General features: G+C 38.5%; 1 long non-coding RNA gene and 2 pseudogenes across 1 annotated transcript; 2 read left to right on the forward strand and 1 right to left on the reverse strand.

Moving 5' to 3' along the window:
- Positions 1-52281: 52281 nt before the first annotated feature.
- LOC137228067 (RING finger protein 11-like) lies at positions 52282-96568 on the forward strand (annotated as a pseudogene).
- On the forward strand, positions 65560-73066 carry LOC137228069 (uncharacterized). The gene is made up of 2 exons (XR_010945130.1): positions 65560-65757; positions 66155-73066. It is a non-coding gene; the product is annotated as an uncharacterized lncRNA (long non-coding RNA).
- Positions 73413-106576, reverse strand: LOC137228066 (centrosomal protein of 78 kDa-like; annotated as a pseudogene).
- Positions 106577-108062: the final 1486 nt, after the last annotated feature.

The following is a 108062-nucleotide window of genomic DNA, read 5'->3' on the forward strand; positions in this document are numbered from 1 at the left end:
AGAGAGAGAGAGACAGAGAGAGAGAGAGAGACAGAGAGAGAGAGAGAGACAGAGAGAGACAGGGAGAGACAGAGAGAGAGAGAAAGAGAAAGAGAGAGAATGTGTTTAATAGAGAACGTCCGAGAAATGGCAAGAAAACTGCCAGGTATCCATAAAACAATAAATTAGGAGCTTCTTACTATACAAGTAATTGTTAATCATATGGCTGAACTAAGGATCTCTCACTTTTGAACTAAGAAATCAAAAGCTTCCAGAAGTTGAGTCTAAATTTTACACTTACATAAGATACTTCATGCAGAATGCTAAAGTATACTAACTAAAGAGCTCTGAAAATACTGGAAGCATTCATACTAGTATGATTTCATAATTTAGATAATAGAGGATTTAAGAAATTGGCAGATGCAACTGCAGACTCATTTGTTATCATTTCTGTGAAGGGCAAGGTAAATCAATAAAATGAGAAAAATGAAAGAAGAATGGCTAGGAATTTTAGGTAGTTTGCTTCATATCCATACCAGGAAAGACTAAGCAAAAAAAAAAAATTCTCGAAATTTTATTTTGAAAGCACCTACAAGTGTATATGGTCTTTTTATACCAAATAACTTGGAATTATGAACTGTCAAATAAGTCTAATCTTCTCTGATGATAAAATTGCTGACTTTATTTGAAACTATGAAATGAAAAATGAGGTAAGAGTCAGAAATTCTTAAGAAAAGGAGTAGACAAAACAAAATTATAAGAGTTATGTTAAAAAATGTTTTGAAACAAACATAAAATCCCCATTACTGGTACAGAGCTTTTAAAACTTTATTTTGGTTTTAAGTTTTAATAATTATTGATATGTGTACATAATTACTGTCACAAGGAAGACACAATTTTAGGTCAGCTTTCTTCATTCTTTCTTTATTAAGCATTATTTTATTTTGCTCCATCATCGTGTAATTATAATATAGTAACTGTGTCACTTTCTACTAAGTCGATATAATTTCCTAAACCGTTTTCCTATTGTTAACAATTAAAGGTGTTTCCAATTTTTTGTTATTACAAATGACATGACAATGAGCATCTTTATATAATAATTTTCTGGATTATAAATTATTTATCGGCATAAGCTTCCAGAATTAGAGTTAACGTGTAAAAAGCTATTAACGTTTTTATCTTGCTAGACATTGCCAAATTACTTGTCAAAAGACGGAACCAAATTATATTGCAAAAATCTCTGCCAACAGAAAACATTATACACAATTTTTGATTTTGCTAAATTAATAAGTTGGAAACCTATGTTCCATTTCTTTGAATTCTTTGATAACAGAGTGCTGCTGGAGGCTGGGAGGGCAGCCATGTCCATGAAGGCTCCCCAGAGTTGGAGCGGGGAAGTGGAAAACGGTAAACAAAACTACTAATTGTATTTTCCCTCGATTGTTATCTCTCATTCTTTTCTGCCTCTGTGTAACTTATATCCAGGTAGCCGGAGAAAACTCATGTGGCAGGGCAAATTGGTATTCCAATAAATTAATAATCACCAACTCCAAATGGATTTTCGAGACTGGAAATATTGCTCTGACTTACAGTAAGTTCTTTCTAATTCTCCTTAAGGACTATTTTCTTAGAAGCTTTCCCTACCCTCCTCAAATTTTCCTCCATCCTCTCTACTTCCTTCACTCTGAGCTGGTGAGGCGCTTCCTAACTCATTAGGAACACAGAAGTCAGTAAATAGTCCACTGCCAAATCCGTTAATTCATTAGCATTTGCATTGATCTTTGTATTCCCTTTCACTACAGGAGTTCAAGTTCAAAGGCCACGTGCACTACAGACAGCATTTCATTTTCTCTCATCTTCTCAAGTACTTCACAGCACTGCATTTTCTACAACCCATCTACTCCTTATGAATGATTCTTGCCAAAATTCAACCTCATTCTAGACTAGTAACTCCAACTTAAAATGTTGAAAACTGTACGTGTAACACGAAAGCCTCCCTCCTCCTCTAATCCCTGCATATCTTCTTTAGCCAATTCATGTCTGAACTTTTCAAAATTGTTATCATCATATATTGTTTCCATTTCCTCACGTCCCACTTACTCTATAATTTACATCCACCTGACTTCTCTCACCGTAATCTCTCTGCCCACTGTCCTGAAATTTTACTTATGAAGGTCACCAGCGAGCTCCATGTCAGTATAGCCAATGAATAGTTTTTGTCCTATTTCTAGGCTCTTTCCTTCTTTAAAAAAGAAAAAGAAATACAAAAACCATTTTTTTCCTCTATGCTTTCACACTCTCATCATCTTCTGTCCTGGTATATTTTACTGGCTTTCTGCGTTTAATCTGATTTCTAATATTCTATGAGTTTCCTTTATCTCCAGTGGAATAAACCACTATATGAAGGATTATTCTCAACAGTTAGTTCTCATAATAACAGTACTAGTAGCAGCAGTCAATACTTCTATAATGCTTATCATGTGCCAGACACTATTCTAAGACACTGTTTAAATACATATATATAGACACACACACACACACACACACACACATATATGTAAAGTTCTCCTCCTCATAGGCGTATGAAATAAGCCGATTATTATACCCATGTTACAAATGAGAAAACTGAGGCAATGAGAGGCCAAGGTCACATGGTCAGTACTTGGTGAAGCCCCGCCTGAGTTAACGCTGGAACTTTAGAGTAGACAAGTTAAATAATGTCTCACAGACTGGCCTTAAAAGTGAGCAACATTTAATCAATGACTTGTGAAAGTATCAGAAAAAAAGGGAACATTTTAAATTGAATGGGATCTACTAAGTCACGTATCAGTAACTAAGAATGACTCTTATTGAATGAAATTATTTTTCATTATTCTTTTGAAAGAAGAATATTCTTGTGTTAGTGTTTCACAGTTTTTTCTTATTCACGTATTTATTCTTTATTAGACACACATTTCCTACACACCTATGTGCCAGTGTGTGCTGCAAGCCTTGGAAGATTCAGTGGTGAGCAAAAAATTACAAAGTCCCTGCTCTTAAGCAAATGTCCAGTGGTGGAGGAAGACAGAGTAAACATGTAAATAAATGTTGTACGGTGACAGAAATACGACTGGACAAAGGGATGGAGAGGCACTGAGGAGGCAGGTCTCTTTGGTCAAGATAGCAGTGGTGGCGTTTGAACCGAGACCTTAACGATAAGAGGGAAATTGGTCTGGGTACATGGATTAGCCAATCTAAAGCTGGGAGAGCAAGAAGTAGAGCTTGTTGCATCTGAGGGACTGAAAAAGACAACTGTGCCTCGAACCCCATGAAGGTCAGGGAAAGATGTAGTAAGTGACCAGAGCACATGGTCTCTGTGAGCCTGGCTAAGTAGTTGAAAATTTAATCTCTTTACAATAGATAGCCTTTAGAGGTTAGAAGCAGTGCAATAATAGCGTCTGATTTGTGCTTTTTAAAAGACGACTTTGACTGTTGAGCGTCCTACAAAAGCAAAATACTTGTGTCTCTATGAAGCGCAGATAGTAAATTTTAAAAAGCCCAATGAGCTCATAAGCAGTTGGTTTACTAACTGTAATCATTTATCTTAACTAGACTTCATTAATATAAGCTTGGTGACCTTGGGGTCCTGGGACATATTAGATCTGGGCAACCCAACTATTTTCAAATAGTGTGATTTGAAAAATTCTTGAAATTGTTGGGGTTCAGGAAGATTATTTTATTGCTGGGGCTGGATGGGAAGTTTAGAATAAGAAAAGAAAGTATGATGGCTGGCTTCCATCTATTCTCCCTTTCTCTGGGAGAAATGATGGTGGGGTGACTACTTTGCTGTTGACCCAATGCTTAAATTTCAGAGCTGGTTCAATCCAGTAAATATGTGCTGAACAACTATTATATGTTAGGCACCTAGCTGGAACTGGGAATATAAAGAGAATAATTAATAATAAAAGCAGGTACTACTAACAAGAGACAGGCACTGTGCTAATGCTTAACATGCACCATCTCAAGTTACATTAATTTACACACTAACCATATGAGGTAGATGCATTTATTATACCATTTTCCGGGTGAGAAATCTAATCCCTTTAAGGGGCTTAAGTTACTTCTCCAAGGTTACACAGCTAGTTAGGGGCATAGGCAGTATTTGGACTCAGGTCTGGTATCAGCACCAATTCTCTTAGCCATTATGCTAAGGACCTTACTTGAGAAGTTCAGGATTATACATATAGGGGTACAACCAACCCTAAGACCATCTGGCAAAACTGGCTGCTTGAGAAGTCCTGGATTTATGTAAGATGCTCTTGGAATGGAGAAGATCGTGAAGGAGGGTCCCCAAAACACACTCTCTATACTAAGGGGCGACAGAAGAGAGAAGGAATTAGCCTACAGCAGTATGATATTGAGGACCAAGAAACAGTGTTTCTCTCTTTTGTGAAAAGTTATTAAATTATTTCTACTTCAGAATATCAGAAACAAATCACAGGACTATGGACAGTTTGCTGAGCCACCCTATCTATCTTAGCGTGAATCCTGGCAGGTGTAGAGCTCATAGTATGACCCTGGCACCTAAGTGTAGTTAAGTAAGCTTTCATTTTTTCTTCAGCCTTAAAGCAAAGCAGCTTTCTGATAGGTATAATTTAGGAAAGTCTTCCAAGAAAATAGTTAAAGTCCACTTTAAATATCTCAGAGAAAAGCAATTTTGCAAAAGATCAATCAACAAAAGCAAGGCCAAACACACCAATTATTTCGTGAGACTTGTATTGTTATGTCATTACTCACGTTGTTTCTTTATGCATTTACCTGGAAGGCGGCTTTTAATGTTCAACAATTCTCAAAGAGATAAAGACCCACACTGATGTGTCAGAAAGAGCTTTGCCCTGGAATTAGATCAGTTTAGGTTTGGCTGCTTACTAGAATTAGGTAACATTCTTAATCTTTCTGAGCCTGTTTCCTATCTGCAAATAGGGATAACACTATCTATTACAGAGGGATGTGGTTAAATTAAATGACACGTCAGTGAAATATATCCTTCCAGACTGAGAACATACCTAGTAAATGTTAAGTGATCTGCAAATATTCTGCTTCCTTGAAATGGATGAAACCTGTTATCATGATTTTAACCAATGGTCTAAATATCAAGACAATATTTAGTTAAAAGTTATATTTGTTCTTTCACTGTCCATCTGCATTTTAACATATTCTAACATATTCTCCTCGATAAATTGTGTCAATATTAGTAACATTTGTCACTTCAGCTATTACTGTTCATATGTTTAAAATATTTCAATGTGATATAAGCCATTACGCAAAGGGATGCCTAGTTGGCTTTGTCAACGATTTATTTTAAGTAAAAATGAAAGACTCATTTTCACCAAGTTTTATTGAACAGTGTATTCATTAACTGTATGAACTTTCTGGCCAACCCAATACAGGAGCCAAGACATGGAAACAACCTCAGTGTTTTTTTGTGGATGAATGGATGAAGAAAATGGGATGCATACAACCTACTATTATTCAGCCGTGATAAAGAAGGAAATCTGCCTATTTGTGACCACATGGGTGGATTTGGGGGGCATTATGCTAAATGAAATGTCAGACAGAGAAAGATAAATACTTTATGATCTCATATGTGAAATCTAAAATACTGAACTCATGATAGAAAGAATGGAATGACGGTTGCCAGAGCTGGGGGTTGGAGGTGAGGAAAATGAGGGAAGACGATCAAAAGGTAAAAACTTCTAGTTATAAGACAAGGGAGTAATGGTGATGTAATGTACAGCTCGGTCACTACAGTTAACAATACCGTATTTTATGTTTGAAAGTTGCTAAGAGAGTACATCTTGAAAGTTCTCATCACAAAGATAACATTTGTAATTATGTGAATTAAGGTTAACTAAACTTATTGTGGTAATCATTTCACACACTATATATATATATATATATATATGAATCATCACATTGTACACCTTGGACAGATACAATATTATATATCAATTAAGTTAAATTTCCGTCTGGCCTGTCATTTTCCAAAGGCCACTCAAGGTCAGGGGACAGAACGCCTCCTCTCCAAGTGTCCTGCCAGCCCACCCACTCAAGATCAGAGGGACAAAATGCCTAACTAAAACAAAACAAAACAGAAACACAAAAAAACTGGAGAGAGGGAGGAAAGGGTGCCCTGAAAAAAAAAAAAAAAAAAAAAAAACTAAGCACGTTGACAGCGCTAAGAATAAACTACCAGGAAAAAGAAACCCTACATGTCAGATCCTAAAGTACAGAAGGGCAAGCCCGCCGGCAGTCCAGGCCCGGGGGGACCGGGGTCCCCAGCCCTGCAGAGCCAACCGCAGAGCGGCTCAGGCGCCCCTCGGAAGCGCGGGGTCCCCACGGCCGAGTCGACGCCCCCGGCCGGCGCCGGCTCCCCTCTGCCCACCCTGCGCGCGGGGGCTGGAAACTGCCGCGGAGAACCACGGCGGGGCGGGAAGGGGGGCTCCAAAGAGGGTCTGGCGACTCGAGTCGCTCCGTTTCTCGGTAGGCTCAGCGCGCGCCGTGGGGGAGGAGGGGCGGGGGTCCGGGAGGAGGGGTGGGGGTCCGGGAGGAGGGGACGGGCGGCACTTACGTAGACCGGCAGCGGCCACGGGTAGACGGCGGGCTCGGTCCCCAAGAGCGACTCCAGCCTCAGCTCCAGCTTCTCCCCCATGTCTTCGCGCGCAGTCCCCGCACCGCGCTAGTCTGGCGCTTGGGGGAGGGGCGCAGCGCCGTCGGCGGGGGCGGGGCAGACGGCCAGGCGGGAGGCTGAAGGGAGGGGGCCTGGCCTGGGCCTCAGCTGCCGCCGCCGCGCTCCCGTCCGGCCCCCGGCTCCCTCTTTGTGGTCACAGGCCCGGGGCCCGCAGCGCTGCTCCGAACTCGGGCCGGGGTGAGGCGAGCACAATGAGCCGGAGGCCGGACTGAAACACTCCCGGCGCGCGCGGCCCGCCTCATCGACTCGCAGGCTCTCACGCACGCACGCTCCCACGCACGCACGCACGTACGCACGTCATCGGCTGCCCCTGGCCACACCCACCGGCCCGAAGTGGGGACCTGGCCAAACCTCTCAGGGCCAGTGGTGGCGGGTTCGACTCCTGACCTCGACATACCGTGACACACACACACACACACACACACACACACACACACACACACACACACACACACACACACACACACACACACACACACACACACACACACACACACACACACACAGTAATAAGACTATAATTCCTATTAAATATGACAGCTGGAATCCCGGCTTCTGTTCACAAAAATGCCGTGTATTTAGCCTATGCTAGGCACCAGACCGCGGACGCTCAGTACTGGCAAAAAAGGAAATGCCCTGCCCTCATAGCACTGCCATTTTAATTGGAATAGTAGTGACAATGGTCAAGGGAGAAAATAAAGTGTCATCATCGCCACGGGGATGGTTAATCTCATGTGCGCACTGCGTGGGGCCCCGGCAACCACAAACATTATTCCAGATGTGGCCAGGAAGGTATTTTTCAGAAGAGATTAACATGGAAATTGGTCCACTTTGCGTAAAGGAGATTGTCAATGCCGCGGCGTGGGTGGGCCTCGTCCATCAGTTGAAGGACTGGAGAGAAAAATGAGGTGCCCTAGAAAGAGGGAAGTGTTCCTCCAATGGACTTGGCACATCAGCTCTTCCCTGTGTCTCCAGCCCAGAGTCCTGCCCTGACTTGCCTGCCTCACGGTCACAAGAGTCAACTCCTTAAAACGAAACTATATATGTAAAAATATTGAATATATACAAGCCTATTAATTTGTATATGTGTGTATAGATATTATATATATATGTATACACATATGTTTATATGTGCATGCGTTTGTAGTATATGTGTAAGTACTATATACAGTATACATACAAGCCTATATACTTGTGTATATATTGTATACATGTATGTGTATATATACAGTATACATATAATAAAGGTGAACATACTGTATATATACACACACCCATATATTGATATATGGGTGTGTATATGTACAGTATATGTACACTGTATGTATGTATGTATACAGTGTATATTGATATATAGGTGTGTATATATTTTGTATACCTGTATGTGTATAGGTATTATATGTATAAATGTATGTACTATATATATATACACACTTGCGTGTGTATTTATATGTGTATGTACATGCACATATTTGCATATAGGTGTGTGTGTATACATTGTATATATGTATGTGTATGTATCCTATATATGATATGTGTATGTATATATACGACGAATTTATAGATGCAGTACATATATATTTTTATTCTACATGCTTTTATATGTAGGTGTATATGTGTCTATATGTATGTACGTGTATGTATTGCATATATTATATGTGTGTGTATGTATACTGTATATATACACACCTAAATATCTTTGTATGTGTGTATATATGTATGATATAGACGAACCTAGGTGTGTATATTGCATATCTTATACGAATGTGTACATACTGTATATATATACAAACTATGCATTTCATATGTGTGTATGTATAGTGTATATGTATGTGTCTATTGTATATATTATGTGTATATGTGTGTAGACATACTGTATATATACAAACTGCATTTTATATATATGTGTGTATATATGTATTTGCGTATTGCATATACTATATGTGTATATGTCTGTATGCATACTGCATATATACACAGCTGTATATTTTTGTATGCGTGTACATGTGTACGTGTGTGTGTATATACACACAGAGGCTATGGATTCTGTTTGTCTGGAGAACCCTCACTGATACGGACACTTATGACAATTGAGCACCTGCTCTTTGCCAGCCAGGGAGCCAAACGCTTGTCCTTTCTGTGTCTCCCTTAAGTGTCACAAGTCCCGGGAGGGAAGGTGATGCCGCTCCTACCAGTTGAGGTGCCTCAGGGTCAGAGAGGTGCACAGGGTGGGGGGCTGGAGCCTGGTGGAGCCCAGGTGGAGTTCTAGCAGCAGTACAGCCTAGCAGTCCCACTTCCCCGGGTGCCTCTCACAAAGACGCCGAGGGAGAGACGGGGTCTGAAGGAGGGGATGAGGAAGCTTCCGTGGGTCTGCAAGCCCAGACCAAGGCTGACTCGTCAAGGGTGTTAGAGGTCAGGACTCTGGTTACCTTGGGGATGGGGTTACACAGAGCCATTCCCATTCTGAAAAAGTATCCATTCTGCTCTTGTTTGTATGTTTACCCCCCTCCCCCAAATCTTTTAAAAACACATTCTCTTGGTTGCTGGGAGCACACAAGGGGAAGTTGTGTGTGAGGGGGTGTGATCCAGCGGACAGGGAGGATAAGCCCCCCACTCGTAGGGCCAGGAGTGGCTCAGCTTTGTGAGCTAAGGATGGCCCGCGAGGTCCCAGAGAGAAGGGTCCCTGCTCCGTGCACCCCATTCCCAGCCTGCGAAATCCAGAGCCCACCCCCCCCCCCCACACACACACACACACCAGGGAGGAGAGCCAGTCACCCTGGCTCCCAGGCTCCGGCTCCAAGGCTCCCGGCACTAGCAGCTATTTTCAGCTTTCATGCCCTAGGACATGGCCAGAGCTAGTGTCTCCGGAAACTCTGTCTCTCGCCCGCCCGCCATCCCTCCCTCCCTCCTCCGCCTCTTCCCCTCCCGCTCCAGCTGTCCTGCCCTCCACCCTGCATTTCTACACAGGATGGCTCACAGACAGCTGCTCCCCGTGCCCACCCGCCACCATTCGACGGATGTCAAAGCAAGCCCTGGGGACTTCCCTGGAGGTCCAGCGATTAAGACTCTGAGCTTCCACTGCAAGGGGTGCGGGTTCGATCCCTGGTCAGGGAAATAAGATCCCACATGCCGCCCGGCACGGCCAAAGAAATAAATGAATAAAAAATAAAGTTATAGTGATGAAACAGCCCTAGTGGTGCAAGGATGGGACGTATAGCTCTATGGTAGAGAATAAAGGTCCAGAAACAGATAGATGAGAACTTGATATGACAGAAAGTGGGGAAATTAAGGAGTTTTCAATAAATGGCATTAGGACAATTGCATATCCATGTGGGAAAAAGTAAATTGTCTAAATAAAACAAAACTTGGTAGAACTGAATTGGTAGCTTTACAAGTTGGCCTTCCTCTCTAGCTACATTTTTTCCTTATTAATTCATATAAATTACTCATTTATACTTCAAAATTGAAAATATGTTTCCACACTCTATATAAGATATATCTGGTAACTAGTTTTCTATTTAGAGAACTGAAAATATTCCATAAAGTTTAAGAAAAAACTCAACCTAATGTTTTATTCTAATATTTACACATAGCCAGTAAATGTAGCTTTTATAAAGGCATGCAATTATAATTCAATTATTATTCTCTTCAGTAAGATTTTCCTGAGCAAAGTATTTAAAACATTTTATGAAAATACATTACAGTTTTAGTTACTTTCTTCACATGAACACTTTGAAAATATACTTAGTTCCAGGCTTCTTAAAGCATTTTGATACAATACCTCTCCTTTCTTCAGTACATTACATAGCATCAGATTCACAAAGTATACACAAACAGTACTTTTAGAAAATATAACCAGTAGTTATTATAGAATATGAAATCAAATATTTTAATTTGCAATATTTGCTTATAAGTTTGGTATTTTTTCCCAACATGGACTTAATGAGAAATCTAGAACTGTATTCTAATTCTACTCATTCAAAATATTTTAGCATTTTCATTTCATGTATTTCCTCCTCCAAAGCAGTGAGTCCAAGCTAAAATGAACTATAATAGATTTTATGTATTTGATTCTTGTACTAAATACTAATAAGTGGAATTCATTAGTTGCAATGCTTGTACAGTCTTCAGGAAATAGACAAAATATACATATGTATTAAGATTAGGTTTTTTAGAGAGAATGATGTTTGTGGATGACATCTGTATTCATCAGAGTTCTCCAGAGAAACAGGATATATTGATATATAAGAGGAGATTTATTATGGGAATTGGCTCATGTAATTTGGGAGGTTGAGATATCTGACTACATGGGGTTTGCAAGTTGGAGATCTAGGAAAGTCGGTGGTATAATTCAGTCAAAGTCAAAAGGGATGAAAACCAGGAGTTCTGATGTCCAAGGGAAGAAAAATGGATGTTGCATCTTAAGAGAGTGAGAATTGCCCCTTCTCTGCCTTTTAGTTCTATTTGGGCCCTCAATGGATTGGATGATGTCCCCATCCACCACCACATTGGTAAGGCAGATTTTCCTTATTCAATCTACTGATTTAAATTTTTATTCCTTCATGAGACTTCTTCATAGACACACCCAGAAATAATGTTTTACCAGCTATCTGGGCATCCCTTAGACCATTCAAGTTGATACATTAAATTAACCATCACAGTACCTCATAACATGTGTGTACCACAGTATATTACACAAAGTTGGTATAACTGGCAATCACTGGAACAATAATTTGCTTCTTATATCCACTGTTTTTAAACTGATAATTGATCATTACTTATATGCAAGCATTATGATAAAGTCAAGAGACACAGGTACAGATATTTTGAAAGACATGGCTCCATAAAACAAAGGCACCACAGGGTAAAGATCTTGGCACAGAAAACAGACATTTGACATGTTTTGTTAAGAGGAAAATCATTCTTATGTGTGTGACATCAGTGTAGCATGAGGATTTTAAATTCTAACACATTTTAAAATTATTTTTGAGGAAAATATTTCTAAAATGAGTACATCTTTCCTTTTTTCTTTTTTCATTATTTTCAAAGTCATACACATCCATGTAAAATATCTAGAAAATACAGATCAATGAATTTTATAAATTTTATTAAAATGTTATTATAATAATTTGATAAACACAAATAAATAATGTATAACATTATACTTCTGAACCTGTCATTTATGGTCTATGATGTGAATCCAATCTGGCTTTAACTTTAATCACACGTTGACCTCCAATTATGGATATTCTGTACTCAATATTGTTGATATGTGTGATTTTTCATCCAACCTTGAGAGTGTCAGATAGGAAAATTCCAATGCAGCTATGTAAAGATGACAAATTGATATGTGTGCACAACTATTTCTCTCATGCTTCATTAGTCCTAGGATGAGGTGAGCACAGTAATTGTGTCCCATACTGCCCTTCTTGCACTACATCTATAGATTTACTTTGGAGATTCAAGAATCTCCACGTATGTGTTTATGTATTTAGGATTGTTTATTAAAGAAAAAGAAGAGACTTCTTCTCTACCAATGTATATTATTTTGTTTGGGATGATGAATTCCTGAAAGGGGTCCTTAACTTTTACTTAAAATAAATGTCTTCATAAGGCTTGTGATATAGCTCAGTATTTCACAAAGTGCATTCCTCAGACCACTAATTATCTTTGATATTAATAAATATTAAAGGGACTCCATATAGTCAGGATGTGCAAAACAGAGTATTGTCTGCAGAACTCTTCATGGTTTTGGATATGATTCATTAATTTTGTCTTGTGAATCCGAGGGAGAGCTACATTTAAGATTTAATTTATTAATTTATACAGGTAAATTATGCAAATTGCATGTGAGAGTTAAAATGTTGAAAAAAAAGCACAAAAACTCTTGTGAAATCCTGACACCAGTAGATTGTACAGAGGTTCTTCAATTTTCTCTCATAATAGTAACCTGTTTTGTCTGCATGATATCAGTTATATATTGTTTCATGTTGAATATAAAAACACATATGTGAGACAATGTATTCAAAGTAAATTTCCAAAAACAGAATTAATAGGGAAAGCGTATGTGTTCCAAAAGTACTGTACCGATTTAAATTCCCAACGCAAATATTTGGAAGAGCCTGAACCAAAACTAGGCTTTGTCTTGTTTTAAGTTTTGTTAATCTCATCAGAGAAAAATATATTTTCTTATTTTATGTCTTTAATAATATCTGAGAATTAAGTTCTTTGAATAGAATAGAATGTTTCTTTCAATTCAGGGTGTTTTTTTTTAATTCACTATTCTTGTCTCTGCCAGTGTTTCTTTGAATGTGTCCACAGTCAGATGCAAAGCAAACAGACTTCCCTATATTTTTGTACTTTTTTAGTTTTTTTCTTTTTTTTAATCCATTATCATTTCCATGCATTCCTTAAAGAATAAATATTGTTGACAGGAAGCCACTCTGGGCTTTAAGTTGCTTTTATTATAAATCTGTTACATTTATCTTTAGAGTTAGTAATCAGAATGATATCTCTTTAAACATATTCAAATGTTTTGTTCTATCTTTCTATTTAAAAAAATATTATTGACAGAGAATAATATTCTTAACACTGAAAGTTGTCAAAATGCTGTCACTGTTAATAATTTTTGTTTAGAGACTTATAAGTGCTCACATTGTGTATCATGCATTTTGTGTCTGCATTACGGACATGGACATTTTCCCTCTTTTATGTGAATCTACTTACTCCTAGATAATTAATTCTATATTTTTATTCTCATGGTAAACTGTAATCATGTTCTAAATTCATGTTAGATGTCTCCACTACAAAGGGCTTTCTGACTTTTATCCAATACCAATAATTAGCCTCTTTTTTCTTAATATTACTGTTGCACCTTCCATAATTATTCTGCATGGCAAATAACACACTGTTTGCTTATCCATTTATCTGTCTGACTCTCCAATTATATAGAGAGCTCCCAGAGGAGAAGAGCTATATTTTAATCATTATTGAATTGAAAATTGCATTTAAAATACAAAATACATTAAAAATGTTATAATAAAAATGTAAAACTAATAAAAATTAGAAAATTCTTGAGAATTTTAAAATGTGCTAAAATTTAATTGGGTGAATTAATTCTATTTTGATAAAATTTGATACTTTTATGTTTTGATAATATATTATGTTTTACAAAGGTAAAATTTGTACAAAGAAAATTTGCAGATGTTAAAGTCAGTATAAGAATATTAAAGTTGGACTTCCCTCGTGGCACAGTGGTTAAGAATCTGCCTGCCAATGCAGGGGACATGGGTTCGATCCCTGGTCTGGGAAGATCTCATATACCTTGGAGCAACTAAACCCATGTGCCACAACTACTGAGCCTGTGCTCTACAGCCCATGAGCCACAACTACTGAGCCCATGTGCCACAACTACTGAAGCCCGTGCACCTAGAGCCTGTGCTCTGCAACAAGAGAAGCCACCACAGTGAGAAGCCCACACACTGCAATGAAGAGTAGCCCTGCTCACTGCAACTACAGAAAGCTGCATGCAGCAACGGAGACCCAATGCAGCCAAAAATAAATAAATAAATAAATAGTTAAAAATAAAAATTTTAAAAAAAGAAAATTAAAGTTGATCCATTGTCTTAAAAGCACAGGTAAATATGATATTTGATGAGTCTTGACTTCTTTCTAAATCATCATTTAAATGTTTAAAAAGTGACATTTCCAGGTAATGGAACTACCTAGAAAAAAATAATATTTTAGCTTTAAATATTATACTATATTCTATAAAATGAAACATTTTAATGAAAAATAAAGAATTCTATTTTAGGTTTTTCAAGTGTCACATGATTTTTGATAGTTACTGATAGATTCCAATCCAAATTCCTACTGATTTTAGAAATAGAAGATTTTTTAAATGGGGCAAATTTCTATTGATACTGGAAAGTAGTAGATAAAGCATGTTAACCATGAATTCAGGGAGCCTAGATTCAATTTTCAGATTAAACAAGTATGAGAATGGAAATTTAGAAATGTACATGATACACTAGTTGTTTAATCTCTTCTTCCATAAATGGAAATAAATGAAAGTACTCAACACAAATTAGTTATTTGATTATTAAATGTCTGAATCTCTTAAGTGATCATACAAATAAAGATACCAAAACAATGGTTAATTTTGATAATGATAGAGATATTAGTGTTGCCTAGTGAAAAGTAATTAGAATTATTCAGATGACAGCAATATTAATACATGAATATTTGAAGTAGGAAATTTTGGAGATAATCAGTCCATGGAGTAGACTCATCAGAATTTTACTAGCACCCCTGTGAGGACTGATGATGGATGTAATATCATATTTCCTTCTTCTCAGCACTTACACTTGGTTGGACTGCTAAAATAGGAAAACAGAAGAAGATCTGTCCATCCCCTAGTGACTCTTATTAATACCAAAAAAAAAAAAGCAGGTCATGATGGCAGAGTAGAAGGATGTAGAGCTCACCTCCCCCTATTAACACGTCAAAAATACAATACATGTAGGGCAACTCTCACTGAAAATAAACTGGAGAATGGCAGAAAGAATCTCTACAACCAAGGCTGTAGAGAAAGATCTACATGGAGTCAGGTAGGAAAAGAGAAGCAATCACGTCAGGACTTGTGCCCCTAGGATAGGACACAGAAGGGGTGCAGTGTATCACAAGCTTGGAGAACTTTTCTGAGGAGTGAGGGATTCCAACCACATGTGTACCCCAGCCCTAGGGTCTGACTCCAGAAAGATGAGTCCCCTTAGCTGGTTTAAAGCCAGTGGGAATTATAGGAAGGCTGTAAGAAACCAAGACTTCATTTGTGAAGAACATGCAAATGCTTACTTACTGCTTATTCCCAGCAACAAGGTAGATGAAATAGACTGAAACTGTCTGGAGGTCTCACTGATGTGCCAGGATCATCCCAGCATGTGCTCTACCCATGCTGAGTGCCAGCTCTGCCTCCTTTAGCTCCAGCACTAGGGCAAATGCTGCCATTATGGAGGAGTGCCCACTTGGGGGCACAGAGCCTCCTTGGACATGGCACTGCATCTGAAAGGGCAAGGGCAGCCATTGGTGACACTCGCAGAGATGGTGGATTGGGAGCTATCTGGAGCTCTGAATGGTGAGCTGGAACTAGCCCAGTATGTGCCTGGGCTTGCACCAGGCACCCACTCCAGCCCCTCTTGCTTCAGTGCTGCTTCTGGGGCAAAGGTGCTGTTGCCAGGGAGAGCACACACTTTGAGGGAATGGAGCCAGCTTGGACCTGACCCTCAGGGCTTCTGCTCCAGCAACTTGGGACCTGCACCCATCCCTGATAGGTGGCTGATGGCCACTAAGTATAGAAGAAACCCAGGCTCACATCTGGCTCTGGGTCTAGCCCATTCATCTCCAGCTCTACCTCCCACCCACCCATGATAAAAACTCTCATCAAAGTTGCTATAGAGGAAACATATCTCAACAGAATAAAGGCCATTTATGACAAACCCACAGCTAATATCATACTCAATGGGGAAAAGCTGAAAGTGTTTTTCTAAAATCAGGAGTAAGACAAGGATGCCCACTCTTGGCACTTCTACTTAATATAGTATTGGAAGTCCTATCCACAGCAATCAAAAACGAAAAAGAAATAAAAAGCATCCATATTAGAAGGAAAGAAGTAAAACTCACTAATTGCAGATGACATGATACTGTATATAGAAAACCATAAAGTCTCTACTCAAAAACTATTAGAAGTAATAAATGAATTCAGTAAAGTTACAGAATACAAGATTAATACATAAGAATCTTTTGCTTTTCCATACATTAATAATGAACAATCAGGAGGATACAGAAAGAAAACAATCTCATTTAAAATCACATCAAAAAAATAAAATACATGGGAATAAACTTAACCAGGAGAGAAAAGACCTATACCCTGTAAACTAATAAACACTGATAAAGGAAATGACAGATGATGTAAAGAAATGGAAAGAGATGCCTTGTTCATGGACTGCATGAATTAATATTGTTAAAATGTCCATATTACCCAACACAATCTACAGATTTAACGCTATCCCTATCAAAATACCCATGACATTTTTCACCAAACTAGACCAAATAATCCTAAAACTTATATGGAACCACAAAAGACCCCAAATCACCAAACGAATTTTGAGAAAAATGTACAAAGCTCAAGTGGCCATGCTCCCTGGCTTCAGACTATATTACAAAGCTACAGTAATCAAAACAGCATGGTACTAGCACAAAAATAGGCAAGTAAATCAATGGAACAGAATAGAGAGCCAAGAAATAAACCCACGCACTTCTGGTCAGTTAATTTATGACAAAGGAGGCAAAAATATACAATGGGGAAAGACAGTCTCTTCAATACGTGGTGCTGGGAAAACCAGACAGCTACATAGAAAAGAAAGAAATTAGAATATTTTTTCACACCATGTATAAAAATAAACTCAAAATGGATTAAAATCGTAAATCTAAGACCAGACACCATAAAACTCCTAGAAGAAAACATAGGCAGAACACTTTTGACATAAACTGTAGCAATATGTTTCTGAATCTGTCTTCCGGACCAAAGGAAACTAAAGTAAAAATAATCAATTGGGAACTAATTAAACTTAAAAGCATAGGAAAACATCAACAAAACAAAAAGACAAACTACTGAATAGGAGAAAGTATTTGCAAATAATATGACTGATAACGAGTTAATATCAAAAATATATAAATACTACACACAAGTCAATAACAACAACAACAAAAAAGTCAACTAAGAAATGGGCCAAATAGATATTTTTCCAAAGACTACATACAGATGGCAGCAGGTACATGAAAAGATGCTCAACATTGCTAATCAGCAGAGAAATGCAATTGTAAACCACAAGATATGACCTCACACCTGTCAGAATGGCTATCATCAAAAAGTCTAGAAATAGCAAATATTGGTGAGGATGTGGAGAAAAGGGTACCCTTGTACCCTTTTGGTGGGCATGTAAATTGGAACAGTCACTATGAAAACAGTTTGGAGTTTCCTCGAAACAATAACAATAGAACTACCATGTGACCCAGCAATTCCACTCCTAGGCATATATCCAAAGATAACAAAAACACTAATTTGAAAAGTTACATTCACCCTAATGTTCACAGCAGCATTATTTACAATAGCCAAGATATGGAAGCAACTTAAGTGTCCATTAACAGATGACTGGATAAATAAGAAGTGATAGACACACACACACACACACACACACACACACACAAAAAATGGAATAATAGCCATAAATAAATTTCGCTGTTTGCAACAACATGGATGGACTTGGAGGGTATTATGCTTAGTGAATTAAGACAGCAGAGAAAGACAAATGCTGTTATCACTTGTATGTAGAATCTAAAAAATGAAACCAATGAATGAGTATAAACAAACAAATAAATTTACAGGTATAGAGAATAAATTAGTGGTTACCAGTGGGCAAAGGAAAGGTTGGAGGGGACAAGATAGGGTAGGAGATTAAGAAGTACAAACTATTAAGTATAAAATAAATAAGATACAAGAATATATACATATATATATATATATTTTTTTTTTTGCGGTACGCAGGCCTCTCATTGTTGTGGCCTCTCCCATTGCGGAGCACAGGCTCCGGACGCGCAGGCTCCGGACGCGCAGGCTCAGCGGCCGTGGCTCACGGGCCCAGCTGCTCTGCGGCATGTGGGATCTTCCCGGACCGGAGCACGAACCCGTGTCCCCTGCATCGGCAGGCGGACTCTCAACCACTGCGCCACCAGGGAAGCCCCACGAGAATATATTTTATAGCACAGGGAAAATAGCCAATATTTTATGATAACATTAAAAGGAGTATAATCTATAAAAATATTGGATCATTGCGCTGTACATCTAAAGCTAATATAATAAAGTATATCAACTATATTTCAATAAAAAAGGTGTGTTTATGTTATATAGTAGTTAGATTTTTTAGCAGTTAGTTCAAATACATCAGAAATACATCTACATGTGGAACAACTCCTACAGAACACCTACTGAATGCTGGCAGAAGACCTCAGACCTCCCAAAAGGCAAGAAACTCCCCACGTACCTGAGTAGGGCAAAAGAAAAAAAAAAGAGAGAGAGAGACAAAAGAATAGGGATGGGACCTGCACCAGTGGGAGGGAGCTGTGAAGGAGGAAACGTTTCCACACACTAGGAAGCCCCTTCATTGGTGGAGACGGGGGGGGGGGGGGGTCGTGGGGGGGAACTTTGGAACCATGGAGGAGAGCAGAGCAACAGGGGTGAGGAGGGCAAAGCAGAGAGATTCCCACACAGAGGATCAGTGCCAACTAGCACTCACCAGCCCGAGTAGCTTGTCTGCTCACCCGCCGGGACAGGCGAGGGCTGGGAGCTGAGGCTTGGGCTTCGGAGGTCAGATCCCAAGGAAAGGACTGGGGTTGGCTGCGTGAACACAGCCTGAAGGAGGCTAGTGCCACACAGCTAGCTGGGACGGAGTCCGGGAAAAAGTCTGGACCTGCCAAAGAGGCAAGAGACCACTGTTTGAGGATGCATAAGGAGACGGGATTCAGAGCACCGCCTAAACGAGCTCCAGAGACAGGCATGAGATGCGCTTATCAGCGCAGACACTAGAGAGGTGCATGAAATGCTAAGGCTGCTGCTGCAGCCACTAAGAAGTCTGTCTGCAAGTACAGGTCACTATCCACACCTTCCCTCCCGGGAGACTGTGCAGCCCGCCACTGCCAGGGGCCCATGATCTAGGGACAACTACCCTGGGAGAACAAACGGTGCACCTCGGGCTGTTGCAACGTTATGCCGGCCTCTGCCGCTGCAGGCTCGCCCTGCATTCCGTACCCCTGCCTCCCCCTGGCCTGAGTGAGCCAGAGCCCCTAATCAGCTGCTGCTTTAACCCCATCCCGTCTAAGTGAAGAACAGACGCCCTCAGGCAACCTAAACGCAGAGGCAGGGCCAAATGCAAAGCTGAACCCCAGGAGCTGTGAGAACAAAGAAGAGAAAGGGAAATCTCTCCCAGCAACCTCAGGAGCAGTAGATTAAATCTCCACAGTCAACTTGATGTACCCAGCATCTCTGGAATACCTGAATAGACAAGGAATCATCCCAAGATAGGATGTGGACTTTGGAAGAACTGTAGACCTGGGGTTTGCTTTCTGCATCTAATATGTTTCTAGTTTTATGTTTACCTCAGTTTAGTATTTAGAGTTTATTATCATTGGGATATTTGTTTATTGATTCGGTTGCTCTCTTCTTTTTATATAGATATATATTTTTTATCTTTTTCTCTTTTTGTGATGGTGCATGTGTATGCTTCTTTCTGTGATTTTGTCTGTACAGCTTTGCTTTTACCATTTATCCTGGACTTCTGCCTGTCCGTTTTTTTTCTTTTCCTTTTTCTTTTTTTTATAGTATAGTTTTTAGCGATTATTATCATTGGTGATATGTGTTTTCATTTGGTTGCTCTCTGCTTTCTTCTTTTTCTTTATTTTCCTTTTTTAATTACTTTTTAATTATTTTAATTTTTATTTTAATAACTTTATTTCCTTCTTTCCTTCCTTCCTTCCATCATTCCATCCTTCCTTTTCTCTCTTTCTTTCTTTCCTTCTTTCCTCCTTTCCTCCTTTCTTTCTTTCTTTCTTTCCTTTTTTCTTTCCTTCTTTCTTTCCTTCTTTCCTTCTCTCTTTCTCTCTCTTTCTCCCTTATTTTCTGAGCTGTGTGGCTTACAGGGTCTTTGCGCTATGGCCAGGTATCAGGCCTGTGCCTCTGAGTTGAGACAGCCGAGTTCAGGACACTGGTCCCCCAGAGACCTCCCGGCTCCACGTAATATCAAAGAGTGAAAGCTCTCCCAGAGATCACCATCTCAATGCTAAGACCCAGCTCCACTCAACGATCAGCAAGCTACAGTGCTGGACACCCTATGACAAACAACCAGCAAGACAGGAACACAACCCCACCCATTAGCAGAGAGGCTGCCTAAAGTCATAATAAGGTCACAGACACACCAAAACACACCACTGGACGCAGTCCCACCCACCAGAAACACAAGATCTAGCCTCATCCACCAGAATACAGACACCAGTCCCTTCTACCAGGAAGCCTACACAACCCACTGAACCATCCTTAGGTACTGAGAGCAGACACCAAAAACAATGGGAACTAGAAACCTGCAGCCTGTGAAAAGGAGACCCCAACCACAGTAAGTTAAGCAAAATAAGAAGACAGAGAAACACAAAGCAAATGAAGGAGCAAGGTAAAAACCCACGAGACCAAACAAATGAAGAGGAAATAGACAGTCTACCTGTAAAAGAATTCAGAGTAATGATAGTAAAGATGATCCAAAATCTTGGAAATAGAATGGAGAAAATACAAGAAACGTTTAACAAGGAACTAGAAGAACTAAAGAGCAAACAAACAATGATAAACAACACAAAAAATGAAATTAAAAATTCTCTAGAAGGAAGCAACAGTAGAATAACTGAGGCAGAAGAACGGATAAGTGACCTGGAAGATAAAATAATGGAAATAACTACTGCAGAGCAGAATAAAGAAAAAAGAATGAAAAGAACTGAGGACAGTCTCAGAGACCTCTGGGACAACATTAAACACACCAACATTTGAATTGTAGGGGTCCCAGAAGAGGAAGAGAAAAAGAAAGGGACTGAGAAAATAGTTGAAGAGATTATAGTTGAAACTTTCCCTAATATGGGAAAGGAATTAGTCAATCAAGTCCAGGAAGCACAGAGAGTCCCATACAGGATAAATCCAAGGAGAAACATGCCAAGACACATATTAATCAAACTATCAAAAAGTAAATACAAAGAAAAAATATTAAAAGCAGCATGGGAAAAATAACAAATGACATACAAAGGAATACCCATAAGGTTAACATCTGATCCTTCAGCAGAAACTCTGAAAGCCAGAAGGGAATGGCAGGACATATTTTAAGTGATGAAAGGGAAAAACTTACAACCAAGATTACTCTACCCAGCAAAGATCTCATTCAGATTCAACAGAGAAATTAAAACCTTTACAGACAAGCAAAACTAAGAGAATTCAGTACCACCAAACCAGCTTTACAACAAATGCTAAAGGAACTTCTCTAGGCAGGAAACACAAGAGAAGGAAAAGACTTACAATAACAAACCCAAAACAAGTAAGAAACTGGTAATAGGAACATACATATCAATAACTACCTTAAATGTAAATGGATTAAATGCTTCAACCAAAAGACAAAGACTGGCTGAATGGATTCAAAAACAAGACCCATATATATGCTGTCTACAAGAGACCCACTTCAGACCTAGGGACACATACAGACTGAAAGTGAGGGGATGGAAAAAGATATTCCATGCAAATGGAAATCAAAAGAAAGCTGGAGTAGCAATTCTCATATCAGACAAAATAGACTTTAAAATAAAACTATCAAGGGATCAATCCAAGAAGATGATATAACAATTGTAAATATTTATGCACCCAACATAGAAGCACCTCAATACATAAGGCAAATGTTAACAGCCATAAAGGGGAAATGGACAGTAACACAATAATAGTAGGGGGCATTAACACCCCACTTTCACCAATGGACAGATCATCCAAAATGAAAGTATATAAGGAAACACATGCTTTAAATGATATATTAAACAAGATGGACTTAATTAATATTTAAATACATTAAACAAAATGGACTTAGTTGATATTTATAGGACATTCCATCCAAAAACAACAGAATACACTTTCTTCTCAAGTGCTCATGGAACATGCTCCAGGATAGATCATATCTTGGGTTACAAATCAAGCCTTGGTATATTTTAAGAAAACTGAAATTGTATCAAGTATTGTTTCCAACTACAATGCTATGAGACTACATAAGAATTACAGGGAAAACAACTGTAAAATATACAAACACAGGGAGGCTAAACGATACACTACTAAATAACCAAGAGATCACTGAAGAAATCAAAGAGGAAATCAAAAAATACCTAGAAACAAATGACAATGAAAATACCATGACCCAAAACTTATGGGAGGCAGCAGAAGCAGTTCTAAGAGGGAAGTTTATAGCAATACAATCCTACCTCAAGAAACAAGAAACAACTCAAATAAACAACCTAACCTTACACATAAAGCAATTAGAGAAAGAAGAACAAAAACCCCAAAGTTAGCAGAAGGAAAGAAATCATAAAGATCAGTTCAGAAATAAATGAAAAAGAAATGAAGGAAATGATAGCCAAGAGCAATAAAACTAAAAGCTGGTTTTTTGAGAAGATAAACAAAATTGATAAACCATTAGCCAGAGTCATCAAGGAAAAAAGGGAGAATACTCAAATCAAAAGAATTAGAAGTGAAAAAGGTAAAGTAACAACGGACATTGCAGAAATACAAAGGATCATGAGAGATTACTATAAGCAACTATATGCCAGTAAAATGGAAAACCTGGAAGAAATGGACAAATTCTTAGAAAAGCACAACCTCCCAAAACTGCACCAGGAAGATATAGAAAATATAAACAGACCAATCTCAAGCAGTGAAATTGAAACTGTGATTAAAAATCTTCCAACAAACAACAGCCCAGTACCAGATGGCTTCACAGGTGAATTCTATCAAACATTTAGAGAAAACCTAACACCTACTCTTCTCAAACTGCTCCAAAATATAGCAAAGGGAGCAACACTCCCAAACTCATTCTACAAGGCCACTGTCACCCTAATACAAAAACCAGACAAAGATTTCACAAAAAAAGAAAACTACAGGCCAATAACACTGATGAACATAGATGCAAAAATCCTCAACACAATACTAGCAACCAGAATCCAACAGCATATTAAAAGGATCATACACCATAAGCAAGTGGGGTTTAGCCCAGGAACACAAGGATTCTTCAATATACTCAAATCAGTGTGATAAACCATATTAACAAATTGAAGAATAAAAACCATATGATCATCTCAATAGATGCAGAAAAAGCTTTCGACAAAATTCAACATCCATTTATGATAAAAACCCTCCAGAAAGTAGGCATAGAGGGAACTTACCTCAACATAATAAAGGCCATATATGACAAACCCACAGCCAACATCATGCTCAAAGGTGAAAAACAAACTATTTCCATGAAGATCAGGAACAAGAGAAGTTTGCCCATTCTCACCACTATTATTCAACATAGTTTTGGAAGTTTTAGCTGGAGCAATCAGAGAAGAAAAAGAAATAAAACAATCCAAATCGGAAAAGAAGCAGTAAAACTGTCACTGTTTGCAGATGACCTGATACTATACATAGAGAATCCTAAAGATGCTACCAGAAAACTACTAGAGCTAATCAATGAATTTGGTAAAGTAGCAGCATACAAAATTAATGCACAGAAATCCCTTGCATTCCTATACACTAATGATGAAATATCTGAAAGAGAAATTAAGGAAACACTCCCATTTACCACTGCAACAAAAAGAATAAAATACCTAGGAATAACCCTATGTAAGGAGACAAAAGACCTGTACACAAAAAACTATAAGAGGGCTGCCCTGGTGGCACAGTGGTTGAGAGTCCGCCTGCCGATGCAGGGGACACGGGTTCGTGCCCTAGTCCGGAAAGATCCCACGTGCCGTGGAGTGGCTAGGTCCATGAGCCATGGCCACTGAGTCTGCGCATCCGGAGCCTGTGCTCTGCAACGGGACAGGCCACAACAGAGAGTCCCGCATACCGCAAAAATAAAAAAAGTATGAGGCACTGATGAAAGAAATTAAAGATGATACAAACAGATGGAGAGATATACCATGTTATTGGATTGGAAGAATCAACATTGTGAAAATAACTATACTACCCACAGTACTCTACAAATTCAATGCAATCCCTATCAAACGACCAATGTCATTTTTCACAGAAGTAGAACAAAAAATTTCACAATTTGTATGGAAACACAAAAGATCCCAAATAGCCAAAGCAATCTTGAGAAAGAAAAAGGGAGCTGCAGGAATCAGGCTCCCTGTCTTCAGACTATAGTACAAAGCTACAGTAATCAAGACAGTATGGTACTGGCACAAAAACAGAAATCAAGATCAATGGAACAGGATAGAAAGCCCAGAGATAAACCCACGCACATATGGTCACCTTATTTTTGATAAAGGAGGCAAGAATATACAATGGAGAAAAGACAGCCTCTTTGATAAATGGTGCTGGGAACACTGGACAGGTACATGTAAAAGAATGAAATTAGAACACTCCCTAACATCATACACAAAAATAAACTCAAAATGGGTTAAAGACCTAAATGCAAGGCCAGACACTGTAAAACTCTTAGAGGAAAACATAGAACACTCTATGATATAAATCACAGCAAAATCCTTTTTGACCCACCTCGTAGAGAAATGGAAATAAAAACAAAAATAAACAAATGGGATCTAATGAAACTTAAAAGGCTTTGTACAGCAAAGGAAATCATAAACAAGATGAAAAGACAACCCTCAGAATATGAGAAAATATTTGCAAATGAAGCAACTGACAAAGGAGTAACCTCCAAAATGTACAAGTAGCTCATGGAGCTCAATATCAAGAAATCAAACAACCCAGTCCAAATTGGGTAGAAGACCTAGATAGACATTTCTCCAAAGAAGATATACAGATTGCCAACAAACACATGAAAGGATGCTCAACATCACTAATCATTAGAGAAATGCTACAATGAAGTATGAAAACTACAATGAAGTATCACCTCACACCAGTCAGAATGGCCATCATCAAAAAATCTACAAACAATAAATGCTGGAGCGGGTGTGGAAAAAAGGGATCCCTCTTGCACTGTTGGTGGGAATGTAAATTGATACAGCCACTATGGAGAACAGTATGGAGGTTCCTTAAAAAAGTAAAAATAGAACTACCATACGACCCAGCAATCCCACTGCTGGGTATATACCCTGAGAAAACCATAATTCAAAAAGATTCATGTACCGCAATATTCATTGCAGCTCTATTTACAATAGCCATGACATGGAAGCAACCTAAGTGTCCATCAACAGATGAATGGATAAGGAAGATGTGGCACATACATACAATGGAATATTACTCAGCCATAAAAAGAAATGAAATTGAGTTATTTGTAGTGAGGTAGATGGACTTAGAGACTGTCATACAGAATGAAGTAAGTCAGACAGAGAAAAACAAATACCATATGCTAAAACGTATATATGGAATCTAAAAAAAAAATTGTTTCTGAAGAACCTAAGGGCAGGACAGAAATAAAGATGCAGACGTAGAGAATGGACTTGAGGACACGGGGAGGGGGAAGTGGTAAGCTGGGATGAAGTGAGAGAGTGTCATGGACATATATACACTACCAAATGCAAAACAGATAGCTAGTGGGAAGCAGCCGCATAGCACAGGGACATCAGCTCTGTGCTTTGTGTCTACCCAGAGGGGTGGGATAGGCAGTGTGGGAGCGAAACTGAAGAGGGAGGAGATATGTGGATATATATGTATGTAGAGCTGATTCACTTTTTTAAAAAGCAGAAACACACATACAATTGTAAAGCAATTATACTCCAATAAAAATGTTAAAAAAAAAAAGGAGAAATGAGGCTTTGGAATGAAGGCCTGGAAGGATTAAAAAACTTAGATCCTCCCCCAGTGATTGTGCGGTTGACTGAGCAGAAGGAGACTGTGGTTTTGCCAAACAATTGGAGGCAGACAGTTCACAAGTGTAGCCACACATTTGGATGTTTGATTTTCTCCCTAAAATCTTACAGCTGGCCTAGGCCTGGAGAAGTCAGTTTAAAGAATATGTCCAGAAGTAAGTGTAACTGGGCTGAGACTGTGAAAGAAAAACAGGCAAAACACTTTCTCAAGCACTAGGAAAAGAGAGGTTGGAATCAGAAGCCAAGGGATTTAAAATATAGAAACAGAAATGAGAAGATGATGGAAGGAGGTCGAAATGTGAATGGACTGGAAATCCCAGTAAAGAAGAGCAGGCATTGTGGGGACTTGGACCACAAAAGGGGGAAGTATGGTAAATGATCCTAAACTTCCTCTCCAGACTAATTTTATATTATTTAATTAAGTTTCATAATACCCATTGAGATTTTTCATTAAATTTTATTATACGTATACATCCACAAGGAAAAAGTAATATATTTACATTGTTAGACATTCTCAGTCAAAAGCATGTTAAATATCTCAGTCCATGCAAACCTTATTTTCTGTCACTTTGCCGTGTTTGGTTGTTGTCTACAATACAAATTGTAATTGTGTGCACAATTCTCATTCCACTGGGTGTTCACTCTTGTGTCTTTAGAAAATTAAATGTTTAAGTCACCAAATTGATGACTGTTTCTTTAGTATTGAGCAGAATTCAATAACAGGGACTCCATGGTCCGTCAGTGAAAATCCTTTACCCTGCTTGTAGGGATGGATCTATTTGAGCCTATAATTAAATCTTACACGGGCTTATTCTGACATATTTACTTTTGACAATTTAAGAAGCCAATATTACCCATTATTATGTATACATTATTGATCTTTGAATTTTAGTTTTCAACTCCATATCATGGATTAAAAATATAGAATTTTATTCTAATAGAAAAGTTATCTTCTTTATTTCCTTTCAGCCAGCCTATTGTGAGGCTAAAAAATGGTCAAAATCAAACAAATATTATACAACGTAAATTATCATGAAATGTAATAGATTACCACCAATATTTATCAATATTTACAATATCTATCAATATTTAATATATACACCAAATTTGGATTTAAATATGTGTGGGTTTAAATATTTATATGTTTAAATTTCAGCACCATTTCTTATTTATGAACTGTGTCATCTAGAGCAACCACTCATATCTCTAAACTCTCTATTTCCTCATATGTAAATTGCATGTAATAATACAGGCCTCAGGGACTTCTCTGGTGGTGCAGTGGATAAGACTCTATGCTCCCAATGCAGGGGGTCCGGGTTCAATCCCTGGTCAGGGAACTAGACCCCACGTGCATGCCACAACTAAGAGTTCACGTGCCACAACTAAGGAGCCCTCCTGCTGCAACGAAGGAGCCCACGTGCTGCAACAAAGGAGCCAGCCTGCCACAACTAAGGAGGCCATCTGCTGCAACTAAGAACTGGTGCAGCCAAATAAATAAATAAATATTAAAAAAAATAATATAGGCCTCAAAGAATAGTGGTATTTATTTGTCAGTTATTAGTAATAAATTGATTATTATTGATGTGGAACTTCTTAGACAATATATTTTATAAGAAAGATTGATATATAATATCTTTATAAACGTTACATGATTGAGCTGAGAATTCTGAAGATAGAATATACTATATTCATCTTTAGTTTGCATTTTTATGTAACAATGTGCATAACTTATATGAATCATTTTTTTTCATGTTAAACTGAGAACTTCAAACAATGCCTAAGGAAAACCACTCTAAGAGCACAGTGATGGATTTCTTGAAGTGTTTTGTTCCCCATCAGAGGAAGAAACAAAGTGAGGCCCAAGAAGATATAAGAAATAAGTAATCTGTTTAAGAACAAAAAAATGGCACCATGTTGGAACACAATGTGCCAGAAAAAATGGATTTGAAATGATACAGAATCTAGGCATACACAGTAAAGAGGAAAAAAAATAGATGTGCCATAATGGAAGAGAAAGATTACAGAAAAGGCAGTTCAGGAAGCACATTTCTATGTTGTTATCCTATTTTCCTTTCCCTCTTTTAGAAGTAATAACTCTCCCAATTAATTTCCATCTATGCACATATTCACTGTGCATTATTTAGAAGAGAATCAGTTCCATATTTTAAAAAGGGATGAGATTATAAAAGGAGGAAAGTGTAATGAGGTAGAAAACTGAAGGGAAAAAAACACGAAATAAGATTAGATAAAGAGAAATGAAAAAGAAACCATATAGTTGTATTTTAATACGTTAACCAAATAATTTTGCTGCAAAAACCAAAAACTGGCTAGGCCAAAATTTAACAAAGGGCCGTTTTATGTAAAATGTTTCTTCACAAGTAAAAGTTTATGAAATTCTGAGATCGTTCAGTAGATTAGATATATCTGCAAATCACTATCAATCAAGGTGAAACCTCTGCAGTATGTACTTTTATGAATATTATTTTTTAAAAAACAAATTCACCCCTATGAAACAAGAATAGCTCTTTTCTTCTCTTTGCTTAATAAAATTAACAAACAAATACACATATATAGGAAAAAAAACATGTAAAGTGTGTTCACTGCATGACCCAGTTGTGCACACAGTTGAATGTCTTTCCTGTGTCTTTCTTGTGTTTTCCTGGAGAAAATACTTCAGTGCTTCCTTTGTCTTGTTTTCTGTAACTATTTTTAAATTTTCCCCAAATGATCCAGAGATCTATTCTCCTTCTAGAATTAGACTTTTTCCCAACCATAATATTTTCTTGCAGATGGTTCTTCTGTTACACTTTGAACTGGTTGTTCTCCACTCATGCAGCAGTCTTCTTCCTTGAACTTCCATTCATCTTCAACTTAGGACTTCCTCCACTACGTCCCATCCCTTGTTTCCTGATCTTCATGCTTTCCTGTTTTTAACTCAGTAATATTGTTGGAGTCCATCCCTCAGTAATTATCTTGGGTCTTGGTGTTGAATCTTTCTTGGATTCTTTATCAAATTGACTGGGTAATGGCCAGGATGCCTTAAGCAGTCACTCTGGGTGGTAACTTCTCTGACCAGCTGTAACAGTTATTACTCTTTCATTGTATTTCTGCTTCCTGAACATGTATTCAAACATATCATCTAGGATTTTCTTCTCTTTCAAAGAGCTGGAGGGCTGGAGTTGGGTATTTCTCTTCTGCCAGTGAGGTTAGGCTTAGATAAATTCCAAACTGTTTGGCTCTGGTAAAAGTTTCCCTTGAGGGTACACTTTGTTAAGAACAGGGACATGTGGGCATATTTCAGAATAGTGACTTTTCCCCTCCCCCTGCCAGAAGTATGAGAGAATTTTTCCTCTATTCTTCCCAGTAAGAATCTAATGGGACTCCTAGAGGTAAAACGTATAAAAGATTGGGGCCACATGGAGATTTTAACTCTCAAGCTAGTGCACACTGAGCCTCTAGCACTCTGTCAATACAGTTTGTGTTCCTACTGGGATTGGCACCAGTGATGGGATTCTGTTCCACTTCTGGGTTTATACTCCCAATAAGCTGTGATTCTCTGTATTCTCCTATTTCTCCAGGTTTAAGGGCAGCAGTTTGCCTTGTGGCTTTAGCTCCCTGATGACTCTAAAAAGAGTTGCTGCTTTTCAGTTTATTCATCACTTTTCCTGTTGTGAGGAAGCAAGTAACAACTTTCAGGCTCCTTACAATTTGGACTAAAACCCAGAAGTACAATCAACACAATATACAAAAGTCCTTTTACGAATTTTTCTCTTAGATCGTCAGTTCATCTCTTAGATAGGTCAATAACAGTTATTTCCTATGTGACTTTTAAATCTTTTCAGTGTTAAAATGCATGTTTCATTTTATCCTTTCCCCAAAAGGTACATCTAGATAATTGTTCAATTTTGCTGACTTTTCACCAAATCAGTATTCTTAATCATTGTATTTAGGAACTGGGTCCAGAATAATTCTCTCACTGATGATGGCATTTATTAATCCATTTGGGAATTTTGTTCTAGACCTTGCTAAATGTAAAGACTTGGGCGAGGTACTGAATTCTACACAAAGAGGAGTAAGATGTGATTTCCACTTTCAAGGTCGTAACAGTCTATCGATAAGTTGCCAAGATACACTTGGAATGCACAAAGTGATAAAATGGCAATGCATTTGTTACCTGTGGTTCCTATAGAAACATCAGAAACAGGTGCCTTAAATCTATAGAAATTTATTGTCTCACAGTTTTAGAGGCCAAAAGTCCTAAATCAACGTGTTGGCAGGGCTACATTCCCTCCCAAAGCTAGAGCGGAGCATCTATTTTTGCCACTTCCAACTTCTGGTGACTCCACGTGTTCCTTGGCTTGTGGCTATACTGCTCCAGTCTCTCTGGGTCACACAGCTTCTGCCTCCTGTGTTTGTGTTTCTCCTTTTCTGTCTGTCTCAAAACTGTTTCTCTCTCATAAAGATAAATGTGATTGCATTTAGGGCCCTCCTGGTTAATCCAAGATAAGTTTTTCCTCTCAAGATTCTTAACTTAATCACATCTTTTACCATACTAGGAATAATTCAGACATTCTGAATATAAGGGCATGGACCTATATTTTGGGGGCCATGATTCAATTCATTATGGCCAATAAAACACCAAAATCTATAGAAATAGAGAAAGAAGTCAGGGAACCCCTGCTTTTAAGGTAGGTATATTTAACCTGGCAGAGAGAAAGAGTTTTAATGTTTTTTTGTTTTTAAAGACAAAAAAAATCCATGCTGAGTGATTACTTCTGTGTCTCTCATAATCCTAATCATGAATACATGTTATTTAAACATCACAAAATCTTAATCAGCATATGATTATACCAAGTGATTTGCAGCTGAGTTCAAGAATTTCAAGGACATTATAGGATTATTCTAATTTCTCTAGTCATAATGCTCATAGGTTATAAAGTCAGGACTTCCACCCACATTTTTCTGACCCAAAGCTCATGAGCTTTTAAGAAAAAAGAATACAATAATAATAATATTCGTATAATTAGTGTTAACTAGAAGAATATGTTTTCTTTTATCTTCAGAGTATGACGTGTTTACTCTAAGTTTGTTTTCTCTTCATTAACTCAGAATTTGAGGGCAGCACTTTTTGGATTATTCTACTAGCTCCCCAGTTATCATTAGAACTGCTACTACACTCAACTGGTGAGCCAGTAAAAGCCGGCTTTAAAAGCAAGAAGCTTTATGCCATGTGCCTATGGGGCTTGCTGTCAGAGCAGTCCTGACACATCCCATAGAAGCAGAGAAAATGGAACCTCTGAGCCAGAGGTAACAGCAGAACTGATGAAATGAGCAGCTGTGCTCACAGGCTTCAGTAGCATCATCATTTCTTCCTATTTATTGTTATATTCTTACTGAGGATACGAAAACACTTTTTGAGGTAGGCTTACCATCAATCAGTTCCAGAATGCTTGGAGGTAAGGGGAGCTTGGCTTATACATGAAGAGCAAAGAATCTACATTCCATAAAGCTGAGCATCACATAGGCTGTTTTGCCTTAAATCATAAATGAAGATCAAAGTAGAGAAGAGATTTAGTGGCACAATTTGATAGATCCTTGTTTTTTGGAAAATAAATCATATGACAAACTAATAATAGAAGACAAGAGACTTGAAAACTTAAAGAAAACTGGGCTGTTTATCTCCAGTTATAACACTGTTTGATGAAATTATTTTGAGGTTTTAGTAAGCTCTAGGCTTTGAGAGATCTAGCTATAATCCTGATAGACTGACCCTTTCTAATTTGTAGTTTTGTTTTCTTGTTCTTCATTTTGTGATGGCATGAGTACTTCTAAGCCACTAGTTGATAAAATGAAAAGACAAAGAAAAACAAATAATTTTAATAAAGTGAACCTTGATCTAAATTTTGTACACTTATTAAAAATAGAGAAAGTTTAATTTATGGCCCAAGAGCTATCAAAGATGGTCATTCTTTTCATGGCTTTGTTTATCCTCATTTTGTAGCTTTAGTGTTTGGAATATAATAATTCCTTAATAAAGAAAAATGTGGTGAGTCTAAATACATTGCATTTATAGGATCTTCAATGTTAACCAGCAGGCTCAAGATCTTTTATGTATTCTTGGCCTCTCCTCTTCTCCAAATTTCAGCCTAAGCAGAGGCACAGCTTGTTAAAGGGAATTTATTTTGGCCGCCCCTGCTCACAGCTGATCCTCATTAGGGAAAACAAACCTCACTTTAAAAAGAACTATTGAGGGCTAAGGAAGAGGTCAATGTAAATTAGTTCACAAAGTGAGACTTCAATTGTTACCTAGTAGAGAGGCAGGAAGTCATATAAAGAGACATCAATTTGAAAGAAAAGGCCTAAGGCCTGTTTTGTTCAAAGTTAAGCCTTTAAGTGAGTTTCTCTCTGTCTCTCCTGCTTTCTTTTTTCTCTCTCACAGATGTTTACCTGCCTGTAAAAGAGCACAGAGATCCTTTTTGAAGTCTGTTTTCATGCAACATCTGTGAGAATTTTGGCTTTAGGTCTTACTTCAAAGCTTTTGTACCTAATGATACCACAGAAAGATGATTCAACAGTAACAGCACACCCTCCCAGGAAGACATTTCCATGTGATATAATTTTTGATGTTTAATAGCAGCATAAATTGTCAAAAGGCAAACAAGGTATGTTAGGTGCATGTGAGGAAAGAATCAACTTCCCTGTGCCAAAGAATGATACCAAAATGGTAAAATGAGCTTCTGACACTACCTTTTCAGCAAATCTCTACTAGAATTTTTCTTAGCTCTAAAAAATAACACATTTGAAGTGAGCAAAAACTCTCCCTGATCCTCTTTTCTTACTGAAATAGAAAAGAATGCACATGCGAAAACAATGTCCATATACCAGAACCTGAGGCTCTATCTGTTCTAACAAAGTTACCACATCCATCATGGCAACTTCAATCAGGGCAACTACTGGGCTGAGCTTGCAGCGGTCTACAGTCACCTTCCAGGATCCATCTGGTTTTTGCAAGATCATTGCTAGGTAACTTAACTGGGGATGTGATAAGGACCACCATCCTTGCATCTGTTAGAAACTCACGGCTGATATAAATCTCCTAAACTCTATATAATACATATATGATACAATTTTTATTTATATATTTTTACTTACTTTCTCATGACAGGAACAGTTTCAGAGGCTTCCATGTGGCTTTCCCTATTTTGGTAGTTATCTACAACCAAGGACCCAATCTGGAAGTTGTACTAACTTCCAAGTATGTTAATACCAATTAAACATTCAGGGTCCAGGGAAATGACCATCAGGTGGTCTATGTAAGTGATTTATTACCTGTCTCCCATATGCCCCCATACATATAGGAAGGCCACAATAATGTTTCAAAGTATTCGTAGTTCAATATCACAGAAACCCTATAACCTATACCAACAGTGCTAAAAATATGAGTAATCTCCATCTCCCAATTTATAGTCAAGTGAGTAAATGGCCATAATTTTCTTGAGGAAAAATGCAGCACATTCACCAAGATACATCACATTCAGGGACATGAAACACACCTCAAACACATTTTAAAAGAATTGAAATCATCCAAAGTATGCTCTCAGAACACAATGGAAATAAACTAGAAATCAATAACAGAAAGTGGCTAGAGAATCCCAAAGTATTTGGAGATTAAACAAACAACACACTTGTAAATAATACATGGGTCAAAAAAGAAATGCCAAGAGATATTAAAAATAATTTGAACTTAGTGAAAATTGAAATAAAACCTATCAAAATTTATGAGATGCAGTGAAAGCAATGCTTAGAGGGAAATTTATAGCATTGAATGCATATTTTTTAGAAAAATAAAGATCTAAAACCAAAAATGTAAGATTTCACCTTAGGATACTAGAGAAAGAAGAGCAGTATAAACCAAAAGAAAGAAGAAGTAACAAACTTAAAGCAGATATTAATGAATCTTAAAATAAGAAATAGAGAAATATCAATAGAGACAATGAGAAAATTAATGAAACAAAAAGGTGGTTCTTTGAAAACATTAATATAATCAATAAACTTCTAGCCAGGCTAAGAATAAATATAAAGACGTAAGTTACCAACACCAGAAATGAAAGAGGGACCATCATTTAAAAATATAGTAGACTATTATGAAAAACTGTATGATCCCAGATTTGACAATTTGAATGAAATGGACTAATGCTTGAAAGACACATCATACCAAAACTGACACAAGGAGAAATAGATCATCTTAATAGGCCCATATCTATTACAGAAATTCAAACAATAATTATCCTTCCAGAAGAGAAAGCACCAGGCCCAGATTTTTTCACTGGTGAACTCTACCAATCATTTAAGAAAGAAATGATCCCAAATCTCTTTAGTATCCTCCAGAAAAGAGAAACAGAGGGCACACTTCCTCACTCATTCTTTGAGACCAGAATTACCCCCATAACAAAACCAGAAAAAGACAAGAAAACTACAGTCCGATATATCTCATGGGTAGCTGCAAAAATCCTAACCAAAATTATAGCTCACTGCATCCAAAGATGTATAGAAAGAATGTACGCCATAAGCAGCTAGGATTATCCCAGGTATTCAAAGCTGTCTAAACATTCAATCATCAGTGTAATCCATTGCATCAAAAGGCTAAAGAAGAAAATTTTGCAGCAGTATTACCTCAGACATGTTACCTTGCATTCTCGTGTCTCATTTTTCACATTTGTATAGTATGGTTTATAATAGGGCACACCTCAAACAAGGCAGGCCGTGAGGAGTAACTACTGATTCCTTTTTCTCATTCATTTTAGGAGGAGACCACCAAGCACTAGCCTGAGTCTAGCAGGGGAATCAGACATGGCTGTCATAGAGTTCAGGAAATGATGGTACAGAGATACAAATACAGGCCTGGAATACAGTAGGTAATTGCTAAGTGTTTGTTGAAGGAGTGACAAAATGAACACAATACTATGGGGACTCAGATGAGGGGCAGCTAACTCTTTCTGGTAGTTTCATGAAAGACTTCTTGGCAAAAGTGATTTTTGAGCAGGTCTTGAAGGATGCATAGGAAGCTATCCAAAGGAGGAGATGTATATACCAAATTTCATAGTCAAAGAGCAAGGGGAGTCCCAAGTGACAGCAAGCGAGGCAGTGAGGCCAGTAATGCCCCTCCCTCCCTCCTTCCTTCCTTCCTTCCTTTAGGTTTATGGCTGGTATAGATTTAGGGCTTTATAGTTGTTGAGATTATCTGGTCTGGGAAACTTGCATTGTATCTGTTTTTGTAATATAATTTTCTTCCCATTGTGTAACATAGCAAGACTTCAGGTACTCAATCTAAACGTTTTGTCTTTGGGCTGAGCTGACATTCTGTTTTAGAAATACCACTCTAATATTTAGGTGTTATATAGTTATGAGTACTGTTTACTACTGTCTGCTCTCATTTGCCAGGTCTAAGTTCTACCAGTTGTTACATATTTAGAAAATCACAAGATAAAAATACTAATTTTGATGCAAAATTTTGGCCAAGTGTAGACAACAGTATCCATTTGATATGACTTAAAAATCTTCTGCTTTTACTTTTATTTTCTTTTGCCTTTATTTTGACTGTGTAAATATTTCCAAAATTTTGATATTTTTACAAAGAAAAAATACGTGCATAGTTCCATCCATTTTGTAAGTAGACTTTTAATTTTGTGTTTATTTCCAAGACTTCTTCTTTGAACACCACCATTTTGTCATTGAACTATCCAAACTATGTGAATTAAAAAAATTTAAAAAATTATAATTAAAAAAATTTTTGATTATATATTTATTAGTAAACTTTATTTAGTAAACTTTATTTACTAACTTTATTAGTAAACTTTATTAGTAAACTTTATTTTAGAAAAGTTTTAGATTTACAGAAAAATTGTGAAGCTGGTACAGAAAGTTCCCAAATAGTTCATATTCAGTAGCCTCTATCAAAGCATCGTACATTAATATGGTACACTTGTCACAATTAATGAACCCAAATTGTTAATTATTAAATAATTATTAACAAGTTCCAAACTTTGTTCAGATTTGCTTAATTTTTACTTAATGTCTTTTCTCTCTTCCAGGAACTCACTGAGGATACCACATTACATTTAGTTGTAATGTCACCTTAGGCTCCTCTTAGCTGTGACAGATTATCATACTTGTATTGACTTTTGATGACCTTGAAAGTTTATTTTTTAATTTTTAAAAATTTTATTGTAGTTGATTTACAATGTCATGTTAGTTTCAGGTATACAGAACAGTGATTCAGTTTATATATATATACATATTTCAGATTCTTTGGCCATATAGGTTATTACAAAATATTGAGTATAGTTCCCTGTGCTATACACTAGGTCTTTGTTGGTTATCTATTTTATATATAAAATATATAACTATGTATTTGTTAATCCCAACCTCCTAATTTATTCCTCTTCCTCACCTTTCCCCTTTGGTAACCATAAATTTGTTTTCTATGTCTATGGGTCTATTTCTCGTTTGTAAATAAGCTCAATTGTATCTTTGTTTTTCAGATTCCACATATAAGCAATATCATATGATAACTGTCTTTCTCTGTCTGGCTTACTTCACTAAGTATGATGATATTTAATCCATCCATGTTGCTGCAAATGGTGTTATTTCATTCTTTTTATGGCTGAGTAATATTCCATTGTATATATACCATATCTTCTTTATCCATTCATCTGTCAGTGGACATTAGATTGCTCCCATGTCTTGATTACTGTAAATAACTCTACAATGAACATCGGGGTGCTTGTTTCTTTTTGAATTATAGTTTTCTCTGGATATATGCCCAGGAGTGGGATTGCAGGCTCATATGGTAACTCTATTTTTAGTTTTTTAAGAAACCTCCATACTGTTCTCCATAGTGGCTGTACTAATTTACATTCCAAACAAGAGTGTAGAATGGTTCCTTTTTCTCCATACCCTCTCCAGCATTTATCGTTTGTAGAAGTTTTGATGATGGCCATCCTGACTGGTGTGAGGTGATACCTCATTGTAGTTTTGATTTGCATTTCTCTGATAATTAGCAATGTTGAACATTTTTTCATGCACTTTTTGGCCATCTGTATGTCTTCTTTGGAGAAATTTTTATTTAGGTCTTCTGCCCATTTTTTGATTGTTTTTTTTCTTTTTTGATATTGAGCTATGTGAGCTGTTTGTATATTTTGGAGACCTTGACAGATTTGATAACTGTTCAGGTATTTTGTAGAATGTTCCTAAATTGAGAGTTGACTGATGTTTTCTCATTAGACTGGAGTTCGGGATTTGGGGGAAGGAAAACTATAGAAGTAAAGTGACACTTTCATGTCATATCAAGGGTACATATTATGAACATAACTTAGCACTGTTGATGTTGACCTTGACCACCTGGCTGAGGTAGTGTTTGTCCAGTTTTTCCACTATAAAGTTTTTACTATTGAAAAACTTTTATTTTAACTGCCTCCTTTCCTTGCTTATCTGTAAACTGCCACTCCAATTACGTTCTTACTTTTCAAAAATAACACATATAAAACATGGAGAATACAAATGTATCAAGAAAACTGAAATTACTAAAAACCTCCCCACAAACAATACATCAAAGTAGTCTCAATTTTTTTCTGAACATAAACAGCTAAGATTAAGTTATCAGTTTTCTAGGGTGATTACTATCATAATAGTAGTCATGGGAAATTTCCCATATCTAATGGAATGTTTGATTTAAAAATAATTAATCCATGTTGTGAAATCTAAGAAATTTGCTCCAAATGGAAAAAAAAGCTCATCTTTTTGCCCCCTTCAACACATCTGCATTTTAGCAATAGTAATAGCTACCATGAATTTCAATGAATCTTACATACCAGGTATCATGTTAAGTACAATGCACATATTATCGTCTATAATACTCAGAGCCATCCTTTAATTATTTCTCTCATTTCACAAAGGAAACACCTGAGTTTTGTAGAGATAGACTACATTGTCTCATATCATAGTAAGTATGCAGCAGAAAACTGAGTCAAACAGAGCAAAAAACTCATTTCTTTACCACTCTTTTATATGACATCTTGCATTTTGGTCCGCTGTTCACCACTAGTACATTTAGAAACTACAACTGAACTGTATTGCTGATTATTTTAGTCATATAGAGTAGGTCGACATGATAGTGCCCTGAAATGTAGCAACTGTAGGTACAATTATTGTATGTGAACTTTACAGTTCAGAGATTATAGATATACTTTTATACATTGAATACTTAAAAACTTCTGTCAGGGTCACTGGCTAGCTCTAAAGGGGAAACCCAAATTAAAGGAAGTGTTTGATTATTTTCTGTCTCTATGCTAGAATGAAGTTCTATGAGGGCAGGGAGTTTATTTTATTAAGAGATCTATTCCTAAATCCTAGAAAAGTTCCTGGCATGAAGATACAACGTTAAACATTGCCAAATATTTGTGGGGAAGTATAAACTTAATATAGAGTTATTTTTCAATGTAATGCTACCAGATTTTGCTCCTATTTGTATAGATGAACAAAACCACAGCAACAAAATACTGCCTTCATAGAGCTCAAATTTCAGTAACTCATAATCATTCCTTCTCATTTCGCTGAGGATCCTTTCAATTTATTCATTTCTAGTGATATTTTAATGGAATTGGTTGATCTCAATAAAGTATAGTCTTAATTATGTTGAGCTCTTAAGAATACAATGGGCACTTCATTTCGTAGTCGTGAAGATCTTCACAACAAAAAAGAGTATTTAACATATTTTAATCCTGGTTGGAATAAATTAAATGAAACGTGCAATACAAAATCATTTACAAAGCTCTTTTAGGAACTAAAATTTTGTTTCCATTTTGGTTTTATTCAGCTAAGAAAGTTAATTTTCTGTTCTGAAGTGCTGTGTGAAACAGGTTATAAATGAACTGAATTTCATAAGCCAAATGAACCTGCAATTCTTGTCCAAGTTTAGATAAAAATGTGGTATATAATACACATGCAATTAAGATAGTGAAATCGTGCAGGGCATATATTATTGGCTCTATATCTAAATACATATATCATACAAAATTGCAATCCAGAGGTACAGTGTACTTATAGACGGAATTATGTCTCCCCTAAATCCACACATTGATGTCCTAACATCCAATGTGCCTGCATTTGGAACTAGGGACTTTACGGAGGTAATTAAGGTTAAATGAGATCATAAGGATGGGGCCCTAATCCAATAAGACTGGTGTTCTTATTAGAAGAAGAGAAACCAAATAAAAGGTCATATGAAGACACAGAAGGCAGGAAGCCAAGGAGAGAGGTCTCAGGGAGAAGCCAAACTTGCCATCACCTTGACCTCTAGCCTCCAGAACTGTGAGAAAATACATTTCTGTTGTTTAAGTCATCCACTCTGTGGCATTTTGTTATGACATCCCTAGTTGCCTAATACCACTGCCTAAACCCTAAAGACACAAGGAAAAAATCCCCTAAGGAAAACTTGATAGTGCGTGTAGAAAGCTTTTTTCATATATTTAATAGTTTTAGAGTTTATGCGTGCATGTGTGTGTGTGCGTGTGCTTGAAAATACAGCTCATGCAATATATACATTTCTATGTATATACACACACATATACCCCAAGCAACTTAAAATCGGCAATATGTATGCTTTTTTTGTATGCTTTTTTATTTTGTATATTTAAGAATGAATAGTTATTACTTTATAGGTGTTATACAAATGAGCCAAAGATGTCCCCTGTTTACTGTGGCCCCCATGTTTTTACTTCATCACAGCAGTCTAGACTGTTAGCTCAAAAGCCTACTGGTGCTAAACTCAAATTCTTACACATCCAATTGCTTTAAATATAGCCCCAATAGGCCTATTTTTAGTCATTTAAAAGCCAGTCTTCTCTGCAAACACCAAGAAACTGCACCCAACATCTACTAGCCATGAATAAGGTAAACCATGGCCCTTTAAAGATCCCAAGTCCCAGCTGGCTTTGAAAGCTCTCTGACCTAGGCATCACCTAGGCACTTAAGCCTCCTCTCCAGCTCTCTTCCCCAGTCATTTATTTGTCCTCTTCCCTTTATGGATGGTGGACCTAGGCTGCTGTGTCTAAGAGGTCTCCTGCTGTGAGGGATCTCCCCTCACATGCATCCTGTCCAAGTGCTGCCCACAATGCAGCTCCTTGTGTGCTACTGCCACACCCTTAGCATATGTCTTGTCCTTGATTAGCCACCCAAATCCTTTAATTCAGTGCAGTGGGTATGAGTATCTTAAATATGGATAAGCTTGTAGTCAAACTTAGAAATACATATAAATCAAATGGAAAGCAAACATTTATTAGAAGTGGCAAAGCTCTTATAAAGTACAACTATCTCATAAGGGTGTTGGGAGGAGTAATTAATGTAAAATAGTTAGAATAAAGTTCAAAACACAGCAAGTACCTAATGATATTAAGCAAATATTAATAATCTTGTCAGTCTAGACTCAAAAATGTGGATCTAATTTATTCATCTTTTTTTGTTCTGCTAACTTTTTATTATCATTTTATAACTTATTCAGCAAACATATTTGAGTACTTTCATTGTGCCAGGTCACTACATGGTAGGAATTTTCCATAACTGTTCCTCTTAATTTAAACAGAGTATTTCACATGGAACTTTTTTATTATATAAAGAGAATTTCCTGTCCAGATTAGTCAATTTTAATCATAAATCATTTAAGAGATCGTTCTATAATCACTGAAAAAAGCTGACTAAATACATGTAGATTAAATGAGTTTAAAGTCATTAAAGTTATAATGTAAGAGAAGATGATTCTAGGACAACTTATAAAAGCCTATGCTTTCCTTCCATATTATTTCCTTTTGTGATCATGTTTACTATTTCCTTTGGGTTTGAGGTTTCTAGGGTACTGAATACACTGGTTTCTTTGATTCTTCAATTTTTATCAAAACTTATCTATTATGTCTATTTATCTATAATGTATTAAAAAACATCAAACCCAAAATGTATAAGAATTTTCGTATGTTAAATTCCTTTGGAAACGAGAGTCAATGTAAAAGACACATGGATTCCAAGTTGTGTCAGCACCTTGTGTCCAGGAATGTGTTAAACTTTATCTCAATTAACAGAGATGTTTATTAAAAAATTAATAGCAGTTAACACTGCTGTATGATATATCAGAGAGTTGTTAAAAGAGTAAATTCTAAGAGTTCTTATCACAATGAGAATATGTTTTTCTTATTTCTTTTCTTTTTATTGTAGCTATATGAGATGATGGATATCAGCTGAAACCACTGTGATAATCATTTCAGAATACATGTAACTCAGACCATCATGCTGTGTGCCTTAAACTTATACAGTTATATATGTCAATTATTTCTTAATAAAACTCGAAAAGAAAATAAGTGGTGGTTTTAAAAATTAACCAAAGTGAAATTTACTAATCGGAAACTAGAACAGCAAAATAATGGAATAAAAGTTCCCACATGGCAGTGTGAATTTTCTCTTTGCTACCTCTCTTCAAATATCAATATTTAAGCCTTTGAAGAGAAGCTTTATAAACAACTTAAGTGTGTATAAAAACATAGAACTATTGTGGTAGAAAGTCATTTATATTTTGATTACATCATGCTCAGACTGAAAAACCAATAATTAAAGATTAGATAATTAGGAGGTTAAAAATCTTCAGGTTTGGGGGCTTTTACTGAATTGCAATGCTTAAAAAGGAAGTTTGCACATAAGAAGATGCTGAAGTGTACCAGTATGAAAGTAAAGTAAGGAACAATCTATGTGACCTTGAACTTGGTGACACATTTTTAGACACAATACCAAAAGCACATTCCATGAAAGAAAAACTTGGTAGTTTGGATTTTTAAAATTAAAAATTTCTAAGCTCTGAAGTAAACTTTTAAGGGAATAGAAAGACAAGCCATAGATTGGGATAAGCTATTTGGAAAACCCATGTCTGATAAAGGTATTGTATGCAAAATACAGAAAGAAATTTTAAAACTCAACAATAAAAAAAAATTAAGGCAAAATATCTGGATACCTCACCAAAAAGGACATACATCTGATGGCAAATAAACAGGAATATGCTGAAAATTATTTGTCATTAGGGAACTGCAAATTAAAACAACAAAGAGGTATCACTACACAACCATTAGAAAGATTTTAAATCCAAAATTTTAACAATACCAATTGCTGACATGGATGCAGAGCAACAGGAACTCTCATTCACTGACGGCGAGAATGCAAAAGGTTCAGCCACTTTGGAAGACAGTTGGCAATTGCTTACAAAGCTAAACATACTCTTACCACACAATCCAGCAGTCATGCTCCTAGATGTTTACTCAACTTATTTTAAAACATATTCACAAAACCCCTGCAGACTTCAGGTTTTTGATCTGCATGAAAGAAGCTTGGAAGTCACCACTCTGTCCTAACAACCAGTAAAACGCTGAACAGACTGGAAAATCAACAACTCTTCTTGAATTCATAACAGAGGGGGAGGACACAGTGCAAACTGCTGTCTCCAGGACTGGAAAGTCAGACAAGTGAATACAGAGTCATGACTCACCTGAGCAGAGTCTGGCGGGCAGAAACTGGCAAGGGAACCAGCACCGGAGCAGGAAAACCTGAACTGGAATTGTCTAATTGCTGGAGGCTCAGTGTGGACAATCCTGATGGTTAAAAACTCCAGGGGAGCCCAGTCATAGTGGGGCTCCCACACTTCAGTGAGTTTTACCTCCAGGAGCTCAACTGGATTCTCACAGTAAGTGTCAGAGAAAAATTCCCTCGTGCTGTCAGCAGCAAGGAGGGAAGAGGAACCATTTTGAAATATGCCAGAGAGCAGGCTGTTCTACTTAACAAGGCCAGCACTCAGGAGAAATTAATTAACCGGAGTCTAATTGGCTGCGATATTAGCAGAGCCTAGCTCACCTGGGAGAAGGGAAATACCCAACTCTAGTCATCTGTAGCCTTCCACATAGGAGAGGGGGAATACACAGCTCTAGCCCACTTGAGCCATCCTCATTCACCTAAGGAGAGAGACAAAAACTGAAAAACACTCGTGAAGTTCCAGAGGCACTGGCCCACTAAACAACTGAGAGCTAGTTATTAGAGATTACAGAATTATAGGTATAGAATTATAGAACACTTCCCCTCTCCCCACACCTTACCACCACATTACTAACGGCCTGTTTACAGCAGTTCTTTGTTCAAATCTGGCTGTCAAGAAAAATTACAAGGCATAGTAAAAGGCAAAGAAAACACAAGAGATAGAAGGAACCACACATCGCAGGGATTGGGAATGATCATACCAGGATTTTGAAAGAACTATAATTAATATGTTAAGAGCTCTAATGGATAAACAGCATGCAAAAACAGATGGATAATGTCAGCAGAGAGATGGAAATCCTAAGAAAGAACCCAAAAGAAACACTAGAAATGCAAAACACTGCAACAGAGATGGGAAGAAAGCCTTTGATGGGATTATTGGTAGACTAGACATGACAGAAGAAAGAATCTCTAGAATATCCAAGGTCTGTGGGACAACTACAAAAGGTGTAACATACACGTATAAGAATACCACAAGGTGACAATAGAAAATAACAGAAGAAATATTTTAAACAATAATGACTGAGAATTTCCCCCAAATTAGTGTCAGTCACCAAATCACAGATCCAGGAAGCTCAGAGAACATCCATCAGAATAAATATCAAAAGATTACATGTAGGCGTATCATTTTCAAACTATAGAAAATCAAAGATAACGATCCCAAAAGACACCTTCATGCAAATATTTATAGCAGCTTTACTCATAATTGTCAAAAATCAGAAGCAACCAAGATCTCCTTTTAACAGGTGTGAATAAACAGTTGTGGTACATCCCAACAATGAGATGTCATTCCATGAGAAAAAGAAATGTGGTACCAAACATGAAAAGATATGGATAAATTATAAATGCATATTGCTAAGTGAAAGGAGCCAGTCTGAAAAGAATCATGAAAAATTGTATGACACTCTGGAAAAGGCAAATCTATAGAGATAATTTAAAAAAGTCAGTGGTTGCCAGGTGTTTGGGGACTGAGAAGTGTTAAATAGGTGAAGTACAGAGGATTGTTTAGGGTAGTGAAACTACCCTGTATGATACTGTAGTGGTGGATACATGATACTGTGCATCTGTTAAAACCCACAGAAATTTACAGCACGAAGAGTGAACCTTAATATACATAATTTAAAAAAAAACTCATTTAGATATTCTGGAGAATCCACAATGGAACACAGAATGTGACAAAACATCTAACTGTATTACAAGTATGAAATAACTTCACTTAAGAAGTTTTGGGGAAAATGGTGTTGACCTAAGTAACTGTGGAACTGAGTGGAGGCTGTAAAATGAAAGCTAAAGTAAACTATATAAAAGCGCTGTAAAAAATTAATGAACAGATACTTTGCTAAGAAAAAATAACTCAGATAATATATTTACTTGAATTAAAGCATAACATCATTGATATTCCCAGTCTCTGACTAAATTGGCACTGAATGACTCACCCTGGATTGTCACATCTGTTGCCTTTGAAGTCTGTGAAACACCAGTGTCTCAAGCACATGTTTAAGGCTTTACTTGAGATTTCACATACACTGATCTCAGGGACAAATTTACCTAAAATGGGATTTTAAAAATGTATAAATGTATTAAAGCCATGTAGGATCTTTACTTTGGTGCTGCCTGCACTCAAGTTGCAGATTCCCTTAAGACTCTAAATGTACACTTACCACAGCTGATGGGTTCAAGCAGACGTGTTGGTTGCAGAAGCTCAGAGACGAGAGAAGTTGAAGAAACCTGCAGAGATTTCTTGGAACCCAGCTCCTATTCACTAAAACCAATGACAAATGTAAAGCAAATAGGAGGTGACAAAGGTTGCAAAGACATTCATTGTTTATGTTTTCTCTAGTGTGTGCTGATTGCCAGGAGTCCGTTCCCTCTGTCATCCATTCCCCAATACGGCATGAGTTAGAAATTTTATCAGTAAATATTTTCACTCTCAATATTCAACCTGTTCTAGTAGACCGTTAAAGACAGTTTTTAGATTCACAGCTTGTCATCATTTGTCTATACCTGTGGCAAGGAATACGGAATAAGATGCTCTCAGCGCTTCTTGCACATTAAACTAACGTGACAAATGCTGTGTATCAGAATGATCAGGTACATAAAATTCAGAGACCCAACTGGCATCCTGTAAATATTTGGATTTTATTTTTAAAATGTTCATGATAAAGGGTTATAAGTTCAATATTATAAAGTCAGGTATACATTATAATGAAATGAACGACATGAATTAGCAATATGCACAATACAACTTATTCTTTGATCCTGATTTTTAGAATTCATGTTATGTTTATCAATTTATACATTAGAGTTTTTCTATTTAAATACAGTTAAACAGAGCTATAATAAAAAGCATGATGTTTTATAATTGGGATGAGCTTTCTCAATAGGCAGAGGGAAGGAATGTGACTGACATCTTTATTTTCTTCTATGTGTAAAGGAAAATCACTTTATTTTGACATGCCTCAGTATTAAAATCAGCATTATAAAATATTCATTGTAATCCCTAATTTTCATACTGATAGTCAAGATTTAACAGAAGTTATAAAAGTTGCACTGATATAGATTTATGGTACTCCAAATAAACATCAAATATGGGCTGTGAGCTAAAAGAGCCTATGTCATACTGCTTAGGTCAGCTTCAGAAAGACATAGTAGATTTCCAGAATTCTTCAGCACTATAAAATATGCATTGTAATCCCTAATTACAATGCAGATACAAGTCTGTCGATGCCCTTTCACATAAAACTCCTTTTTTTTTTTTTTTTTTTTGCGGTACGTGGGCCTCTCACTGTTGTGGCCTCTCCCGTTGTGGAGCACAGGCTCCGGGCGCGCAGGCTCAGCGGCCATGGCTCATGGGCCCAGCCGCTCCGCGGCATGTGGGATCTTCCCGGACCGGGGCACGAACCCGTGTCCCCTGCATCGGCAGGCGGACTCTCAACCACTGCGCCACCAGGGAAGCCCACATAAAACTCCTTTAATCGCTGCTTCAGATATTGGCAAATCATGATTTACAATTAATGAAAATTTAAAATTACACAATTATTAATCAAATAGTGTACTATCAAGCAGGATGGATTAAATTATGATGTGATAATTTACAATCACAAAATCTCACTGGATTAACACAGTCACAATTTATTTCTTGCCAATTAAGCATATCTATTGTGGTACTGCAGGGCCTTTCCGCTTATAACTGTCACTCAGGAATCTAGGGTGATACAGACTCATTCTGGACATGTAATTCTACAACCATTGCAGTACACAAAAGGTTAGATGGCAAGTTGCACCTGTATTTCAATTTTTCCAATTGGAAATCCACATAATACTCTGTTCACATTTCACTGGCCAAAGCAAATCACGTGGCAATTCTTAATTTAAAGATAATGGAAGAGGAATAAACCTGGGATGATTCCAACACCAATCATAAGTGCTACAATTATTGAGGAGGCCTCCCAGTGCACTTCACAGGCATACCTATGTTAAATTTATTCTAGCCATTAGCTTCAGCTGAGTGCCCAAAGAAAAGCTGGAGCTCTTGGCAATCAAACTACTACATGGTAAAGATTACAGTCAGCAAATTACCCAGGGCTGGCCCATGACTGTTGCTGTAGGTAAAGTTTTCTTGGAATCAGCCATGCTCACTCCTTTATGTATTGTTTATGGCTGCCTTTATACAACAACAGAAGAATTATGTAGTTACAAAAAACTCTGTATGGTCTGAAAAGTCTAAAATATTTACTCTTTGGAATTTTAAAGAAAAATTTGCTGGCTACCAGTGTAAGTGCATACATGACAGATGATAAAGATTTTATTTTTGTTTCTTCCTCATTTTTTCTTTCAGTAGTGCTTGTTTCTGATGTAATACTGTACATGTGAAAATTCAAGGAGGTCCCCACAGGAGTCTACATTATTGATTAATGAGTGTGAAAAGCATCAATCCATATTTACCACCAGAAATTACTGAGAAAGGTTGAGTTTGTAACTGTGAAAGGATAAATATGAAGTTATGCATGCCTTTTGGTAAACAGTATTTTTATATATCTTTTGTATATTTTTAATTAAAAATTATTTCATTAATAGTTACTTTTTCATTTTTTTCTATCGTGGCAAAATCCAAAATTCTTATCACTTCAGCTCTGTGGCATTAAGCGTACCCACATTGCTGCGCAACCATCACCACCATCCATCTCTAGAACCTCTCCATGCTCCCCAACTGAAATTCTATACCCATTAGATACCAACTCCCAATTTCCTCCTCCCCACAGCCCCAAGTAACAGTATCTGTCTCCATGAACCTAAGCACCCTAGCTATTCCCACGCAAGTGGGATGTTGCAACATTTATCCTTCTGTGACTGGCCTACTTCTAGCATAACATCTTCAAGGCTCATCCTTGCTGTAGCACATGCCAGGATTTCCTTCTCTTTCAAGTCTGAACAATAGTCAACAGTATGCATAAACTACATTCTGTTTATCCTTTCTTCCTTGGATAGACACCTAGGTTACCCCCACCTCCTGGCTACTGTTAAAAATGCTGCCAGAACATAGGTGTACAAGTGGCTGTTCAAGTCCCTACTCCAACCTCTTTTGGGTATATACCCAGAAGTGAAACTGCTGGATGACATGGCAATCGGTGTACAATTTTTGAGGACTAGACAGTCCTCCAGAGCCACTGCACCATTTCATAGTCCCATCAGCAAAGCACAAGGACTCCAATTTCTGCGTATCTTTGCCAACACCTGCCATTGTGTTTTGTTTCAACAACAGCCATCCCAAGTGTGTGAGGTGACATGCCATCCTGCTCTCAGTCTGAATTTCCCTAAAGATTAGTGATATTTAATATCCTCTCATATGCTCATGCACTACCCGTACATCCTCTTTGGAGAAATGTCCACTCAATTCCCTTATATTTAATTGGACTGCCCTGTATTTTTATTGCTGAAGTGTAGGACATCTTTTGGTATTCTGGGTATCAATCCCTTATGCAGTATATGATTTGCAAATATTTTCTCCCATTCTGTAGATTACATCTTCACTCTGTTGATAGTGTCCTTGGATGCACAAAAGTTTTAAATTTTGATGAAGTCCAACTTATCTATTTTTTCTCTTGCTGCCTGAGCTTTCGGTGTCATATCCAATAAACCATGATCAAATCCAATGTCATGAAATTTTGCCATGTTTTCTTCTAAGAGTTTGATAGTTTTAGCTTTTACATTTAGGTCTTTGATCCATTTTCAGTTAACTTTTATATATGTTAAGAGCATAACTTCCTTTCTTAATGCATGTAGATCATCTACTTCTCCCAAAACCACTTGTTGAAAAGATGTTTCTTTCCCCATTGAATAGTCTTGGCATCCTTGTTAAAAACCAGTTGACTACTTCAGGTCCCTTTAAATTCCATGTTAACATTAGGATGGATTTTTCTATTTCTGCAAAAAAAAAAAATCATTGTGATTTTAATCGGTATTGCATTGAATCTGTAGTTTACTCTGGGTAGTGTTGACATTTTAGCAATATTGAATATCCCAATCAATGAATATGGGACATCTCGCCATTTATTTGTGTCTTTTTAAAATTTGTTTCTTTAATTTCAGTGTAAATATTTTTTCTACTTGGTTAAGTTTATTCCTAAGTATTTTATTCTTTTTGACGCTATTGTAAATTGAATGGTTTTCTTAATTTCCTTTTTGATTGTTCATCATTAGCATACAGAAATGCAACTAATTTTCGTTGTTGATTTTGTATCCTATAACTTTGCTGAGTTCATTTATTAGTTCCGTTTCTTCTCTTTTTGGGGGTGTAATTGTTTTGGTTTTCTACATATAATGTCATGTCATCTGTGAACAGAGATAAGATTAATTCTTCCTTTCTGATTTGGAACGTTTAACTTTCTTTTTCTTGTCTAACTGCCCAGGTTGACTTCCAGGACTATGTTGAATATAAGTGTTGAAAAAGAACATTCTTGTTTTGTTCTTGATATTAAGAGAAAAAGTTTTCAATCTTTTATCATTGAGTATGAAGTTAGCTATGAGTTTTTCATATACGGCCTTTATTATGTTGAGGTGATTTCCTTCTATTCCTAGTTTTTAGAGTGTCTTTATCATGAAATGTGTTAAATTTTGTCAAATGCTCTTTCTTAATGCATTGAGATGATCATGTGTTTTGTTCTGGTTTGGTTTGTTTTTTCTGCTAATGTGATGTATGAATATTACATTGATTGATTTTCATATGCTGAACCACCCTTGCATTCCAGGAATAAATCCCACTTGGTCATGGTGTAAGTAAACAGAATGTTTATGGGGAAATTTAACAAATATTTTTAAATTATAAAAATTTTCAAATATTTACAAAAGAAGAAAGGTCAATAAATCTTATGAATTCATCATCTAGCTTAAAAAAAACATGTTTTAAATCTATCCCCTAATATTTGTTCTTTAAACCAAACAACTTTAAAGTTAATATGAATCTCAAAAATAGTAATAAAAATATTTCTTACATAAACACAATCACATTAGCACTTGTTACAAATTTAATTATTTATTAATGTCATGTAATAATATTCAATTCATAATCAATTTCCTTTACCTTCTAAGAAATGTATTTTCACAGTTTTTGATCACATCAGAATTTTTAAAAATCACGCAAAATCCTCCATTTTAATTTTTTTCAATTCTATTAAAATTTTAAAGAAATGTAGGCAATTATTCTATAGTACACTCCAAAGTTTGGATTTTATTGATTGCTTCCTTATGAGGTAGTTTAACTTTTTCCCTGTTCTCCATATTTTCTCAATATTTTAGTTAGATATAATGGTTTGAATATATTAAACTTCAAAAATTTTGTCAAGAATACTGTGTAGGGCTTCCCTGGCGGCACAGTGTTGAGAATCTGCCTGCCAATGCAGGGAACACGAGTTCGAGCCCTGGTCTGGGAAGATCCCACATGCTGCGGAGCAACTAGGCCCGTGAGCCACAGCTACTGAGCCTGCGCGTCTGGAGCCTGTGCTCCACAACAAGAGAGGCAGCGATAGCGAGAGGCGCACACACCGCGATGAAGAGTGGCCCCTGCTTGCCACAACTGGAGAAAGCCCTCGCACAGAAACGAAGACTCAACACAGCCAAAAATAAATAAATAAACATTAAAAAAAAAAGAATACTGTGTACATAATTTTGGGTGATTCAGTTGCATAACATGGAGAAGCATAGTATGTTTGTTTGTCTCAGGACTAGTGATTCTAATCAGGAATAAGTCTAGATTAGTTAAGGCCTGAAGCTTTTACACTTTGAAGTCTCTTCTTTAACAAAAAGGCTACAGAATTACAAAAAAAGTGACAAATGTAAATGTTTAGTTAGAATAGTAAAGAAATTACAGACACAAAAATTAAAATTCGTAAAACCTAACTAATTTCTTCAAACATCATACAGTTCTGGCCCCTCCCAGAGCTTGGAAGTGACATATGCAAATAAGGGAACCTGAAGCTGAAGCTTAATTACCTTCATGGTAACCTGCTTCTGATACTAAGATTGATTACTGCATTCCAGTCATGACATAACTCCTTCTTTATAATTCTTCCCATTAGCATTCCACCTTAGTACAATGGTAACAGCCATTATGACTGTTGCCTAAATCCATTATTTCAATATAGATTGCAAAAAGTTATTTAAATTTGATCATTTCTTCTCCATTTTTGAGATAGAATTCATTTTTAAGAACAGTGACCCTCAGAGCTATTTGACTATCTAAAATACAGTTCCTACCATAAAGATAGTAAAATGTGTATTTCCTTACCATTATCTCTTTTGAGAGTAATGAGTTGATGTTTAAGCAAACTCTAATGATTTTATCATTTTGATATGTTACTTTTTTCTTCTTTTTATCACTATCTCTATGAAACAGCATGTTCATCTTTATAATATGTATACTATATATATACACATACATACATGTATACAATATATACACACAAATATATAGGCTTGTATGTATACTGTATATAGTACTTACACATATACTACAAACGCATGCACATATAAACATATGTGTATACATATATATATCATATCTATACACACATATACAAATTAATAGGCTTGTATATATTCAATATTTTTACATATATAGTTTCGTTTTAAGGAGTTGACTCTTGTGACCGTGAGGCAGGCAAGTCAGGGCAGGACTCTGGGCTGGAGACACAGGGAAGAGCTGATGTGCCAAGTCCATTGGAGGAACACTTCCCTCTTTCTAGGGCACCTCATTTTTCTCTCCAGTCCTTCAGCTGATGGACGAGGCCCACCCACGCCGCGGCATTGACAATCTCCTTTACGCAAAGTGGACCAATTTCCGTGTTAATCTCTTCTGAAGAATACCTTCCTGGCCACATCTGGAATAATGTTTGTGGTTGCCGGGGCCCCACGCAGTGCGCACATGAGATTAACCATCCCCGTGGCGATGATGACACTTTTTTTTCTCCCTTGACCATTGTCACTACTATTCCAATTAAAATGGCAGTGCTATGAAGGCAGGGCATTTCCTTTTTTGCCAGTACTGAGCGTCCGCGGTCTGGTGCCTAGCATAGGCTAAATACACGGCATTTTTGTGAACAGAAGCCCGGATTCCAGCTGTCATATTTAATAGGAATTATAGTCTTATTATTGGGGGGAAGGGGGTGTGTCACGGTACGTCGAGGGCGGGAGTCGAACCCGCCATCACTGGCCCTGAGGGGGTTTTCCCGGGTCCCCACTTCGGGCCGGTGGGTGTGGCCAGGGACAGCCGATGACGTGCGTACGTGCGTGCGTACGTGCGTGCGTGCGCGCGCGAGAGCGTGCGAGTCCACGGGGCGGGCCGCCCGCGCGGGGAGTGTTTTAGTCCGGCCCCCGGCTCATTGTGCTCGCCTCATGCCGGCCCGAGTTCGCAGCAGCGCTGGAGGCCCCGGGCCTGTGACCACAAAGAGGGAGCCGGGGGCCGGGCGGGAGCGCGGCGGCGGCAGCTGAGGCCCAGGCCAGGCCCCCTCCCCTCAGCCTCCCGCCTGCCCGTCTGCCCCGCCCCCGCCGGCGGCGCCGCGCCCCTCCTCCAACCGCCCGAGTAGCGCGGTGCGGGGGCCGCGAGCGAAGACATGGGGGAGAAGCTGGAGCTGAGGCTGGAGTCGCTCTTGGGAACCGAGCCCGCCGTCTACCCGTGGCCGCTGCCGGTCTACGTAAGTGCCGCCCGTCCCCTCCTCCCGGAAACCCGCCCCTCTTCCCCCACGGCGCGCGCTGAGCCCACCGAGAAACGGAGCGACTCGAGTCGCCAGACCCTCTTTGGAGCCCCCCCTTCCCGCCCCGCCGTGGTTCTCCGCGGCAGTTTCCAGCCCCCGCGCGCAGGGTGGGCAGAGGGGAGCCGGCGCCGGCCGGGGGCGCCGACTCGGCCGCGGGGACCCCGCGCTTCCGAGGGGCGCCTGAGCCGCTCTGCAGTTGGCTCTGCAGGGCTGGGGACCCCGGTTCCCCCGGGCCTGGACTGCCGGCGGGCTTGCCCTTCTGTACTTTAGGATCTGACATGTAGGGTTTCTTTTTCCTGGTAGTTTATTCTTAGCGCTGTCAACGTGCTTAGTTTTTTTTTTATTTTTCAGAGCACCCTTTCCTCCCTCTCTCCAGTTTTTTTGTGTTTCTGTTTTGTTTTGTTTTAGTTAGGCATTTTGTCCCTCTGATCTTGAGTGGGTGGGCTGGCAGGACACTTGGAGAGGAGGCGTTCTGTCCCCTGACCTTGAGTGGCCTTTGGAAAATGACAGGCCAGACGGAAATGTACACAGGCGTCCGGTGATTCCAGAAATGCAGGGTGTCGGGCTAGGTGGGCGCCCGGCCTCTCGTCCCCCGTGGCGGCGTGGTGCGCGTGTTCCTTGTTTCAGGGTTTACGCCTGGGCCCCGCAGCCCACCTTCCGAAGGGAAAGCGCAGCGGGCGCCTTGGGCCGGCGCCTTTGGGGCGCCCTTTCGTGCCCTCGGCTTGCGGGGGACCGTCCTCCAGGCGACCCGGCCCTCGCGCGGGCTCCGTGTGTGTCAGTTTGTGGAAAGTGTGTCGCGGCCGGGGTCGGGGTCGGGACGCTGGGACCGCCTGGGAGCCGATGTTGACTCCCGGGCCCCGGTTCTCCGCAGTCATCTGAGGTCCGAGGGTTTCCAGCCCGCCACCGCGCACTGGCGCTTTCTATTTTTGCCCTTTCTGTGCCCGGAGGCGCGGCTGAGCCTGGGCTCTGGCTTTTTCGGTTGGGTAACTCCGGGTGGCCCTGGTGGGCGGCCTGAGCAGTGGGCAGGGCGGGGAGACATCCCAGGGGAGGGAAACTGAAAGTGGGGAGAACCTTCAGAAGTCCAGCTGATCCACTTGCCTCCCCGCCCCTCTTACTGCACTTGTCATGCACGGGTTGGCTGGCCGGCGCATTTTTCAAAATGTAATCATTTGTTTATCCTTAGTAGCCGTGAAGCATAGTTCACTTGTAGTGCACAGTTGTAGGAGTTTTGACAGATGATCGCCGTCAGGCGGCAGAGCAATCCTGTCATGCCATTTGCTGCCCTTTGGCGCCAGCATGCCTCTAGCTTCTTGGCCGCTAATCTCCTGTCTGTCCCTAAGGTTTTGGCTTTTCCAGAAAGCCAGATTAACGGAACAACAGCATGTAGCTTTTTGATTCTGGCTGCTTTAGCTCAGTAAAACCATGCGAGATCCAACCCGGGTTTTTTTTTTGTTGTTGTTGTTTTAAACATTGATTTAGTTAGTTATTTACTTGGCTGTGCCGGGTCTTAGTTGCGGCACATGGGATCTTCATTGGCGCGTACGGTATGTTTTCGTTGCAGCGTGCGGGATCTAGTTCCCTGAGCAGGGATGGACCCCGGGCCCCCTGCATTGGGAGCGCGGAGTCTTAGCCACTGGACCACCAGGGAAGTCCGTCATCCCTGTTGTTGCGGGTATGAGAAGCCACTCCTTTTTCTGGCTGTGTTGTATTCCATATTCTGTTTGTCCATTCGCCTGTGGGTGGCAGGACTTGTGGGATGTTTCCAGTTTTGAGGGGATCAGGAATAAAGCTGCTGTAAACATCCCAGGGCAGGTTTCCATGTGAACTGGGGTTTTTACCTCACTTGAGAAAATACTCAGGAGTGGGACTGGGATCTGTGCTAAGTGTATGTTTAACAACTCTTCTGCATCTTAGAAATTGGTATTTTTGAGTATTGGAAGAGTTTAGAAATGCACTGTGACCCAGCACCCAGGCACTTGAAACGAAGTTGAAAGTTCATCTGGAGATGGTCACGTTGTCCCCGTCTCTGTCTTTTATTCGAGGCAGAGCAAGGCCACAGATTTGTAACCCTTGTAAGGAAGGCCTCGTGTGTCCAGGCCCTGGCAGGACCTGGCTTTCTAGTGGTGGGCAGTTCTGAAGTGGAGAGGGCATCTTTCCCTTGCTGGCCAGACCTCGCTTGGCAGGGTGCGGGGTGTGCTGCCTGCCTGGCTGGGCGCTCTTTCTGCCGGTCAGCAGCCGTTCCTGGTGTGTCTGTCCTACTACCAGGCAGGCGGTCAGGGGCCCTAGTGAAGTGCTCAGCGAGCCGCAGCCTTTCCAAAGCTTTGCGGGTAATGTCTGCTACCCTCCCATTTCCCTGCTGAGGAATTTTGCTTTCTCATGGGAAGTGAGGGGGCAGTACTTTATAAGAGTTCATATTTTGTGATGACTCGATGCTGAATACGTTAAGAAAATGGGCTCCTTCCGGAAGCTTAACTTCTTAGAAGGTCGGATTACTCATGTGACCGCACGTTTGAAATGAGTGAGCTTGTTTGTTCATTGATTGATTCATTCTGCAAGCACCTCCTGGATATTTAGAGTGAGTGTTCCAGGGGGCGCGGAGGACAGTAGACAGTATTCTTTTTTTTTTTGATTTTTGAATTTAATTTAATTTATTTTTTTATACAGCACGTTCTTATTAGTCATCAGTTTTATACACATCAGTGTATACATGTCAATCCGACTCGCCCAGTTCAGCACACCACCATCCCCACCCCACCCCACCCCACCCCCCGCGGCTTTCCCCACTTGGTGTCCATACGTTTGTTCTCTACATCTGTGTCTGTATTTCTGCCCTGCAAACCGGTTCATCTGTACCATTTTTCTAAGTTCCACATACCTGCGTTAACGTACGATATTTGTTTTTCTCTTTCTGACTTACTTCACTCTGTATGACAGTCTCTAGATCCATCCACGTCTCAACAAATGACTCAATTTCATTCCTTTTTATGGCTGAGTAATATTCCATTGTGTATATGTACCACCACTTCTTTATCTATTCGTCTGTCAATGGGCATTTAGGTTGCTTCCATGACCTGGCTATTGTAAATAGTGCTGCAGTGAACATTGGGGTGCGTGTGTCTTTTTGAATTATGGTTTTCTCTGGGTATATGCCCAGTAGTGGGATTGCTGGATCATATGGTAATTCTATTTTTGGTTTTTTAGGGAACCTCCATACTGTTCTCCATAGTGGCTGTATCAATTTACATTCCCACCAGCAGAGCAAGAGGGTGCAAGAAGCTAACCTTTTAGCTTCTTTTTGTTCCTTGATTGTAGTTAAGCTTCATCTTGCCTCAGGGCTTTTGTATTTGTTTTTCCCATGTTTTGGAAATAGTATTTCCAGAAAAATTGTCCATAAATGATTCCTTTCTATTCTTTGGCACTCATCTCTTAAAGATATTTTTTCCTTGATTGTCCTACCGGCCTAACTTAGTCCCAATTTATCAGATTACCTTACTTCTTTCACAGAATAATCATAAAAACAAATATTATCTTTGGTGTCTCTTTGTATTTAGATGAACTTCTTCCCAAAGAACTCAAGCCCCACAGTGACAGAGGTTGTTACCTTTCTTATCCCTTATTCTGTGTCTTAGAACTGTGTCTGGCATGTAGTAATCACTCGAGGTCTGTTGACTGTGTAAAGAATATGTGAGTAGATGAACAGATTTGGAGTTATTTAAAGTCGCTCTTAATGATGGCTGGTGTTGGTGATTAAATTAAAATTGTAGGTTTTAGAGTTGGAAGTGATCTTGCTGAGTCTCAGAGCTACGGCAAAACTCTCCCTACTGTAGCATCCCTGACAGATGATCAAGTCTGAGCTTGAATGACTGTATATGAAAGACCCTAACCAGGGCAACCTCGTAGCTTTCTTCAAGCAGCTCACAGCCTTCCATGGGAGTTTGCTCCCTATTAGTCAGCTGTAATTAGGAGAAAACGGTTTGATTTACCCAGAATCATCTTCTCTCAGTCTCCTTGTTCTAGTTCCTAGAGAATAGACAGGACAGAGTTTCCTCTAAATTACATCCTTTGGGTTTGCACTCCTGCTTGTAACAAAATAAGCACCACGCTATGGCAAAATTCCCCTTGATTGTCTGCCACTTGTTGCTACATTCCTTGTTAGTGTTTAGAAATAATTTGTCTTAATGTTCCACATTATAATTGATGGAGTACAGAAGTAAAAGAGATCTCGGGGTTATGTCAGAAGCAATCAGACAGATATTTTAACTTACCCTTTTAATGTATTTAATGCTGACACTGTGAGGAATTGAGCAGTATAGTCACCGCGTTATTGCCATTGCTGAAAAAATGTCTTTATGGTGAAATTTATGGTCACTTTGAAAGCATTAGCTGATGGGGGAATTGTCAGCTACATCTTAGAGCGCTGAGCATTTCTCAAAAAGTTGTGATATGAAACACCCCTGCCTTTTCTTGTATTTCTGTGACATTCACCTACTTCACAAAAAGCATTCGTCATATTCCTGAAATAATGATGGGCTTAGTTGAGATTCTTTTGGGTCCTAAGGGACCAACATGTGTGCATAATAGTGTCGAGTTACACAGAGCCTGGATGTTTGGCTCCAGACTGAAAGCCCCATGGAGTCGTTTTCTCACATCTGTTCACCAATGTGTATGAATGGGAGAAAACCAAAGTTCTGGTTTGTTTGATCAAGGGGAGCCACACTCCTTTTACTTTTGCTGTGACAAACAAGTAAAGAGGTGTAATATATCTGATAAGAGCCTCTTAAGGTTTGGTAGAATGCTTAAGTGGGATGTAGAGAATATAAAACAAAAAGAAAAGCAAGTGAGTACTGCTGGCAAACTTTTTCAAGGACAGCTAACAAATTAATAATAGTAGTAACAACAATAGTAAGATTGATTTTCAAAGACTTAAGAGTGGCATGGATTCCTAACCACTCTACATGTATTAACTCCACGCCACAGCCCTGTAAAATGGGTGAGGTTATTAAGCCCTTGATTTTCAAAGAGGAAGTGGAACACAAAGAAGTACCACTCCTGAACTCCCACCACTAATAAGTGGTGGAGCTGGGGAAAAAAGATCCAGGCAAATTAATTTTAGAGTTAGTGCTCTTCACCCGTAGGTTATATCCCACAGGTAATATTTTCACATTTTGAAATCACTTTACAAATACTATTTTTACCCCTAAAGTACACAGGGAATACCCAGGGAAATTGGCATTCTAATTATTTTTATATCTTTGCCAATAATCTGTTAACTTTTGGCAGTTCAGTATCCTTCCCCAACTTTTTTTTTTTTTCTTCCCCAACTTCTTAAAAATTCAGCCTACAATCCAAAAAAGTAAGGGCTAGTGAAAAGAAATGTCTTGTAAATCCAGTTCAAGAGAGCAACTAAAAACTAAGGCCCCCCAAGGATGGAAAAGAGAAAGCAAAAGAAAAGAAGAGACAAGAAGCCCAAACCCTATGATTAAGCTCCACGTTGTTAGGTAAAGGGGCATTTAATTAATGCTTCTTTAATACCGTGTGTACAGAGTCATGGCTCTACAGAAGCCAAGGAGTCTCCCTTTCATCACTGATTCATGGTATGCACCTGGCAGGGTCACTTCCTTCTTTGAGCCTCAAAGCTTTTCATGAAGACACTGAGGGAAATGGAAAAAGGTTAGCTCTCACAAGCCAGCTCTCATGTTCTCTCGTGTTACCTGTGAGCCTAGGTAAGTGCCAAATGTCTTTAACATGACAGATTATATTTTTTCTTAACCATTTCTCTTCTCCTGATATTTACGTAATTTCTAATACATAGTAGAATAGTAGAAAAGAAAACATACTACACTAAAAAGTAACCGACACACTAACTTTCCATTCTCATTTCACTGCCAATTCAGCCAGATGCCTTCTGTAGAATTCTGATGCAGACCATGAAAACACACTGTAAGTGTTCCAGTCTTTTCCATATTTGGTAGTCCTGTGATTTCCATTGGCAGAACTATCTTGGACTGGCATCTGAAAATCTATCAAAAAGAAATTAAGTAATAGGAATTCATATCAATGGTATTGGAGAAAGAAATCCTTGAACTTATCTTACTGTGTGAACCTTCATCCATGTACAAAATCAACAAGAAAGTTTAAACTTTAAAGGCAACATATTCCCATGAATATAAGGGAGAATATAACACAAATAATATACAATGCTAACATTATGTACATACACATATATACAAGTGGTCTTGAAATATATTCCCAGATATTAATTGGATTAAAGTTTGGGGCATTAAAGCATATTTTCTCCTAGAGAGCATTATTCTTTAAGGCACATATAGACACACATAGCTGCCCTGCTGGCCTCTCACAGTTTCAGTAGATTCCACTCATGTCCCCAGTTCATTTCCCCATATATTTATTCTCGGATTAGTGATTTTTGAATAGGTGTTCCTCTCTTTAGAAATACCTGTGCTATGACCGCAGAGTACTCAGATTTCTTTTTGGCATTTGGTGGCAGATGATGGGGAAAGTGACGAGTTGTATGACAGGAGAGGTACAAGGTGAACCTTAGAGTAACTAAGACTTTATGCGTAGTTCTTAATCCCAAAAGAAAAAGAGAAGGATAGCAGCGGAAGTCATTGGAATAAAGGATCTCTGAGATGAATCAGCATTAGAATAATTCATTGGTTACTGACTGTCCAGTCAGTTTAGGTTATAAGGTATTCCTGAGTGACTGCATCACTTTATGAAAGGTTCTACCTAACTATAGCTTTCTTTTGCTGGAATTAGTTTATATGGCAATAATATGCATAGAGAATGGCAATAGTGAATTCATGTCTTCCCCAAATTGAAGACACTCGTTAAGGTACAAGTTTACCCAAGCCTGCAAATGATTTATCCATACTATACTAACTGAGACTGTGTCTTACCATTCTTGTTTGTTAAAGGAGATAACAAGCCTAACTTTGAGTAATAGCAGGATACTTAGAAAATACTTTCAGGTTAAGTTTTGTAAACAAAGTTCAGTGTTTACCCACCAAAAGCAAATCAGCTCATTTAGTGTTGCAGGAAATGCCTTCATACATTTTCACTGCCACTAAAGCAATTTAAAACACCTGTTGGATATATTCCCTCCTAGAATGCCATTTGTACACTTATTCCTAATAGGGCCTGTTATTTTAAATGCAAACTCGTATTATAAGGCTCAGAATTGATACTCAGTATTTTTAGTGATCACATGGTTTAGGGTTCTCAGATTTGGACTCAGACTTGCATTTCAAGCATTGCAATGTGGGCCTGTTAAATGATTTCCTTGCAACCAGGAAAAATTGTTTATCTGAATCTAAAGTCCAATTAAAGAAATGTGATAGTGGTGATAGTGGTTGATGAAGCCGACTAGCATAGCAGCTAGGGCAATTATAGACAAGTTACATTTAACCTCTCTGTGCCTCAGTGTCTTCCTCTGAAACTGAGTTTCTTCATCAATGGGGATAGATACTGGTACCAATCTGACAGAGTTATTGTAAGAAATGAAGGAGTTCACAAATTTCCTAAAGACTTAATGTTTGGCTTGTCGTTACTAAATGCTGGTAATTATTAGTAAAACAATATCCCTCTATTATTTATTATATCAAAATAATAATGATAAGAGCCTGTTATTTTAGTAGTTCGATTTTTTGGTCATATAGTTTAGACTAACTCATATTGTTTAAATGTGAAACCAAGAAGAAGAACAGTTTTGTTTTGTTTTTCTTAACCTGGTCAAGGAACCCAAATCACCTAATTCAGAAATGTTTCTAACTTGGCATCTGCTTTTAATCTGTCACAGCCAGAGAAAGTTTAATGTCTCAGAAAGTGACAGCCTTGTATTTGTGTAGCATAAAAAAGAAGATACATGCTAGATAACATATATACCCCTTATCATAGTCATGCCACATGTAATGCAACACTATTCCTGCTGGGTTCAAGCATTGTGATCCAGAGCCTGCCATTGCCTATTATCAGGAGCAGGAAAGCGTAAGAACCGTATGTGTTTGCCCTTAAGTTGGTCTACAACACAGATACTGTCAATCAGCCTCTGATAGTACCCTCCCCGTGGACAACCTTCTGTGCCCTTTTGAGCAGGCTCAGATGGAGTCTACCATCAGTGTGGTGGGACTTCACTTCGCTTCAAGTGTGTCCAAGTTGAAGGGTGGAATTAACAAATACTAACCAAATTTGTGGCTGTCCAAACTAGGAAAATAGTTAAAGAATCAGGACATGAAGAATCAGGCAAATACTCATTTGGTGTCAACCCAATAAAAAAGCTTCATGGTGAGAAAAAAGTTGCCAAAGATGAAAGCCCAGAATAGTGCTACCTTAGCCTAACCACAGTGTCAAAGCAGATGACACACATACACACAAACACAAAAGGAAGCCCCTCTTCACACTAATGCCCCCAAATCCTTTATGGGGCTTCAGATTGAGCAGATTAGGTAGATAGATGGTTGTCATTTACGGACTGGGTCCACCTAACAAGACTGGTTACTAACAGAATATCTCTGTTTTGTCATTTAATAGACATCCCAAACTTAATATACCTTGCAATCAAATACACACATAGTCGCTCATGCTTTTCCTGTAGACTTTACAAAACAGAAAAGCGCAGCTCCATTCTTCCTGGTGCTCAGTTACAAAATGTGATTCATCTTTGACGTTTTTCTTTCTCTCTCCTTTCACATCCAATACACAAGCAAAATGTGTCAGCCCTATCTTTGAGATAGAACCAGAATTTGACAGTTTCTCGATTTTTCCACTGTTACCACTCAGGATTAAGATTTCGTTGTCTGTCATCTTAATTATTATCCCTCTGAACTGTGTCCTTAACATAGTGGCCGGAGAACACTTTGAGAATCTAAGTCAGAAGAATTATGTGACTTCAGTGTCTTCCCCTTCATCATAGTTGAAGCTGAAGTTCTTAAAATGCTGGAAAGTTGCCACATGATTACCCTCCACATTATATATTTGATCTCATGTCCTCCACCTCTACTCCTTGCTCACTCTTTTGCAAACACCTTATACTCTTTAGTCCTTGATGTTCAACAAGTATAGTAGGAAGACATTTTCACTTGCTGTTCCCTTTACCTGAATTGCTGTTGTCTTTACTATCTACAGTACTCATCCACTCACTTTTTTAGGTCTTTTCTCAAATATCACCGTCTCCATTATGAGGCCTTGCTTGCATTCCCTGTAATAACCTACAGCCCCACTAATACACCCTACCTCCTTAGAAGCCTCCCTTCTGCTGTAGAATCTGTTGAATGAATGAATGGAGTGAGCTATATCTAATTTCCATACAATTAAACATCAACCGTGAACACTTGTTGAGAGACAGATTCAGGGTATAAAGAATAAAAGAAGTGTAAATTCAGGCCTTAGCATTCACCATCCATCCCCTCAGGGTTCTGCTATGGTGTATCTTTGAATAAAGAGCACAATTTGATAAGACTAATTAATAGCTTAAATTCGTTAGAATCCCAAACCTTTTATAGTAGAAATGTGATAAAAATGGTGTCAGAGATTCTCAACAAAATGTTAGTGAATTGAAGCCACAAAAGTATAAAAACAATTATATACCATGACCAAATGGGATTTGTGTCAGGTACGTAAGGCTGGTTCAACATTTGAAAATTAATTAATATAATCCAACCAAGACAAATAAAGGAAAAAAACATATAAATACATGCAGAAGAAGCATTTGACAAAATCCAGCATGCACTCATGAGAAAAACTCTCAGTAAACTAGGAATAGAGAGGACTTCCTTAACTTGATAAATACGATCTACAAAAAAACCAATAGCTAACATCATACTTCCTGGAGAGAAACTCAATGCTTTCCCACTAAGATTAAGCACAAGGCAAGGATATCCTCCTTTATTATAACTTTTCAATATTGTGCTGCAAGTCCTTGCTAATGCAATAAGGCAAGAAAAGGAAATAAAAGGTGTACATATTGAGAACGAAGACATAAACCTGTCTTTGTTCACAGGTGACATGGTCATCTATGTAGAAAATCTTAAAGAGTTGACCCAAAACTCCTGTAACTAATAAGTGATTATAGCAAGGTTGCAGGATCCAAGGTTAATATACAAAAGGCAATTGCTTTCCTATATACCAATAATGAACAAGTGGAATAGGTTTAAAACAAACTGACACTATTTACATTAGCATTGCCAAAAATGTAATACTTCTGTATAAATCTAATAAAATATGTACAACCTCTATAGGAGGAAAACTACAAAACCATGATGAATGAAGTCAAAGAATAAATAAATGGAGAGTTATTGCATGTTCATGAATAGGAAGACTCAGTATTATCAAAATGTCAGTTCTTTCTGACTTAATCTATAGAAATTCAGTGCAATCCCAATAAAAATCCCAGCAAGTTATTTTATGGATATTGGCAAACTGATTCTAAAGTCCATATGAAGAGGCAAGAGACCCAGAATAGCTATCACCTCATTGAAGGACACAGTTGAAGGAATGACACTACTCAACTTGAAGACTTACTATGAAGGTGCAGTAATCAAGACAGGGTGGTATTGGTGAAACAACAAATAGATCAGTGGAACAGAATAAAGAGCCCCAAAATAGACCCACATAAATAAAATCAACTGATCTTTGGCAAAAGAACAAAGACAATACAATGGAGCAAAGATAGTCTTTTCATCAAATAGTGCTGAAACAACTGGATGTCCATAGTTAAAAAAAAAAAAAATCGAGACACAGACTTTATATCCTTCATAAAAATTAACTCAAAATGAACCACAGACCTAAATGTAAAACACAAAACTGTAAAACTCCCAGAAGATAGCATAGGAGAAAACCTAGATGACCTTGGGTATGGCAATGACTTTTAAAATATAACACCAAAGGCACATTCCATGAAAGAACTGATAAGCTAGACTTCATTAAAATAGAAAATTTCTGCTCTCTGAAAATCACTGTCAAGATAATGAAAAGACAAGCCACAGAGTGGGAGAAAGCATTTGTGAAAGACTCATCTTGTTAGGGTAAAGTGGCAACTTGCAAGCTTCTTACATGTGCAACTGGTGTAATTTATTTTGGTATGTAGTGTGAGGTACAGACTTTAGTTTTAAATGGGTGTGTAGTTTTCTAGGCATCAATTTTAAAGATTATAACTTGACTTTATCACAATCAAACTTCCCAGACATACTAAGAACTATTTGTGGATATTCTTTTCTGTTTAATTTGTATATGTGTTCATTCATGTAGTAGTGCTACAATGTTTGAATTGTAGTGGCTTTATAGTTAAGTTATATAGCTACCTGCTAATTAACAGATACTCAACTTCTAATAAAATTTAGGACTTGTACCTGAATGCCTCCAGACTATGTTCTTCATTCACTCTTTACTATTCACTCAATATAAATTCAGAGCTGATATACATTAAAACTGAACTAAAGAGGCTAACATTTTTTAGTTTTCATCTATATTCCTAGATTCAAAATATGAGAAAGTAATACAATGCAACATTTTTTAAAACCTCTAATGACTCACATTTTCTATCTCTAATTAAAACAGAATACCCTGTGGAATATCTTTGCATCATTTACCCGGTTTCATTAATTCTGGCTGCTGAAGTTAATTTAAATTCACTCTGGTAAAATGAGAGCTCAGTATAAGGTTTTAGCATCTCAGTGAGACTTACAAATAATCATCTGCTAGGTGGTAAACAGTAAACAGTCTTGTTTATTGCAAATAATCTTAGCCAATAAATGTTATTTATGCTCCATTTAAGAATAAAGATGTTAATCAGAGATCACAGAACGATCTTTTTGTTAAAGCTAAAAGCAATTCTGCTTTGATTAGTTGCAAATGCAAATATTACCCAACTTCTTTCTCCTTCTTTGATAGTTGTATAGAAATAAAACTAAATATAAGAATGTAAGCCAAACCCACTACAAATGAAACTGCACTACAGGCCCAGTATCTTCAGTGATTTCCAGAATGATTTCTATGCTCAAACCTTCATTCTATCCTCTCTTCCTAAACAGAATTGTTTTGTTTTGTTTTGTTTTTGAGTAACTTTTATTACACAAGAGATTCATATTCTTTATAGAGAAATCATGTAATTGAATAATCCAAAAATAGATTAAAAAAATAAAAATTAGCCATAATTCCACCTCTCAGATATATTATCACTGTATCTATTTTATAGTATAGCTTTCTTATATACATTTTTTAACATCTTTATTGCAGTATAATTGCTTTACAATGTTGTGTTAGTCTCTGCTGTATAACAGTGCATCGGCTATACGTATGTATATATCCCCATATCCCCTCCTTTTTGCGTCTCCCTCCCACCCTCCCTATCCCACGCCTCTAGGTGATCACAAAGCCCACAGCTGATCTCCCTGTGCTATTTGGCTGCTTCCCACTAGCTATCTGTTTTACATTTGGTAGTGTCTATGTGTCCATGCCACTCTCTCACTTCGTCCCAGATTACCCTTCCCCCTCCCCATGTCCCTAAACAGAATTTTAAGAAGATAGCCAAGATAAAATGAGAAACTGATTTAGACTTTGGTACCAGGTTTACAGCTTCAATGATTTAGGAAAATCCCTTGACAGCTATACTGAGCCTCAGTTTTCACATTTGTAAAAGGGTGAGGATTAAAAAAAACTGATACTTCTGGAAATGCCTGTCATTCTGATTGGATATTTTTAAAATGTTGACTGAAATTTAAATGTATAAATTATAAAAAGATGACAAAAAGAACTATTATCATTTTATTACCCAGATAAACCCTGGTGGCCCACTGATAGGAGACAGGGCTTCTCTAAGTAGTTTTCTTCATCCTGATTTCTGGACACTCCCTTCTTTAATCTGCTTTTGGAGGCACTGGGTGACATTTTGGCAAGTTTTATTCAATTTCTTTATGCCTTGATTTTAGGAAAGAAGAAGAGTAGCTGTGCTGAGCTCTGCCAGGTCAGATAGAATTTTGGAGTATTCTCGTTCTCTCTCTTGTAGACAGCCACTGTCATTTGGTAAGCCATAAGCCTTCCTTTGCTTTGACTGTGGTTAGTGTGTTTGCTGGATTTCTAAAATATATTTTTAGTGTTTACTTGTTTAGATTGAAAAGATTGGGCTATATTTTTAAAAGTTTATCCCTCCATTTTGGAAGGCCTTTTAAGTTGTGATATGACATGCAAGAGAGCTAACGGAATTCTGGACTCCATATTTTCGTTTTTACCTTTTTTTTTTTTTTCTCAGACTTTGAACCAACAATGGCTAAGAATGAGAGGAACTCAGACCCGAATATTTTTTCCCTTGTCAAGCACAGAGAATATGGGAAAAAATGAAATTGGGAAATTGTTTTGCTTGTCTTCCTTTCCTCCTTTTTGGTCAGTTACCTTAGTCGTCCACCTCACTTTGTATTTCTAGCCTGGCTTCAGAAAGACCTGAATTTGATGAACTACACATTGTTGGAGTAGTAGATTGCTAGAAGGAACCAAGATCCAGACGACCTTAGATGGTGGCTTCATGGATTATATTCAAGGATGGTCCAGCCTATTTCCTCACTTCCATTGTGAAAGGAGTTCCCTATTCCTAAGATAATGGACCTATGTGCCACTGACACAGAAGATGGAGATTTATCCCAGTGCCTTTATATATGTATAGATATTAAAATTATGTATATATATGTGTTTATATATAGATAATGCCTAATGGAAATATCTCAGATGTTCTATTTTGTTTTTTCTTTAATTTTACTTATAAAAATTGTGACGATTTTTTAACTCAAAAGAGGAGAACCTTAAAAATTAATTAAAAACACATTCTCAGTCGTAGTCTAAGGTTCAGAGTGACTTGGCAGAGAAAATTGCTGAATGGTTAGATAACAGTGCTGGTAGGCTTGGCTATTGTAACACTTTACATTTGAGTTTCTCTTCCTTGAAATTACAAGAACTATATGGCTCAAGAGAAAGATTGATAATTAGGAATATTCCGCTTGCTTTTAATATAGCCTATTGAAGAACATTTTGATTATTTGGAGATCATAGGAAGGAACTTTATGATCTAACTTTTGAACAAGTAGTGTTGCAACACAAAGCTATGACTTAAAATTAAAAAGGAAATTTGAAATGACCTATTACTTTTGGCATCTCAAGCCAGATATCTGTCAGAAAAATGAGTCACTTTTCAGTCAAATGGGTGGTCAGCAATATAATTTTTCATTGGGAAGCTGAAAGACACCATTGCCAAACAGAGCATCTGCAGTGTTCACATCTATATTTGAGCATCTTTTGTTTTCCCAAGGGGTGCAGATGAGAAGAAGGAAGGCAGAGAAATGCACTTGCATAAAGCTTTCCAAGATGGATAGAACAGAGAGCATTCCCAGAGGCAGGTCAAGTTCAACACGAGAACAATTCTCTCAGTGCTTTCACAACTAGTTAAAATACAAGACCAGTAGTAACTCAGCTCTCAAATCAGTGCTGAAATCAAGCAGAAGGTTGTTAATATTGATACGGTTAACATACATCAAGTAGGGTTACAGAATTTTCTGAATCCAAAAGTTCTTCATAGTGTTGACATTTCCTTACTGAATTCCTAGGATTGTTTGGTTTCAAAGGCTGTTGTGCTCAAGACGCATTTGTTTTTAAATAATCCTTCATAAAAAGTTCAGCTTTCAGTCTAATATGATTGAAACCCAGCTTGAGTGTGTTTTATAATGCACTGAAATGGAAAGACTATGGGCATTGAATTATTCAAAACATGGTAGGCGAAGGAGTGATATGTGGGGAAGAGGTGATCAAAGAAATCAGTGAGACTTGATATGTCTTGTTATCGCATTTTATTTACCTTTTAGAACTCTTCCCAATATTAGAGGAAAGAAATCAGTATCAATTTTCACCTGTTACGTTCCACACTTCAATTATTAATGAATGTCAAATTCGACCACAGTTTTCTGTACCACCTGCTCTGCAATAATATTTCTGAGCCTTTATGAAAAATGTAAAATTGTCATTGAATTTCCAAACATGATTTCTCCAGTGGCTAATTCAGTTTGTTTTATTAATAAGCAAGTTCTGAGGAGTAATACTAATTTAATATGCCTGCATGTAAGGTTAAACTATAAATTATTCCTGCCGAAGGTGATGAGATCTGACTGCGATGTGGTGGTAGGGCACTCACCTTCCTGAACAAACCCTGCGAGCGTACAGTTCTTGGGAGAAACCAGTACTTCATATAGTAGCAAATCTGATATTATTTTGCATGTCTCCTGTAGCAGTGGAATGCACACACACACAAACATGATCATGGGTGAAAAAACACACATGCGCACCTTAGGTGCTTACATTAATTTCTGAATATAGTTCTCCGGAAAGAAAAAGTGTTACTGATGATTTGTATTTTTATAGTTTTTTATTTTATGCATACTAAAACACTTCATGAAATCACTTACTGTTTTGTTGTCCATGGAATCCTTTCAATTTTGAGATGCTAAATACAATAATGATTATAGTCCTTGGCCATGAAAGACTAAGTTACAGAGAACCTGGTGACTGGAGGTCAGAGCTGCCACGGAATTATTCTCTGCTCCAGAGACCATTAGAATATCACTGTGTACCCACTTAAGGATAGAATGCTGCTATTGAGAAACTAGCTGTCTTTTATTTCTACTAAAAGGAGAGAACAGTAGGGGAACTTGCCTGAGTGTATAAGACTTTCTCTGTTTTGTACAATAAGCCAAAAACAATACATGACATAGCCTCAGGTCTTTTGTACCCAGCTCCTTCCTGTATTACTCCTGATCAATTACACTTAAATCCACAAGAGTTGCTTGAACATTTTGACAGTTATGTTCCCCATACCCTGAAGCATTTTTAAAGGGTTACTGAGATAAAGCTATTTCAAAAAATACTCCCTCCAAATTTTTTCCGGGTGGCATCAGTGAAAAAGTAACTTAGAGGAAAAAAACTCCACCTTGAGTTCCTGGCCAACCACTCTAAGGCCAGGCAAGCATAAACCTTCATAGCAAAACCTAAGTTTGTTCCCAGTTGAGAATTTGGTTTCTATGGTCTTATTTAGAAAGTATATGGAGACTTTAATTCCCTATAAGCCTTTTCCAAAGAGTGAATACAGTTCATCATTAGTAAGAGATGATGAAAATTACAATTTTGTTGAATAGGTGGAATATATATTATATATAATATATATATTTATTTTTAATATATATATAAAGTTACTATTCAGAGTCCTAAAACATGGATTTTTCTTACTTACCAAGAATGAACAGTAACTTGATCTCTAAACACAATAAAGCACCTGGCCATAGCAGAATCATAACAAATATTTGCTATCAGAATGAATTCACTGTTCAGGTGGAAAGAGGGAATACCTTCAGTTTGCCTCTTTCTTGCACCCCATTATTGAATCCTGGACAGAGGAGATTTTCTTGATTTTAATCTAAAGGAGAAATGTTCACTTTTGTTAAGATGGAAATTGACAACCTCAGTAGGTAGAGGCACTGTTTTTATTTGGCTGAATTCATGTTTCCAGTGATAATTCAAGGTATAATAGGGTTTTCTCTGCCACTCCAAAATCTGAAAATGATAAGCATCTCACCAGAGTTTCAGGATGGCCCATTACCTATGCTGTGGAAAGGATATTCAAAATACCATGTTTCATCAATGTCTTCTCAGATTTATTAATCAATGGACAACTACTGAGTTAAGACAGTGTTTTATCTTTGCTTCAAAAAAATAAAAACAAAAAACCCCCACAAACACAAAAAAACTGTTAACGATGAAAACTTATTATGCCAGGACTTAGTATGGCCTGACTTGGAAATTTAGTTTCAGAGGCTTTTGTGAATATACCAAGGAAAGAGGACCTAGGTGTATTTTATTCCCACAGGCTGCCAATAAATATTTGCTTCACAGAGAAAAAATTAATATATAGTATAGGAGAGAGCCTGACAGATGCTTAACATTATTGAGTGACAGCAATGCCCAAACTCATCTGTGATCAAACACTATGAAAGTATCCTCCTAAGGATAAATTTATTACAAATAAGTGAAAATTCAATTATGGAGATACTTTGTTTCAGCTCTGATATGCAAAACGCTTGGAAGTTGTCACTGTATCTTGTCCTTACAAGATAATGCGGTACAAAATGAAAATCAATGACTTTTCTCAGACGTGATTAATAAAACATGTAACTATGAAAGAATTTTAAAACTGTAATTATGTATGTGTATATATGTGTGTCTGAAAAATCTGGGTCAAAGAAAACTGAGGCTATCAGTATAAACTCATTTAACTTCTATCTCTTCTTATGTTTATTTCCTCCCAAACTTACCAGTATCCATCCAACTCGAAGGATACAAGTGATTTTTATATACTGTGCAAGGTTTTTTTCTTATTCATATGTCCATGTTTCCCCAATTCTCTAAATCATTATCTACATCTTCAGGATCTCCTTTATCGGTTCCTTCATTTCAACATATAAAATATAAGTCCTTCTCATTCTAAAAAATTCTTTTTTGCTAATTATGTTCTCTTTTCATCCAAACTCCTTGAGAGTAGCCTATTCCCACTGTCTTCACTAGCCCCGCCTGGCCCCCACAGGCAGCCCTACACCCTCAATTTATTGCCATCTGGCTTTTTGTCCACCACTTCACTGAACTGCTCTAAGGTCACTGGGGACCTAACTGCCCAAATCCAATGGACACTCACATTCTCTGAAGGATGGCACTGTCATCTACTTCCTCCTTCTTGAAACTTTATCACCTCACTCCTTCCCAGAATTCTTTCTCTGCTTATTACTTAAACGTTGTCAGTACTCACAATTCTCTGAAATCTCATCCATGTTCATGATTTTAATGACTGCTGATATGTGCTGATGACATTCAAATTTTTATCTTTCCATGTCTTCACGTGCATGTCCAGTTATCTACCAGTCTGTCTCCTGAATTCTATAGGTGCTTTACAATTCAACATGTCCAGAACTAAAGTCTTTTTCCCAATTCAGTTCTTTATCCCCTATTTCCAAACTCAATGATACCACCACCCAACCTTAGTCACACAGATGGGGGTTCAGCCTCCGCCTCCTACTTCTTCCTTACTTCCCAAGATCAAGTCTTGCTTGTAATTTCCTAAATACAATTAGAACTTATTTCCTCCCTTCGTCTATACCTTATTTCAGACCCCTTTCTTCTTGCTATTACCTGGTCTAGAAGTTACCAAATTGCTGTTTGGTGGAACCAGTTGTTAGACACTTCTGTTAAAAAAGGACACTAGAGTCAAATAGCTTTGAGGATGGCTGTGTACCATGCGCCTGCTGTGACAATCCAGAATGAACACTAGCTTGCAGCAGCCCCGAGGAGATGTACAGTAAAGAAACCTGATTAACTTTACTTAAGCCAGGTTCTCCCTTCTGCCGGCCTATAAACTTTTCAGTAGGGACAGGAGAGGAGGTGGCAGCGTGAAAGTCCCACTTGAAAATAAAAAACACTGCTCCTCAGAAGAGTGGGGCGTAATTGTCTCCAGGCTTCTTCAAATTCCTCATCCATACTGACGTCAGTGGTCTAAAATACCACCTGAACTTGTCCTTTCCATTCTTAGCTGTTTTCTGAGGAAACCAGCTCCACACACATGGGTGGTTAAGACCCGCTCTCCTCCTCCTCCTCGCGGTCTCCTTTAGGGGCACTTGCCACTGCCTGGTGACACTGCACTGATCCTGCAGAGCCTGTGCCTGTGGCTCCGTAACACAGCCCTCGCACACTCATGGCTCTGGACTTCCGCTATCCTCTCTGCCTTGAGTGTCCTTTCCCTTCACCGGCTGACTCACCAGTTTTTCACGAGTCCTTTAAGACTTAGCTTAGCGACTGCCTCTTTCGATAACTTTTCTTTGCCTCACAGCTCCCCCTCTTCTTCCACAAACACTGACCAAACGCCCTGAATATGCCCATCACAGCATGTCATGTGCAGGATGAGACATCTGCTGTGTGTCTTCCCCTCTCACTCCACTGCTAAAGGGCCAACGCTACATCTTGCTCATTGTTTCACTCCTCTAACACCTAATCCATGACGAATGAACTAACTAGTACTGTAGTAGCCCTCTTAGTAACAATCAGGCAGGAACTTCTAGAAGAAATCTGACACTCCAGCTGTTCTCTGCTCTCACCTTTCAGTCTGAATGAACTAAAGACTCATCCGTACATGTTTTACCAGGGAGACATAATTTAATCCAGAGATGTGTCATCACATACTCTTACATACTCTGCCGTTTAAAAATTCTGCTCACGATGGGGGAAGGAGACAGGTGTGCTTTCTGACAGCCCCACTGTTTTGCACTTCTAGTGCTCACTGCCTTCTCTCTCAGTCCCTTCCTTAAACCCTTCTTCTCTTCTTAACAAGGAAACAGGATAACAAAGTAATTAAGAGCTTGGGTTCTGCCTATCTGTGAAACAGAAACATAACCAAGGACAGAGAGAATAGACTGGTGGTTACCAAGAGGGAGGGAGTGGGAGAGGATTGGATTGGGAGTTTGGGATTAGCAGATGCAAACTGGTGTATATACAGGATGGATAAACAAAAAGGTCCTACATGGGACTTCTCTGGTGGCGCAGTGGTTAAGAATACGCCTGCCAATGCAGGGACACGGGTTCGAGCCCTGGTCCGGGAAGATCCCACATGCCAGAGAGCAACTAAGCCCGATGCCACAACTACTTAAGTCCATGCACCTAGAGCCCGTGCTCTGCAACAAGAAAAGCCACCACAATGAGAAGCCTGCGCACCGCAAGTAGAGAAAGCCTGCGTGCAGCAACGAAGGCCCAATGCAGCCAAAAATTAATAATTTATTTTAAAAAAGGTGGATGTATTTTAAAAAAACCAAAAAGGTCCTACTGTAGAGCACAGGGAACTATGTATCCTGTGATAAACCGTAATGGAAAAGAATATGAAAAAGAGTGTATATAAATGTGTAACTGAGTCACTTTCCTGTACAGCAGTAATGAACACAACACTGTAATTCAACTATACGTCAATAAAAAATAAAATTTTAAAAATAGCCATAAAAATAGTCACATAAGGGGGACTTCCCTGGTGGTCCAGTGGTTAAGACTTCACCTTCCAATGGAGGGGGTGAGGGTTCGATCCCTGGTGGGGGAGCTAAGATCCCACATGCCTTGCGGCCAAAAAACCAAAATATAAAACAGAAGCAATACTGTAACAAATGCAATAAACACTTTAAAAATGGTCGACATCAAAAAACATCTTTAAAGAAAAAATTCACATAAATCAGAAACAAATGAAACATAATAAAGTCCATACATTAAAAAAAAAAAAGAGCATGTGTTCGGGTCACATCGCAGCTTCCCACTTACTTACAGCTGTGTAATTCTGGGCAACTCACATAATATCTCTTCAGACTCCTCATCTATAAACGGGGATGGTAACAGTTCCTTACCTCAGAGCGTTGCTGTAATCCATAAACACGGTTAAGTGCCTTGGTAAATGTTTGAGGCTCTCTGGTTATTGTGAATTAAAATACCTCAATGGCTTCTGGCCATGTGATTTATAATAGTTTGACAGACATTTAACCAAATGGTAAAACTATTCCATTTATTATTCCCATCTCTTTTTAACCCTTACCCTGCTTTGTTGTTTATGTTTTCTCCCAACAGAGTGCTAGTTCCAGGAGAGTAAAGGCTTTATTTTGTTCACTGCTGAAAGCAATAGCACCCAGAAAAGTACTGTACATATGAAGCCCTCAGTAAACACTAGCTGAATGAATGGTGCAAAGTGTCACAAGGAAAAGTACACCAAAACTTCCATTATAATTAAAAAGTATAGATAAATCTTTCTCTAATGGCTTCCAGTCAAGTAACTGAAACCACCATATGCTATAATAAAAACATAAGTAATTTATTAAAATTTGAAGGCAAAAACATAATTTTAAAAGATTTAGACCTATGTTAGGCGTGATAGAGTATGGATGCTTTCTTGAAATTCACAGTCACATCCAGGAGTATCACTTTCAGAATGTTCTAGTAGATTGAGTTTACTTTTAGTTGTCTTTGATGAAAGTCACTATTCTACTCTCTTTCTTAACAGAAATGTTTTTTCGAAGACTCACTTTTAATTGGTTTATTAACCAAAGAATTATTTTGCCCAATTCCTTTGCTTTTCCGCTTTACAGGTGAGTCAGAGCAGGAATGCAGGTCCTTCCCAGGTTGTTTCCTAGCAGAGTATTTTTTGGTATATTCACCTGCTTTGCTCATTTTCTCTGAAGAAGACCTGCTATTTCTAGATAATTCCTCTTCTTTTCTTTGACTTCCAGTTCCAGAAATGATGTCTGCTGAAGGGAGAACATGTTCTAGCAATGAAATCTTCAAAAGACTCCTGCCGCTGCTCTGTGACTGGGACCCCCAGGTTGTCTTTGGAAGTTTCTAAGGCCTCCTGAGTAGACACTGGGACATGGAAGGAGTCGAGAGGCAAAGGAATCCTAGCATCACCTGTAATTTTCTGAAACTGGATGGAAAAACAAAAGACAAGACAAAAATTCAGTGATGAACAAAGCCAACCATTAAAAAGTAGAGTTCAAAACTTCAGTGTTACTCTGTGATCTTATTATTAACACAGTCAATATTCAGATTTCAGAGCCAGTTTTTTTCAAATTATATCTTGCCAAGTGATCTCAGCTTAACCTAGCTATATCCAAGGGTATATCCGCTACATTTTCAGACTTTGGTGACTGGGGTAGTTATTACCCATTTCCTTTCCCTCACTAAAAATAAAACCCTATTCTGTAAGATAATTAATTTCTCTTCTATCCTCCAGGCACATGCAAATAGTATATAGTTTGTGACCAGACTGTGTTCTCAAGCTGTCAGTTCCCAAGACCAGTCTGAGATTGGTTGATGGGGGCTCCAAGTAAGGCTAGAGGAAAAGCTGACAGGTTTTCCCCTCCCATTCCCATAACCAGGTGAGTCACTGTAATATGTTACCTATTAGCTATGTCTGGATTACTTATTTTAAAAATTATATCAGTATGTGTACCTTCATTAGTGTTCCTTCATTGTAAGCTGACTGATACAAATAGAAACCTAAATAAAATATGAATAGAATAGACATTTATATAATTTACAATCTGGAATATTTTCTCTAATGTTTTCTTTCTTCATTAAGGATAGTTTGCTTTAACTCATAAATTTTGAAAGAACTTCCAGTCTCCTTATTTACAACAATACAGTATCATGAAATGGGCAAACATTTACTAATCTCAGATTTGGAAAGGATTCCAGAGTCTTCTAGCTCCTGAGCATGTGAACTATTAGAGATTGATCATTATTGTTTTCTCCCTGACTTGGTCATTTCCTTTTTGCTAATCACTCTTAGAATCATTAAGTGCTGTTCTGTCCACTTACTTGGATATTTTTCATTTGTCCTGGGGCACCCTGTTTTGATTCTGATTTTTCTTCTTCAAGTCCCTTTTCTTCTTTACATGGACTACTAACAGTAGAATTCATCTAGGGACGATAGTAAATGAAAATCTGACTGATCTGTACCAGCCATTGTGGCCAGCTGCCCAAGCCTGGACCAGAGGAGAAAAGGAGAAAAGACAAAGGTTATTATAATCACATAAGAGCAGTTTAGATTTCCCCAGACCTACAATCATGAAATACTTCTAAAACTCTTAAAAGCCAACATCCTACTCCAGACAAGCCTCTCTCTCCCCCAAAATCTCAGCCCTTTCCAGATTCATCCTCTAAGACACATCCCACTGTCTCACTAGGAGCTTCAACATGTACCATGCATTTCGTCCACTGCCTGTCACACCTCTATTCCCACACTTCTTTACCACCTTTCCTCCAGTTTCCAAGAATGTGTTTGTTCCTTCCTTCCCAACACCAACACCAATTCATTCACTGACAAAACACCACTCCATCAACTATCCATCTCCACCTCCCTCTTCCAGCAAAACTGCTCCCAGTTGAGAACCACTGCAGATTAATAATAATTTTTACGTCTAAGGCAAAAATAACTTTAATTCAGACTTATCAAACAAGTAAAATAAGTGAAAGATAGGAAAATTCTTATGCATTCCCGAATACTTTCAATGAAAACTGCCTTCAATTTAGTCCTTACAAAAACCTACACCTACTAATTATCTACAGGTTACTCTTTTATAATGAGCTCCCCACTCTACCAAAGCAGGCTTCCCTATTTGCATTTCTTAACAAATTTAATTCCTCATTTTAAAAAGTCAACTATATTACCTATTATTACACTAAATATGGCCACGGAAGTGATGAAAATTGCTCCAGTTCCTCAGCAAACTACCATTATAGTCGCAAAGAGAAGAACGGCCATGGAGAGAAATGAACTAACCCAGCATCTTTAAGGACATCCAAGAAAGCCTGGAACTTCTGAAAAGAATTCTCAATGCTGCCCAAAACACCTGCATCACCCAGGATCAAGCTTGTCAATGAGTGGGCATGAAGGGTTTCAGACAAAGAGAAATTCATATTTCTTAATTGGGCATTTTCATGTTCCAGCTATAAAAGAAGGCTAAAAATGTCTGACATGATTTTTTCTCATTGTCGTCAGAAGTAGTCTTGCCTATTTCCAAGGAACAAAACTAAAACACTCAAAATGTAATTAATTTGTAATTAACCTAACTTTCCACCAGTAAAGACAGAGACCATATCACACAGTAACCAAAACCCACAGGCACCCAACAAAGTTTCCTATATAAACACTTAGGTGGTATATAAATAAACCAAAGTTATTGTTTTATTAATGATTTTTCACAAAAGATCACATTTCTAACTAGTTCAATTCATAATGGAGCCTCATTCCACATTAGAAAATTACCTGCTTTAAGTTTCTCTTAAATTAGAAAATGAAATATAGAATCTGATTTGAATAAAACATATTACAACTCTGCTGAATGTTAAGAATTAACTTTAGTGAGCAAAATATCTAATGCTTACGTTTAAAAGTCCTAAATCATACCCAACCCAATTTATTAAATGTACAATCACCAATATTTTCTTTGGCTTCTTGAAAATATTCCCCCTGTGCACTCTTCCCCTTCCGCTCATCATCTATGCACTTAAAACCCCCTGTAAGCTCAACTCTAGTATTTCTCAGAAAGGCCATTAATGTTCATGATGCCCCTTGTGCCTTACATGAGCAGGTGCTAAACATTTATTGAATGAGTGTCCGCCAATCCAATGGATGCACTTTCAAAAATTCCTCCCTACACTCACCCTGTGATAAATTATATTTAGATAGAACTTTTTAGATTATGCCCTGCTTTCATGCACATTCCCTAATGTAATTCTCATAGTATATATTTTTATCTTTCATTGCATTCTCAGAAGTTTTCCAATATCTTAAATTTATTTAAATGATTCACTTTCCTAATTCATTGCCAGGAGAGTCTCATCGTGTACAGTATATGCACAAAAAGTGCCTTTTTGAATCAAAGAATCATGAACAGGAAATAAGCTAATGTCATCTAAAAGCACGCATGCGCACACACACACACACACATAACAAAACCAGATTTTCACATTTTTAAAAACATGCTTTCCAGAATATAGATCATATGATCACTAAATACCAGTAAATGCAAAAGTCCATATTACACAACCAATTTGCAACATATTACAGTTTTAAAGCTTACAAATTATGTGTATATGGCTTAAAATCAAATCAAAATAAAACCAAAACACTCTCTAAAGCAGAAGAAGAAACTTGTTTACCTCACTGACTCGTTTATCAGCCTTCAGTCTTATTACTCTTTCCTCCTTTAACTGCTTTAGTCACTCCTCCAGGTTTTCCTAAACAAACAGAGTCAATATTATAACTAATTCATAGTATAATATCCCAAAGCCTTTCCAGCTATTGGTCTCATCAGGATTTAGGGGCAGAGCCAGAAGTGAACTCAGATTTTAGTCTGCTACTGGTAATATCATACCATGCTAGTGAAATGAATTATCAAAATCTATCAAATTAGCATAGGTAAGATTTATTTAAATTCCACTCTTCCCAACATAAATTTGTGGCAGCCCACCATAAAAGGCATATGCATATAACATAGTAAGTCAGAAATAAGAAGTTAAGACCAAGAAAGAAAAATTCTATTTGTGGCTCTCTTTACAGCAGGAAGTCCTATTAATGAACATGCTTAACACACCTGAATTGCCTAATTGCAGATTCAAAAGCATGTTTTTAAAAAGTAATCACTTTTAAAGCAATTCACAGTCAAGCACTGTTCCTGGAGTTCCCTGGGTATGAAATAATCTAATCATCAAAACCCTAAAAGGGGGCTTTCCTGCTGGCACAGTGGTTAAGAATCCACCTGCCAGTGCAGGGGACACGGGTTCGAGCCCTAGTCCGGGAAGAACCCACATGCCACGGAGCAGCTAAGCCCGTGCACCACGACTACTGAGCCTACGCTCTAGAACCCACGTGCCACAACTACTGAAGCCTGCACGCCTAGAGCCTGTGCTCTGCAATAAGAGACGCCACCACACTGCAACGAAGAGTAGCCCCCCGCTCGACGCAACTGGAGAAAGCCCGCGAGCAGCAACGAAGAACTAACGCAGCCAAAAATAAATAAATAAAATAAATGTGTAAAACAAAAAACCCTATGAGGAAAGAACGATCACTAACTCCATGTTTTTGTTTTTGTTTTTTTGCATTACGCGGGCCTCTCACTGTTGTGGCCTCTCCCATTGCGGAGCACAGGCTCCGGACAAGCAGGCTCAGCGGCCAAGGCTCTTGGACCTAGCCGCTCCGCGGCATGTGGGATCCTCCCGGACCGGGGCGCGAACCCTGCATCGACAGGCGGACTCTCAACCACTGCACCACCAGGGAAGCCCTATTTTCCAGATGAGGGAAACAAGAGGCAGAGAAGTAGAATAAGTAGAGCAGCACAGCCAAGGTCACACCACTAAGTAGCAGAGCCACACTGTGGACTCAGGAAGCTGGGTGCCATTCCTGTTCACAGAGGTGGTAGTCTTCCCATTCACCAAGGGCACTGAAATAAAATGAACACTGATAAACTCCCTTAGGAGTTTCAGGAACTAAGACACTTCGCTCCTTGAAGTGGGGACACTGCTTGCAATAGGCAGAATTCTAACAGAGCCCCCAAGATTCCTACTTACTGAAGTACACAAACCTTCCACTTATCCAATCAAACTCTAAATCTAGGTGCTGTAATGAAGGGATTTTGCAGATGGAATTAAGGTTCAAAATCAGTTGATTTTTTAAGATAGGGAGATTATTCTAGGTGGATGTGACCTACTCAGGCACCCTATGAAAAGGACCTGAACTCTTCCTGAATTGAAGTTCAAAAGGGACAAGAGGGAGACTCTCCATTGCTGGCTCTGAATAAGTCCAATGCTGCGGCAGGGAAGGCAAGCGAGAGGCCTCTAGGACCTGAGACTGTCCCCCGACTGACAGCCAGCAAGGAAATGGGGACCTCTGTCCTGCAACTGCAGAATCTGAATTATGCCAACAAGCCGAAGAAGACTGGAGGCATTCTTTCCCAGAGCCTCTGGATGCTAACACAGCCTGACTGACATCTTGATTTCAGCTCTGTGACCCACACAAACTATGGTGAACATCCAACATTTGGGGCTCAGTGTCTTACACTTAAATTTCACATGCTTTAACACTCTTGGGAGGGAACCCACATGTTCCAGTGTGTATCTGAGCAGGAAACGCAGTCACGCTGTGCCTGGACTTCTGACCTACAGAACTGTGAGCTAGTCAAATAGGTATTGTTTTCAGTCAGTAAGAGTGCAGTAAAAGAATTAATATTCTACTCAACTTCCAGGTTCGTGAACAAAACAAACGATTTTCATTGTTTTACGCCACTGTTTCAGGGTGGTCTCCTATGCAGCGATAAACAATCAGAATACCTACACTTATGAAAACAGTACGGTATATTTATACATTTTAGCTGCTTTGAACAATCACTTAAAGAATGAGGAACTCTATTATGTGCCATCATTGGGAGAGGAGCTGGTATCACTTTCTGGAGAGTAGCTTTTAGTACCTAACAACAGTCCTACATCAGGGGTTTACCCTAAGGAAATCAAAGATGTGGGCAAAGATTTATCTACCAACATGATGTCATAAGATTGTTTATACCCAAACCCTAGAAGAAAGCTAAGAGCCTCCAAATTAGGATTGGTTTAAACAAAAACAGCTCACCATATGAAGGAATGTGCTATGAAGCCACTAAGAAAATAATGACAACAGGTCTCAACCAGAGTTAATGAATGGGCTTCAGGAGTTCTACATTCAAAATATATCTCTGCGTTTTTCCTGGGAGATGGTGCATAAGCTTAATCAAATTCTCTGATGCAGAAGAGTATTTAGTGATAAGACAAAATATTTTTCATACATTTTTCAGACAAAAGAGCAGATTAGGTGTGTGTACATGCAGAGGTGGCTTTTATTTCCTTCAATGAGTTGTCCATTGTTTTCAAAAATTTACTCAATGAACATATATTTTTATATTCAGATCATATGTTTAAAAAACTGACAGTCTAAGAACTTCAAATTCTTTAATGTTTCATGACTAAAGCCAGCCAAGTTTTCAATGGGGAAAAAGGGGGAAAAACTGCAAAATTCCTCTACTTTCAATATAATGGTTTAATAAATCTTCTAAAACCGATTTCAAAGAATTTCTAAACAAATAAGCAAACAAACAAAAAAACCCTCACCACAGGAAAGTAGAGTAAAACTTTCTGACTGGTTCTAAATAGCACATCAAAGTGCAATTACATGAAATAGTTTCTCCCTCTAGTGGAGGGAATTAGAACACAGTGTTAAATTTTTGTGAAAAAGTGTACCCTCCTCCCACAAAGTATTAGTAATTCATGCCCCTTACATGGAAATATGGAAGCAAAAAAGTTAGAAAGTAAAATTGCTTGATATTCTATTACTTAGGTAAGACTAATGATAAGGCTTTGGAATAATTTTCCTTCCTGTCATCTGCTCTCTCTTCCTCCCTTCTGTACACTGGCTAGGGTGATTTTTCTGGGACAAAGCTCCCATCATATTGGATATCAAATTTTAGGTTCACCTTTTCTCCATTTAACATTGAAATCAATCATTTCTCATATAATTAGGGGATTCATAACCTAGATTTTTTTGTGTGGGCTACAGAATATTCCACTGAGTGGGTTTACTGGTTAACCACTTTACACATTTAAATTCTTTCCAACTTTTCAATATTATAAGACAAAATAACCGTTTTTACGCATGAAAGCTTTTTTCTGTATTGAGAATAACGTTCTTGCAAGAAATCCATAAAAATGAGTTTGAGGTCAAAGCAAATGAACATTTTTAAGGCTCTGAGGTACCTATCTCCAAACTTCTTTCCAAAAGATTTCTGAGATTTTGGGGCTGCCCTGGTGGCGCAGTGGTTGAAAATCTGCCTGCCAATGCAGGGGACGCGGGTTCAAGCCCTGGTCTGGGAAGATCCCACATGCCGCGGAGCAGCTAAGCCCGTGAGCCACAACTACTGAGCCTGTGCGTCTGGAGCCTGTGCTCCGCAACAAGAGAGGCCGCGGTAGTGAAGAGCCCTACGCACTGCGATGAAGAGTGGCCCCTGCTCGCCGCAACTAGAGAAAGCCCTCACACAGAAACGAAGACCCAACACAGCCACAAATAAATATAAAAATAAATAAATAAAAGATTACTATTAAGAAAAAAAGATTTCTGAGATTTTATACTGCCATCAGCGATGTATCACTTGGTATATAACCTCTACTACAACTGTTGGCTTATTTCCTCACGTAGAGTGCAAGTTATTTGAAGATAGGGGGTGTATTTTATTAAGTGTTTATCCCCAGCACCTGTGCCTAGCACAACGTAGGCGGTCAATAAATAATTGCTTAATAAGGAAAATCCCTGCCAATACAAGATGTATGTGTGTGAAAGACAGACTGTGTGTTTTTCTCTAACTGGATAGATGAAAACTTGTCATCTTCTTTAATGGCAATGTTTTTTCTTATAATTAGCAATTAAATTTCTCTTTTAGATTATATTGTAAAAATTCAGATTCTCTGAGGCAAATGGGCCTGGCACTACCCATTAGCTATATAACCTTGGACAAGTTCTATAACTCTAGGCCTCAACTTCCTCATCTATAAAATGGAGATAAGCTCCCGTATCACAGAGCTCTTGTGAGGATTACATGAGTTAAAACACATATAAAATTAGAAGAGTGCATGGTACGCAGCATATGTTCAATTAATGCTGAATGAATAACATGTGAATGCAAACAGTAGTGAAGGGCTTAAAATGAAATAGTCTCATCCCACTCCCACATCCAGCACTCAAGAAGCGACCGATTCTTTACTCAGGTTTTTAATTGTAAAATACGATATGCGTACTGAGAAGTGCACAGAACAAAACGGTCAGTGTGACAAAGAGAATACTTACATAATCAGTACTCGAATCTGAAAGTATTGATACTTGTCAGCATCTCAAAACCCCCCCATATCCTTTTCCCATCACAATCTCCTTCCTTCTTCCCAGTTAAACACCATCCTCATTTCTTGACAATCCTTTCCTTTAACCTGCATGCATCCCTAACAAGAGTTTAGTTTTGTCATCTAACTTTATGTAGACGATCATAGTATATGAAGTCTTTTCTATCTTATTTCTTTCACTCAACATAGGTTTAAAAAATTCATCCACATTGCAGCCTGTAGCTCTAGTTCATTCAATTTTATTGCTTGATAGTTTTCCCACTGTACGAATACACATAATTTATTTAATTTTTGACTCTTAATGGACATTTAGTTTGTTTTCAGTTTGTGCTAATGCAAATCATGGACAGGAATCCTGCTGTACCGGCTATTCTGGTGCATTTACACAGGGCAGGGGTGAGGGCTGCTGGGTCCCAGGCTATCTATATACATTCAGTTAATGGAGAGTGCTAAATGCTTTCCAAAGTAGTTGTGTCGATTTATACTCCAGTATAAGCAGGGTAGAGGATTCCCATAGTACTCCAGGTCTACAATACCTGATACTACCACACTTCATGTATTTGTCAAACTGATTGGCATGTAGTTTCATTGGTTTTGACTCACTTTTCTCTTATTACTTAATGAAGTCGTACACTTTTCTGTGTTTACTGGCTGTTTGGATTTCCTTTTTTATGAGGTTTACGTCAACTACTGTTATTTTTTAATTATTATTATTTATTTATTTTTGGCTGAGTAGGGTCTTCATTGCTGCGTGCAGCCTTTCTCTAGTTGCGGTGAGCGGGGGCTACTCTTCATTGCAGTGGCTTCTCTTGTCATGGAGCACAGGATCTAGGCAGGCGGGCTTCAGTAGTTGTGGCACGTGGGCTCAGTAGTTGTGGCTCGCAGGCTCTAGAGCACAGGCTCCGTAGTTGTGGCGCACAGGCTTCGTTGCTCCGCGGCATTTGGGATCTTCCCGGACTAGGGCTCGAACCCATGTCCCCTGCCTTGGCAGGCAGATTATTAACCACTGAGACACCAGGGAGGTCCAACTATTGTTATTTTGAATTCTTCTCCATTTCCACGTAATACTCTTACATGATCATTTTCTGACTAAGCTGGAGGCATTATCTGTTCACTTTCTATTTTACTAAGTAAGGGTTTAGTTCCTTTACACTCTTCCTATGTCCACACTGCTCAGTAAAGTTATGTCATCATTAGTTATTCCACTGCTCATGATCTCTTTGACTTGTAGTGATATACTTAAAAACCTACATTGTTGATCAACTATAAACTCTCTCAACGTCACGCTTTGTAAAATGAGGACATTCATACCATCTTCCCTTTTTTCTACCTCCTGTCTACCTTCCAGACCTAGCTTTTACATTGTCAGAGTTGAAATTTATATTCTGTTCTATGTGCAGTTAAGTCTTCTGTTATTTGAGAGTCAGTAGGGAGTAAGGTTTAAGACAACAGGTAGAGAGCCTAAACTCAAAACCTCGATCCAACCCTAAATTAGGTACAGCCTGGGCAAGTTCCTACCCTGTCTTAGCTTCCTTTTCACAAAAGTGGGAATGATATTAGCACCAACCTCATAAGGCTATTCAGAGGATTAAATGAGTTAATATATGCAAAAACACTTAGAGCCTAATATATACTAAGTACATACTAGTACATTTCAGTACATACCAAGTTAATGCAAATACATACTAAGTATAGTTTAGGTTAGTTATTTGTTATTACATGCAAGTTGACAATAAAAGCTGCAAACCAAGACAGTATTGCCATTATTACAATGAAATTAATATTGCCCACTGCAGATGTACTGTCTCTGTGTATAGACTACACCTCGTTCCATACTGTGTCAGTGTCACTGCCCTTGTGCAGGGTGACCACATACCCCAAGCCGCCTTGGGCTGTTCCAGTTTATACCTGTTGTCCTGATGTTACAGCATTAGAGTGCCTCCTTACACTATTGAAGTGTAAGGAGTTTGGACAAGTTCTGGTTTGGACAACAAATTAGATAGGTGGTCATTACCCCCGTGTGTTGCTGAAAAGGGGGACATCTATAGTGTCAAGTTTAAGTGGATTCTTCTCTTCCTCACCAATAGTAGGTTAAAAATCAACCATAGCTTAGTTTGCTTCAGGTTTATGTCAGTATAGCCTTTTGTCCTCTGGAGTTCAAGTTCCTTCTCCTCTTCCTCTCCCTCCTCCCTTCCAACAGTGCCTAATACCTAGTAAGTATGATATGCCTCAAGGTGTTTCTAAGCTCTCAATCACACAATCAATAGAAGCCTCTCCAATCTAGACTAGCTGCTCTCTGCACTGAATCCCCTATTACCTTCCTTCTTGGTTTATTGCCTCATTTTGCTGGGTTATTTCTATAAATAGCTTAAGGTGTAGCACACGAGGTCAAATTTTCAAATTTCTTTGTGTACAAAATATCTTCTTCAGCCTCCACTTATGACTGATAGTTTGGCTGGATACAAACACCTAGGGTGAAAATTATGTGCCTGAAAAACTTTGGAGGTATCTTTCTCATGCCTTCCAGGATCCATGGTGCTGATGACAAGTATGATAAAATCAGATTTTAACTTTTTCTTTTTAGGTGACCAGTATTTTTCTCTCTGGAATGGATGTATCCTGTCAGTATTTTATTCTATGTTAAATTATTTTTTCAGTATTTTAAAGTTTCATAATGAAGGGTGCCTAGGTGTGAGTCTATTCTTGTTCATCATGCTCAAAACTTGAGTAACTATTTTCAATCAGAGGCCTGATGTCTACTTTAAGCTGTGGGGAATTTTGTTGCCCTTTGACAGCTTCCCTCCATTTTTTTTCTGGGTCTGGAGTTTCTAATAGTTACATGTTGCATCTCCCAGATGCAACCTCTTTAACATATTGCTATCACATTTTCCACTGTGTCTTTCTTTTTTATATAATGAGAAATTTTTTAGATTCCTACTGAAGTTATTTCAGCAACCATATTTTCATTTCCAAGAGAACTCTCTTGCTTTCTGACCATTCTCTTTTTAATTAACACCCTAGCCTTATTTTATAGTTGCTAGCTCTTTTTAAATTTCCCTCAGAATACTAATTAGGGTTTTTTCTTAAATCATTTTGTTCCCTAAATTGTCCCCGGTCCTACCAGGATACGTTTACACACTTTTTCCCCTCTCTCATGTTGTAAGCTTTACTCAACTATCAGGCAAATGACAGTTATTTTCTATTTAAGAATGAGCGCAGAAAGCTCCCTGAAGTCAACGATTGATTGGTTTTCTTATGCAGGAAGAAGCGGGGAGTAACTGTAATAGGATCTCCCCCAAACACAATTTTCTAGGGTGTAAAAACTCACACTAGCTGCCCTAGTTCTCGCCAGTTTCACTGTTTTCAAAATGAAATCATCTCATTTCAGGAGAGTGAGGGCGGGGCTGGGAGTCCACTCCTCCAAACACAACCCTTCAATGAGCTCCCCTATTCCAGTCACACTTTTAACTAACTCCACCCTCTCTCCTACATGCGCATCTGAGCATGGGGCTACTTCTGCAGGTGGGGTCAGAATCCTCCTCAGTTGCAGGTGGTCCCTGTGCATATTCTAGGTGATGCTTTTCCTCTGTCCTACTGCCTCAGTTTCACACTCTTCCACTTGTCTTCCGTCTTTCAAAACTATGTTGAAATCCCTTGATTGTTGTGGGCTTATATACTTAAACACTTTGATACCATCCTTGTAGTGTCTTGTCAAAATGGAGAAGAGCTGAAAGGGTTCTCAGTGCATTCTGAATCTGCTATTCTGTGGTCCCAGTGTGTAAACTTCTTGGTCCTCCCCAGTGTCTATCATTACTATTAGAAATACAATCTCCTGGTCTACTCATGAAGGAAATGAATACAACACATCTAAAATGACAAGGAATGCGGGTTAGATGCTCTAGGGTCTTGTCGTACTCTGCCATTTACTAATAAACCACTTACGTGCTACAAATTGTAGGTGCTCATTTATAAAATGAAAGAGGGTAACACTACATGAACTATAGATTTCTCCTACTCTAACATTTCATAATTTTCTAAGTTTTTTTCTTAAAATTTCTCTATATTATCATTAATTTTAATTAAAAAATAAAAATCTAACTTTCTCTTTTGAAAATCAAAGAGTTAATTCCCATAGTCCTACAATAATGGGATAATTAGTTCTGAAACCGGTCAAGTTTCATACGAAAAGAAAATCATATTAAATAATTTTTAAAAATTAAACATGGGACTTTGTAGCACAAAGACAAGGTCCCCCCCAAATGGTGTTCCTTTATTTACTAGAAATGTTCAGCTCTTCATTAAAGTTGAAATAAAATAAATATATTATATTTTAGGTGCAAAAATTTCTTATGAAAATCAATTTTTCTTTTCTGTCCATACAAACAAAAGTATGGAATGACAATAGAGGTCAGGTTTATTTGGTAATAGAATGTAGCTTCTTGATATTTTTTATTTTAGGAAAGGAGAATATCGACATCAAAACTTTTTTCAACTTTACTTTTATTTAAAATGAGGCCATATTTTCCTCTTGTAAAAAGAGAGTTCAACTAGAACTGTCAATTTTCTCATCTGTAAAACAAGAGCATTGAATCAGCTGACTATATTCATTCAGAACTCAATTTCTTTATCTTATGATCACTAAGGTTCTCCCTAAATCTAATATACTAAGGTTCTAAGGAAAGGAAAATATATTACTAACGACATGTTTTGATTTTTATTTCTTAGAGTTCAAATGTCCACCATTCACCTTGGTCTAAGGTTAACCATTCAAGGGGATACAATGCAGATGGGAGTAGAAAACAGAACCCTCACACAAGCTGTGCAGTGTTGCAATCAGGCTTGCGTTTGAAAAATAATCTTCTCTATAGCTTTAAAGTGATACCTTTGTACCGGCAATGCTTCTTGTTTCAAATGGATTTTCTCTGGCTCTTCCTGAACACTTTCTGAGGAATCATCGACCTCTTCAATTTCTGAGGAGGAAGGACTCTCTACTGTCACAGTCACAGGAAATTCTCATGGACCTGAGTGTCACAAGAAGAAGACAGGAAACCACAGAGTTGTTAAACTATAGTGCAAAGAAAGAAAACAAGATTGTATAAAAGACAACACAAGCCAGATACCAAATATGCAAATATTAGAGGACATTTAACAAAAGTGATCTGAGGTATCATTATTTATAAACGTCTCTCACTGCTCCTTAGTCTAAAACAGGCAATGACTAATTAAAAGTACAGTAACTTATTTTTGCTATGTTACTGTACAGACCTCTGTTGTACATGGTTAGGATTAGTAATGGGAATTGCCCATATTATTTTATTAAGTTTCTTTCACAGAAGCCAAGGGAAGATCCAAGGTAACCATTTTTTCTCAGATCAACTTTAGACTGCAAATGAAAAATTTATTTTTCGCTATCAGACAAAAACAGTCTGGAAGAAAATGTAGTTTTTCAGAGGAAAATACATCAGTAAAGGGACTGATAAAGAATCAGAAGAATAATCAGAAAGTCAACATATCTAAGCTGTGTATAAAACAGATGTTAGAATTTAAAAAAGTAAATAACATACACATACATAACTAAAACTGACCCATCAAAAATTTCATCTTCTCATCACCCTTAAGCCAAAACTAGGGTAACAGTAATACAATTCTCCTGTCAAGCTTCACTGTCACTGCAATGTTATTCAATTGGACATTTCCAAACATTTAAAACCTGACCTGGCCACAACCCCATAAAAGTCTACAGATCATAAAGAAGTGTGCTGGGATTATGTAACTATGCAGAAGACAAGTCACTAGGACATCATTTTGACAACAAGCTGCAAACCTGCAGCATAGGAAAATCCCAACAGGAGAACAAGGCGCACATCCTTCTCTCTGGGCATGCAAGGGCAGGACTGACACCCAAGATGCTCTTCTCTCAACCTCAGCAGAGGTGCCTCTCACAGAGCAACTATGCAGTCTCCCAGAACCACTGGGAAGGAGAATCTGATACTGACAGTATTAGCTTGCCATGAGGCCAGAAGCGAGGGAATGTGTGTGGCCTTGGTGAGACAGCAGAGGTTTGGGAGATGTTGCTTTATATTGGCTTTCAGATCAGGAATTTGTACATATAGCCCATAAACAACGTTTCTTGAAAACATATGAACATTCTTGAGTATGACAGCTCCATGTGAGGGGTCAGAAATGGCAGTAAAGTTCATTTTACTGGCTAACAGCTGATTTGCAGACTGGAGAACAGGCTTTCTTGTTTACAGACAACCACAAGGCTGCCAGTCGTGTGCCAAATCCACACAACTACACAGTTGCATTGGGAGAGCGAACAAACATGTTTTACATGGATTTATTTCAGAGAGGGAAGTGCTTCTTGTAAGGCTCTGTCAGTTTAAAAAGCAAGAAGAATGACCATCCACCTTTCCCAATTCAAGCCCTATATATCACAAATATAGCTACACACCAGCAACTGATTACATACATCACGAGCTTTGATGAATGGAAAGCCCCTGAAAAAGATATCAACAAAACGAAGCTAGATATTGATGTAAATACATCACCAGTTAAACCCAGTTAATTCTATTTAGTATTATGTACAGTATCCACACAGAATTGTGTATAAAAATATATAAGCTCAAAAGAAGGACCTGGAAGGCTCTGCTATGGAGAAAACTGAACAGAATTCAGCTGACTGGCTTGGTAATACCTCTCTGAACTGCTGAGAGGCCCCTTCAGTTCCTATGTTCAGTATGGTTGAGATTTCAGTCTCACTTCTGTAAATGGTGATATTAATCGTTCTCTAATTTACCACTCTGTGTGACGAGGATGGACCTGAGATTAAGTGTCTCAGGAAGAAGATAGAAAACCACAGAGTTGTTAAACTCAAATGCAAAGACTGGGGATTCAACAATATACTTTATGCAACAGCAATTCACATTACCATTTGGTCAGATTCTTTCAACAAAACAAAAGATGCACTCACATGTATTAAAAGACAAATTTAACTGCCATCTGTATCAATATGTTAATGTGCTCCAATCACATGTTTTCATGAAAGTTTAAACATAAAATCACCTTTACGATCTGGGCCATGTGATCTGTTCCCTGCCATGTCAGATTATACCCCGTGAAGTTTACTGTCTTAAGAGTGATAGAGTTCTTTATACCTTGACAAATAACTAAAAGGAAAATAAAAACCCACACACACAATAAGATGAAGAGCCTATACATTTGTCAATCTTGATTTATTTGCTTTTCTTGAGTCAATTGGAGGTTTATAGCCACATTCTTAAAATCATTAACTGCAATCTTCCCAAACAGGTAATTGATGAACTGATGCATTCTAAAACTTGTCAGTAACGAAGTGTTATTCCAGTTTACAGCAACAGTTTAATTCTATTTCGGTACTAAAACTGAATACACTGAATACTGCAAACTTTATTCCCAACCACTCTGTAAAGTACTACATACATTTGAGACAAAGGGGAAAAAAAGAAAAACCTAAAAAGCCTAAGACTCTTCTGATTTTCATTTCCAATGATACATGCCAATCTTGATGATCAATCAGCGACTTAAATGTCAACTATAAACCCAGTATTTTATTAGCTGCTATGCAGTATAAGAGCAATAGAAGAGAGAGGACCTCAAACCCTCTGTTCCCTCAAATTGAAAGGCAGGCTTCCTGACCCCTCCAGACCACTACTGGACACAGGGAACACACACTAATGTTTCAGGACCCCAATCAAGAGTCACCTGCTTTGTGATTACTTCCATGACACACCCTCACCAACACCACTGAATTTGCTGCTCCTACGGGACGTTACATATATTTCCTATTTTAACACATACCACAGTGCAGTATAATTATGATTGCAGATACATGTTCTAACAATTTAAAGATCATGATGACTTTTTTGCTCTTTATATCTTGCTATTTCCCTTCCCATATTTCTTGAAGAGAAACCATAAAAATATAAACAAACACAAAAAACAGAAAATATACAAAACATGTGGTTTATGGCTTAACACAGACTTAAGTAAGATTAATTCTGACAGTATCCAGCATGACAAACTTCCATGGTACAAATGAGAATGGACCAAGGTTTGAGCAGGTATAGGAGACAATCCAGGCATGAACACCACCAAGAAAAGGTAGACAGGAAGTAACGTGGTGTGTAGGAAATCACAAGACCAGTCTGATGGGAAGAGACTTAAACAAGACTGAAACTCACTTTCTAAACCTCCATCTCCAATTGGACAATTTGCAAGACACAGGTGCCCCAAAGTGGCCGATTTATTCAATCCCTTTAATGGGGAGGAACAGTTTAAAATTTTACCCCTTTAGTTTGCCCCAAAAGCAACTATCAAATGTTGGCAGGACACAATGAAGGCTTACCTTTGTTAACATAGTTACGTCTCTTTCTCTCACAACTAGCCCACTTAGTTCCAGGTTCCTTAGCGCACCTGACGCACTTACACAGCGTCTAAGAGCTTTACACAACTGGAAGGTCACATCTTTATTTCTTATTGCAGGAACACAACTTCTGGAAACTTTATTTCTGTCAGAACCTAAAGCAAAATTATTGTAAAATGAGTGATATAAACCATACATTTTATCACCGTTAAACAACTAAAAAGAAAAAAAGCGTCTGCTCTGTGCTAAGGATTAGAAACCACTCCTGCCCTTAAAGCCTCATTAAGGAGGGACATGTGTAAACTCAAAATTTCAATCACATGAGATAAAGAACCATAACCTTTATGCACAGAGGTTCCTATGGAAGCTAAAAGTTATGTCTGACGGCTTCATGATAACCCTGAAGTACAATCGAGAAAGATGAGGCTATGCAGAGTTGGAGGAGGAGGTGCATTAACTGCAGAGGGAGCACCTTTGCAAAGACACTCAAGCCTGACTCCTGCTGGGCACTGCAGGTGGGGATGACTAAAGGCCAGGGGTCCAAGTGTGAGAAGGGACAGAAAATAGAGATGTTGGTCGAATCAAGCCTGGGAGAGAGCATGGCTTGTATCCCACAGGTGATGAGGTCCGGGGCTACCACTGGCTGAGTAAGGGTGCCTCCACTGATTAGCAAAAGGCACCCCGCTGCTGAAGGACCAGTTAGATAAAGGGAGTGATCACAAAAAGCTTCCCTTCCTCAGGGCCAAAGAGCCCCAGGAGGCTTGGTAGAGCACAGTTCAGACTACACGCCTCTGGGCAGAGCACACGCTGGGCGGCTAGTATGCACTAACTCTGTGTGGGCAAGCCATTAGCAGCATTATTTTAGGCGTTATCTTTTCATGTTAGAAGATCACTCAACCCCAGTAGGCAGATGAACTTAGAGGAACTGAGTCCAGGGGCCGCGAAACCACCCAGGAGCTTCTGCCATAGTCCGGGCAAAATACAATGTGGATGAAGAAGCAAATTTAGGAGGAGGCCAAAATCTACAAGCTAGCCCCACTGGATGCAAGACATGAAGAAAGTTCAGTGAAGGAACTCTGAAGAGAATGGGCTCTGCAATAAATTTTTCTTACAATCAATGTAAAATATTAGGCAAAATTAAGTACAGTGGCCTTCCAGCTCTAATTTCTTTTGATTTCTAACTTATTACTCTGGTTAAGTAAAGTCCCTTCAGAGGTGCGGAACAGTTCCTACACCTGAATGGGATGCAAAGAAAAATCTAATTTCTCTTCACCAGGGGATGAGTTGAACTGTTCTTACAGAAGAGATGACACATGGTGTGAACCCCAGATCCTAGAAAAGGGCCAGGCTCACGATAAGTATTCAACTTTTTGAAAACAAATGAACAATCATTTCCTCTCCTAGATCTTAATGCCCTTTCTCTGCTGGCTACTTTCTTTCAGCTTATAAACATCCTCAATATACTCACTTTAAAAGCCCTCAGACCTCTGATTCTTTGGATCTTCTTGTGGGTAACCTAAGTATCTCCCATGCCTTCAAATACCTGTCCTCCCAAAAAGCTCAGATCTGTACCTTGGGCCCAGACCTGTCTACCAGGCCCCTCTAAAGCACTGAAGATGAAGTAAGATCCTCTCCCCACCCCCAATCCCTTTCCTACTGTGCTCTGTATCTCACAAAAAGATGCAGCTGTAAACCGTCACCCACACTTGCTGCCCTTCCTTTTCTAACTGGTCACCAGGCCCCACCCATTCTCTCTCGGATCTGCAAAATCCATTTCAACCTTTTATAACTTAAGTGGGACCCTTAGATTACAATTCACCCTGCACCCAATCAAGTGCCTTCCACATGGAGGTCTGAGTGAGTCTCTAAAACAGAAGTCCATCTCACTGTTCTTTAGGGTTTCCCACAGCCTTTAGGATAAACATCTAAACTTCTGACAGGACAAACAAGGCCCCTTTCTGTTGGGCCCCACTAGGTTTCCAGTATCAACTCTCATTTCTTTCCCAAACACTGAGTTCCAGTCCTGTATCTTAGTTTTGCCATATTTTCTTATATTTCTCCAACTTTGACACACACTGCTCCCTCCTGCCACCCCAGGAGCTTCTACATATCCTTAGAAAGGATGGCACCTCCTCCAAGAAGCCTACCCTGAACTTTCCCTTCCAAGATTCTGTGCTCTGCAAAGGGGAAACATGGGGGGGAGGGATAAGTTAGGAATTTGGGATTAACATATACACACGACTGTATATAAAATAGGTAATCAACAAGGACGTACTGCATAGCATAAGGAACTCTACTCCATATCCTGTAACAACCTGTATGGGAAAAGAATCTGAAAAAGAATGGATATATGTATAATGGAATCACTTTGCTGTACACCTGAAACTAACACAATATTGTAAATCAACTATGCTCCAATATAAAATAAAAATTAAATTAAAAAAAACAAGATTCTGTTCTCTGTAACACCAGAACTCACTTCTTCCCTAGCACTGACTACTGTGCTTGTGTTTACTTGCCGCCCAGTAGGAGGGGACATTACCTAGGGCAGAAGCATCCTCTCCAGCAGCTCTTGGTTCTGACAACTCATTCAAGTGCCAGGATACTCTACACACATAACCTGCTTAATTAATTCTAAGAACCCACAGAAAGGGTGGTTTTTAATGTCATTTTACAAGTGTGGGGATTGTAGTGCAAAAGAAACCTGCCCAGGCCACAGAGAGCATAAACTCTGGAATTCAAACCCTAAGCTGCCTTCACACCAGTGCTCTTTCCACTGTATGATAGGACTATTGAAAAAAAATTTTTTTTTCCTGAGCCCTGTTTTAATGAAAAGGAAATGAAGCTGGGATATATCAATTTCCTAATTGCTTTGGCGTGTACCAGGCAAAGTCATTCAACAGACCAGGTAACATCTGTGGAACAATGAAGGATGCTCCAAACTGTGCTAAGTGTTCTACATTGTAGAGTCTATAAGCATTAACAGAGTGCGACCTTGTAACTGCCACAGAGAGTGACCTTGTAACCGCCACAGAGAGTGAGTCCTGTTAAGCCCATGCTACAGATGAGAACACTGAGACCTAGAAGCCTTAAGGCACTCGGCCAGGATCACCGAGCCGGCAGGAGTCCTAGGCCACATGCCCCGTCTAGTGCACGCACACCTGGGCACTGGGCACCGGTTCTAGTGCCCACCCTCCACTTTGTACCATCTAAAACTCCGCTTCGCAGCGCCGACACGAGAGCCCCTGGAAGTGGAAAGTACAAACCCGTCTCGCCAAGCCATGGCTGGAAGAAGCTCTGGATACAGATCGGGGGCAGAGGGTGCTCAGGGGCGGCGCCCAGTCTACCCTGCGCAGGTGGTGGGTGTTGAAGTCCGGCAGGCCCTCCCACAGGGAGGCGCCCACGGCGGGCAGAGGCACCGAATCCTGCAATGCACACAGGTCCTCACAGCGCCAGAAAAATGTCGGCTGTGCTGTCGCGGCACAGCTTCACTCAGTGATGATGGGCCGAGCGTGGCCTCGGGGACGCTGGCTGCACACAGGATGCCCACACACGCCTGGAAGACCCGGCTAGCCTCCTGGCCCCTCAGGCGGCCATCTCAGTCCAGGGAGTGGTAATAAGGATCAAAGTGGTAAAGGTCTTGCATTCTTCTTCTTGCATTATTTCAAAACCGGCATCGCTGGCGTCAGGCAGTCCGGTAACTGGGTCCGGCGGACCGGTAATTGGGTTCATTTGCCTCTGCCTTATCTGCCTGCCATCTGCTTCCTGAAATGCAAACAGCTACACAGGGTAATTTGCTACAAGACAGTGCAGGGAGCTTAAGCACCAGATGCAGGATGTAATTTACACTGACAGCTAGGGAGTGATAGGAACAGGATGTAATTTAGCTTTGTGAAACTTACATCTAGTTACAGACAGTACAAATCAGTAACAGTTTAAATAAAACTAGGATCGATTAACCCTTTCAGGCCAGTTTATGTGTCTTCTCTAGCCTGTTCACTGTCCCCTTTACTTTCCTTATTTTCTGGAGAGGAAAAACTTCATTTCTATTTTTGCTGCAACACTATTATGCTTAGTGAAATAAGTCAAACAGAGAAAGACAAATACGGTATGTTATCACTCGCATGTGGAATCTAAAAAATAAACAATAAATGTAACAGAAAGGAAATGAACGCACAGATGTAGATATCAAAGCAGTGGTTACCAGTGGGTAGAGGGAAGGGGGGAGGGGCAAGATAGGGGTAGGGGAGGGGATGAAGAGGCACAAACTACTATGCATAAAATAAGTAAGCTATAAGGATAGCCAATGTTTTATAATAACTTTAAATGGAGTATAATCTATAAAAATATTGAATCACTGGGTTCTAATATATTGTTATTACAATATAATACTGTAAATCAACTATACTTCAATTTAAAAAATGATCACCACAGTACGTCTAGTTAACATCCATTACCATACATGGTAGAAATCTTTTTTTCTTGTGATGAGGACTTTTAAGATCTACTCTCTTAGCAAATTTTAAATATGCAATACGGTATTATTAACTATAGTCACATCCCCAGGACTTATTTATCACTGGCAGTTTGTACATATTGACCACCTTTACCCATTTCACCCACCCTCCACCCCCTGCCTCTATGAGCTTTTTTAAAAATTCCATATAAAGTGAGATCATACAGGATTTTTCTTTCTCTGTCTGACAGATGGGGAAGTGCCTTAAGTCCCCCACTTCGGATGACATCTCCCTGCCTCACAAGTCTCAGTCCGGCTGGGCTAGCTTTGGCAAAGGGACGGAGCTGGATCAGAAGCCGCTGCTGCCATATCAGGATCAAGTTCCAGTTTTGGTCTATCATCCAACACCTAGCCAGACTCGCCTAGCAACACAGCTGAGAGGAACAAAATAGGATAGCTCAAAAGTATAGGCCTCATACAGCATCAGCCTAAAGGAGTTTATGACCCTGGAAGAAACGGATCAGAAAAAAGAATCCGGGGGGCTTCCCTGGTGGTGCACTGGCTAAAGTCTCCGCACTCCCAATGCAGGGGGCCCGGGTTCGTTCCCTGGTCATGGAACTAGATCCCACACGCATGCCGCAACTAAGAGTTTGCATGCCATAACTAAGGAGCCCACCGCCTGCAACTAAGACCCAGCGCAACCAAAAAAAAAAAAATCAATCAATAAAATAAAACAAATATTATAAAAAAAGATCCAGGAGTGTGTGATCTGTATGATGGACTTTGTTTATGAGAACCCAATTTGATTTCTGCTGTGTATGCAGGTCACCTGGGCTGTACAGATGACTGGCTGATGAGATCCTTCACATGCCCCTCCTGCATGGAGACAGTTGATGCAGCACTGCTTTTGTCCTACGAGACTAACTGAGCCAGTGTCTCTCACCTGACTTCAAGAGAACCATCATTTTTGGTGGTTTTGATCTTTTGTCGTTGAGCCCAAAGAGCGGGGGATTAGGAATTAAGATCATGCATGAAAGTTTCCTAAAAATTCCTGAACGGCTTCAGATGTTGGGGAAAAGTACGTGATATTTTAGAAATTCAGGGGGAAAAGTACGATGCTATTTTTATGTAAAGCCTTCGCCCAGTGTTTAAAAATATAATTGTATTTAGATCTTGTTATTGCTCCAGTACATAGGATTTGTGTAAAGTGTTACATTAGCTATAAATGTTTCAATTGTGTGTAGAAGATTAGGAGAAAGATACTGGTTGTTTTTCCTAAGTGAGATATCTTTCTTCTTCCCCATACCCAAATTCTTTTCTGAAGTTGCTGGCATTTGGGTCAAGGTTTTATTTAAAGCTACATTTTATAACACTGGCACAAAAAAGGTAGTTTTAAGCTTTTTTGCATAGTTCTTTTTTTTTTTTTTTTTAGAATAAACATAGAGCATTTATTTTTTACTTTATAGGAACTCCACAAGTTAAGGTCCCATTGTTTTTTTGCTGTGATTGTTGTTACTATTGATGTTGCTGTTTTCTGTCTTTGCTGGTTCTTTCTAATCTACCATTTGTCGTTATTGGCATACAGTCATCTCAGGGTCACAAGATAGCTGCTGTAAAACCAAGTATCATATTCTAACAAAACAAGGAGGAAGCAGAAAAAGAGTCCCAATGGTCATTTTCCTAATGCATATTTATCTTTTTTCAGAGAAAAATATCATTCTCATAAGCACAATAACAGCCTTCCCCTAATTACTCATTTGCCAAAACAGACTGATATGACCATTCATAAGACAATTCATGGCAAAGAGGGATATGATAATGATTGCCTCAGCCTAACAAGGATTTATCCACGAAAGCTGAATGCTTCACTCCTCAAAGAAATCAACACTTTTCTACATACAAAACACAAGTCTCTTGAAGGGTTCTTCATAAGTGCATTATAGAAGAATTTAGTATGTTATAAGCACTTAAGGATTTGACATTCAACTGTAGTAGTATCCATGTTGGTTAATTTTCTTACAAGCCCCATGATGAGTTTGAGAAAAACTGAAAGAATTACAGTATCAGGTTCTATTAAATCCTTACATGTATCTTGCTTAAGTTTTGGTTCATTAATTTATATCCAACTACATAAAGCAAATTTGGAGGAAAAATAAATAAATAAATAAATTAGATTTAGGTCTCCAAATATTTTCATAGGAAGATGTCCACCATATATTAAATTATAAACCAGAATGTCTAAATACTATACCATTAAATCACATGTACAGTCAGTGCTGTATATCCAACGGTTCCATATCCTGCAGACATGGAAGGCCGACAATACTACACCATTTTACATACGGGAGTTGAGCATCCGAGGATTTTGGTATCTATGGGGAGTCCTAAAACCAATCCCCTGCAGATACCAAGGGACCATTGTATATGCTTATATCTGCATTTTTTATGTCTCAAAAAATATGTGCTAAATTATTACTGGTGGTCACCTCTGAGTAGGGGGCAAAATTGCCTTCCCTTCCACTTCCTACATTTCTCTGACTGCATTTGTTGCATTCAGCTTACATTACTACTGTAAACAGAACAATTTAAACATGGTCTGCCTCTTGGGGTTGGCAACTCACCTGCAGATGTGGTAGCCAGTCCTGTTTAAACCATGGGTACAGTGGACACCAATAAGTCTGTCTATAAAACAGGGAATATGGAATTAAGTAAGCGAAGTAGATACACTAAAAACAAGTTATACAATTTTCTGAAGAGTAGCGTTTATTAGTTACCAAAACACGACCACTAACCTGAAAAGGAAAAACTCTGAAGAAAGAGTGTTTTTGCAGGAACGTACTATCAAGAATTAACTACTATAAAGTCAAAATTCATTGTCTCTGGGAAATTTTGCATAGCCTCCAATCAGATGCAATAGCGTGGACTGGAGAATGCCCATCAGGAACTGACCTGACTATAGAAAAAGGGAGTGGAAACACAAAAACAAAAACAGGCTACCAGAAGAATAGAATTTGTTTTTGAGTGAAACAAATGGAATGCCTTCAATTTTAATGCTCAATATTAAAAAGAACAAACGGTTTCTGAAGTGCTCTTGGGGTCCCAAAGCACTTCCATTCCTTCTCTCATTCACTGCTCCTCACATACTATGCGTCTATGTGCTTGTGGACTTCCCAGGTTAACTAGTATCGTTTTTATTTCACAATGAAAAAGTAAGGCTTGAGACGTAAGCCCAAGCTGCACAGCAGGCAAACAGAAAAAAGACTAGAATCGAGTCTCAGATTTTTCCAACTATGCCACAGTAATTCGTGGTCCAGCACTTAAAAAAAATTATATGAGAAAGTAAATATAAAACATCAACATGTAGCTGATCTCTGCAAAAGATGTCTGTGACTAGGTGGTGACTAGGTCTGTGACTAGGTCTGTGACTATGTCTGTGACTAGGTGGTGTCTGGCATTCGTCATCTGCCTGGATTACTACCGCCCTATAATTCTAACAGTCTCTTCTATTTCAACTGATCCTCCACATGGAAGATGTTATCTTTCTAAAATATAAACTAGGCTGGATTGCTCTGTTGCTTGAACATCTTCACTAAGCACAGAATAGAGCCCAGGTTGTTAGCACAGCATTGAGAACTCTTTATAAACAAATATCAGTCTGTCTCTCCAACTGAATTATAAGTTCAAACTATGACTTCCAAGGACCTACATCATCCACCTCCCTCCTTTGCCCTGCCAGCCTCCCCTGATCTCATTCTCTACTGCCCTGCCCTCACTCACTTTCCCCTGTCCAGCCACACTGGCTTCCTTACTATTCCTCAAACATGCCAAGCACAGTCGTGCCTCAGGGACTTTGCACCTACTATTCCTTCTGCTTCAGAACACACCCTCCCACCCCATCTCCACTCTCCCAGAACACACCCTCCCACCCCATCTCCACTCTCCCAGATAGCCAATGGCTTGTTTCTCACTTCAAGGCTCTGCTCAATCGACATCTTAATAGAGGGGACTTCCCTGATCACCTACCACATTCCCTCACCTCTTCATCTTCTTTTGTTATTCTCCAAAGCATTTACCACCGCTTGACACTCCATATATTGACTTATTTATTCATCTCTCTCCCCCACTACAATGGAAAGTACGTAAGGGCAAGAACTTTGTTCTCTTCCTACTTCCTAGAACAGTGCCTTCAATTTAGAAGGTGTTATACAAATATTTGCTGAAAATCAATGTATGACTTCTTTGCCCTTTCACACTACCCTCTAGTCACACCAGAGGCTGCCCCTCCAGAGCACAAGTTCAAGCCCTGTGCCTTCTGTACCTGTCCCCAATACCTGGGCTGTCCTTTCCTCATTCCGGCAAAATCCTCTTCCCCCAAGCCCAGCTCCAACGCTGTCTCCTCAGTCAGGCCTTCCTCACTTTCTCCTCTATGTTCCTGCTGCACTTGATTCTTTTATCATAATTAACCCACTTATACTCACTACATGTTTCTCTTCCTAGATAACTGTAAGTTGCTACTGAACAAAGACTTCTACTCACCTCTGTATTCCCGTGCCCTAACAACAAACCTATAAGGCTCTCGGTGTTTACTGAAACAATTTATTTTCTGAGTCTCTACCAATTCTAGGGAGTGCATAGTATAGTCTCCTCCTCATTATCAGTGAGCCTGGCACCTGTGGGAGGGCCTTACAGCAGAGGAGAGTCACCAATGGATCATAACTAAGGTCCTGAGACTGCAATGGCAGACAGCATGGTGAAGTTAGCCCACTGCATGCAGAAGACCCACAGAGGAGTCAGCATATGCAATGGACTACACTTGGTATAACATGTGAACAATCAAGGTTTACAAACGTGTTCTCATGCACTTGTAAGGATCTTCTAGCCCACGCGGAACAGACAGAACACACACAAAGGAGCCTGGAGGAAGTGAGTAGGCCGGCAGCTGTGCCCTAACATCTTAAGAGGGAACATTTCTGTGACTACAGTTTAAACAAATCAGATAATTTGCCTCCTTTCTAGACACCCTGGTTATCACAGGACAGGCCAAGCCTCTCAAGTTTTAAAGCTAAAGTACACAGAAGGTCTGTGAATAGGGCTTAAGATATTTAAGAGCTAGTACCTGCATTAAGCAACCAGGTTATAGAATGAAAATTTATCTTGAAATTCCAGTCTCTCCCTCTCTCTCTCGCCTCCTATCCCCTATCTTCCCACCTCCATCTCTATTCCTTCTCCCCTATTTCCTGTTTTATGTATATATGTGCATCATTTTATATATACATGGAATATTTACTGTCTGTTACGTTTATTTAATAAAGTGCACACTCCTCAGGCTAAATTTAGAAAGAGGACAAAATGAACACTTTCACATGGGCGTCAGTGGTGTTCCAAAGACAAAAGATTCCTCAGTCTTAAAACATGGCAAACACCATGTTCCTTCTGATAGTTAGATGCTAGAAAAAGGCAAGTGGATCCTTAAAATTCACACGCTATTAAGACCTACTATCAACAGAGTAGATCTTAAAGCGGAAACAAGAAAACACCAGCCTTTTAAGTTCTTCCTGTCTGAAGATAAGAATAAGAGGTGGTAGTGTTCTTCCTCACTTGCACCGAAGTGTAAAAGCAGCAAAAATATCTTAAACACATATATGATGAGGAAGCCGCTCTTCTGGTCCACTCTGTTTTGTTTTGCTTCTATGGATCTGTCTCACTCGGAACCTTTGCTTTTTGTTTTCTCTTTTATATATGCTAAGAACCCGAGAGTCTTAACCTTTTCTTCCACCTCTCAACCAATAAATAGGACAAAAGAACATTTTTATGTTTTTATGTATTTTCCATTCAAATTTTTAAAAAAGAGATAAGTAAGCTAGCTCAGTTCATATTTCTCACAAAATCACTTTCCAAACTAAATTGTTTGTGACCATAAACAGGAAAAACACCGTACTCTATTAGCACCATCTGACATTTCCACCTTAATGTTACCAAACACAACTTGACACTAATGCCAGAACTATTAAAAATGTTAAAAATCCCCAACCCCACTCAAAATGCATACCAAAGTTCAGGTAAAGGAAAAACAGAAACAAAAGCAACTCACCGTTATTTTTATGTTCTTTCAGAAACCCATTAACAGCACACTGGAATTTAAAACTAGCGTCGTCATCTGACACCTGATGCCCAATTGTACAAATTTTTAAATAAGGAATAGTTTCTGGTAAGTCCTATAAGGCAAAACCATGAAAATATGTATTATTTCCTTTGTAGCGAAAGAATAAAAAATTAATTAGAGAAGGCAGGATATAAACCAGGAGAGTACATTAAACTTAGTATGTCAGTCATTCTGATGAGAGCCATTTTTTCCAAAGCTGCTTTAACCAGTAATTATCACTTGATTTTCATTAAAACTGCAGAACGGACAGTTACCAGGCATGCAAAAGGAAAAGCAAATCTATATGAATGAATGCACATGTAACTCAAAATGATATAAACAGTTCTACCTACATTTATGTTCTATCTTACATTTCAAGGGCCATAAAGCGGCTGTGATTTAAGGAGAGTAGTAGAATAGAGTCAGAAGAACTTGGATTCGAATTAGGAAATAGAGGCAATTTCAGGCATTGTTGAGAACTGGTATTCTTGGGGTGGGAGAAAGTAGACTATCAATAGAAGACAGAAAAGGATAAGTGAAAATTCTCTAGTTCTGAATTTAAATGGAAAGTAGCAGTAGGAACATATGACATATTTTAAAAATATAAACAAACATACATATTTCCTAGCTCTGACCACTGAAAAAGTCTAGAAACAACTGATGTCATGTCAAAAGGACTCACGAGTCACTGAGAAGCTCCAACTGGCCAAAGACAGGGCCTCAGTTAGAATAATAACTGTAACGGAGTCCACGGTGATAGGAGTAAATAAAATTTTACAAAACTGGTCACCACTGGAGGATATTTGTGAATCAACTCATTATTCTGAAAACTGTTAAATAAAAGAAGAGAATCATGCCTCTACAACTGGGCAACCAAACAGTTGATGAGGGGAATCTTCTCCTCATACAAATATACCCAGCTAATAAGTGAAAAAAAGAACAACAGAATTCACCATTCTTTGAAGCCTCAACTGAATTAATGGATGTAGGTATGAATCATCAGTGACTGCTAATACCACAGAAAGACACAATTATATATGTCTCCATGGAAGAACACATCATCACCTATGAAACTGTCTTGCCAAAACAAAACATGCAAGCTTCATTCTGATCAACTACCAATTTACAGGAAAAAAAAGGATTGAAGAATATGTTACCAACACATGGAATGTAATCATCGACATCTAGATGGGACAAATTACCTGGTTTCTTTAAAATCAAAATTCAAGGAGGAAAAAAAACGTGAGAGAGACATGGAGGGAGAACTTATAGATTAAACAAGACTTCAGAGACCTAACAATCCACGGCAAAGTGTGGACCTTATTGGGATCTAATTCAAAATTCTTATAAACAATTTTTTATGACGTTTAGGAGACAACTGCAAATTTGAGCACTCCCTGGGTATTTAATATTAAAAAATGATATTAAGGAATAAAAGTCCAATATTTTACATGCACGTACCAAAAACGTACAGGTGTAATTACATGTTGTCTTGGAGCTGCTTCAAGATAATATGGAATGGGGTGAAACAGGTGGGCGTATAGATAAAACATGACAGCCATCAGTTGGTAAATAAGAAAGCTGGATGAGTTCATGGGTATACAAGGAACATTCACAGTATTTTTATACTTTTGTATATGGTTAAAATTTGTGATAATTGTTTAAAAACAAGACAACACTGTAGAAAACAGTTTGGCACTTTCTCAAAGGTTAAACGTAGAGCTACCGTATGATCCAACAACTCTGCTACTACCTACGCTGCACATCTAACAGAACTGAAAGCAGGGATTTGAACAAATATCTGTACACCAATGATCATAGCAGCATGATTCACAATACCTACAAGGTGGAAAACAACCAAGTGTCAATCAACCGTTGAATAACAAACTATGGTCTATATACACACAATGGGATTTTCTAAGCCAAAAAAGAAACGGCATTTCTTTACGTGCTATAACATGGATGAACCTTGAAAACACGATGTTTAGTGCAATAAGCCAGACACAGAAGGACAAATACTGCAGATTCCACTTACACAAGGTACCTAGAATAGGCCAATTCACAGAGACAGAAAATAGAATAGAGGTTACCAAGGGTTGGTGGGAGGGAAAATGGGGTTGTTACTGTTTGATGGTTACAGAGTTTTTGTTGAGGATGATGAAAAAGTTTTGGTTATAGACAGTGGTGATGGTTACACAACACTGTGACTGTACTTAATGCCACTGAACTGCATATTTATAAATGGTTAAAATAAATATGATTTATCTATATTTTACCACAATAAAAAAAAAGGAATAACAGAGCTGAAATTTCAATTCTTCTGAGAGTCAGTTTCATCATCTGTAAAATTAGTAATTGTAGTTGTCTATCCTCTGAGCTTAGTGCAGAGTAAGCACTCAGTAGGAGATATCAGTACTACTTCCACTTCAAGAGCAAAGGACTGCTGTGAAGATTAACTAAGTCAATGGATATGAAAGAACTTTCTAAATGACAAACTGCTCTACAAATATTAAAAGACATTAGGTGTTACTGTCTCCCAAGGCCATGGAACAGGTCAGAAGAAGGATAATTCTTTTGCACTGGAATGTCCTACATGGGCCAAGAGAATATATGGGTTTCTGTACTATATCAGAAGGCATTAGGAAAAGGAAGCATAAAACTTAGAGAACAATTGTCTTTTACAGTGATGCTTAAACACGCTCAAGCAACTGCTTAAAATAAGTGCTAAAGACATAATGGACATACCTTTCTTTCTTTTTAGGATACTACTGTAACTACTAAAAGTTTACTTCATTTTCAAAATATAGAACATGGAAGCTTACAGAATTTCTTAAGCATATCTAGAGCCAACTGCCAAATACTATAGTTCAATTCATATCTTTAATCTCATTTTGAAACAGCAATTACAGGAAACCACTAGCTTCCCTTTTTGAACCCATGAGAGAAGGCCAGGATTCACCTTAGCATAAGATGATAACTACTGAACTACTATGAATTATTACAGTATCAGAAAGGTCATTTTCAATTACGGCTTCCATTTACCTCTGGCTTATAACAGCGGCGAATATATGTTAAGTCAATAATCAGCCCAAGTTCTTCATTCTGTCCTTGGATTTTGTTAAGAAATCCAAGGGGGAGAAACGTTCTTCTGGAGCAAGATTCTTTTCAAAACTCTGTCAGAAAGAATAAAATAAGGAAGAACATATTTTTAAAATCCTTTACTACATTATCCATTTATTCAAAACCTGTGATGCTAACATATGAGATTCAAAGTAAAGTTTCCTCCTCTGGAGTTTACAAGCGATATTACAATCCTTTCTTCCAGAGAGATTAGACGGAAGAAAATAAGCTCACTTCTATATAGTTATTTCTATGTTTGTTTATTTCATGTTGGTCTCCTAACCTGACTGTAAACTCTGAGAAGGCAGGGACCACATCAATTTTGCCCACCACTGTATTGCCAGCTCCAAGCAGAGTGCCTGTAAATAGACACATAAATAAATACTTCTTGAATATCTACCTATATAAAGGATGGCTAAATATTCTTTTATGTATTGGTTTATTTATGTACTCTGTTTGATTGATCTGTTTGGTTATTCAAGTGCCAGCAACACAATTTTCTTTTTAAATTAGTAGACTAGTTTTAGAGCAGTTTGAGTTTCACAGCAAAACTGAGCAATATGTACACAGTTCCCAGTTATACTCTCTCTCCTTCATCCCACACAGCCTTCCCCATTATCAACATGCCATACCAGTGTGCTTCATTTGTTAGAATTCATGAACCAACACTGGCACATCATTATCAATCAAAGTCCATAGTTTACTGCATTCATGGTACAAGTAACTGACTATTTATTTCTAGTATAGTCATCCCCAAACATTTACATACTGAGATACATATTACTTTCTTATAAATTACTTTATTCTTTATTTATAGTTAGCGCATTCCATTGTTGTATTTTTAAAATTTTATTAAGTACAAAAGTAGGTTGTATTTATCTATGAATTCCATTTCTGGATAGTAAAAGAGGTATTAAAAAGTATTTGCTATAAAAAGGGAAAATGGAGTACGATGGGGTTGAGAGCCAGGGCTCTATATGGAGAATTCAGATTTCTGAAAGAATACGGTATTAACTTTTGCTTACCTTTTTTTAAGGAACTTTGAAAGCAATGAAACGAGTCCCAGGCATCCGCTGTTCAACTGGGAGATAGTCTTTCCACCTGTTAATATATTTTTTGTTAGGCAAATTTTATGTTAGGCTGTCTCCCTGCGTAGGATGAATGCGCCTTGAAAATGGAAATCATATCCCTCTAGGGTAGGTCCCTCTTCTTTCTGCTTTACATTTTGCTGCTCCACTTATTCAACCCCACCTAGTAATAACCTATACTTCCCTTGTTCCTGTTTTCCCATCTTGAAAACAGATAAAAGGCAACAAAACAATGCAAAGGTCTCAACAAATAAGGGATATCTAAAACCAGAGATGGCCAGAACTTTTGTATCCCTGATAAAACCTAGCCCGCTGTTGACTACTAAGGTATCATTAATACATGCGTGTTGACTGAAATAGTTTAAACTCAATTCTTCCACTTCACAATTTACTTTTAGTCCTTATACAAAACCTGATAATAAAATTCCTTAATGCTAGGAAACACAGTGAAGAATAATATCTGAACTGACTTTTGTAAGATTAGTTCGAAAATTCGGCGGTACCGGTGCGTTTTTTCACTCAAACTTAGTTCCAGTGACTATTACTCACATTTTCTGTGCCTAAACAACACAGCTTGAGGAACTGAAGGGGATTCCATCCTGGTAATTAAGGAGGGTCCCCAACACTGACAGTTCCATCTTAAAAAGCAGTCCCTCTGCATTTTACCCGAGGAGCAATGGCCAGAGCCTCCGTTTTAAAACGATGGGGAGAAATCAGAACATCACACACTGTCCCTTTCAGCTACTGTGAACTGAGCCGCGAGACGACCAATACCCCCTAGCACAGCGCGGACGGGCCAGCGCGCGGAGGCAACAGTCACAGGAGACAGCACAAGATACGAAGCCCAGGCCCAGGGGCCAAGCCGTATTACCTTTCCGAGATGTGCTTTCCGCCCTTCCTCCTGGCCGACGAACGTCCGTCCGGAAAAGCCGCGACGCTGACCCCAGCGCCCACGGGCATGATGCCACTGGCTCATGCGACCCCCAAGATGCCGCCCACCCAATGCCAAGAGTGCAAAAGTCGCCAACCCGGCGCCCCCGGTGCCAGCACAGGGCCCCGAACCACAAGCGCCCATGCACAAACCCACGCAGCTCGCCGGCCTCCTTCTACTGCGCATGCGCCACCGCGCGTCGAGATGACGTCATTACGCCGGCCGACTGAGACGCTTCCTTAGTAAAGAGGAGTCTGACGCCTGCAATTCCCTCCCTTGCCGTAAGATGGTAGCAGAGGTCCATTAGTTCGTGTGTTTACCCTTCAGAATTCCAATCATGGGACATGGAAAGTTGTCCCACTCTCCCAGTATCTTGTGTGGTTCTTTCAGATATTTCCCAAGTGTTTACATTCACACTTGTTATATCTTGTATGTAAGTATTTCTACGTAGTGGAGCTCCTGTATTTTATACAAGAGCAGCATAATATACATAGTCTACAATCTGTCTTGGATAGTGATCTTCCCAGTCAATTTTTGCGTACATACATTCCATTCTCTTTAATAGCTGCGTCACATTACATAATTTACATGGCCAGTCCAATATCGATGGACTTTTAGTTGTTTTCAGTTTGGGGGTATTTTGTTTCTGTCCTCTGTTACAGATAGGCTGCAATGTGAACATATACACATTGTATACATGTGTATAGCTATATATAAATTTCTAGAACTAGAATTTCTGGAAAGAAAGAGATGCAAACTTAAAATATTGATTTTCAATCAATCTAATCTTCCTAATCAACCTTCAAAAATATTCTATCAACTTATACTCCACTCACAGTGAAACATTTATTGGGTTTCTATTATGTGCCTGGTATCATGCTGGAGGCTGACAGTATGTATTTACATTTTAGACAATACCAAAAAATGCCTGAGAGAGATAAGAGTGGAGCTCAAGTATAACACTTCCTCACAGTATCAGGCATAGGGATCTGTACCTGTTAGAAAAACTATGAATCCTGCCACAAGTGGAACAGCAAAGAACAGCATGTCCTACAGTAGGTCTGAAGGTATAATAGCATACTAAATTCCATTGTTATTTATAATAACAAATATTTTTTGTTAGTTTTACTTTTCAGTTTCTAATTTCTGAAAGTATCTTACATACACTGGTAGTAATCTTCACAACCAGGTTTAAAGGGAGGGTGCTAGGAAGAAATTCAATCATTGTTTCTAGTTTTAGATTTTATCTATAAGGAAGAGCTATTATTCACCAATTTGATCTCTGTAGTTACTCTCTAATACAGTTATTAATTAATAGGTATAAAAGCTTAATAATTCCCTTAACATTTCTTGGGAATAATTTTAGATTCATAGAAAAGTTGCATAGATAGTACAGAGTATTCCCTTTACCCAGTTACCCCTAGTGTTAACATCTTTCATAACTATGGTACATTTTTCAAAACTATGAAATTAACATTGTTGCAATATTGTTAAGTAAAGTATAGATTTTATTCAGATTTCACACTTTTCCCACTAATGTCCTTTTTCTGTTCCAGGATCCTATCCAGTACACCACGTTGTATTTAGTCATCATATTTCTTTAATCTCCTCTGATCTGTAACAGTTTTCCAGTCTTTCCTTTTTTTCTCATGATCTTTAGACTCCACTTTAAAGAG

The sequence above is a fragment of the Pseudorca crassidens genome, chromosome 7, assembly GCF_039906515.1.
Source record: "Pseudorca crassidens isolate mPseCra1 chromosome 7, mPseCra1.hap1, whole genome shotgun sequence".
Classification (NCBI taxonomy): domain Eukaryota; kingdom Metazoa; phylum Chordata; class Mammalia; order Artiodactyla; family Delphinidae; genus Pseudorca; species Pseudorca crassidens.